Genomic DNA, 144179 nt, shown 5'->3' with positions numbered 1-144179 from the left:
GATTTCTGGCGTAGATTCTTTCATCGATTCAGTAGATTGACCAATTTCGTTGTCAACTAATTCATTCGATGACTTGGTCGATTGTTCAGTATCAGTTTTGTCAAATTCATTTGGTGATCCAGTCATTTCAGTTGATTGTTCAGTACCAGTTTTGTCTGATTCATTTGGTGATCCAGTCGATTGTTCAGTAACAGTTTTGTCTGATTCAGTGTAATGTTCCTTATCAGTTTTGTCTGATTCATTTGGTGACCCAGTTGATTGTTCAGTAACAGTTTTGTCTGATTCAGTGTAATGTTCCTTATCAGTTTTGTCTGATTCATTTGGTGACCCAGTTGATTGTTCAGTAACAGTTTTGTCTGATTCAGTGTAATGTTCCTTATCAGTTTTGTCTGATTCATTTGGTGATCCAGTCGATTGTTCAGTAACAGTTTTGTCTGATTCAGTATATTGTTCCTTATCAGTTTTGTCTGATTCATTTGATTGTTCAGTAACAGTTTCGTCTGATTCATTTGGTGATCCAGTCGATTGTTCAGTAACAGATTTGTCTGATTCATTTGGTGATCCAGTCGATTGTTCAGTACCAGTTTTGTCTGATTCGTTTGATGGTTCAGTAACAGTTTTGTCTGATACATCTGACGGTTCAGTTGATTTTTCAGTAACACTATTGTCTGATTCATTTGGTGTTCCAGTAGATTTTTCAATAACAGTTTTGTCTGATTCATCTGACGGTTCAGATGATTGTTCAGTACCAACTTTATCCGATACATTTGGTGATCCAGTCGATTGTTCAGTAACAGTTTTGTCTGATTCAGTATAATATTTCTTATCAGTTTTGTCTGATTCACTTGGTGATCCAGTCGATGGTTCAGTAACAGTTTTGTCTGATTCAGTATAATCTTCCTTATCAGTTTTGTCTGATTCATTTGGTGATCCAGTCGATTGTTCAGTAACAGTTTTGTCTGATTCAGTATATTGTTCCCTATCAGTTTTGTCTGATTCATGTGGCGATCCAGTTGATTGTTCAGTAACAGTTTTGTCTGATTCAGTATAATGTTCCTTATCAGTTTTGTCTGATTCGTTTGATGATTCAGTAACAGTTTTGTCTGATTCATCTGATGGTTCAGTCGATTGCTCAGTACCAGTTTTGTCTAATTCGTTTGATGATTCAGTAACAGTTTTGTCTGATTCATCTGACGGTTCAGTTGATTGTTCAGTACCAGTTTTGTCTGATTCATTTGGTAATCCAGTCGATTGTTCAGTAACAGTTTTGTCTGATTCTGTATAATGTCCCTTATCAGTTTTGTCTGATTCATTTGGTGATCCAGTCGATTGTTCAGTAACAGTTTTGTCTGATTCAGTGTAATGTTCCTTATCAGTTTTGTCTGATTCATTTGGTGACCCAGTCGATTGTTCAGTAACAGTTTTGTCTGATTCAGTATATTGTTCCTTATCAGTTTTGTCTGATTCATTTGGTGATCCAGTCGATTGTTCAGTAACAGATTTGTCTGATTCAGTATATTGTTCCTTATCAGTTTTGTCTGATTCATTTGGCGATCCAGTCGATTGTTCAGTTACAGTTTTGTCTGATTCAGTATAATGTTCCGTATCAGTTTTGTCTGATTCGTTTGATGATTCAGTAACAGTTTTGTCTGATTCAGTAACAGTTTTGTCTGATTCAGTATAATGTTCCTTATCAGTTTTGTCTGATTCGTTTGATGATTCAGTAACAGTTTTGTCTGATTCATTTGGTGATCCAGTCGATTTTTCAGTAACAGTTTTGTCTGATTCATCTGACGGTTCAGTTGATTGTTCAGTACCAGTTTTGTCTGATTCATTTGGTGATCCAGTCGATTGTTCAGTAACAGTTTTGTCTGATTCAGTATAATGTTCCTTATCAGTTTTGTCTGATTCATTTGACGGTTCAGTTACTTTATGTGTATCCTTTGTGTAATAGTTTTCTGTTGCTATATCAGTTACTAATTCACTTACGCTTTCAGAAATATTTGGCAATGAAATTATAGTGGTTTCTTCTGATATGTCATTGTGTTTATTATAGCTTGGTGTTGTATTTATTTTATCACCACCAAGATTTACAAAAGACTCGGTTGTTTTTTCAAATTTATTGGTGTACGTGTCTTCTATTGGCTTGCTTGTTGTATAACCTGATGGTTCATTTACTCTTAAGGTAGTTGTTTCTTTATGCACAACAGGGTTTTCAGACGGAGATTCATTTGATTCAATCGATTCTGCGGATGTAGTAATTTTTTCGTCTTCAATCAAAGGTGCTATGGTAGCCAATATTTCAGTGTTTTGCTCAATGTCCTTCCTCATATCTGAAGTATTGTTTTCTGTTGGGTTTTCATTAAGTGCAGTAGTGAAGTCTTGAGTCACTTCAGTATACTTTATTTCAGGGATCTTGGTTTGAGTTTCTTGCTTATCAGTTGATGTGAGGTCGACTTGCTCTATTTCAGATTGATCTTTTTGGCTATCATTTTGATTAAACTCGGTGGTTATAGCTGGGCTGACTTCTGTGAAAAATTCAAGTATGTCCTTGTCTATAGCTTTTTGAGTTTGATGTTGTTCAATAGTTGAAGGTGATGTTATTTCTGGTTCTGATTGCTTGTGTGACTCAGGCTGGAATGTAGTGCCTTCTTTGTTAAATATTTCTGTAGCTTCTTCTATCACCTGTGCCTCTGTTACTGTAGGAACATCTGGTGATACAGAATCATCTTCTTCCTTTTTAGATACTTCTGTTGACATAGCGTATATTTCAGGATGCGTAGGCTCATCTGCATTTTTCGTAAATGCCTCAGGAGTTAAAGTGCTTGGATAATTTTCTTTTTGTTCTGTTGTTGGATGTTCAGAAATAAAATCAGGTGCTCCGGTCACATGTGAGATTGGTTGTACTGAAAGATCTAAATCTGGTATTTCTTTTGTAAATGAAAGTTCCGATTCTGTGGTATCAGATGATTTGTCATCATATGAAATAGATGATGACAAATGCGGTGCAATAGTGATTTTTTCTTCTTCTAATATTTCACTGGAAGTAGTTTCGTCTACATTTGGAGGTCCGGTAACATGGATAAATTCATTTTGGTTACTTTCTTTGTCACTTTGAGAGGAAACCATTGTATCGGCGGTAGTTGATTCTAATTTAGGGTATTCAGTCAACATGTTATAAGTGTCTTTAGTATTTTCTTTAGAAACTGCTTCTGTTCTGATTTCTGTTTTATCAGCCATTTCTGTAGTACTCGGTGAATTTATCTCGTCTAAGGATGCACCCAAAGTTGTATGCATTATATTTTCATCCGAGGGTTTGGAACTGTATTCAGTTGTAGCTTGTTCTGTTGCTATTACGAGATGTTCTTTAACAGTACTTAAATCAAATATTGATGATGTTACTGTTTCAATATCCGGAACCGATGGTTCAGTAGAAGGCTTATCAGCTTCTGAATGTCTATCGGGTTGGTGACTTATTAAGCCTTCATCGACTAAATAGGTTTGAGTTGTACTTTCTTCACGAATAGTTTCAACCGTATGTTTAATTTCAGAAGAAGTAGTTATACTTGGTACCGTAGTTTCTATAAATGGTTCTAATGTACTCCGAGGTTCAGATAATGTAAAATCTTCCGGTTGTTTGGCTTGGTCTGGTTTTGTTGTTGGAATAGGTTGAATAGATTCGGGTGAAGTTACGTCATTAGGAGAAACTGTCTCCTGTTGCGTACAATCAGTGCCGGAACATGGTACATTGGCATTAGTTTCATCATATTCTTTTCGTCGGCAATTTTCATCTGTACAAGTATTTTCCTCATCTTTAGTTTCCTTATCTAGAACATCCGTTTCTTTATTATTGGGTAATTTGGAATCTATTATACAATCATCACCTATGCATGGTGTTATAACTGGTACTTGACATTCATTTTCATTATTACAAGGCTTGTTATTCGTTTCAAATTTATCTTGGATATCAGTCGGGACAACAGGTTTTGTAATACAGTTTTCACCTACACATGGTTTAATTACTGGTACTTGGCAGCCAGTTGTTGCATCACACGGTTGGGTGTCAGATACTGGGGTTTGTTCCTTCTTAGAGTCACAATTTCCGTTTGAACAGTCATTTAAGTCGTTTTGTGGTAAAACGGATGGTTCTGTACCTTGACAACCATTTTCACCGCATGCATGTTCAACTGGATTTTCTGTTGTTTTACTTTCTTGATTAATACGACATTCATCACCCACACATTCAATAGGCTTTGGAATTTCTGTACCAGACATTTGGCTATGTGATTCTGGGGCAATAGTTTCTTTAGTATTGCAAACATATGTTGGACAGCACGAGTCAGGCGAGTCATAAATAGGCTGACAATCATTCATATTTTCCATATATTCTAGAGGTGGAGTACAAATTATAGGATCGCATTTGATAATACTACTAACACATTTACAACTTATGTGGCATTTATTTGTACTTGGAACTGAAGTATTATTCTTAAATGTTACACCGCCAAGCAAGCAGTCTCCTTCACCCGGTATTCTAGCTGGTAACGTCTCTTCTAAGATTTCATTTTCCTGTACGTTTATTGTGGTAGTTTCTAGACTACTTGTTGTAACAGTAGAATAGGTTTGTTGTTCAGTAAACGTCATTATTTTGGGCGTTGTCTCACTACTTTCCTGTTCGGTAATCGATTCCTCAACATTAGCTGGTTTGAAAGTAGTTAGAGGTTCTTCGAAACTATTGTCAATATCATCAGTCTTTTCGGGTAATTTTGTAGCAATAATGAATTCCTCGTCTATTGGAGTCATATTATCTACATCGTCTAGTAAACTTTGTTTAGTAGTTATTTCTGTTATACCTTCACTTATTTCATTTAATTTCGGTGTAACAGTAGGCTCTAAAGTAGTATATTGATCTGAAGATTTAGTTGTTGATATATCTTTAGAGGTATCTTGTTTTTGTTTCAAATCTTCAACTGACGTAGTATATGCAGGCTGTCCTGAAGGTACTACTGTTGTCATCACATTCCAACCCTTTTCTTCATCTGTATCTTCCTTTAAGTCATTTGTATTGGTTGAAGTAATAGAAACTGATGGCTCAGTTGTCAATACTTTGTTTTCGTTTTCAATATCACTCTGTGTCGTTACTTCTGAAGAAACTGGATTAATTTCTGTAGAATATGGATATACGTTATGGCTTGTTACCGGAGGTGTATCAGAATACAAGCTCGTTATGGTTGTCAATAAATTATCTTCGCCACTTCCCTCTATTTCAGTATCACCAATTGATGACATCTCAGTGTAAGACTCGTCTGGCTCATTTCTGTATCCACTTCCTTCAACCCCGAATCTTCTTGGAGGTGTCAAGGTAGTAGTTTCTTCATTAAATTGCGTGGTTGATAGTTCGTCGCCTTCACATATATATGTATCTGGACAGCACTGGCCCTGTTTAGGAGGTAGCGATGTACAATTTTTGCCTTCGTTTTCCATAGGTGTACCGCATTCTTGAACTACACAAACTATATCGCCCTTCATACAATAACAATGTTCACAAGCTTTTTCAGTCTTTATAAGAGCTCCATCAAAAAATATTTTATCATCATGAACACAGTTTTGTGAAGCTTGTGTTACTGGCATCATAGTTGTAGTTGTTAACAAAAATCCAGGTGTTGGTCTTACTGTTGTAGTCATGTCATCCAGAAGAGGTATCTCATCTTCGGCATGATCTGAAACAGTGAATAAAAATTTAATTTAATATGCATAAATACAAATGTAAGTTCAACTTACTTAGTGCGTCACATTACAACATTACTTTTTAAATAATTGGAAATAGAATTCTTTAAGGTTTCAGTTTTAGATGCGAAAAATCGATAAACAGAAGAATACTCACCACATGAGTAACGAATAGGACAGCAGACGTCTTTGTGATATATTGGTGTGCAACCATCTACGTGCAAAGTACATTCTTGCATAACACACGTTGTCATGTTATGAATGCAGTAGCAATGTTCACATGGCTTGTTGGGAGTTGGTGGAACTTTGGCCCCTTCAGGAAAGTATTTTCCGTTAATACTGCAGCCATATTTGTCCATTTTGCCTAATCCAGTTGCTCCGTATTCTGCTGGAGATGAGGTGGATGTGGATGTCAGTAGATCTACTGGAACTGAAAATATACAATTTAATAGTTAGTTATAGGAAAATGAAAACTGTAGGACACATTGTACTTAAAGTTGTTTCAAACCAATCCATAATGTATTAACATACATAGATATGTCATATCGATATATCGATTTCAAACTCGAATTTAAAATAATTGTTTTGTACCCAGGACTAAAAACACGGAATAAGTTGCGTACTACGAAACGAATCTCTAAATAGTATATTTCATTACGAGTGCGGAAAGCTTGTCATTGCAAAGAGTTCCGACAAATGTCTACCCGAGCCGAGGCGCAGCCGAAGGTGAGGGTTGACAGTCGGAACAAGTTGCAATGATGGTTCCGCACGTGTACTGAACGACTATTTTTAATACAGTTGCGAAAAAATTAAGCAATTTAATAAAATATTAAAACACAATAACCTCAACTAACTAATCAGTTATTTCTTATAAAAGGTATAATTCACATATTCATCGAAATTACAGTTTTTTTACTTACTGGGGAAGTTTTAGGTTGCATATTTACTGTTTGAGACAAACTATTATTAATTTCGTATGATTGTTCATGTGTATTTAATATATAATATAACAAACAACTAAACTAGCAAAGAACATTTTTGGAAAATGGCGCCAACTGTAAAAGAATATGAGCAGAGATTTTTTTTTCTTCACCCATTCTGGGTAGGCAAAGGGAACTATGCCCATACAGCCAAATCTTCAGTAGAATTTTTTTATTGATATGAAATTTAATGAGATGAAATGAAATGAAACCTAACCTAAAACTCATTGAATCAAATCATTAAATCTGATATTAAAACAAATGAGTAGCTTCTTTTTTGAAATATTTGCATGAATTATAAAAACTTCTATGATTTTTTTAGTAAAAACTTCGTGGTTGTTTTTTTCTTTTTAATAGACTTTATCTTGACAGTTGGGAAAGAAAACGCACTAGTTCGGAAAAGGTAAAGAAAAAGCACGAGTGTGTAATAGCCCACATCCCGAACGCTATACGTCCTTGCAATACGCCACTTTTTGAGCAACTGTATTAAAAAGCTATTTTACCTATTATTACAATATACGATGACAATAAGAGGGTAGGTTAAAATTCCACTTACCATCTGGACATGTGACAATGGGGCAGCATTGATCTGCACGTTTTTCCACGGTGCAGTCCTGTCCAATGGGTTTCGTGAATGGACAAACCCTCAAATAACACATCAGCATTCGGTTGTGACACGTGCAGTTAAGGCATGGCTCGTTGGTCATGATGCGGTCGCCTTCGCCATAGTGTTGGAAGTTATAGTAGCATCCCTCGACTGGAGCTGAAAATTCGATGGAATAGTATTTTTCAATCATTTTCTTTGATCTTATGAAACCATTCGACCCTCATTTGTAGAGTGACTTTTTACTTAAAGATAATGGGTTTTATTATAATTAAAAGTAAAAAATAATTATATCGCAAACAATTTGCAAATTATTAAACAAATATAAAATATTATATTCAAGTTTCAAAGTTAGTTTTACATAACATATATCATTAATTATCTGTTATACATTTAGTTACTAACCTTCAAAAAGATCTAGCGCCGTCTGGTTGCTTGCAGTAGGTGCTGAAAAGAAATTAAATTAAATAAGCAAAAGGTACTACATAAAAACAGTATGCCACAAGGCATACTTTATGCATTAAAGTGTAAGTCTAGAGACAAATTGTATTGGAGGCATGAAAGGTTGGAAAAAAGAGTTCTGAGTAAAGTATATCGCATTTTTCTTAGTTAGTTAACCTCAGTTTTAGGGCGAACTGCACTATTGTGAATTGTCAAACATAAGCAACACAAACACAACAAAATAGGCAGGAGTTTAGTGTGTACTTCCTAAACAACCCAAAGGGCACAGGGGCAGTGTCTGGTTCATAATTTTTCATATAAAGCAATGAGTGTCAATTATATAAGCCATAGACGGAGGCATAATGTACTGCAAACTGATATATAATTACTTAATAAGCGACAAATGGTAATTAAAGTAACTGCGTGTATATTGAAACTGTTTATTCTTAACTGGTAACCGAGGGCAAACGTCAAGCTATCAATATTACCAATTGTTTTGATGCGTGAGATCATATAACAGCATAGCAGTGTTTTTCTTCCTATAGCGGTCCAATCGTGTAAGTTGGACAATAACTATAAAATTCGCAATTTCGAAAATCTTTAAGGCACGTTTTCTGATGAATCAAACTTTAGTTTGTCGATGATCTAATGATGATGCGATCAGGATTTTTTTTTGTGATTTTAGTTCATAAAACTTCATTAAAAAACATTATACGCATTACATCTGCATTTCAATGTATTTTTTTTATAAAATATTACTACTGCTTACGTTGTTTATTAACTCTTTTTTATACTGATCATAAACGTTTTACTTTATTGTAGTTTAATTAAAATGTGGCAATTGTACTTTTATTTTTTTACCAAAAAAAGACTAATAGCAGAAGATGTCCCGCGCCTACGTTTGCGTGGTAAACAAATCTATCTGCTATTTCATACCTTAGTCCTAGTCGTGTTCGCGGATCTAACATTTTAAGTTTTAATAAATTAAAATCCTTATTTGATTAAACTCATTTATATATGAACCAAAAAGGACTTGTATTGCAGTCAACTTGAGATCGTCAGCCGTTTACCTAACGGTCTCCTGGAATGTTGTTCATCTGGTTTGGTATTTTTATCTTTTGTATAACAAATCAATAATTATATAATACGTTGTTTTATATACTATAAAATTTATATGAAGTATATAAGCGATAAATTAATTATATTAATACTGGAATTAAAATATTTTTATGCATGATAACCTAGCTAGAATAAATTAGGGCCTAGCTTCTCCGTTGTGATAAATTTATTGTGGTTCGACACAAGGTGTTGCTTCAATGGTTGCATATGTGTCGTAAAAAGTTTTAAATACAATACACAATTGTGTTAGTACACACTGCGTAAAGATTAAAATAAACGCATAAGATGATTTATGATTATTTATTCATTTAAATATAGTCAAATATATTTGAATCTACTTAAGTATGTAAAATCGTGTGCTTAACGACACGGTCGAAGTAATCGAAGCGAGGAGGCAGCATGAATTCAAAATTTGCACTACATTAATATGGATTGTCGTTTCAATGAATGAATGTCGGCGTGGTCGCCATGCTTGATGAAGTTCACACGGTAGACCTAAACATTGTAGGTCGAATTTAAATATACTTCCTAAGTATAACATAAATTCTACACAAATTCTATGCACTGACCGTGCTAAAATTTCTAATCTACTTTATAGTGTTAATATGTCATTGTTCTTTTGTCGAATCACGTCATACTGCACGTCATTTTATAATAATTTATAGCGTTATATGAAATAATATATTACTTAGGTATTAAGTTGTTATTCTCTAATACCTAAACTTATTAAAAAGAATAAGAAATTGTATTTCAAAATTAGCAGAAATATAGTAAAAAACGACCTTTACTACTTAGAGAAGAAATGAATCATTGATTTTAAGATTAAAAAATTACTGTTGGAAATTTTAAGTCCTTTTTTACTAATAATACTCACGAATTAGAATATTTCGACGTGAATAATATATCGATAAAGGTTCATTCAACTTGCGATCTTGGCTGCTTATACCGAAATAAATCAAAATTAGTATGGGTTAGTTTATGTTCGGGATCGCAGCTGTGTGAGACGTATATCGCGTACGGGGATCTCACGAGTAACCACCACTTCTGGGTCACGAGACAAAACAACGGTTGTACCTGTTCTTCAGTTCAACTGAATATTGTAAATTATGACTAGATAAGCGAATAAAACACAATACAATCCTATTATCGTATTCATGTGCTCTCGGGGTTTTATCGTTATTAAACACCATTATTTATGAGTATCGTAAATTTTGTACTTGAATAAAGTATTTGAGATTAGAGGCCCGCTCAATCGACTACTTCTTGGATTCTCGACGCGGTGTTACAGAATGAAATGGTATACCATTATTCTATATATAAACTAATCGAAAAGTTAGGCTAGTTTTTGGGTAGCGTACATAACATGTAGAAGACAGAAAAATCTAAAAAATTACTGGTGAAAACACAGCTTTTGATTAGCTATAATTCTGTATAAATTATAAAACTAATTTGTTACATTTATGCATATTCATGAAATTAAAACAAAATAAAAGGAAAACTTATTATGGCGATCCGTTAATACCATTAAAACGGTATTCATTGTTGTTACCGTGTGAGTGTTAAAGGTTAACGAATGGTTTATAAATTCACAGGCAATTATTTAAAATATTTCGCATATCTCAGATGGATATTATGCTAATATGGCGCCAAATAATAATTCATGTTTATTATTGACCTCAAGATGCTACTTTAGTATTTTATTGAAAGGAATAATTATAATAAGCACGCGCAAATTGTTACATTTATAGGTTGCTGTATACGTATAGTTCATATATTTTTACTTTATGTATTATGTATTACTACTAAATGTAACGAATGTATGAATGTACTTAGGTTTTTGACGGTCTCTTAAAACAAATCTGAAGCTATATTGGTGAAATACAGAGGAAATTTGGTAGTAATGTTGTTTGTACCTGCTGTTGCGCACGCAAAGCACGCGGCTAGCGCGAACAGCGCCGCCGCCGCGCGCCTCTGATCCATTTGCCGTCGTTCTGAAAAGAAGAAAACATTATTAATACATCATGCTATAAAAATCAGGTGGTTAAATTTCGAATGCCTTTGATGTTCCTGTGTTCGATTTTTGGCGAGACATTTATTGTTTCGGTTTGCGGCTTTCGTTACAGTAAACATGATCCTTGAGACGATCAGACGGAGCAGACGCAGAAAAGTGTTTGTCCCATTTCATTAATGACAATATTATATGGAATTAGTATATTTAAAATATGGCAACAAATTTAATAATGATCCGGTAGTTGTACTGGCATGATTGAGTAACCTTTATGATTTTACACCAGACAAGCATTTTTTCTATTCAATCGTGTGAAAAAAAACGTGTGTGTACGTATGTACACGTGTTAGATGTTATACTTCTTTGGCGTAACAAGAAAAAAATCTTTTCAAAATTTTTATCTTTCGCCTTATTCTACGTTTGTAGAAAAAACGACACTAACAATAGAAAGAATTTACTCTCATCATTTTTCTCTAACGCGACAAAAAGAAGTATTTAAAAAAAACTAAAATGTTGACTATAGCTAACTTCAGGTTGTCGGTTTTTTGTGACGGTGTGCGCGCGCATCGTAAAAATTTACTCTAATCATTTTTCCAAACGCGCCAAAAGAGGTACCTATAACTTCAAGAGTATTAATACTGAATGGTTCGGTCAGAATTATGCGATTATACAGTTGTTTTGCCTTCTATCTTTCTATTATTTATAACTCTCCCATGTAAACATAATGCCGCTCGCGTTCTTAAATTTTAATTATACCGTGTTCACGGCGTTCAACTAGTAGCAATTAAACGAGGCAGCTACGAAAAAAACCCGTAGCTCGAACGTAGAATGGCGTAGAGAAGTTTTCTTTAAAAAAAGCGATAAGTGCGTCTTTATTCCTGTATATAATACGATTTAATTATGGTAAAGAAAATTATATATCTTTAATTAATGGTATACAAAAAACAACTATTCTACTAGGCTACAAGCGTACGTTTTTATTTAATTAAAGCGTTTTAAAAAGGCATTCATAATACATACATTAATATTTATGCTATAGTACTAGGTTAAACAAAAAATAATAAATTAGCATCTAAATAATGAGTAGAAATGCTTTAACCTAAATAAGGGTAAGAACAAAAACCACTTGGCTTCTAACCGCAAGAATGAATATGAATAATATTAATAAGTTAGCTCTGAGCGAGGTAAAAGCGTTGCTGAGGGAGATTATTAAAGCATTTTCTTTCTTGATTAAAATGTGCTGATTCAGGCGGAACAGTAGCTGAGTTTTTAATTAATAACCTTATGCGTAATATGGGGCGCAACAAAATACACTCGGTTGGAGTATTCTTAAGTTTTTTCTCGCTCGGACGTAATAAATAGAGGTAAACAGAAGGGCGAATATGTGTCGTTGAAGTAAGAATTGAGGACGCGTGCTTGAGAGCTGTGTAGTGAGCTGTACGGGGTGAGCTGGGCCGAGGGTTCGGCGAGTGTGTGCGACGATATTACACTTTCAATGACATGTTTTTATGAATACCGGATATGTACATTAACGTTTATTGTCACACGTCTGCCATATTTTATTATATTCATGATTGTGTGACCGTAAGGTTTCATAAATGTCTAAACGGCTTTTGTACGCTTGCCGAATACTTTTTTACGTCCATAATAATAAAACTGTCGTAAAAATTGTTTTAAAGACGAAAAATAAATGTATGTTACCAAGAAAGAAAATGTTTAAATAATTAAAATAAAACTAAAACAAAGGATTTATTTAAAATCAATATTATATTAATATACAATTATATAATAAAGAACAAATTTTGTTAAAACAATTCTGTTCATTCAAATTCATAGCTAATAGAAATGAAGTGATATAACTGGTAAAGCACCTGCTTATAGTACTAACACTTCGTAATCACCGGAGTCTCTAATCTTTAAGCAACAGACTAATATTTATGGTAGGTAACAAGAGTCAATAACTGGAGGGCGAATTATTGTTACTCCAGCTCGGAGTGGCGTTAGCGTGGGAACACATCCCAGCGCGCGTGTTGTTCTTTATACACACCTACACTACACTTACAACTCGTATTTGTAGCTTCTAGAGCCTACCTACCTGTGTTTATTCATTGCTTACAATTTCCTTTTTATACAATTCTAAGGAACGTTGTACGAGAGAGGGGAATGTTTACCTTTATTTTCCACCCTCTTGTCTATCTTTAGATATGTGTACTCGCGTTATATTGTCATCCACTTCCAAGAGTAATTTCAAACATCGAATAAATCGATTTCGGAGTATTCATCTTAGCTCATCTTGGGTGAATAAATATTATCACAATCGGAGATAGGCAAGGGTCCCTCGTCTAGACGCTTCGCAAGTCACCTCCGCCGTGAGGGTGAGGGCGCGGATAATTCAACACTATCCGTTTATTTGCTCCACTAAAGATATCACGGCTCTCTGTCACTTGCAGAAGCTCTACAAATTGAAGCTGCAAAAGCTTTACCAGTTTAAAGATATAAAATACGGTTAACAACGATATTTTCATAATAGCATTATATAATACAAAAGGTAAAAGCACAGTAGTAACAATTACCTTACAATTAACTAACTTTGGAACAAAAAAAATCCACAGCATTAAAGTGTACAATGGAGCTCTACTTCCCAAACATAATTTAGTGTACCGTTTGTTCCACTGATGTAGCATCCAATGTAACAGTAATCTGATAAAATAAACTAAAATATCGGAGAGGGCTTTACAATAAATAAAGTAAATTATAAGTTTACGGCGGCTTACCTACCGGGTCAAGCGACTCTCTTTATAGTTTTTATATGGAGATTAACTCGGGGCTACACCTCGCTACGCTTACGTTATTTTCCTTTTTTCACATTAAAATAGAATTCCATTACGATAGTTCTTTGTAAGGATTATATTTTATGCGTCTTCTTGCTGTATAATATCCATCTATAATATGTCATCATCATCAAGTATACTTAAAACTTCCTCTGTGTGGCACAAATGGGTCAAGTGAGCTATTAAAATTTTGATTAAATCCGCTTGTTTCAAACGATTTTCTATGCTGTGCAATTTATAAATCTTTGTCTTAATAAGTAATATTATTTCGAGATGAGAAAAAATATAAATGAAGAAAATATTCTATTATCAATGCTTAAGTGGCATGTAACGGAATTCGATTAAAGTACTGCATTTACGACCGAATATAGATGCAATTTGAGTGCTGCAATCAGTCCAGAAACCAATAAAAGTGATTGAATAGTATCAGAAGGGCACTGTGGGTCGGTGGCCGTCGTTCGTGGCGCAGTTACCCAATACACAATTTCGGAATAGTGCAACCGCAGCGAACATTGACATCAACGGACATCTTATCTTAAATTGTCACGAAGCGTTTCCGCTTAGGCTGCATGTATTATAGTAAAAAATATTAATTCGATAAAAAATGAATATTTGAATAACAGCAACAACTTTATGATAAGATAAAAAGTATAGATTGAATACTAAAAATGGCATTTGTTAAAAAATAGTGGCATAATAAAGGCGTGAGGTGGCGCGGCGTGTTCGCACGCTCAGCTATCCCATGCACGCGTAGCTGTTCGCACAATGCGCTCACGTACTCAACTCGCGATTATCAACCGTCGTAAATTACTAATGATTAGCATAGCAGTCGTGGACACGGCGACACCTAGTTGTTAGATTCGGCTAAAAGCTGCATTATTAAGCAATAATTGTCCTTAAAGTGTAGCGGTCGATTAACGGCAGACTTAGACACATGTGCATACAAAGTATTTGGTACACCTCACGCGTTCCGGATAATGAACGTTAATGTTTATTAAGTATCACCGTTAGCGCAATAACATTGTCTTCGTAATATCGCATTCAAAGTAACATCAAAGACATCAGAGATTCAGGGTAGCAACACAATGTTTTATGCTGAATAATATATAAAGCTAAGAGGGTTCGATATAGGGCACTCGTGTGGAAGAAAATTCACGTGACAGAGTTTACGTCTCTCAGGGAAATGGGTAGGCTGAGAGCAAATATTATTTTCCTCGCAAGTCGTTCGGAGTTCATTGAACCGGGCAAATTTTGTGTCAGATTGTACCAGTAAAAACTATCTAGACTGCTTCACTACATAACAGTTCTTGGGTTTTTTTATTGGGACTTTCTGCACATCTTATCTTTGAAAGTATCGAGCAATTTTATGACAAAGTCTTGTATGCATTAATTCATGACTTCGTTTAACAGAAACACAAATCAAAGTAACTACGTAAGTAAGTAATGCAATGACGTATTTATAAAATTAAATGTGATTGTATGATTTTTTGAAATATATTATTTTCCTTAACTTTAGTCACTTTATGACTAATTAACCACGATGATAAATTTCTAGTGGAATTCTAGAATATCATTTCGTATTTAAAATATTTATAATCATTACAACCATATGTAACTAATAACAAGTATGTATAAATATTAAAGAGGGCATAGACAGTAATTTAATTTGCAAGTATTTAACGCAAGACAAAAGGAAAAACCATCAAATGATTCATAATTTCTTATTAAAAGCAATAAAATCTTAATGACAACAATGTAAATAGGTACTTGAACCAGTGTTTCGTGGAGCGGAAAATACTGAGAGAATATAGACGTTAATTAGAAGTGATAAATTACTTTGATTACTCCAGTTAGGACACCTAGCGGTGCCAACTCCTAATCACATCTTCAACGTCTACTTCCTGTTTCTAGACTTATCTGATTTCAATAGGGAATTATTTGAAAATATTTATATATCAAACATTGTCGAATAGAAGCCAAATAATTCTCCTATGACTGTTGATTGTGTAAGAAATTATAGAATAGCTACAAAATTTAAGTTAGACTGGAGTTAAATGCTTGGATATAGTTAGCATTGGTGTACATTAGCTAAACTCGATTTTACATTCTACAACTTTCTATAGAGTTCACCAATAGTGGAATTCAGTGTTATCGAAAGGAGCCGAACATGATTAGAATAGAGCTAATATATCTCACGTTCCGTATTAACTCGACCCCGGGCAGAGTCAGGCCGTAGTGATATCGGGCATTGCGCGGGCGCACGTACGACTTGCTAACGTAGTCCGAATAATTTAGGTAAATCCAAGCTAGACATCTCATCACCGTTACACTGTGTTAACATTCCAAACGGATATTTTACGAATTATCTTAATTCCATTCCTCTTCATGTTTGTGATAAATCTTTAAAAAATATGGGTGTTTAGAAATAAAGGATACTTAGATAAGTATTATTTATTTCTGATAAAGGTTATAATTTAAATATGAATGCAACATCCGCTATAATAATATAACAGATATTATACAATTGAACCTTCGTGCTTATATTGCCTATTGATTTTATGGAAGTCATAACATTTCATAGTTACGTTAGTAAGTAATCCTTTGTGTATGTGTTCGAAGAAAGCAGTGTCGAATGGGAAGGTATGAGTACTGTTGCTAGGCATACTATGACTTCGCGATAGCTCTCGGCCGCGGCGCTCACACGACGAACGTTGCCCCTGCGTGCCTTCGCTGCGCCACCATCTCACATTCAAGGTACATTTTTAACAGTTTAGACTTGACCATAAATTGTTATGGCCTTATTTAAAAGAGTTAAGCCTGGAATGTGTCTCTAGGTAATCTAGATTTTTACATATTTTACACAAAGAGTTTGAAGTTTATTGTTACAGTTTTTGATATAATTTATTTTTCCTTGAATACAAATTGATGTTTAAGAGAGCAAACATTCAATATTAGACACGATTGCGAGTATCCCTCGTGTAATTAACGACGCCGTTTGCCCATACTAGTGCCACCCCTGCACGTTTTTCGTCCTTTGGGATAAGAACCGTTTCTGATAGTTATTTTGGCGACCACTGACCCGAAACTCTTGTTCACCCTTCTAAATTAGAGTTAGCGTTCATAGTGACCTTTAAGTCGGATATTGCTGTATTTGAAATGTAATTGAAGGGGCTAAGGGCAATCGGATAATATGGTCGTTGGGGAGTGCAAAAAGCTCACGCACGTGCAGGTACAGTTAGACTCCGCGGATAGGAAATATGTAGGTACTAGGTACTAGGAAGTAACCGAAGGCTACGTGATGTCTATTGACTTGTATTCGCAGTCATGTACGAATGGTTCGTGTCGAACAGTCTTTACGAGCGTCTGACCGATAGCTCACCGGCCAGTCATTACCAGCCATATCTTTATGTAAGGAATGAATGGTAAGCACTTGCAAACTAACGTCAAATCTGCCTTTAAACGACCAACCATAGGCACGTACTGAATTTAACTTTACAGCCATTTTCCACTAAGTGCAGTACTTCCTAAAGCCTTTTACAGTTAGAATGCTTTGCAGGTATGCGCTTTTTAGGAGCACTCTTTACGCTTCAAAACTGCATATTCACATTCAACATTTTCGCACATTAAACATGTTTTGCATCATAATCAGCTTCCTATTTCTATTGGACCTTAAGGTAACATTAAAACGGAGACAGCACTACTGTTCGCATAGAGCCTGCAATGTCATAACTGGTTCGGCTACAAAAAGGATAATAAAGGGTTTTTAACATGAAATATTTATGTGATGCATTATCATATTACACGGGAATCGTGTTCATCTCTTAGAAAATTATGCTATTCGTTTTCACTTGGCAACCGCAGGCGGCCTGGCAAAAAGTTTGGTTTTTGTTAACGTTTTACACAGACTGCAAGTCAGCCTATGTTTGACCTCAAACAGTTATTTATCTTATATTATAAATTTCAAAAAAGCAGTTTGATTTTACCGCTGTCACGATTTAACAATAGAACCAATGTAGAAGCTTTAGTATTGCGGGCTAATGTGTATAAATAACATATGTTTATAAGGTTTAGTACCTCACTTTATTAGTTGTACTAAATAAAAAAGTACATATTTTAGCAAAATACGATAGAAAATATTCGTCACAGTGCTAAAAGAGGCAAGGCCCATTCGTAATGGTGCTTATTCAGAAAACGAGTGAAGCTATGTAGGAGGCGTCTGTTTGAGGAAATGGCTGGATCCAGAGCGCGGGGCCCAGCTTATTAACCGTGCAATAAGGTTCTTACGAGCGATTCTAAAGATACACCGCCAGTATTATTATCTAGCTGCGAGGTTGGGTTTTATTGCAAGGCTATTAAATGAAAGCTATTAAATGTCGTGTTTTAATCAACTCACTACGTGTATCGTTAAAAATCATTAAAATTTAACGCAACTCGTGCACATAAATGAAATAATTCTATAATTAAGAAGTCATTGTGGAGTTATTGAAATTTACGTAATTTATTATGCATTACAGTTATAACCTTCCTTTTGGCCAGCTGTTCATACAAAGCCTATCAATGTTATTGATATCGATTCTTTAATAAAATTTAGTTACATAAATGCCTTTACTTGTCCTTCACCTAACTGCATGTGGAATCCATAAAAAACTACTATATATTTTAATGTTCTCTTATTAAAACTATGTTACTCATTACTCATAAAAAAAGAAACCTGGAACTTACGTTTTTATTTTCAAATTATGAAAGCAATATTAAAGATACCGCAATTTCTGAAATATATATTGTAGCGAGATAAGTTAGTATCCGCGGCACCAATGATGGCTCTGTTCGTCAAAAGACAAGAGGCTTTGACACTTAACTAGACAACTTTTCCTTTCAATATTAACGGCTAATTATTAATTCACAAGTCACTAATAGTTAATATGTACTTGAATAGAGCAAATATTAATGAAAGCTTTAAGTCCAGCGGGGTCAAGTTATGCGTACAGCATCGACCCACATTTGAAGGAATACAAGTAGCTGTGGAGAAAATTTACCGCTAACGTTGCCATATAAGCTGTATGAATTTTAGGTCGCATAGTATGCTCTTGCGCCGACATCTGCGCAAATATTGATTTAGTAAGTCGAAGACACAATAGCGGTGTTTGGGCCAAGCCCGCATAGTCTTATTATGCGATCGTGGCGACTGAACCTCATCAATATCTTAAAACAAAACACTACCAGCATGTCCCATTTGGTAACTATGTTTTTCCATATTAGGTTCTTCTTAGTAAGCCGCATTGGGGTAAATTATATCGTGTGATAAAACTACTACATAATTTTTAGTGTTAATGTTTATCTCAAAATTAATTTATTTATGTTGAAGGAAGCAATTGCTCTAAAAATTATCGCAAAACACGTAGAACATCTTGTTTTGCTTGATCTTCAGATATTAAATCTAATTCATTTTGTTTATATTTTGTATTTAAACGAATCACATGAATCAAATTTGAATTACAGACGAAGAGAGAAGTAATCATGATTATTGTTTTAAAGCGTAATAATTCAAATTCTATATCAAATAATCATAAAACATGCTCTGAGACCGGAAATTATCTCGTTTTACGCACACTCGCCTTATGCAACAGTCCCTATTAAGTATAATTTCGTACCGTTAGCAAGATGCGTACATTTCAACTTACTATAATCGAAATTGTAGTATCTACTTTATATAAATATTTATTGAAATATTACATAAAGTAATTTACAGTAATTTTTGTGAAGCTATTGAAGTTTACAATTAAGTTCTGAAATTAAAAGATATAATTAGAAACGTTATCAGAAAATCCATTTTTCATCTGTCAATTGCCAATTATTGTCATTATGCTTTTCCTCGTAATTTCATATATACGTAATACTAAATTAGGTTATTATACGAGTATATTATACAAACCGGCAAGATTGCTAAAAACACGTCTAAAATTTAACGATCGCTTGTTCAATAAAATAAATAGCAATTAAGAAATATTTACCAGCGCTAAACTGTAGCTATTGCATCATGGATTTTAAGCAAAGAAATGGACGTTAAAATCGATTCCGATGCATGAAAAAGATAAGCCGTCATTCTTATCGTAATAGACCTGTCCGACTACGAAATGGAAATTTAATTTTGTACCAATGTTATTGTACGATGTTTGTGACTTGTCTCTTTGAACTTTTTACAAATCTATTGTATCGTAAAATAAATGTAAACCGCATAAATCATGATGTGGTATTTGGAAACGATGTCGGCTAACATTTAAGTAAAATTGCGGGTACTAAGATGATGAGCATTTTTAAACGTCCATAGAAATATAGCAAGACTATTGATTTAAACTCAATCCTTTTAATTTAAATATTAATATATTTTGCCTTCATACACTTCCTCACAATTTTATACATTCGTCGTCGCACAACGTATTTGTTTCTTTAAATTACATGATTTTATGTCTGCAACAAGAAATGTAAATTTAAAAAGATAAAACAAGTAAAACAGTTAAATTCTATTGTGCTTCTGTACCTGACTAAATAAATTACTTTATGCTATTTGCATTAGTTCCCGTTGCATTGATTTGTTCATTGATAATGTAAACGCAATGTCATTAATTTATTCTAACAAGTATTCTTAGAACGATTCTTGACTTTTAATATTACCAGTTTTCAATACAAGTTATTTTTACTGTAACTCAAAGATCAATGTCACTAATACACTGTTTAAACATACAAATTAAATTAAAAGTGCCAAAAAAACGTTATTTTAAGTCTCGATCTACGGTGGAGATAATTGGCAAACTAGATTAGACATAGACTAGACATATACTAGAATAGACATCAATATTAATTAGGAAATAATTGTGTCTTTCTCATCTCTACGCATTCTATATAAAAATTATTTCAGATGCATAGTGTTTGATGTATTTTGCAAATAAACTTTAAATATCTGTACAGTCGACGGCAATTTTCGATCCTTTTATATATTTATATATATATATAGAATCAATGCCGCGATTGGGACCACAAATTGTGGCAGAGTGTGCAACACACAACTATAGGACAATGACATCGTACGTTCCGCACGATAAAACTTGAACTTTATAAATTATAATCTCAAGTCTTTTTATAACCGACATAATTGACTATAATACAACGGTTCTAATCGATATTCTTTGTATACTCTTTTATATTTTCTATAACGAATTCGGAATTAATTTACGATTTTCCGGTGTTAGTAAAATTGGCACAAAAAAAAACATTTGGCAATGAATGAATTCGAATTCCTGTCGAGTACACTTTGTTAATGTCGGGTCAATGTTATATCCATTTTCCCGGATCGAAAGTTTCAAAGGCAAAGATCCAAACCGCTTTTATTTGAACGCAAACAATGGCTGCTCAGTGTTAAGTAGACTCCTTATTCTCTCACGCCTCACCCTCTAGGTACTCGTCGGCTCGGTCTCCAGACAAAGTTTGTAGTGAGTGCAACAGACACACTTCACTAACACAAACTCATATATATATATCGGTACAAATACTAATTGGTAAAAGACCTATGCAAACAAAACTTGAGAATTTTTACTTGGTAAATGGTAAAGTGGATATGTCTATTTGTCTTGTTATTTAGAGTGTGGGTGCCATGACTTTAGCTGTGAGCACTCGAGAGCTCTTTAATGAGGTAGCAAATGAAACAGCCTCCTTTTGTTTCGAAACTTTTCTCATTATTAAAAAATTGGTTATCAAAAATATCATGGCAAAAAAGAGGTATCAGAAAATAATAAGAAACATCCTACTAAAACATGAAACATTTAAAGTCACATAATAGTAATTTGGATTATGTTATAACTCAATTGGGCTTTAATAGCCGTAAGCCAAACCATTCTTAGCAAACAAAAAGTGCGAGACACAATAACTTTTCAATACCTAACAAGTTGGTTGTTAATTATAAATAGATGTTTCTATAAAAGTACTGAATAGCACCAAAAGATATTAGTCAGGGGTCACTAATGAGAAAAAATATTGAGCACAGTCAAAACTTTCACGCCTTATACGAATCTGATTGACGCGAAAGGCGATTACAATTGTAATAAAAAACTTGGAGCAGAAGCAAAAACTAAAGCTAAGTAACATCATAACCTACATTCCATCGAACAGTGAATGTGGTATTGTTATTTTATGTGAATTCTAAACGAATGAACGTAGGGCCATATTCGTGCGTTTTTCTTTATCGGTCATTGTGTCCGGTGTGGAGAGACTTTATGCTATATTGATATTCAAGTGGTGACCCGGCACAAGGCTCTTACATGCAAGCTGTGTCAGGCCTTTCTTCGTCGGAAACCTATGAATATGCTAGCAATTTATTAATAGTGGATGTATTCACTATGTTCAAAGACTTATTTTTGCTAAATATGTCTAGGCGTCACTTGAGTACAACATTCTTGAAATGCACCGCATTTTACCATTTATCCAAAAATAACAATTAAAAAAATTAACAATAATTAATTACAGGGCTAAACTTCGAGGTTTAATGAACCTCTATCTATTTAGAAAACTCCTTCAAGTTTGTTCAGAGTTTTACCAGAAAAGTACACTTACTTTCACCTTTATTTCTAAGCATCTAAAGTAATGGCTGAATTAACAAATAAAGACCAAAGTAAAGGAAGTAAAATGACGTGTTTTTATGACAATCTTAAAAGAGAATAACGGTTTTGATTTCGTGCAAAAGTGTGTTATGATACCATTTACTGGAAACGAAAATTGCTTCGTCATATTTTGCTATGAAATTGTCATATTAAATTTGCGACTATATTCTAAGGAGACCTTTTTAATGTAACATTTATCCGAAAATACTATTTACAAATACGGTTGGTGAATTCAATAAAAATATAATAAAATAGTGAATTAAGTTGAATAAATTATAAACAACGACCTTAGCGGTCGTTGTTTATAATTTACCTAACCTCTTGGTTGACAATATATTGGCTAGCACTTGCAACAGGTCAATGGCACCCACGACCACGAAGCCCAGATTGAGTTCCCCATAAGTTGAAATATTCTTAGGAAACGGCGCGGCGCGTGGCTTGCAGTTCAGCATAGCATTAAAAATCTTCTTATACGAATATTGACGCCAATTCTCATTAACGCACAACCTTTGATTCTTTCGAGGGTAATTAGTTTTCGTACCCTCCCATAAAACTAGTAGAAGACTCTTGGTCTTGGTCGAAGAAATTGGCCAGAACATTAAAGCTAACTTCAAAAGCTATTATGACGCTTCACTGAACTCTTTTTATGCCTCATATAAAATACTACTTATGGTTAGACCTATGTCTGTGTATAAATAATAAAAACGATTAAAAAATTAAATCTGGCAGGACGCAAACAAATATTTAAGGTTGTCTTTTAGCTATTACAATATTTAAACGCATATTTGCTCTACTAGAATTATACATGTATACCTTAATAACTTGTTTTTATCTCTTACAAAAAATCACAACTGATTTCGACTAAAATTAAATCGTCACGTAATTTACAAGTCATTATGTTTGAATGTTAAAAATGATCGACGATGAATAGGGCATGATTCTGATATCCGTAAACAATAAGATGTGATGCTATTGGCCTTGTGTTTTTGCATTTGTCAAAAAAAGCGACGAAACATCAGGGTCGTTAGAGAAGAAGTCATCTAGGTATTTAACTGCCATCAAATGAGCGTAATTCCGCGCGTTAAGTGCAGGCTCTACGCGAAACAAAAGAATCGGAAGTATTCCGACCTTGTCATCTTGGGAAACCTAATATATACGTTATATTGCATCTGGGTGGTGTCGGTAAAATGAAAATAATAATTATACAACTGTATGTTGTTATTACAACTTTCGTATAAAACAAAACAATTGTTGCCCTATACAGGTAAAAACATAAAAATGCTACTATTTTTCACTTCGGAGACTCTATTTAAATGAAGAAACAGGCCTCGGGCATAATATTTCCCAGTTATACCTAATAGGTATTAATAATTTGCATTATTATATGATTATAAACATGATTTTCCAGTTCTATTGTCGAATTAGTTTTAAGCATTTCAACAATAAATATAAACCGAAACATTTGCGTATCAAAATAAGATTTTTATGTGGTTTTAATAACCGTAGAATTAGAGGCGTATTTCTGAGAAAGGCATTTGCAACGGTTTCAAAAATCTTTTCTTTGTTTAGACTCTACACACCCATTGATAAGAAAAATAACGCTTGAAGCGCCTTTTTCATTTTTTATTACAACTGAATATAAAAAATTGAATATTTAAATATTATTGGATCATTGTCTTAATTTTCTTTGCGCGCCTGCATAAATATATTTTTTCTCTATGGCCCATTCATTTTATTTGTCATTGCCAAGTTATATTAAGTACTCAACGTATTGTATGTAATGTTCGCAGAAATGTTTAAATTCTAAGAATGGTAGCTTCACAAGAAGCTTACTACGTGAACAATGTTTAGTAATGCATCAATCCTTGCGAATCGTAAAAATTATCGACGCAACTTGAAAAGTGACGTTATATCTAACTATGTAACGAATTATTATATTGACAATGTATTAACAAATGTTTTTGAAACAAGGCTACTGAGAGACTGGTGTATTTTATTGCTTTGTCATTGGAATTCAGCGACAAAACTTATTTCTAACCGACTTTAAAACCGAGAGAGGGCATGTAATTTTAAATAATAATGTATGAAAATGTTTTGATTTTTGATGTTTTAAAACCTATATAAGCTGTCAATAAATGTAAAAAACAACGTAAATACTTGATCGCATAATACCACTTATGTTTTCAATAGTGATTTAATGATTACGTGCAAATATTGTAATTGCGGTTTGCGTAAGTTAAGATGGAGGGCGTAACGTTGGAACCTTCACCCTGCTCTTGAACTCAAGTGCACGTCCGCTGCCCGCCGAGCTTTGCGCAATCAACCACGTCGAACATTTACACTATCTGCACAATTTGACAAATATTTCCAAAACAACCATCCATAGAATCACGTATATTATTGTATCCCAAACATATTTAAATTTAAAGATATATTTAAATGCTGGGTATAAATTACCAGACCTAACGTACAAATAAGTGAATGAAAAATTTAGCCCGGCTAAGCTGGTCCTCCGAGCGCGTAAACATAGATAATTAATTGAAAAACCAAGGATAATTGCAATAAATTATATTTTTATAACGAATTAAGTATTTGATTTTATTAAGCATGTAAATATAATTGTTGTGTAACATGATTTTACCCTTATCGGCTAGACTGCCTCGTGGCACTATAATTGTACAGTAAATAAGTAAAGAATTTTCTATACATTATTTTTGTGTAAAAGTGACTAATTATGATTAAGAAATATGCGTAGGTATAATTAAGTAAGTCATCATGATAATAAAGAATGTGATTAAAAGGAAAATGTGGAAATATTTTTCCTGAGTATAAATTTTGTAAGTAAAGTCAGTCGTACAGGTAAAATATTTTATAATGGCTAATATATTCCAAAGTGTAAAATAAACTAAAGATCATAAAAATTTATTCCTAAGCATTTAAGTTTTATTTAAATATCTTTAATAAATTTTGTAATATAAGATTATTATCTCATTAAAATACCAATTTAAAAAAATTACTTTAAATGAACTATAATTAATTTGATTCTCTTAAAATGACAACGAACTTAATATTTTTAAAATAAATTAGAAGAAAACGGTCAAAACTAAAATATAATTTTGTTATTCAATGTTTAATGTTTATTTCAATCAATTTACTCATTAAAATCAGGCTTTTATTTTTTGTTATTAAACGTTTGGTTCAACGTGGCAGCCGTAAGTACAATTGCGAATTATTAGTTCAGACGAGTGTGTAATATCGGATTGGACACGCTTGTTCTCGTCAGCTTTATCAGTACGCAGGCTACCATTAGAGCATTGCAATTTAATTATTATTTATACCCACTTAGCGTTTCATAAAACTGCAAAATAAAACGTCGAATGCTTTTTTTTTTAATTTTTAAAAAATTCTTGTTTCAAAAATAATGAGATTTCGAATGTATTATCTGCCTCTATATTCTATATATAAAGACAATTATAATATTTATTGCAATTATCGTTCGTGTATTTAAAATATTATTATTTGTAAGTAATATTTAAGTTATTTATTTTGTAATTTTAGTTTTAATTAATACGGAAGATTTTACTTTACTTTTATCAATTAATTATGAGTTAAATATAACGCTTATTTATATGGTTTATATTTACCAATGTTTACATCTACATATAAAATCTCAATGCTAGAATGCATAAATTTTTAAATAATGTCTAAAAATAAAATTACTAGGATACCCTAATAGTAGTACAAAGTATTATAGCGTATTACGTTTAGTCTACTTTTAAAATTGCTACCGTATACAGCTTAAACGTTTCACTGCACAAACCTTTGAAAACGAAAATAAATCTCTGAAATCTGAAATGTAAAATCCCTAAAGACAATAGAATAGCTATGTGCAATTCAGCGGACGCGACGATAGCGCGGCGGGGCTCTCTTGAAAAGCTCAAACCGGCTCTTTCAGCCGTAAAGCGTTGTCTTCAAACTATTCCCAACTTGCTAATGCAAGTCAAACTTTTTAAACTTTTTTTCAATCAATCAAACTAAAACTTTAGTTCTAATAATTTAAAAATAGGTTTCAAAATTAATTAAATAAAAATATTAAAAACTCACCACACTTTTCAGAAGTAAGCTCGCGTCCACTTCCGTGGTGGTTAATGTTCGTTATAAAAATTCGAAGTCGTTGTATATGAGAGTGTCACTATCCAGCAGCAAAAAGCCAGTGGTATGGGAAACGTGATGCCTATGGCACGGCCGGGCCGGCACTGACGCGAAGCGGGCGCTCGCGCGATGCCGCCGCTCTCGGAGGCTTCGCAGCGCGAGCTTTCAGCAATACACGGTCCGCACGCACTGCACACTGCACTCGCCGGTCGCCCTAGCCTCTTCCTACTGCCTAACCACGCGCTGCGATTCTACTATCGTCTACTGTTTCGAACGACCGTCGCACGTTTGAACTCTGCGCAGTGCCCGCCTTAACGTATAAATATGAGGAGCAGTGGCGGGGGCCGGCGCCGGACCACGGACGCATCGCGAATCCACATCGGCATAAATTGAAGATGCAGTCGGTGTCCTCCAGATTGATTTTATTGCTTATCTATCACAGCCAATTAGCAAAGGCTAGCCACCCGAACTTGTCACGATTTCCGTATACACGAAGCTAATACACGCCACGCAGTATAATTGCTTTACACTCACTTGCAGGTGAATACAACTCAAGCGTATCTGTTATATAAGTGCTAAGTACGTTAATGAAAATATTTACTTTTAAATTTTAGTTTTTTTTTGTAGAAAAAGGGGTTAATAAAGTCTTGATTTATAGCTTAATTCGACGTCGCGGAAGTTGTCTACATATAACAAACATGGTGCACCGAGGATGTTACATTATTTATCTCAATATAGTTAGTGCTTCAAAGCTGCAGTCTAGAGAACTGGATAGATACTTGCTTGACCAGTACAACGCACATTGAAAACTGTAGACAACCTACGCAATGGACTAGCAAGGGATTAAAGCTCCTAAGCTTAGGATATTGGAGGAGAGAAAATAACACTTAAAATAAACATAAAGTGTAAAATCATCATCAAAGAAATATCTTTTTCAAAAAACATTATCTCTATTACAACACAGTTTATCGTTTAAATTTTAAAGAAAAATATTGAGGACGTTATTACTAGTCAAAAAATAAAATATATACCGCAGTCCACTACGTAAATAGAACAAAGCAGAACACTATCATAATTGACAAAATAATAATATGGAATTAATTTGACAACTAATAAATCTCCAGATGTATTTTTTATCATTTCTTATAACCATTAACTGGTACTATTACACTTTTTAATGAATTCATAATCCCAGAACTCCACTTAAACGCACTCAACTAACCTCCATTTCCGCTTGGCTCGAGGTGTTATACCTATGCAAATCGTAAACCAAAATTCAAATTTAATTCAAATCGTTCCTATTCCCATCTAAGATATTAGTTGTAATTTATGTATATACATGCCATAAATCAATTAGATGTGGCGATAAATTGAAAGCCTTCATCAATTAAATAAGCGATCACCGCAGAAATAGATCTTCATAACATAAAACTTTTCAATTATCATTTCAATGTTTATTACCCGACGTAATCTTTAAAGGCCAGTGACATTTCGCTTGAGAATGTTGACTGTAATAGAATTATGATAGAATTAAAATGCCGCGCTTTAAGCGTTTTTTTTCAACAACTTGCATTTAGATTTGTCTTTAAACATACTGAATGTGTTGATAAATACAAATTACATTTACTATAACAACTAACTATATGTATATGGATTTCATTCATATTGAATATAACGTACGCGAAACCATAATTTCGGTTGAGTAATCAACATATTTTTGCTAGACTTCCACAAATAGGCAGTTAAAAAATAAAATAATCATTACGTTTAATTATATTTAATTATATTCAACAAATCGTTATATATGTGACTTTACTATATAAACCTCGTTTTTTAAACGCTTTATTAGTTATTATAGTAATTTACTTTAGTTATTACAAACATACTAGGTTTTAATTAATTAAAGCAAACCCAATCGTAAAATAACGGCTTCAAACGTTACTATGCTAATTTATTATTGGGTATTTCTGGTATCCGTAATGTGACACACATTTTTTTAAACTTAACTGTAGCGCAAATATTATGATTGATAGATCAACAATCGCCTGGCCAATAAATTCACAAGATAAGGCTTATTATACGTAGAAATGAGTTTAAATAACTATTCATTATTGTGTTTTTAATTTGTATTCTTTAGAACTGGTCAGATTGTTTATGGTATCTTTTTAAATGCTCTACAAACTCCGACCCAATTAATTTGTATTAACTTTTATTGTATTAACCCTAACTACCAGCTATAATAAATACAACCCCTGACAGCCTTAAATATAAGAAAAGTACTTTACATAATACAGATGCGCCATTACTGCGTAAAATACATAAAAAAGCTCACTCAGTGTATTATTTTCAGTCCGAATGCTCTCAGTGTATGAGATGCTATGAACGCCACCTGCTAGGAATCGTAAGACAATAAGTTCAGGCGTACGTGAGCAAATATAAGCCAAATAAAGAATCGCAATGTGTGCAGATTTCGTGAATGTAGTGGTAGCTATTCGTATGTTCCAACTATTGATTTTGTCCACCCCAAAACGCACACCCCGTCACAATACCTATAAGCCGCCGAACTCTATTAATATCAATTTATTGACTGCTCTCAAAATAAGAAATCGATTATACTTTATGAGAGAGTTTTAGCAATTAGGAAATATCTAATAATTGATACAGTTAGGGTAAAACGTGGATAGCAAGTAGGAAAAGAAAATTGTACATTACTTTATGATTGTATACCAGATGGTTGTTTGGATTCTATTGACGTAGAATAATATAAGAATTCATATCTCCCGTCTAATTTTTCATTCATAAGTCTAGCCAATCTAGAGCTAATTTCGTTCATGTTTCCTGATAATATTCCTTATATTAACACAGGCTAAAACTTCAAAATTAAATCTTTGTTCCTTAAACCACACAAATTATTGACCCCACATTTAGCACCGTACAAAATTTGTTCGAATCCTTCAGACCTTCCGCGAATTCCTCCATTATACCGACTAATTCAAGAATAACCCTCACGAAACGTGATATGGATTAAATTTTTATTAAAACCTATAATTATTATAGCACATAGGTTTTTTAATCATTGTGATTAATGTATATGCTGATGGAAAATGGAATATGAAAATAATACATAAAACAGGACGTTATAACAGCAATAGTAAAAGTCAACGCAAATCTTCAAATAACATATATGGCTCGGAAAGTAGGTTCTACCGAAAAGAGCCACCAAGAAGCTCTATATTTACACTCTTTAAAAGGCAAATTTAATATTGAATGTTATACAATTTACGTTGGTAGACTTTACTACCTTAGATAGCGTAACTGGTCGAATGCTCTATCTAAAAATACTGTGACACTGTATAGAAGCAGAGTTATTTTTATATGTACTGCAAGTAAAAAGTTGAAACCGGAGCAAAACCTGTATTGTATGAAGTCCCGTAACCCCCCAACGGGGCATGGGTTATTTCTGCCTCTGTTTCTATGACGCAAATAAGTGACCAGTCTTATGCACCAGATGTCGACAAAGACATGCTAGTGGTACGAGTCAGTGTAATAGAACGTACTAGCCAAGATTCAAACGCAGGACCACGAGTTGACACTTACATAAAACAGAATTTATTAAATTATTCTTTTCTTCGATAAATATTGACTTAAGAAAAAAAGACGATCAAAGAGTCAATGATAATATGAATTTTGCGTCGTTAATTTTATTTCGCGTTAAATAAACGAACGGAACCCTTTAAACGCCACTTTAAGCAGCCTTTGCCTTATAATATTTTTTAATTGCCGAACTAACGGTATTTACATTTCCGGATATTCGAATTCGTTCGAGTTACTTGTTATTTTGTGAAATTTAGATCACCTTACAAACGTAAAATTGGGAACGGCAGGATGCTAATTATTTTATATGTCTCATTAATTTATTTAAATTAAGCGAAGAGCTTACAACTAATAAAAATAAAAATACGGCGGTTGTTTCAGAATCCAATTATAATGTTTATGCCGGACACACGATTTTTCAGTCTTACGAGCAAGATTTAATTGCAAATATAGAACGATCCATTGGTGAGCAGTCAGGATACGGAGGCACGACCCTACTGCCATGGTTTAAATCACACGCTCAACCACTACACAGGCTTGTTATTAAAAAAATGCTACATATTAAAATGTCTTAGATAACACTGAAACGTTGGTTGCCATGGCCTCCCTATAGTCTAGAATCTAGATAAAAGTTCAAGCTTCTTGAAGCGTAGCGATATAACTTAAATGTTGGTAAATAAAATGGCAAGGTGCTACTCTATACAGAGAAATAAATATGGCGACTCTTAAAAATGTCTTAACATAAAAAAAATATCCCTCGTATATCCTAGAGTGCAATCCCTGTTTGGGATTTAAGTGACTAGTTCTGTTACACATAAATACAACAATATGCAAATTATAACTTGAAAAATCTATTTACTTATGTAAAGTTAAAATACTACAAACATTTGGCCCCTGTGGCTCTTAATACTGGCAATATTTCCGACTGTAACGACATCCATAAAAATACCTCTATCGCGATCGAAAACTTATTATGCTTATGTCATCATATTGCATCAATGCCGATAACATAATTTGCCAGTTATAAAAATGTAATTAATCAAAGGGCTCTGTCATTTATATTGCCTCAGGTGCGCAATTTACGATACGATAAATATATACTTTTATTTAGTCACCAATACACTTCCGGCAAATCGGTATTGTTTCATTCATGAGTACATTATAAAAATGATAACGCATCTGTATACGACGTATTATCTGCCGATGTAATTGTAATAATTATGTATAACTTATATGTGTAATCTTTAAATTAATATAATTGTTTCTCATATTTTTTCTAACGCCATAGAATATAGTGACAAATTTAATTGTATTTAATATTTGAAAAAGCTGGCAACATATAGAATAGCACAAGGTGTCGCACTTATGTTTTTCGTTCTTCTGTCTATTCGAACTTAGGCTGATTTATGTTTTGTTGTCTTAACACAATAAGGATAACATTTTGTTATTTATTTAATACATAAGTTTTCGATTTATACGAGCGTCATAGTAAGCGATAAGACTTGACATATAATCTTGCCCGAATAAAGGCACCCAAGTTATGATATAATAATTACCTAACTTAAAAGACGAAAAAGGTTATGTGCGTTGCTTAGATAAAAGTATTTGTAACAATTTTAATTCAATTAGGTACTTTTGGCTACCCTTTACTCAGTAAAGAGAAAAATCTTGTAAAAAAGGGCTAACGACGATGGCTAATGGGTACAAAAAAATCCGTTAGAAAATGCTTTGTTCACAGCGACAGCTTGAACACTGAAAGATTTATGTGGAAGTAAATGCCAGGGGTGGTTTCATGTGACGTGATCCCCGATACCTTAAACGAAGATTCAAATAAAACACACCGTACCAGGAGATCGACAATTTTTTATACAAATGTAAAAACTCTTTATTTTTTTTAAAAGACCTGAATCAAATAGTTTTTCCTTTAATTACTTAATTAAGTCGATATTGCATGCTTATTTTCAACATCGACTTCAGTTTTATGAATATATGTAACAAGATATTATATAACCATTCGAATCTATAATATGTTTAAGACCGTTAGATTCCAATAATTAAGTATAGTTACCTAATACATCGAGAACAGACCGATGAACTGTTTATGTTGTTAGAATACCGTGTAAGGATAGCGGCGAGGCGAGGTACGGCGCCAGCCACTATTCTCGTTTGCGCGATGGCTATCAGAAACGCAATCCTCTATTCCTCGCGGTGCTAATCAATGAATAATTACTCTGTTTAAGGGGCGGGGCACCTCTATAAATAGCCGAGCTGGAGCGCTGACCTGGAGCGACGGGTTAGTCCGGCCGTGAGCGGCGGACAGCCCAGCAGCCTCGCCCGGTCACCCCGCACTCCGCTGCGGCATCTACAGCCCACAGCACAGCCCACTGTCGGACGTTGAAGCCGACAATTGGACACGCCTCCGTCTACTTATCCTGTCGCTTTTTGCTAAATTATCTAAAGTTATCTTGTTGGTAAAAATAGACAAGATGGACGAGATTACTTACAATATTCAAGTTCTAGGTTTAAAAAGCTAAAGAACTATAAATAGTACTCTATTGGATTGGAAGGTTTATATGTCAATTTGCTTAAGTTGTTTTAAGAATTTGAAAGATGTGCACATGTTGTCAATCAAGTTATGAGAACCACACGTAAATGAAATAAAAAAATGTGAATTTAGTTCTTTATGTAATGCAGCGGTCTAGGCCTAAGTAATTTTGTAAGAAATAACTCGCATTAACGTTTTAAAAGACGTGAAAGTTTGCATTTATTGTACATGACAATTAAATAGCCGGAGAGATGTCGCAAAATTCAGTAAAGTTATTTTGTGAAGGAGGTAACGGCAATTCTAAACGAAGCTATCGTCACATACGGTCACGATGAGGTTATCGGCTATCGAGCCGACATTACCCACTTACTATGCGACATACATTAACATTTTTTTTTCATTTGTCGAAATCGTGGTCCCGATCGTGATCATGCGCTTAGTAAATGAGATTGCATAGTCCTAACTGCCCATCTCTGAGTCACTTGTCAGCACATAACTGGTATCTTATAGTAACTACTTTAAGTAAAGTACAACTAAACAAAATCGTAACCAAAATATGTTTCTCGTAATCCAATCATAATTGCGAATACAGGATACAACCATTAATAAATGATAATTGTCTCCTATCAAACTCATGCATTAAAACTGTGCGACAATTATGCGAATTCGCTTATTCTGTTCATTTTCCCATTGAATTACATGCCAGTGACATTGACATAGACATTGGTCGGTAAGTAAAGCTGGCACAAGGTCCATTGTTACGCGCGCGGAACGCAGCACACATCGCCGGCCGCCGTGGAACAAATGCGGAGACGATGCCAATTTGCCACTCAACATGACAGACATTCGCCACTTATTTGTATAACGTTAACGTGCTCCACTAAACAAGATATCTTTTCGCTTGTACTCAATCTTTTAACTTTTGAATAAAAACTTGTTGCTCGCCATTACCCAGACATGTACAAACTATTTAATGACATCAACTGTAATTCCATAGACAAAAGGCAATTAAAGGCGCCAAAACGGCCTTGAGTGCAGGCTGGATAGAACCTGTAGTAGAAAAAAGGATGAAGACGATACGATTAAAGTTGTAGTAACGAATTACGGCATTGCAAGGACGTGGTAAAGTTGAATATTGCATCAGAGTGGTTGCGAATATAGCGAGGCAACGCTCGCCAGGAATGCTGGCGTAGTTATAGGAAGGTCCGGACTCCGGAGTACCTGTGAGAGTACGATTAGCCCGTGACTCATCAGACTTCACTCGGTTGACCACTCACCGCACGATTGGGAAAATACGCCTCTTATTATTGAATTTCAACCGAGACAACCACAGGTTAATAATAATAAGGTTTTTTTTGCAATGGTTTTAAAACGTCATTTTGCGTCATGATCATGACTCAAAACCTGTTGTAAGTGTATCTTAGTAACTACATTTTTCTCTCATAATTTTCTAATAATTAACATCACAATACATAGAATATATTTAATTAATACAAACATGTACATCAATTTTTAGAATACGCATAGTTATATTATTTATCCAGTTTTGAGTAAAATTAATGAAATTTAATTATATCAATACGATTCCAGAAATCGAACAGTCTTTGACGGTTACTCATGTCATAAATATTTCAGTGTAGCACGAATTTATTTTTAGGTTTATCCTACAGGTTTATTTAATATAATCGCTAGTACTTTTTGACATTTACATCCCCATTTCTACACTTTACAGAGACACCAGAATACATGTAAATCTTGATAAGTAATTTAAACAAAAATTTGGGTTGTATAAGGAGACATAACTTTTGAAGTCTTTTAAATACGGCCTTAACAAAACTTCACCATTAATAAACAAAATACAATGAAGAGTCATTTGATACTTCACAGTCACATATTTTATTTGGAAAATAACGCATTTTGAATTAAGGGACTCATTACTTATTTGCGGCTCTCGTAAAGACAGAAAGAACTAAACTTTAATTCAAATCATTATAATTTTTCTCAAAGCTTAGTCGTGAGACGAATGTGAACGACTTCCCTCGATCTCTATAATGTAAATGATATTAATCAAAACCTGTATTTAGTTTAAGATATTTAAGTAATTTTAGAAGCTTCCTAAATATTATTGATTAGCCGGCGCAGCAGATGGCCGGTCGGGCCAGTCTGCGACCCTCCCGCTGTCCTCGCCTCACCCCCGATTGAGATTTATCCTCCCAAAACGTCCCCTGCACCGAACTGGATTATGCGATTTATATTAAGTTTCCGCAATTTCCATTATAGGGGTATAAAGCTAGGCCGATGAACATTTGCGCGGCGAATTTAGAAGTTCCTTTGTAAATATTTTCGAAGGGCACGTCAACGATCGACATTCATTAATAATGACAGACTGATTAACGACTAATACGAAGAGACGGTACCCCATCTGTTGCCATTGGTGATGTATGGGAATAATGGTTTTGTGAATAATTGCTAATGTGGGTGAACGAGAGCAAAATATTAATTTGTATAGGTAAACAAAAAACACAATGCAGTGTTGGCCGAGTGGCTTTAGCGTGCGACTCTCATAGATCTCGTAAGTTCGATTCCTGGCTTTTCACCAATGGATTTTCTATCTATGGCCACATCTAACACTTGCTGTACGGGAAAACATCGTAAGTAAACCGGCATAAGACCAGAAAAACTAACGACAAGTGTCAGACAGAAGGCTGATCACCTACTTGTCTATGAAATAGCAATGTTCAAAGAAATTGATGCAATCTGCATTTAGGGTTGTAGCGCCACTGGATTATTTATTATTATTAAAAAAAACATATGTACCAAATAGTTTTCTTTTTTTTATGTTCCAATGTTTCCTTTCCTATTGTATTTTACGACTAAGGGTATCGAGACAAAACTATATTATTTTATGTCAATTAAGTATTTTATATGTGGTTAGCGTCTATAAACAATTTTTAAATCAATCAGTATTAACGTAAATTATAAGATTTAAAAATAGAACCCATAAAGATGCGAAAAGCTATAAAATATGAGAGAGGAAGGTAATAAGTACTAAAATGAAACAGCTCATACAGCAACAAAAACTTCACGATACGTGGATACAATAAAAGCTTCGAGAATAGCATAGGTCCAGAATTTATAAAGGTTTGAAAAAAGGAACAAGTTTCAGCTATTTTACGTAATCTGTGTCTAGACGGAGGCTGCCAATTGCCTGGAATTTTCTTATTGAACATTTTATCTGATTCGTTATCGCACCCGCCCAATGCAATGCTTTTATGGATACTTGAAAGGATAAAGAGGAACTGCGCCAAATTTTAAATATGGAATAATGAACATTGTTTTAAATACTCGAATTTCAAAGGTGTCTCTTAGTTAACGGGTAGAGGGGAGGCACTATCGTATTGTAGTTGATTGCGTCGTCGTATTGTGGCTATTAAAGTAATATATTATATATATAAATTTAAAAGTAGTTTCAAATCTATTTTATATCTCTTTTTTATGCATTGATTTATTAATATAAATTTTAACATCAACATAATTCAGTTTGTACATCGCTTACTTTCTCTTGAAACAGGATTGCATTTTACGGCCTACATGGCTTTGCGGCAGGACGATCTGGATTCAACCTCCGGCGAAACAATAATCCATTCATGGCATTTTCAAATGACTTAAAAATATCATTGAAACAAACATATTAATGTGTATTACAGGGCTTTAATTAACATCTCCTCTACACCAGTCCAGTGGAGTCCACAAGATCGCTGCCTTAACTCGGAAAGATAATACAATAATCGTACATTTTATCTTTAATTCCTTGCATCGGGAAATGATATTTTTTCTTACATTAGAATGAACAATTTTTTCCCGGCAAAACAAATACTGAGGAAATAATTGTTCGATCTCGGTTAAGTGTGTAATACTACTACTGTACTACTTACTACTACTGTACTACTTCTATATTAAAATGTCGCTGGAAATAATTTCTCAAAATATTATATACCAATAGTACCAAATGCGGAACGACAACTCTCCAGCCACTTGTAGCTGTCAAGATGTGGTTCAGATTATGAAAATTAAAAGAAAAAAAATCAAAAAGTTTTAATATTACCCTAAGTGACCGTTATTGCTCTTAATTTCTGTGAGAAACGTAGGTCCAACATATTGTTATACTTATTTCGATAACAGTACTTGCTAAATGCCAATAAAAACAGACCCAAATAATTTGACTGATTTTTAATCCTACATTTTACTTGTTATAAATCGTATTATCTGCATCGGATCTTAGATAAATACAAACAATCGTGGGCACTAGATTGTTGAGTGGGTCAACGGTTACATATAGCGTAATATCAGGAGTTGTGAACTCGATCCTTGCAAAAACTTAATACCTACTATAAATTTATCATGATAAAAACACATCTTTCCTCATTCATAGTGGTGTAATATTAATAAAAGCGATCGAACTTTAAATTGTCTTTATATGGCATAGTACGATCTCATTATTAAAAAACAAGTTAATTCAAGTCAATTACTTATCGCAGTCAAATTAAAAGATTGAAATATTAAAAGCTGTCCTTAAGTTAACTTTTTATTAATTTATTTATTGATTAATACTTAGTTTTAATTTTTTCTGTGAATTATAAAAGTTGGAACCAATACGGATCGAATAATTGTATATTATTAAGTATTTATATTTATATCCTACTAGTATAACAAATTATACAGGCGGGTCGGTCTAGTGGCTTCAGTGTGCGACTCTCATCCCTGAGGTCGTAGGTTCAATTTCGTGCCGTGCACCAATGGACTTTCTGTCTATGTGCGCATTTAACGTTCTTCGACTGAAGGATAACGTGAGGAAACGTCTTAGACCCAAAAAGTCAACGGCGTGTCTCAGGCATAGAAGGTTGCTTATTAAATTGACAAATGATTATGAAACAGAAACAGAAATCTGAGGCCCAGAACTAAAAAGGTTGTAGCGCCAGTGTTTTTTACTTTAGTATGATCAATCATAATGATTTTTGAAATAAAATAAACACACATCCATAACATGTGAATTGGATTTTACAGTTACATATTATCTAAATTAATACGCTAATTATGTTGTTTCTGCGAACTCAAAACACCCAAATGTTACTCCTAAGTCGTCGTCTCACATTACATCGTGTCAAAAGCTCTTTCAGTTCGTTTCTCATTAATCCTAATTACCGCTAAATATTTCCGTTTCACTAACGGCGTTTCTTTGATGTGTCTTGAATATCAAAGCCGTAATTAAAACTTTATAATATATAGCTTAAGTCTAACGCTTTATTGTTGATAGCATAGTTGCTTTTACGTTTCTAACTTGGTGGTAAATAATAACTATCTCCTGGGTTCTTATCCCGGTAATAAATGTTTCCGGTTTGTCGTTTTTTGTTGCTTTTAAACACCCAGTGAAATGAAAAGAAATATGTGTGTGTACCTACGGGACTTCAATATACCCATAATATTTGGAAATGGTGCTGTAGGACCTGCTGCCCTGCGATTCTGTAATTCACTTTTCGAACTCACACAGCGGTTTTCGCATCGGCGGTCGCTCTCAAATCAGTCGTGAAGCAGTCATTTTATGATTTGGCATTCTGAAAAGGTGGGAGCTTGTAGTTAATTGTTTATTAGAGCGCAGGGCTGAGCCAAATCAGGAGCACAAGTACGCAGTATGATTGCAGGGATGCCATCAGACCCGCTCGACTTATGAATGTCCAAAGAAGAGATTTTGTCTGTGTTTCCTTTCCTTGGTCTTCCGAAGTGGAGTTCGACGCGAAAAGTCAGCCCAAAAGATCGGCCGTTTCCTTCGCGGTGTAGGCCAGCGATTCATCCTCCCTGTGCAGTGGTGGAAGGGAGAGCTAACAGAAATTCCCTTGGACAACTTTTTCAAGAGACCTCTCGCAGAATCTGGGTATGTGCTCTAACTTGGCCCTAGTCCGTTAAAAGTACCTGAAGTTATCGCGTTTTTAAGTTCGCCGATAATCGCATTAGAAGATCTCGCCGCTTCTCCCCAGGCTTTCTACCTAGGCTCCGTCGTTCCACAATTGATCTTTTTTTAAGGTATTTTAAAAGTTTTAATATATTCATACACACTTATGTAAAATAACTAGAAATGGGACGGCATGTCGAGTTCCTAACAATCTATAACAGTTTGATAAATCACATGTACTATTCAATAATTTATTGTAAAATATACGTACAATAACTTCCGCAACACAAAAGCCCTGATATAAACAACTTTAATTAATGAAAGTAATTATTCGTAAAATTATTATTACGTTGTCCCCGATGACTTATTATTCTTTTACAACGTAGCGGGAGAAATGCTACGGACCGTAGCATTAAAATGGAATGGCAACATTTATTATCGCTTTCATAGATTCGGATTTATTCTTACTATATATACGGTTATTTTAAGTAAAATTGTCTTTAATTTAGTTTGATACTTAAAATTACAGGTTAAAAAATAAAAAAAATGCATTTAAATGTTGTTACAATCTTGTCACTAATGACAATAAACAATTATTGTCGTATTTATTTTGTATTTCAAATTATAAAACTGGAAACTAGCTGGCTCAATTAATTAAAGCATTTTTGCAATAACATCGAAGTAGTTTTCAATTTGTTACTATTATTTGTTATTGCCGCAATCTAATTCGGTCGATTGACTAATCAATTATTTTCCTGCTCCTCTGTACGTAAATTACATACACAAAAATAATGATAGTCATATTTTTAAGAAGTTGTTTACCACAAATCACACGTGGTTATGATTAAAGCATCCTTTTAAAATGTTATTGCTAAATTACGACGAATCACAATTTCATGGAATCAGTTCACTGACATCATTGGGCTAAAAGAACAGCGTTTTAGGAACCCATAACGTAAAATTTCTTTGATGTGACCAATTTTTAGGGCTTACTAATTCGATCACTTTAAAGGCCTTGGTTCGAGACTAGTTGGTGCAGCAGGGGCACTGAGTAGTCTGCTTCCATATATAGGGGGAACTGACGAACGGTGTCGGAGGCTTTGCTGTGGTGTCATTTCTAGCATGGCACTTTACGGAGTGTGGCAAGACTCGCTTAAATAATAAAATCCTTCTACAGAGGCCGCAAAGAGTTGCAGCAAGAAGGATAATCCGTTATTTCGATACGGTGTCCTTTTCTGCTGCCTGTGCTGGCACTCCACCTTGGGAGTTAGAGGCTGAGGTTCTTACGTCTGTATACAATTACCGGATGGAATTGAGGGCGGAAGGTATTTAACCTGGTGTTGAGAATTTGAGACGTTTGGCGCGAACAGCTACAATGCAGAAGTGACAAGACTTAGCTGATCAATAAGCGGGCCATAAAACGCTGGAGGCTTATTCGTCCTGTACTTAGTGACTGGGCAAATAGAAAAAGTGGTACTCTTACCATTCGTTTTGTGCAAGTGTTAACAGGACATGGATGTTTTGGGCAATACTTACATGACATCGTGCAGCTCAAATGATGATACGGCACAGTATACTAGTGGTCTCCACTGCGGACAATCCTCCAACGCTACGTCAAACTACGTCATAATCTTTTTACTGTGGTGGGCAATAACCTTGTGAGTCTCCCACACCTCAGCAGCTCTGCCTTCTCCTTCGCGGTGTAGGCTAGCGAGTCATTCTCCCTGTGCAGTGGTGGAATAGAAATGTGTGTATACCTACTTCAATAATGGGTCTATATGAGTGAGTATCCTAAAAAAGGTAAATATCCAAAGTCCAAACCATGTGGGCAAGGATTGCGAACCCTGTTCCAAACCAGCCCTGCGATTCTGTAACTCACTTCACGAACTCACAAAGCGGTTTTCGCATCGGCGGTCGCTCTCAAATCAGTCGTGAAGCAGTCATTTTATGATTTGGCATTCTGAAAAGGTGGGAGCTTGTAGTTTATTGTTTATCAGAATAGACCAGTCATTATAGACATTCGAAATCGAAAATTTGATAATAACTCCAAAAGTTTTCAAACTTCGGTCAAGTAAATGGTACATTGGGACGACAATAAATCTCATTTTGCAACCTTGTCCGCAGTCCGGAACATTGTTAAAATTGCAATTAAATTAATTTTTGCTGTATGGTCGTGAAAAAAATTCCAAAAGTTCTGCAAACTTGGGGAACTTTTCGATATAATATTTCATATCACGTATAAAATTTGCAACCAACCTAAGTGTACGGAACATTTTTTGTTATTTATTTTATTTTCGATATATCTGTCAAATTTGCAGAACTTTTGGAACGTTTTCCTTCAGTTTAATAAAGAAAAACATTAATTTTTAATAACAAAAAATGTTCCGTACACTTAGGTTGGTTGCAAATTTTATACGTGATATGAAATATTATATCGAAAACTTCCCCAAGTTTGCAGAACTTTTGGAATTTTTTTCACGGCCAAAACTTATTTTTAACAATGTTCCGGACCGCAGAGCAGGTTGCAAAATTTTATAGTTTGTTTTAATACCACTCCCGACCTTACATCAAAGTTTGAAAACTTTTGGAATTATAATGAATTAATTGTCTTGACTGACTGGACTAGAATGCCAAATCATAAAATGACTGCTTCACGACTGATTTGAGAGCGACCGCCGATGCGAAAACCGCTGTGTGAGTTCGTGAAGTGAGTTACAGAATCGCAGGCCTGTTTACAATCAACTTACAAATTTAAAACAAAAAGTCAAAGACCATGATGGCGTAATTCAGCATTTAGCACTTATTGACTGTAAATAGATGCTTAATTACAAACATTGGTGCCAATAATCTTATTCCTTATTTATCTTATTGTCATTTTGATATGGAAACTAAACTGGTATAGATGTTCACAGTGAGTAGCTATTCCTGACTTCATTCGTACCAAAACCTTGGCTGGGAATCGAATCCACGACCTGTGAACAAATCCACATAGTAAAAAGGCTTCAAAAGACTTATTTGACTATAAAAGTACTGAGTAAAGCAATAATTAGGAAAACAGACCTTTGTTTTCTTAAATGTGTGTTTCGATATCGACAACCTTTACGAGTTGTTTTCAAGTTATTTGAACGATTAACAAAAAAATCGCGAATAAACTTATCGGACTAACTTTCACAATTAAAGTAAAAATGAGTTTATAGTAATATAAACTGTCTATGTGTTATCCAATAATATACATCGAATACAAAACTACAAAGTATTACTCGGTTCGTGAGATACGCTATAAAAATAATTAATCAATATTTGAACGAGCTTTTGGATATCAAATATTTATATAATACCGTCCCTATTCGCTTAGCTCCTTCTCTATCTTCCTTTAAATTTCTTCTGTCATACATTATCTGTCCACATCGTATCCCTAACTTTCGTACTAACTACTAACAGACGTGAGACTGATCTTAAATTAAATTATCATGATTCATGTGCACTTTTTAATATTTATTTTTCATGTATCCTTTATTAGTTTTGTTTGTTTTTTGTTCCTGTTTAGTTTTTTCTTTTTTTTCTTAATAACTATATGTAATATGTATTTTTGCACTTTTTGCCTACCTTATCTAATGTAACACATTTTTTCTTTTCTCACAGTGGTTGCCTGGAAGAGATCACTCGAAAGCGATAAGGCCGCCAGTTACCCTCCTTTTCATTTAATTATGTTCAATTTTTAATAAATCAATACATAAATAAATAAACAAATACTTAGAAGTTTTATACCCAGGTATTCAACCCAGTACATTTAGAATATAAACCACAACATGTACTATCAGGGCGATAGGAGGCCAAATAACGTAGGCCAATGCAGGTCGCCTATAATCTGTTCATCATTCAATATACAGGGGTGATTTATCGCCTGGCATAGGTCTGGCTATTACCGTGTCACAATCAATAACAACCACACCGTTCCTACACTGATGAATTTTACCTATTTCTTCCTCAAAGCCATTAGTGTTCACGAGTTAGAACACCATTAAAGGATTAGACATGAAAATATTATTCCTCGCGGAGTTAAATGCGCTCTCTCGGAATACGACAAAAGGAAACTATTTAACTACGTCACATGAATATGAGAATTTATTGGGCTTTAAAAACGTAACTTTATATGTTATGTCGGTGCTGTCGAACACGCTATGATTATGATGTTACTCGTGGGAGGTGTCGGAGACTTATTCCCGGCTGTCAAACAACTCGGCTGACTTGTAGTCTTGAAGTACTTTTAAAGTCTTAGTTCTACGGAACAATGAACAGTACAAAGACTTGTTTAATTATATGTATGCTGTGCGTGTATGAATCTCCTATAGATAGGTTTTTCTAGACAGTTTTATTTGTTGGTATTGAATTAAAAACGACATATGTCTCATAATATATCCATGGAACCCAGAAAACATAAATATTGAGGTAGTAATAGTTACCTTACCTAATATAAAAACAACATTTTTAATTTACTGAACACAGTAGCACAGAAATGTGAATAAAACAATTATTAATGTTAATTGCTAAACATCTCAATGTTTTATTTAAGAAGCTCGCCAAATAAATTTACACAGAACAACTCAACACCACAAAGACAATAAGTAGTTAAAATGGAAATATTGTTAAAAGCATTTTTTATCATTATTTTGAAGATAAACATTGTTAGAACCCTAATTATACATGGGTAAATTTTAATTACAAAAGTGTTTGACCTCTATGAAATGTCTTTACTGTTACTTCACAGTGAAAAATATTTGGAAAATTAGCGGCAGATTCTTATAGAAACGCAGAGTGTTACCCCACCCTACTATTATGTGATCATGGATGGATCAAGGAGGCTTAAACCAGGTATGACCTGGACTTTAAATTTTTTTTTGATACTATTGTCAGTGGAGCAGTGTTGGCCTAGTGGCTTCAGCGTGCGACTCTCAAATTCAAATTCTGGTTACTTTACTAATCAATGTACATACTCGTATTATATTAGGCCTTGACTATCTGTACAAAGGCGATAAATTCAATAACTACCGAATATGTTTTTAACGGTTGTTAATCAAGATATAAAGCTTATTAAAATAATAATTATTGTTATTGTCGCAGAAAATCTTGCCAAAAATATATGGGGTCGGAATAATAAAAATACATACTTTTTATGGTCTTATTTATACAAATTTAATCCTTCAATTACACAGAATATTATGATAGTCCAAAAGAACTGTTAATTTTTGGTTATGTGCTTCCCTTCCATCCTCCCATTATGTGTTTTGCTGTGATTCAGGCTTCCAGCGTGTTACTTAAGTAACATCATTGTAAACTTGCATTTTATTTATTATTAGTTAGTGTAATAATTGGTGGAAATAATGTACTTCAATGTAAAATTTCTAACTGCAAAAATATCGAGCTTCAGTCAGCGAAAATTAGCTGACGTTAATTCAATAACTTATCAAAAATATACATTATTGGAGTAACTAAATATTTTGGTTGAATCCAACTAAATTTCGCACTTTCAACGGCAGGGTTATATTCAAAATACTAAAAAAAAATCAGTAGAAATCGCTTATCGCAATTTACTTGTCTTTCAGTTTCTTAAATAAAAGTCTACGACTAATACTTCGGATCAGTATCTAAAAACACTTTTAGTCTTGTTCGGAACTATTTCTGTCAATCGTCAGATTTACATGCTAAGGAAACATAATTGTTTACCAAATAATTACCGGTTGTTTTAAATGGAAACTTTTTCTGAGACGAAGAATGCATGTTTACCTTTATCTATTTACATAGAAGTTCCCAGGAAGATTGTGGCCGTACGAAATACCAAGCCTGTAGTAGACAGAGGCAGGTCAAGTGAACGGACGTCGGTCTTAGCCGCCGGAACGTCTATTTGTCTTAACGCAATACCTGTCAATAGCCGTCTTAAGTTCAATGGCATACCCACTTTGGCGCATTCATTGCATAGAATTTATGCACTGTACACCACCATTTTGTTCCTTACTCACCAAACTGGTATCGTAACATGATCTTTGGCTTGCCATTAGCTTGTTGACACATTAAATACTCAATCATTGCACCTAAGCCGAAGAGGCTTAGAGTTTATGTTTAATTTAAACTTGAAGACTTCCTCAAACATTTTCCGAAAGAATGGAACTATTGCGATAGTATGGGATAAAGGTGGTTTCAGAATGAATTTTCTTACTTGGTCTAAATTGATGTAAATTGTAATGAAGATTTCACAATATTAAAACATATCGTTCTTTGTACCTCAGAGTTAACGCAATTTATTGGTAAGAAAATGTTACATTTCCTCACGCAGCGTATATATGAAAAATTTAAATTTTGTAAAAGAAAATATAGACGAACCAAACTTTTCCGCTACTTTATTGACATCAATAACAAAATACTAAGAGCACTAGTACTCTACACTTGTATTCATAGCTGTTAAATAAAGCAGTCTCAATTTATTAAATAATGAACACTAGTAAAAAATAATAAATTATTGTGAAATATCGTTACAGTTAAACATTACTTGATTGACATTGAACTATACGTTAAAATTATACTTTTATTTGTTAAACTTTAATACATGTATTATAAATCGCAAAACGATTAAATAAATTTAACTTATTATAACTGTTTATTAGAGTTTAAAATCGTATCAATTTAATATTGCACAATGATTTTAGGATAATATATAGTACAGTATTTCTTTGTTAATTTTAGAGATATTGACAGTTATTAATTCTGTATAAGTATCCAAAATATTGTAATAATTGTCTTTTGATAAAACTATGAAAGTTTTTAATGTGTTTACATTGTAATATGTTATTTTTAATATATATGTATGTCGATAAGTTATAATTGGCCAAAAAAGCCTAATGAAAACTACTTATCTACTTTTATCATGTTTGCACATGTGTTATTTTTTATTTGTACTGTTTTATTGAGCTTCGGCTGGTTGTTCATTATTATTTTGGGCTAGGCTAAAATAAAATATATATATATTTTATTATCTTTGCATCAACGACGAACGCCATGCCTGTACAATAAACGTGTAGTACAATAAATGTGGGTACCTAAGACCTAGATATTTAGAGGATACCTAATACGTCAAGTAAATAGCGAGAAGCCAAGTTATTTTTCACGTACTCGTTGTGAGAGAAAACTTACAAGAGTTCAACTTCTTTTTATTTTTTTAAATGATATATTAACATTATTTTGTTTTCAAATGTATTTCACTAATTACTACTATTAGACCAGTATTATAAACGTTTAATTCACTATTCAGACTGTTCTAAAAGTGATAAGCTTATAGTACGAGATCCCGCTGCAGGATTGGTGCGCTCATCGACTATTTGTTTAAAACCAAATTTTTATGTTTATTTATAATTAAGAGAATATATATTTACTAGGGTGCCTATCAAAATTTGGCCGCCATTATTTTTAATTAAATTATTTTTAATTGATTTTTGGTAAAAAATTTCGTTCATTTATTATTTAAATAAAATAACGTCTACATCACGGTAATTAATATGAAGATTCTAAAAAATCACGGGTGCCGTTGCGCACATGGCCGCACCTCTTTGGCAGCCAGGTGTAAACAGGTATGATTTCGATAAATTTATACGTTTATAACCTATTTTTATTAATTATATGTCAAATTGAAGCTATTTTTTTTCTATTAATTATCATATAAAGTTGCTTAATTAAATCTGGCCGCAAATAAGGGCTACTGGCTGTTAAAGATAATAAATATTTAAGGTAGAGTGAAAGAGAGTTAGCGCGTAACATCATTTGTCAGACGAGGACAGCGTCGAACGTTATAGAGATTACGTTACGTTAATAGAGACGACTTATAAAAAATATGTAATTTTTTTCAAAATGACAAATTTAAAAATTGCAACAAAAAATTAATGTTGATTTGATATATCGACGGTCTAGTTAGCAATTTATTGAACATTTTGATGAAGCAATAATCCAATTACAAATTATTTGAATGATTCAAACTTAAATATTATATCTCTATTAGATATTAATGATATTAAATGGTTTTTTAAAATGATAATAAATTTTGAAGTCATTGTTTTTTTCGTACAAATAAAAGATTCTCTAAAATGGAGTTAGATAATTTGCTAATTAGAACGTCGATATTTAATATTAATTTAAAAAATAAAAAAATAAAACCATGGTGACTTAAGTAAAAGATTTTTTTATTGCGAAAGTATTATTTAAAAAATTTATTAGATTTTATTCAAGTAATTAATTGTCTGTTACATATTAATTAAACATTTAAGCAAATTAAAAACTTAAAAAAATAATCTTATAACTCTTATATTTCCGTAACTCTTATTTAAAAATCTGAATCATCGGAGCTTTCTGTTGTACTATCATCGGAGCTATCACTTTTTGACGCATGCGCATTGCGCAATGGCTTAAAAGCGTCGCACAGCCGACAATCGCTGTCCTCGTCTGACAAATGATGTTACGCGCTAACTCTCTTTCACTCTACCTTAAATATTTATTATCTTTAACAGCCAGTAGCCCTTATTTGCGGCCAGATTTAATGAAGCAACTTTATATGATAATTAATAGAAAAAAATTAGCTTCAATTTGACATATAATTAATAAAAATAGGTTATAAACGTATAAATTTATCGAAATCATACCTGTTTACACCTGGCTGCCAAAGAGGTGCGGCCATGTGCGCAACGGCACCCGTGATTTTTTAGAATCTTCATATTAATTACCGTGATGTAGACGTTATTTTATTTAAATAATAAATGAACGAAATTTTTTACCAAAAATCAATTAAAAATAATTTAATTAAAAATAATGGCGGCCAAATTTTGATAGGCACCCTAGTAAATATATATTCTTTTAATTATAAATAAACATAAAAATTTGGTTTTAAACAAATAGTCGATGAGCGCACCAATCCTGCAGCGGGATCTTAGACCATTAAACAAAAAGGGCAATTTAATTAAATACACTTTAAAGTAAATAAATAGTCTTTTTGGCAGTTGCCAAAAAAACTATTTTGCTATAGGCCAGTTCTGACGCCAATCTTAAAGGGCATCGGACTGATATTTGACGCAAACCTATAAAAGGACAACGTCTTATAACATTTGGATAATAACATCTTTTTCATCAATTTATTTACCGACGCACGCTGCTTACCAAATTAATAACCTTATTGGAAACGTGTATTAAATTGCAAACTGAAAAACAATCAATGGACAATTATCAATATTTATAGAGATGCGTTTTCTAAATCAAAATCAATAATTTAATACAATTGCAAATATCTTATAATATATCTTATAAAATCGGTAATTATTCATAGAAAATAAGATTAAATTAACCATCTTCTCTTCATAACTTTGGCTTATAACATAATTGATTCTGATAACACATAGTTTATGCGTGCAATTAAAAGAAACACTTGAGGTTTACATTATACCGTTTAACATTAGCATCATAAACGCATCGAGTGCTTCTAATTTGCATTGATTTTCTTTCTTTATATGGGAATAGTTTTTATGCACAGCTCGTTGTCGTAACAAGTCAATAGTCGGGTAATTTGAACGTTAGTGTTAACTGAAACTGTGTCCAATATTTTGTAACAAAACAAGGAATACAAAGGGCATTACACTCGAGGTGCAAACACGACGCGTCGACCACGCGTGTCCTCTAGAGATGCCGATCATCAAATTATCACTAACGGCCACACACGCCGAAGCATATGTTACATCTAATGAATGTTTGAAGAACTTACTTGCTTGATAAGTAAGACAAATCTAAATGTGTCAAACCGTCCCTTGTTTAATTTTGCATAGAAATGCTAAGCTATAAAATTACTAATTTCTAATGAAAATTGCGCCATCTATACTTAGCATTAGCTAACTTCATACGTGTCGGATTTTAGAATTATTGTAAAAACCCAAGTTCGGCGCTATTGCATTTTGCCAACTATTAAGTTTAGTATTGTATTCATTTTTGGGACCGCTATTGAGTAGCTGACCCAGAACACATCGTACTGTCTAACAGTCAATTAATGTCGTGTTACAGATTAGCTGAAATTATCATTTTATACAACTAATATAATTAATACAAAATAAGTATTAAGTTTACTATTTTATTTTTTAAATCTCGTCTTCGGTATTATCCGAATATTTTGGATGTAACGAAACCTTTATTTAAATACGTTCTTTAATTCGAGGAGAGAATTTAAAGTATCGACGGAGTGATGATTTTGTATTAGAAATTACTTTTCCTTTAATTTTATATCCACAGCTTACAAATACAACAAATCAAACCCCATGAAAATCGTTCTAGCCGTTCTCGAGTTACAAGTGTTCGAACAAACCCGACTTCGTTTTATATATTAGGGTGTATTAAAACTCATTCGTCATGTAAATATATCACACACCAGGTTCGATTCCTGGGGAAACCATAAATGTCTCTGGCTCATGCCCTATTTGAGATTACACGACTTGAAAATGTCGTTAATCGAAGTTTTTTTTCCTACTTGGTCTGTTACAAATTACTAAACTTAGTAGAGCTAATTAATGCTGAAAACCTTTTATTGACGTTGTCCAACACAATACCGGTTGAAGACGTCAACTATGAATCATAATTTACCGATTTGATATGCTAATTGTTTCACGTTTATCACCGTACACGCATTTCTGGTTGATAAATGCTAATTCTGTAAACAGTAAATAAAGTATTGTTTGATAAAGTTTTTATATATTTAAATACGTCAATAATAACAACAATAAGTCATAACTTTCCTTCATTATTCTTATTAAAATCTTATTTAAATTAAACTTTTTCTTTACGTCAAACGATGATCATGCCTTTTGTAAAGCTCTAGAAACATAGATTTTATTTCAATGTTACGATTAGACGTAACCATAGCCAATACTTATTTTATACTTGTCATTTATGTTTATTTTGCAACCTTTGATTGAATTATAAAGTATACTTAAGATTTAGTTATAAACTTTCCTATACTATTTTTTAAATAACAGGAGCAAACGGGCAGCAGGCTCATCCGATGTTAAGTGATACCGCCGCCTATAGTTACTCGCATTGCCCGAGTTTGCAAGTGCGTGGCCGGCCTTTTAAGTATTCTCTTTTCATGACGGACCCTAAGTCGAATTTGTTCGAAAACACTTCAGTGGGCAGCCCTAAAAAGGCTCAGTTGTAAAACTATGGACGTCTTATTTTTAAAGTTTAATATTATACTGGGATACATATGATTAAGAGGTTTAGTTTTCATGGTAATAAGTTTAACTACTTCGTTCTAACGCTTGAGCGATTTTAAAAATGTCTACAATAAGAACATAATATGAGTTCAAATAATATATATCTATATATAAGTATATTTATTAAATTAAACTTATAAACATAAACTAATAATAATAAAAAAAAATAATATAATATAATAATATATTATACTATTATATATATATATATATATATATATATATTATAATATTATATTATTATTATACTCATATAATAATATTTATATGAGTTCGCTATTCTCATTAGCAAGACATGGTCGATATTCAATTATGGAAGATTGGCAAAGCTGGTTTTAATCCCCGGATAGATTGAAATACTGAATTTAACAATCACCCACTCAGTCGATAAATTTAAGTTTTAGTCAAATCTCTGACATCAACAATCCAACGACAATAGAACATATTTTCGCGAAATTGTCCAAAATATCTTTTAAAACTGACGCTACCACAGAGGCCCCTTTGATCATAAATCGGTCTTGTTTTCTGATGTTTTCCTTAAATTAATTTAGCACAGCTGAGATTTAAACGCTCTACCTCAGGATTGAGAGTCACTCGCCTAGATTAAAACTGCGCACAGATAAAAGATGGACTGATATGGAATGGACCAATGGGAAGCAGGAGAAAAGGGCGCCCTACAAAAGATGGATAGAAGATTTAGAAGCGTTAGCAGGACGCCAATGGAGTAAGAAGGGATAGAGAATTTGGAAAAAGCTTAGGAATTCCGATGAATGGTACTGAAGGAGGTTAGGATAACAAGTAACTTGAAAAACTAAATGTATCTATCAAATGAAAACTGTATATTGCTAACATTTGTACAGACTGGAAATAAACGGGCTTTATAATTATTTATTTATTACATATTGAATTTAACAATTATTGTTTATACATGAATATATTTATAAAGATAAATTCCATGTTTCATGTGTCTGTCTCACACAATGAAATTATTTACACTGCAAAACAATGTTTTCGCAAAATTCACTCCCATGACTCAATTCTAAATCACTTAGATTTATATAGAACAAATATTTAACACCAAAGGTCGACCACCTCGTGAGACAGGAAGCGTAATATCCTTCAATAATCTTTGTGAACTTGACGTACAGGTGCAATTAATTTTTTAATGGTTTATGACAATTTGAACACGTCTTTGAATAAATTAGGGCATGCTATCATTCGCAGCTATTTCTATTAGTGCCGACAACTAGTCATAGATTATATCTTAATTAATGGTGATTAAAACACAGAAAACATTTTAATAAAAGTTAAATTAATTGTTTTTATGATCCTTAAAGAATATATAGAAGTCAATCTAACGGAAACAAATATTATAAAGACAAAACTGATAGTATATTTTGATACTGTATAATTTAAAGTAACTATTGTACAGATGAAATTATGATTAACCTTACCATATTTAATTTAGAGAATGCAATATCATATTAAGGAATTCAGAATATAAGGAAAAGGGTTTCGAATTGGCGTCGTTCGCAGCAAGCGGATGCTAAATTATTAGCGGTCAATGTTCGCGTCCACAATTTGGAAGGTCGTCGCGCGGCCTTCTTTGGACCGACAGACTATCAAAATGTAATGAGTTAGGTGGACACCCTGTGTTTAGTCGAAATACGCCAACAGTTATTCGGGCTTTCGTGTTTCAATGTAGGTTATGTTTCTGTGCCGACATCTATTCTGATTAAAGCTTAAATTGAACGGATAATTGAATACACTACCCACATATTTTATCGAGAACGCTTCCAGTTGCACGTATAATTATAGAACGGTTTTGACGTAATTATATTGAGTTCATCTCTGCTGAATCGAATGATTTAATGTACACCTTTAATGCTTTCTGATCTCACGGGGACATTATTACAAAGGTTTAATAAGTCTTTCCTGTGAATACCTTTGTGGGAACGTCAGGGACTGAGTCATGTCGCAAGCGAAATAAGCGAACCCTTTGTGTTGAATAAATTTAAAAGGACACAGACACGAATGTTATCTGTATGCTAAAATATTCCTCGATTGGCTCAATTGCTCTTATTTTGTGAGACCCTTCGAAGTTGTAGCAAAAACTGAGTGATTTAAAATTAATATTTCGCAAAAAATATAACAATCTCTTGTTTTTAGGTGTCTCTTTCGGAATGTTTGCAAAAAAGTTTGATCCGAATAAAAGACAAGTAGGTACCGAGTGGTCTTAAAAGTTACATGGTAACATGTTTCAAACAGATACAAGATGACCTCGAAAAGAAAATCATGCAGCTCTCCCGACCGTTATAATAACGAGGTCATTTATCAACTTTGTGTTTGTTTCTCTTTATATATGCGCACTTAGATATAGCGATTAGATACACAGCCATTCATTTGTCAATATAGTTCAAAGATTATGTTGATCTAATCATACCTTAGCAATTATTCATATTTCGTTTCTAATTTGAATAATCATCTCTCGTATACCGGTAAATTGACTGAATGGACACCTCTGGTATTAAGGATATATGAAACATCGTATTACATATTTTATTATAGGTTTCTTTGTTCATGTTTTTAACAACTATGTCGCACGCAATCAAAAATGCAAAAATAGTAAACCCGAAACGGTTTAGTAGTTGTACATTTTATTTTATTTCCACAGTCATACCAAAAACATCTTTACAAGTGATAATAAAACAATTTTTTACCGGATTAAAGTTATGTATTTACAATTATTTTTCATAATTTTTAATTTAACCGACGTTTCGCGTGCTTTACAGCGTGCGTGGTCACGGTGACTGAAGACAAAAGACTATCTTTACAAGTATCAAATAAAGTATGTATAAATCTTATAAACTATTATTTTTTATGCGAACTAGAAACAGTGTCACGAGTGTAATGACAATATGGAGTCTAAAACGAAATTATATTCAAATCACCATTTATTTAAATTAAGTAATTATACATATTCATATAAAACATAACGGGTCACGCTCACAAATATACTAATACTGTATAACCTTTTGTACCAACAGTGTCCTTGCGAAGGCCGACAAATTGGCTATTATTTCTTCTATACATATAATAAACTGTAAACACATTTCTTAAACAGAAAAACGTATTACTGTCTATGTGCTGTGTAATTTCTATTTAATTTTAATTATTGTTTAAAAAGGCAATATAATATATTAAACATAAATATATCTAACCACCTTTCTTACCCCTAGCCAGTTTAGATGGAACATTGAAATTTAAAGTTTCTCATCTGGAATATAACATAAACTTCTTTTTATCCCATTTTGCCCGCGATTACCTCGCAAAGTTGCAAAAAACCATTAAATTTTTTGTTTCATAAAAGAATATACAAAAACCAAAAAAATCTTTGTTTTCTAAATGTTTCCGATAAGCTTTAATCTGACTTTCAAGTGGATTTATCGATAAAAAGCTTAGTTACCTGAACAATAAACTTTGTCTTCCAGCATACGCAATCATATAATTTATTTTAAAAAATCCTGTTTAAGTTTTCTCCGAAAGGGCTAAATGGGTTTTAATGTTTGCTTTTTTGGATAAATGAATTATAATTTTACTCGCATATTTTCGCTGCATGTGATATGTTGTATAATAGCAGAGAGCAAATATAGAATTTCATCAACAAAGTCACGGACTCAGCTTGTTAACAGTTTGTGAACATAGTAAGTGATGATCACCGTACAAATTTTAAATCTATTAGACGTGACGAGAGGAATTATTACGCAAACTTGTAGCACGATGGATAAGGAAATAACCTTTAACTTCTGACACTACGTACAAATATTAGTTTTTAGTTATTACTTATTACTCATACACGATTTTCAATAATCGAGTTAATTATACCACACAATAGCAAAATCTATAAATTATTTATAAACACTTTTCTTGGCTGTGTTTTGACGATTACGGGTTATAAAATTAATTAAAACGCAAAATGCACCTCTTGTATAGGTGTGCTCTTCAATAGTCCACATCTCAATTAACATCAGATGGAATGTAAAGGGCTTGCAATGCACTTCTAGCGGCTGTAACATGTTGCACATTTGGCCCTTAATTTTGTTTGGAAGTAATGTTATATTTGTATCACACAATTTACAAAAAACCTGTAGTGTCACAAGCATTCGATGGCTTAGCATAATCATTTGTATAAAAAATATTTCTTTTAAAATTGTAACCTTACATTTAGTAAAAATTTGCTTGCAAACTTTTTGACATTAATAAGTTTTGGAAAGTGAATTTGAATAAAAATTTATTTAAGAAAAATTCGATTTCCCTTAGGCCTCTTTTATAATGTCTTACAATATTCATAAACTAACTGATGCCCATCTTTGTCTAAATAAGTTCATAATTATTTATTTTCTGAGAAACATAATTAAAAAATGGCGTAACTGTCAGCTGTCACTATCGTAATCTCACAAAAGTAGTAAATTGACAAAGTCTTATTAGTCAACCTTATCCTTAGTAATCAGTAATTGAATTAATAATTCATACAAAAAAGATTAATGAACATATATTTTTGCATCTAACTAACACTATTTGCCAATTGAATACAACAGGCTTGTAATATTTGCCGAGCTCTTTAGTTTTTAATGGATTAGTCTATTAAAATCACGCGCGTAACAATCGATTGAGCCTAGAGTCATGATAGGTTTTAATAAAATGTAAGCTGAAGCATAGATAAATGTGAGAGGCCGCAGCTGTCGGAGGTACGGCGCGGCCGAGACATGATTGATGTTGGGCGCAAAGATGCAGTGAAAGCATACATACACGCAAATGAAACGTAGCGGTATTAAACTCCACCACAAATTTACGCCGAAAACACGCATTACTATTTTTCTCCTACATTGCACAATTCTTAACGGGAACTGGTCATCTACTTTCGACTTTTTTGTTTATACGCGGGCTGATATAAATTGATAATGTTGGTAATTTGGCGCCCAACAAGTGCCGTTGCTCGCAACGCTAATGACTTTATAATGGGCACAATAATTGAGAATGATGATATATTTTTCGGAATCAATGTCTATGTTGAATTAGTGCAGAGTAATTGGAACACTTTTGTGCCGGTGTTATCTTTTAAGTGCGTCTTTCTTGCGTTTAGTATGCGGAAGGAACGAAAACATATTCGCCATGCTATTCTTTATATATCGGAAATTTAATCAAATATTGTTTGAAAAATATATCCTCTCAAAGTCCACTTAAGAAAAAATAGGTTTACTTAAGTGTAAGTAGGTAGTTCTCCGTTACAGCTCGCAGCAATTGAGTAATTTAACAAATACTTATGCTGTTTTAAGTTAAATAAAATAGCGCAATTGTAAAGTTGAATGACTCCTTAATGTGTAAAGAATATCGTAAACTAATAAAATTTGTAATGCTCTTAAGATTCAAGTATTTTATAAGTACCGCGAAAATAAAGGAAATCATTGTGTGATATAGAACATTTAAACGAGGAGTGCATCAATATGTCCACACGTAGAAAAATAACATCATCAATGCATGTTTAGTAAATTGATTCACTGGTCATTATTTAATAGGCCTTTTTGCTTTAAAATTATAATTAATGTTACTATTTCGCGGCAAATAGAATTCAAAAGCTCCGAGTTATCGTTAGTGATACTTTGAAAGTAACACGCTGACAATTGCTGAAAAGCACTTGAAATGTCGAGTTAGTAAATAACGTATTAAATTTGCATTTATACTCGTTAAAGAATTTTTGAAAACATCAAGTGCTTGACCTCTGTACTACGGAGGTGTTACCGTGTTTGACAATTATTGCTGGGGATAGGCACTTGATAAATCATAACATAACTTAATTCTTGACTTCACAATTGGAATATATAGTTTCATACATACTTTTTGTAGACATGACTTGTAATCATCATGCAACGTAATTTTTCATGAATGTTGCCGTAACAACTCGTTAGAAGCATGTTGTTTTAGTGACAAGTTCACACATTTGGTTCATGACGACCGCTCTATCTGTTTCTCAAATTAACACGTGAAGATTCCGCGTAGAGCTAGGTAGAACCGTGGTTTATAACAAAAAAGCAAATTATTTATTGCGGTTTCTCGGCCCCAAAATTTAAAGCACGCTATATGTTCTCATACAGACAGAATACAGTGGGAAAATTGGAGGAGCAAACACCGAGGAAGATAGAGTTGATTTAATTATAATATTAATATCAAAATATGTATTTTCATAAGATCAGTTAATAGGTGTAAGAACTTGGTTGTTTGAAATAAAGGCTTCATTTATTAATTCATAATGTGTTCTCAGACAGGAGTAGCAAGACATATATTGTGCATTTACGCCTCTATAATAACAGTAGGTAATTGTCTAGTCAATGAGATGTATATTTGCTATTACTGGGAGTTTAGGGGTGTTCTATATTTGATAGTCTTCTAACATATTTTGGTACCTAAATCCATTTTGCTAATAAGTATAAAAAAGTATAAAAAATATATTTTCAAATAAATGAGTATAATTTATATATTTTTTTTATGTATGTATTTTTTTCTTCTCTCTTTTTAGTTTCCATCCAATATAATGTATTACACTATAGAAAATTGTACTATAGGTGACGTGGTGAACTTTAACAAATAAATAAAATAAAACTAAGCATTATCATAAACATCGCTAACGTGATTAAGACGGAATATTAAACAAATTAACGTCATTGTTAGCAAACGTTACTTTTCGTTCGTCGAAACAACTTGACATTTTACACATATCTCCATTTATTAACTCGTCAAGTTTTCATTGTTCTTTCACAATTGAAAAAGTAAGAGTTATAATACATCTCAATACTTGAAAGATGGCTTACCGAAAGTGAAAAAGTGGGCAAACGAACCAAGGTCTTACAATTTTTATTCATCGATATTTATTATGGTTATTAATTATTACTTGTTAATGTTCAAAGCGTGATTCGTGGGGCCAGAGGCTGTGCCGCTGCGAAGGCGCTGGTGACGCCATTGCTCCTAGTTCTTCCTTGTATAATGACTCATTCTTACCGAGTTCGTGACCTGAAGCGAGGATTTAAGTAAGCTTCTGTCCTCGTCTAACCTTAAGATGAGTAATACCACGAGGGTTTCGGTACAAGATATTGCTTTTTGTGTTACTTTAATTGATCCGGATGCAACGGTTGAAGTGAATAATGTCCTAAATAGACACTTTGTTCCTTTAGGGTTTTAGTGCACTCAAAGTTTAAATATTAAACTAACTTATCAAGGATACACCATGCAGATAGTCTCACGTCATTTCACGGAATATATAGTTGATAAGAGCTTGTGGAAAATTTAGTTTCTGCTTAGACTAATATTCAAAATTTACTTATATTTTGAATTATTATTATTTTATTCCGTGGAACGCTTTAGACATACAGAACGGTATCGATGTTGACTTACTTTATCATTATATTTATCTGTGATTATTTCTCCATCTATGTCCTAGATGCTATTTAAACTATAAGTGAAATAGGGCCGGCGATAGTAAGTGTCAATCACTTAACATCAGGTGAGCCTCTGCCTATAGCCCGAGCCTTGCCCTGTTATAGCTTGCACGGTTAGCTCTTGAATTAAAGTTACACCATCATTGTCATGTAAAAATTTTACAATTTTTTTTTTATTTTGGTTTCTTTTACAAAAAAGATTTGATTATCTACCATTAATTTGTGTACCTTATTTAACTTTCTAATTATTTAAGGAAGCAAAACCGCATGCACTAGCCGACCTTAAAATAAAACGGTTCACATAAGTTTGAGTGATACGCAAATACTTGTAGAAGAATGAACATCCGGCTAAGCTGAGACGATCCTGATTCTTGAGATAGCATAGACGTTTATAAGCGTCATTACGAATACATAGGTAATTAATTCACTTACTATGTACGCAATATTACTCATGAGATCACGACATTATCTAAGATTGAAGATTATATCTACAGGTTTGCAATAATAAATATTAATAACATGGATTAAAATGTTTATCACAACGCAAAATTTGGAAGATGTTTGCTAAAACCCTCAAATTTGAATTTCAGTGCGGGTGGAGCAAGTATTAAATATATCTTTCATCATTCAGAATCTTAGACGATAAAAATAATATCTCCTTACTTCGTAATGTCAGTTCACACTGTGACAAATGAGATTAAACTTTGCGCAATCACAAAACATAATGTAAATACGAAAAACTCAAGAAAAAGTTGTTTTTCTTTACAATTGAATTAAATAAGTTTCATAAGTAATTACTTATATTTATTAACACACCAAAGCTAAATAAATAAATTAATCAATTAAAAGAACAAAAAACTGGCAACTTTCCTAATACATTATATCGTCTTTGAACGTTTAAATCAATGGTATAAATAGAAAACGATTCTAGTGCTAAGTGAAAATTGTCAGTTGTGAATGAAGTGACAAGCCGTTTAATAAGTAATGAGGTGTCCACTCGACGCACATACCAATATGTAGACGCAATAACCTAATCGTGTGAACGAGGACTAACTAGTACGCAGAACTTTAACACTATTACGATGGAAATATATTTTTATTGTTTGCGAATATTGTTCTAGCATTATTTCTACCACGAATTCTACAAAGCTCTATGTATTTAAGTAAAGTAGTGTTGTCAAGAAATACTACAAACAATATTTTTCAAATCATTAGCAAAACAGGTTTTTAAAATAAGCCTAAATTTTACCTGTTAACATTTATTTTAATGATATGATTAATTAAATTGTAACGGGCAACTTATTCCGCCATTAACGATCCCACTATCATTTCAAACAAGCTGTAAAGTATTAAACGGCGTAATACTAGATAACCGACATCACAAATCATGATTATAATTATTGAGCGCACGTACAAAGGCGCTTGGTAGGCGCTTATTCAAATTTTTCTATGGTATGTTTTAGCACAGTGGAGTAGTGTGTCGAAGTGGGCCATCAATGGCGATCGATCTCGGATCGTCGGATAAGTAACGGCACCCTGCTAATTATCTATTACCGGCAACAATGGTCGCACGTCTGCGCCAATGGAACTGACGATGCGGTCACGTCGCATCAATCCACTCTCCACACTTTATTATTGTCTGCTTTATATACAATACTCGGCACCCGTAATGTATATTAACAAGCGACATACGAAATTCGCAAATCCCATGACTGGCCGTTCTAAATCACGCACCAATCTCTTTACAGATCACGCGCGTCAAACGCAATTCGAAGCGTTACACTTAGTACACGGTACAAAAAGAAATATTTCTAGAGTAATTTTATTCCTATCTATGTAAATTTCTAACAGGTTAAAATTCAGGACTTTATTTGTATTTGCACAACGTACACTAATGCTTAGGTTTCGTCTAGTCATGTAACAGGTCTATCGAAGCAATGTATTTATTCCCAGGCGACATAAACAAATTCTGATCACACCGGCCGAGCAAGCAGTGAGACATTGGGTGACAGCGCACAGGTCTCACTTAACTGCCCAATGCAATACTTATGTGTGTCTTGTAATCTTGCAATAAACCTTTATGTATATTAGCTAAAAGACTAAAATTTTTGGTAATTCCGATTTTTATTCCTAATTTAAGTATCAAATTATATTTTTACCCATTTATATGGATGAAAAAAATTAAAACACATTACAATTATGTCGTTTGTATGCGTCCGAGCTCTTTGCTTAGCAATTTAGGGATACCAAAATAAAAGATTTCCAGAAAATACAAATAAATTTTGGAGTTAATTTCTGATGGTATCTCAATTTTTACCATATTCTGAGCGATATTAACTTGATGGGATAGTTGGCATGTAATAATACAGTTGTTTTATATTACTCAAGACTCTAGCTTAACATGGCGTATAATTAAACGATGCTGAAGCTCAGTTTATGAACGTTAAAAGCTTTCCAATAAATATAAAGTTTATTGCTAACAAAGTTTATTATAATCTAAAAATAGTAGTTACCTTGTATATAAAAGTATCCCGTTATGCCATAAAAATTAGATAGGTATATAAGAAACAAAATTTGCAATCTTTAAAGTGTAACAGCGGTAAATAATACTCTATAAGTATGATGCTTTGTAAACAGATAACTGGATTATTAATCGTGTATAGTTTTTATCGACTTCCATGTTGTTTATATGAGATTTAACAAGAGAAAGGAGGCGATTTTAAAAATATAAAGCCTTCTAGACGAGTACTTGTAGACGTCAAATCACAAGCAGGCGCTCTCTTTGCTATGTAACGGGACCGCGCTGCTCGAGTCTGCACACAAATTAATGGTTACCGCTCAAGGCCGCCTACAAGCCATCGATATAGATATATCAGCTTGTTGACTATGAATATTATGGCGCCTTCCTAAATTGAGGCTAAGAAAGCGGTCGCCGCTCAAACACTTATTCTACGCGCTGTTGATTACTCCGCGGGACTTTAACACTATTAGCAATAATGAATAATTGAATTCTTATCAATGAATGTACAAGCGGAGAAAGGATTTATTAGACTTTGTTATTATTAACTAACTCTCTCCTCTATTGTAACGTAGAGAAATTAAGATCAATTTCTAATTTGTGTGGTAAATGTTAATGTAAAAGAGTGAACGTATCTGTCAGTATACAATTGATGTAACTCGATGTGAAACTTTAATTTAAGCCATAATGTTGCCATTCAAAACATTGTAAAAATTAATTTAAATTAGTAGAGCACAAAGTGGTGTTCCTATTTGATGGCACTGTTGCCAGGTTTTTGCTTTGTAGGTGAATTGTTAGCCGAGTTTCGCTCGCCAATGGCTAACCTTGATATATACTTTCAGTTACATCCATTTCGCACTTCTCTTGTCGCCAGTTGACGTCCACCTCGTTTTATTGTAATCGAGCTATGTACAAAAAATATCAATCAAAATTCTAGCACAAACGCCCGAGGCGCTCGCTCTTACTGTTGTTCGAAGATTTGGTGTCCCCTAAAATTTATTATGTTTTCAATTTAATATTACAATTTAATGTTAGTCACAAAAATATAAATATAATCTTAAACGTACTTAATGGTCACTACAATATTACAATAGCTGAAATTAAACAAAGATCACAACTCTACAATTAGTTCGAAGATTAAAAAAAACCTTAAATGAACGTGTTAAAAAATTTACAAGCAAATAATTTATAATCTTAAAAAACTGACACGAAATAATATTGAAGGTGATTTTCAAAAAGCAAGTAAAAAAATTAAATACCTATTTTATTCATAGCAGGCCATTATCTCCAGACCTCAACGAATCTATAACTACAATGAAAATGGATAATATTAACCACCCACATACATAACATTTCTCAGCTCTAAAAAATACAATAATTACTATTAATCGCTGTCTGTCGTCGTATGTATATAAATCGTATTTATTATGTATAAATGCGAAAGGTTCTGTTTTAGGACTGTTCAAACAACGCATATTATATTACATTGTATATAATTGAGATGCCATAAGGCAAGAGTGATTTTATAAAGGCGAGGAATATGTTTTATAGGTATATAAAATGGTATTATTGTTTTACAATCATAATACTACGAAGAACCTCCCGACGTGCAAGTTCAGTGACTCTTCCTCTGGCGCGGCAGGAAGCTGTATTCGCATTGCGGAACCTGTTTGCGCACCCCAACATTACCTCTGTTTTGTAAAATTTTGGACATAACAACTACTGACTTTCGTTTTACCGTTCACTACTTATACTGTTAACCCAAAAGTTTAATGACATGAAGGAACGTTTTTCGTTCATTAAAAGTCATTGTAAACTGTTTAAAGGTTATAATTAGCTCTTGTTGTTTTGTAATAGAAAGATGTAAGCATGTGACGATAACAAAGTAAATATAACGGTTTCAATGTCGAGGTACAGTGTAGGTGTTTCAATTTTGGCCTTAGTTACATAACAATTAGCGAAGGAGTTAGCCGACGAGAGGCGGCGGGCGCCTCGCGCGAGGTCAATGGCAAGCCGAGCGCGAGTTGCCACTTAGGTTCAAGGGTATCTTGGCCAGGCTTACATACTATCGCGTACTGTCCAAACCCATAAACACTCCTGACATCACTAAATTCCCGAGATTTAGGGACTCCAAACAGCCTCACGATAAAGTTCAATTTGGGTTTAGGATTAACACTGTCCTCTAAATAAATCACCGACAAACGCGATACAACCAGTTTCTTAATACAACGATTTAAAAAGCAATTTTAAGTGTTTCAGCAATGGGACCAAACTTTTAAAAGGCGTTATTATAACGCGTCGTGTAATCCGTACACGAAGGGTAATTTCATGTCATTAGCATGTTCCCACGTTCACTATTTTCTTATCGATATTCCATCACCATTTTCATTAGAAAAATGTATAACTGATATAACAACGATACAAAGAAAGATGTTTGTATTGATTGTATACTTCGAGACTTTATCTCAATTATGATGAGACATGATCAATCACGGCTCTATTCAAAATAAATTACTTTAACAAAGTATGTTTTTTTATCGGGTTCTATAAATATTACTCAAATTTGTAAATTAGTTAACGATTTTTAATAAAATTGCTACCTCAAATTATAGTCACGAAAATAGAAAAAATACAAACGTGGTTAAGACAAAAAAGATGTAGACGCTTCAAGGACAATGGATCTTTATTTCCGACTAATGTCTCACCCTGACTTGCATCACTTGCGCAACCACCATTTTTCAAATTAAACCTCGACTTGATATCAGAGGAGAATAGGATTGTCTGTGGACATAATACTACTTTTGGCACAATAATTTAAATATGATTAGTATAAAGTTTACCATTATCTTTACCTAAATGTTTGTGTATAGGTACTGTTGTGATTTTAAGTATTTAGAAGTTGGCATTACCCAAATAATATTAATAAAAGTAAAATAAATACAGTACAAACTTCGTGCACGATTCGCGGAGCATTATATATTTTTTTAAATTATAACGATTTACAATAAAGTAATATAGTATATATATATAATAGTTAATACAGGTAATTAGGTATAGAATCTGTGTTAAAGAGCAGATTCTATGTTCAACTCAAACTTAGGGAGGGATGATAGACTGATGAAGCAAAGGAACTCGTTTCAAGTTTTTGTGTCCTGTTTGCACAGGCCAACTTAACACCCGACTGGACTGGTACTTTTACATGAAATGGAACATTGATCCCAATACAAGGATTTGTTTTCTTTGTTTGTTTGCTAACGGTACAATATATTTCTTAAAGCAAAGAGTGTGTCTTGAAGAAATAAAAAATCCAAATTTTGCCATTATTTCCTTAATTAACCTACAGGTTCACTTGTTTTTTAGTTATTACTCTATCGAAGGCAGTGTTTGGCGCGTTCGTTTCTCGACTTTGAGTCTTCGAATCTCGGCATCATATATTTTCTTTCTATGCTAACACTTGTAAATTATAACAACATAGCTTATTAGTTAAATTTCGTCTGAAACATAACATGTATGATTCCGGCCAGTGGAGGTACCACCCCAGAATAATTAAATATTAGGTACTAAAAATTTCATTATCAGAATAATTTCTATTGAAAATATACGTGATTTTTGTTGGTGAATTTGTCACAAACACAATGTCATCATCAATCATGTAATTACATAACTTCAGCCAAGTGTGACATTGAAATGACAATGCTGCCACATTAACAGTCTGTTTTTCCTATAAATAAATATTAATAGGCGCCGACCACGAAAAGCAATCTCGGAGGGTGGCAGTTAAGTGCCCTCGGGTTATTTTATAACGAAGTTCATTAATGAGTTGCAGCGGAGCTTTCGCAAGAGTGTATCCAGCCACTTGGCACTACAGTCAATAATCTGTTAGCTGAGACTTTGCAACAATATTTTATACGTATTATTTCTTAATTGAGTAAAAATACCTACAAGGGGTAAGTTGTCTGTCATTGCTGTGTTGCATTACTAAATCTTAACGGAAACATAATTACCGGAGTGCTATGGTAATAGTATGGAAAGTAATTCGATGTACTTAATGAAAATTCGCGACGCAATGGCTGCTCTTCCTGCTAATTATTAATTAGAAGACGTGCAGAAGCGTTGATGTCTAATATAAAGCGTGTAACGCGCCTGCGCGTGACCGTCGTTACTTGTGAATGAATAGTGTGACGAAAACATTGTGAATGGAGGACGAACCGCTGACATTTGTATATTGGATTTTTATTTATGAAAAAACTCATTTTGCTATCAATAGTTAATTAGAGGTGTATTTACCAGAACTTACCCAACTCATAATATTATTATAAATTTCGCAAGTATCGTAAATGTCAAATCTCTAAAAGGAAACCTTGGTTCAAATCAAGATAATCCCGACGTCGCGTATTGTACGCGCTTTTATAGCACTTTTATGAAGAGCTCATCAGATTATCTCATCACTCGTTTAAAATCGTGTTCACGAAGGCCTTCTTGACGCAGCATCTATCACAAAAACCACCCAAATGCCTGCCGGATGAGCTAAGCCGCCCCGATCTCGCGCACGATTCATTGATTATGGCTATGAGTAAAAAATTCAATCATCGGCCAAAATTAATAACTATTACGAAATCTACGAGTTTTTAACAAATTTTATTTCTAATTGTATCGGGGACATAGTCACGAAGTTTCTAACTGCTATTAAAAGTAACGTAAAGAAGTAAAAACTTACTTTATTAACATATTACATATTTTACTTCGGTTATAAGTACGTAATAAAATTAATCTGCGTTTTTTTAACAGTTCTGATGATATCAGTCTTAAATTCTATACAATATTCCGGAAATATTAACATAAATATTAATCTAATCTTCTTTTCGTGATTCATTTTAACGATACTATTAGCCGGATGTTTAACAACTAAAGGATGATATCAACACTACGCCACAAACAAGATCCTCAAAATCAATACAAAAAGCTCATAACCGTCTTCTTTAACGGCAGTTGTCTATTATACTCTACTATATATTTAGGGTTTTACAAAACAGATTAAAAAACCAAATCCTATTAATTTTCTATATTAATTGTTCTTTTTATATTTCTGTAAGACACCTCATGTTTAACGTCATTTACGTTGTGAGATAAGAGCACTGCGTAGCATAAGGTTTTAAAACTTAATTTAGGAAATGTTAAGGCTTAAAATAAATTAACATATTCTATATTGGAAAGATTCGACACCAGCTACTTTGATACAGTCTAAATCATAGGAATTCGACCTGTATGATTACAAGAATTGTTTCTCAGAAACGAATGAATCATTAAAGAGCAATTAGTCCATCATCGCGAATCGAACCGGAACTGGACTTTTTAACAGAATAGCGTAAAGAAATATAACAACGAAAGCATGCTTATTTTATCTGGTATATACTTATATATTTTAATAATTGTATTTTTTAATATTTTTTTTTGTAACACTTATGTTTTTTTAGTACTATGTATGATGTGGTAAACTTTAATAAATAAATAAATCAAATAAAATGAAAGCAAATTTTAAAAATATTTTAATAATTAAATATAATATATTTTAAATATTACGTCTTTGTGAATTAGTGAACACACACGGCATATAGCTCAAAGTGCAAGATCCGACGAAACAATAACAACAATTAATGGGTACAGACACCTCTGCCTTGCTTTCAAAAATATCAAAATATAGACGGTTATATAATAAGCATTAAAGTTAATGCCTTATATATAAATACGTTACCTATATATTGCTTTAACATTTGCTAATAAAACAATTCAAAGTGATGCATCAAATTGCGGTATGGGCCTTGACCATCCATTTGGCTTAAATAATGAGTGTCTTATTTCCTTAAGGGATACTAATAGGTACTTTATTTAGGCATCTATCACTCAGACAAATTACTAATTATTACGCACAATCGGGAAGTAGACAGTAAAACAAATTATTACAATGCTAACGGGAATTTGTAGGTTACTCAAAACGTGAAAGGCACTTAATTTGCTTAGCTGCAATTACTGGACACCTACCATCATAAGTGCCATTCAGGTGTTTTATATTTTATGGCTTGTAAAGTTAAGCTACGGCTTCGTGGCTATCCATGTTATTTTATTGTATATTCGTGCGAATCTCATCTTTAAACAAGTGCCAATCGTTGTTACATATTCTATATAGTCTAGAGTTACTCTGGGCGTCGCACGACCGTAAATTTCATAAGAATTAAATTTCAGTCCATGAAGAATTACGTACCTTTTTCACCAAAGTTACGTAATACATACGTAATCTTTTTTACCAAATCTCTAACGGAGACCCGTCGACAAGTTATAGAATTTTAAGTTTATGATCAAAAATAGTTCGAGAAAGCTAATTTAGGAGATGTCAACTTAACAATAAGAAATTTGGTTAATAAAACGACATAAAGATAGCGAATATAAATAACGTTAAAAGTTAAACGCCATTCTATTTTTGCTATTTTTGTCTATTTCACTCTCATATTTTATGATCGTGTGAAAAATTGCTATAACTATCTCTTCAACCTCACGAAATTAATGAATTCCTCCTCTGTAACATTTCATTAAATCGTTAAACAACTTTGTTGTCTGGCCATATTATATGCACAGATTTCCTCACACGAACACTTGCAACTAAGTATTTCTTGATAACTCTAGGTAATGTATTCAAATGTGATAATTACTCTGAAACACTCAGTTCGTGCTTAGGTTGAGTATTGAGTTGGTTGCCAATGTTTATGTGGCGTTTGTCCACTGCAGTATATGTAAGTTGCTACCTAATAACCACTGCAATTCATCAGACCACTCATTAAACATTACCTGGACACTTTGATCGTAAACGCTAATTAGGTTCACAATGAATATAAATATTTTGGTGTAATAATAATGCGTGTAAGGATTTTGTGCTGTTTTAAAAGTTTGCCAAATAATAGATTTACGAATTCAAGCAGCGTCATGTTTCTACAATATTATGTATTCTACCAGGTCTGAATCTCCAAAGGAAATTAACAAAAATACCCGTTGAATATATGAACTCACTCTATCTAAATAAATTGCTGATACCTCAAAATTTATTTTTCCAAACCTCATAAGTGATGCGATCGTGACCCTAATGTATCAGTGTGATAGTATAATGGAATATTTATTTGAATCACTTAAGTAATTTATGGTCAATTAGTTGATCGTATTGTGAAAATTGAGCTTAATTCATAAATTGGAATAAAGGGGCAAGTTTTGTATCACTTCATCCCAATGCATACCTATTTTATTAATTAAGTCTATCACGAAATCCCAATTATGATATTGACCATGAAGGCATTAATCAAGCATTAATTGTGTCAAGAATTCGCAAAAATACCTCTTATCCAAGTTATTTTTGGAGGAAAAATCAAGTTTGCTATAAAATTTAGTTTACTTATACTGAAAATTACTTACTTTAAAAAATAATTTAAATATTTCAACATTTAACTTACTTAACTAAAATAAAACTTTAAGAAGACATTTTCTCTTAATTGTATGCTGTATGTTGTATATAAAATTATAAATTTGTGTTGTAATTACCAAACATTGGGGATTCAAAACCCTTTAGGTCCCAATTTTCTTTGTTTTTATTGTAGGAAAACAGATTTTCATTATTAATTTAAAAGTAGAAATGAATTAATAAGCCTTACAAATTTCACAAATTAGTTTTTCATTGTTGATAATTTAAAAAAAACAGAAGAAAGAAACTGTGGTTTGGTGTGGTTCATTATGTGCGAGTAGTTTTTTAATTCCCTGTCCTTTATAGGATACTAACGGTCTATCCCGTATTTTTATTATTTTGGAAATAAAGCCTATGTGACTCAGGCATAATGTAACTTTCTAACGGCGAAAGAATTTCTAAAACGATGCATTACTTTTGAGTTAATTCTTTACAACAAATCCTTCTTTATAAAATTATTATTATAGTATAGATAATAAATTAAAAAACACATATTTTTATTAGATTTCCTATGTGACGTTTAGCATTTAAATCGTCGTAACAATATGTAGGACGTCACCTAGTTTTTAATACGTTTGTGATAGTCAAAAGGGGAAGTTATTAAAAAGAATAGAAGGAATTACGTTTTAAATACTGATATTAAAGTTTTCGTAACCATTGATTAAATGTACGTAAAGCGAACTAGGTTGTCCATTAACATATTTCGTCTAATAGCTTAACGGAAACTTCAATATTAATCTCAGTGCATCGAATCTTTATAATGACAGCATTTAAAAGAATTTTGAGGAAAACAAAGGGTTATAATCAACGTTAGTGATTTATGTAAGTGAATTAAAATGTTATCTTTGTTTTTACCCTAATGGTAATATTTAACGTACTTAAGCCTTATATTTTGGCAAATATTTCAAATTTATTTATATTCAAAACGATACGAATATGATTACAAAATATTCTATAGCTGTTTATGGTATTTTGTACGTGATTATATGAGTGTCTTGTGAATAGTACTACATTAAGGTATAAAATCAAAATTATATTCACGACTAAAACGGTTAGATAAAGGTAGTATTTGTTATAGAGGTAGAGTATCAATATGATTTAAAAAAATACAAAATCTCAATACATTTTGCATAGTAATATCTAATTATTAATAAAATTTATATGTTAGACTAGGTTATCAAGGTTAGCAAGGGCCATTTTATAGGTTTTCAAAAAAACTGTGAACCTTGATTGTAATGTTTCCGAAGTACCTGCTTAGGTACCTACTTCGGGGTTGCATTGCTTAATACATTCTATCTTATAGAATTATCATGAATTACCTTAGCAAATTACACTTCATATAAATCAGCTACGAAAATAACCAACACGAGACTTAATTAGTTATATGTGATTTATTAAAGTCCCTTAGAGCATATTAAAATTTCGTTTAAATCTTAACCATTAAATCGCTTGGAAGTCCAGTTACAATCAATATTTTACGTTGTCAGTCAAATCAAAAGTAACAGTATAACATGGAAAATCAATAAATAAACCTATAAACATTGTGTCGTAACCATCGTGCATACATCTCGTATATTGTAAATAATCTAACGCCCAAAGCGAGATGCGCAAGGTAAATAAGAATAACGGTGGTTATACTGCCTCGGCACCGCTGCGCTCACCTAGACTCGGAACTTTGCCAATTCTCAATACTCGACCCTTAAACATTGGAATTTCTCACTTCCATGCTCGTAAATATTTTCCTTCTTTGAAAAGACTTTTGTACAGGATTTGCTCTACAATAGATATCTATGTAGATAAAAATGTAGACATGTAGCCACGAAACCCACATATTATATAAATACGGGGTCAGTAGACAGATAATTATGTTTAATTGATTTTTTTTTATGGACAACTACTAGTGTGGTTTCCCAATCGAAACGTTATAGCGTAGCTAGGAAACGAATTTAGGACCTGCGACTTATTCACATTGAATAAAACAACAAGAACCAATGTTTATAAATACGTTTTGCTTCTTTGTAAAGGTCTTTGCCCTACACTTGACTAAACAGATGACCTAAACCGGTCAATTGTCATTATTTATGATATACGTAACTTAAAACAAATTTAACGATCATCACACGTTTTACATTCTCATGTTTCGGTTAGTTCACCGAGGTACCAGTAATTATCATGAACATCAAGAAATGCTCACGGAAATTCAGTTTTGTTGGTGACAACAACTATAAGTAGTTATATAATATACATAACTATTTATATATTTTCCTAATAAGTTAATTTCCTTTATTTGTGTTCAATAAAATATTGGTTAAACTATGCATCTAGAATATGTGCATCTGCGACGTGTCTAGCACCGCACTTACCTTAAATAGATCGTGACTTCCACCCAATCGAAGACAAAAACCTTATTTGTCCTGTCCGCTCCTGTTATGGTGCGGCCGGGTGATTACCTCCTCGCACGAAACGTAAAAGAAGTAACAGAAATGCTCATCATGATTCTCTTTAGAATGCACGTTTAAAGGTAAATTCTAAGGTCTTGTTACGCAGCATATGCATCCACGATATTTTTACTGCATAAGGCTGTAATTCTCTTAAGCATTAACCCTACACTATTTGCATGAGCCCTCCAAAGTACTTAGCATGTTTTTGTTGCAATTAATCTTATAGTAAAGGGAATGTTACAAATAAAATATCGTTTGTTGTGATCATTGTTTAATTAAACATGATTAAGACAAAGAAAATATTCTCAAAGTTTTCTAAAAGAAAATTAAGTGTATATCTCTATATAATTAAGACTCATTCAATAATCTGTTATCAATATAATACTTCTAGCTATAAAGTATATGAAACTCGTTATTCTACATTTATTTTCCTAGCAAAAATTAATAGAAGAATATAGATTTTAATGGAATAAAATGGAAATTGATTAATAGTAAACATTGACAGTAAGATTTATCAATATAACAAAAGTATATAAAGATAGTGAATATTATTATTAGTTCTAGAATCGCTTAAACAATCACATAATATGCAGTCAGTTTGAACATTACAATTAAACCTAAGTTTGGATCCAATTTAGTAATTTCATAAACCGATAAAATAAACACTAATTCTTGTTAAATATCAACATTTAAGCAACAATTCACAGTAGTAACTATTACAAGGCAATATTCGTCTACTAACGCTAACAATGTACTTTGTGGTGATAAAAATATCATTTCATAAACTATGTAGAAAAACTCCACTAAAAATGATAGCAACATTTAATTCTACAAAATACACGTAACAATGAAAAAGCTGACCCAAGAGTTCTTAAGCGATTAACAAATTAATGTATCTATTAGTGTACTTTTCTTAAACTATTCAATTCCTATATAACTAAGTGAAACACATTCGTGTCGAATGCTCTGGCGAGTAGATTCCTACCTTGTCCAATGCAAACCTATATTAAATTCATCAATTTCGCTTTATTTAGAGTCGATGGGGGCAGAGTCGACTGGTAAACTCTCCGCTTTCTGTAAACAAGTTATAATAATTACTTACCTAAATAAAAGTAACCAGACACGTGGAAATTCAGTGTTTTGGATGCACTCCTAGTCTTTTAGTATTCAAGCGCAAATAGCTTGAACAAAAACAGGGTTGCACATAGTATTGTCTTTTACCGGATTGATGCCTAAACTCTCCATCTTTTAGTTGATACCAACTCCGGGGAAATAAATACAGATAATATAACTTTTTCTACAGCTGTGATACTTTTTGACATTCAACAACTTTTGTCTTCAGTCACCGTGACCACGCACGCTGTAAAGCACGCGAAACGTCGGTTAAAATTTAAAATTATGTAAAATAATTGTAAATACATAACTTCAATCCGGTAAAAAAATTGTTTTCTTAAAAAAAAGGGTTTCTACACCCAGAGACTTCATAGCGGAAAATGCGACTGTCGGGGTTTTACTTCAATTTAATTTATAATACATACGCATAAACGCGATGACGAATTAAACAAAAATCCGCATACTTCATACCTAGTATATATTTATATATTTAATTAATTTCGAGAAAATGTTTATGTATAATTATTTAATACCAGGTCATCAAAAGTGATCAAAGCGTTAAAATTAATTTTACACCACAATAGCCAGCACCCAAATCAATTATTCTCTAATAATTTCCTGACATTGGAACTCCTAAGAAAGTCAGGGGTCATCATCATACGACTAAACCAAAGCTCGAATAGTTCTTTCAAAGGTTATCGTATACTTAATATAACGTGTTAGTTAGCCTTACAGTTTATAATCGTCCTAAATTTATATAAATCAGATGATTTAATTACACAAAAGTATAAGTACAAAACCAGTTCAGGCGTATACATATTCTTAGTTAAGATCAAATAAAACATATGACAAAATTATTACCGTGACGTCGCATACGATGCCCGCCCAGTTCATAAACGAGGGTAGGTCTCGAGCCGGGAGTTCCGCAGCTAGAGCTTTGACTCGAAGGTTTCGGTCATCTGTCAACAATACCACTTCGAAAACGCGCCTGGGACTCTTCGTGTCAGAATTTTCTTTTGTATCTGTATAAATATAAGGTTTATTCTCTTTTAGTTCCTTTTTCAAAAGACTGTTTTAATTTCACAAAGATCCAAATTTAATTCATTTAAAAAACCTATTTAGAAAGCAATTTTTAATCCTGATGTCTTAGTTCCAAAAAAATTGTATATTGTATTGTATCTTTTTGATAAACCAAATTTCATTCTGGCATGCCAATTGTTTAATTGATAGAGAAGATATGACAATAAAACTTGGAGACTTCAAACAACAGAAGTATTATGTTGTTATTACCTGAACTAACATAAAGATTGATATCAGGAAAAAGGTTGAATATTTTTAATTCATAGATTCATATAGACACATTACATTCTCATAAAAAAATACTCCAAATACAAAATAAACTTAAACCTACCCTGTTCAGATGCAAGATTCGCCTGTAGATTGATAGCTGTATCCAATACTCTGTCATCATTAGAATGGCCGGCTCTGTGGTTCTCCGCAGTAAATGTACGCGAATTCAGCAGTGAGCCACGTGCGGTAACGAGTCGTACGCCTCGCGTGCACGCACCGCCCACCCAGCTCAGTGCGTTACGGGCAGCCTCACCCAAACGCGAACATTTGCAAAGCCCCTCCAGCTCAGTCATTACTTCGGAAGAAATGTTATAGTGAGACCCTATACGACCACTTAGCGAAAATGTTCTAATTTGAATAGCAAAAACGTTAAATTAATATATATATATATATATATATATATATATATATATATATATATTAGGGTGGTCCTTATTTTTCGACTTTTGAATTATCCTCGGGGCACTTTCTCATTTGATTATATACCTCTAAATATGAAATACATGTTTTTTTGTTTTTGTTTTTGTTAAGATTTAGAGGTCGCTACCAGCTGTCAAATTTTTTACAAATAAAATATTTTTTATATTATTAAGAGTCAATTAGATACCAGTCTTGATGTCTCTAAATTGAGTGACAGACAAGCAACTATGGTCGTGACATCTACTTTCAAATGTGCAGGCTATGGTCCATCAGAATTTAATGTCAATAGATCTACTATGCGTCGGTAATGGGTCAAAAATCGCAAAGCTGTGCAGATTCACTCAAAAGCGAGTTTAAACCTAATTCGTCATTAACAATCCATTGGGACGGTAAACTTCTCGAAGATATTACTGGACACAAAACTAAAGATCGGCTGCCAATTTTGACATCAGGATATGGAGTTTATCAACTACTCGCTATTCCAAAATTGGAACGTGGAACAAGCGAAGCTTGTGCGTCCAGCTGTCTATGAAGCTATAAAGTCATGGAATTTGAGCTATAAAGTAAAATGTTAGACAATGTTTTGACACTACTGCTGTAAATACCGGCTTAAGGCGTGGAGTATTCGTCCTTCTGGAGCGCAAAATGAATAAAAATAAGCTTTGGTTTGCTTGTTGTCACCACATAATGGAAATTATGTTGTCAGCTGTAGTGGATCAATCGCTTGCCCCATCTAGTGCTCCTGATATACAATTATTTAAAAGATTTAAGAACAATTGTAACACTATTGACCAAAGCGACTTCAAATCAATAACAGCTGATGACGCTGAGGCAAATATTCTTGCAGAAGTGGCCGCAGACAGGATTTCGTTTGTATAAAAGCTTCTTCAAGTACATAAACCTCGACATGACTACAGAGAACTGTTGAATCTTACTATCATTTCCTTAGGAGGTGTTCCTGACAAAAGCGTTTCATTTCAGAGACCTGCTGGTCTTCATCGAGCTAAGTGGATGGCAAGAGCCTTGTACAGTTTAAAAATGTTTTATTTAAGCATCAGTTTAAGCTAACGAAGAAGGACGAAAAGGCTGTGAGAGAAATATGTATTTCTTCACGGTGATGATTTATGTCAAATATTGATCAAGCAGTCTTCGAGTCAGTCAGCACTAAGAAACGACTTACAATTATTAATAGACCTTAAAGCTTCAACAGAAATATAGCTACTGATGCGCTGATAAAGATTTTAAATAATTTGTCAGAAGACATAGTTTCGCTTGCGTTTTTCAATGACGAAGTTTCAGTTCAAGAAAAGAAAAAAATGGTAGAAGTACTCAAAATTTAAGGCACAGAAGATTGCTTAAAACGAATAAACCTTGACATCGCACATATCGACAAAAAAAATAGAAAACTTCGTGAGTAGTCATTCCTTAAGATTCTTCCAGACCCTAGATCTCTCATCATGTTTTTTTTAAAAGACGTCGAAACCTGGAACGAAGACGCTGATTATATAGCTGCCAAAAATATCGTTCATTCATTGCGAGTAGTGAACGACATAGCTGAGAGGAATGGAAGAATATAAAAAATTAATTACCACAAATGAAGAACAGAAGCAATATTTGCTTTTGATGGTAAAAGAGTATAGGATAAAGTACCCTAATACTAACAATTCAACCCTTGTATCTTTAAAATAAACAAATCAGATATCTATATAATATCTTAATTAATAACGATAACAATAATTTCGTAACATTTTTAAGACCTGGGTATAAAAATAAAGAATTCTAACAAATACAGATTTTCAATTTTTATTTAAAATTCAAACCTTGGTAGCGACCTCTAAATATCATTTAAAAATTTCAAAAAAAATACTGAAACACTTTTTTATGGTATATATCCAAATTACGTGGTGCCCCGCGAAATTAAAGAAAAAAATTTTTTTTCTTAGGAATAAGGACCACCCTAATATATATATTAATACTACTATTACTAAACTACTTTCGTGCTCCCACAGATAGAATGTGTGATTCCTATAACTCTCACTTTTTCAAAGTTGATATGTTTTCGTGCTCCCCTACTGCTTGTTGATGTTATTGCTTTGTCTTTTATGTATGTTCTATAAATTGCTGTGATTTTATTTTCGTGACTATTATTGTTTTCTTTTTTAAAGACATCTCTGTGAAACAATTTAAGGACACTTCTTTAATTATAACTTGTATATATTTTTTATACTTATCTTCTATTTGTGTATAAATAAATAAATATTACATTTCATAGTTAGTTCTTCTAATATTTTTCGATAAATATTGACTTCTTTTCATAAATATGTAACATATTAGTCTTTCGATATGTAAATTGCTGAATATATTTGTAAAAAAAATTACATTACGAAATTACTTACGAAAGTGTTTAGTTTTATGAAAACTTTAACAAAAATATTTAAAAAAACCATGGTTCAATAACAGTATGTACAAGTTAATTTCTTTCTCACAAAACCCTGATAAAGTTGGTCTAATGTATAAAATGCATAAGAAGTACATTAATGACGTTTAAGAACTGGCGAATTGCCAAACGTCCTTGGACTTGACTCATTATAAAGACCCTCGAACTCAACAAAACAAAAACGATATTCACAAGTTTTTATACTTTAATGGAATAGGGTTTTTGCATATTTAAGGGTCAATATACTACTCGGCTGAATAGGCTATTTGACAATATGAAAAATAAAATGTTATTGAGAATACCTTGGAAATAATCATTAATTTAGAAAAATCTATCTATATAAATAAAAATGAATTGCCGTTCGTTTGTCTCGATAAAACTCGAGAATGACTGGACCGATTTGCCTTACGATTTATCTTGAAATGTTTGTGAAAATTCAGGGAACGTTTAAACATAAATAGTAAAGAATAGTACTAAATACGATAAACTGTTCCTGTTTGATTTGACTTGGTTGTCCATAGATGCCTTCAGAAATTTGTGTTTCATATCTGTAGTATGAAGGCGATATAAGCCCATTGTACAGTTTTTTTTGAAAGCATATGTTACGCGCGATAAGCGTAACATATTACGAAATTAATTATGCTATTATTTATTTTCAATGTAGACATTTCCTGTGCTCTACAAGGTTGGTCAACGTTTCATGCATCAGGGAAATTTGAAATTCAAAATAATTGTCAAATTTCGATATTACTTGCATTTTCTTCCGATGTATTTTGTTTTTAAATAAACTCTTTTTCTTACCAACAAGTGGAACGGCGATTTGATATGTCTGCGTAGGCGCAACAACAGCTTGTAACTGTGACAAGTGGTCGATGAAGCAATTGGTATCGGGCACTAGCCATCGAGGACGCACTTCCACTTCGCTAACTGCAGATCCACCGCCCAACATTTCCTGCAACATCATCATCGTTGTTTACACCGTTTTGTGTCGATACATTATTACTAAAAATATGTATAAGATATAGGCAAAATTAATGTTGTTTCGCTCGGGTATAGGTGAGTTAGAAATAATAAATATTTGATTTATAACAGAAGGCAGAATTTCTGGACTAATCACTCTTCAGATAACCGAAATTTATCTTCAGTTGTAATAAAACATATATGTAAAGATATCGTAAGATTTGTGCTGCGTCATTACAATTAATTGTTGAACTATAAAGCCTACAAAACGGACCATGAGATTTTTACTTGGTACGTATATTTACAATAACGGTGGAATGAACGTAGGATTGAATAAACATTGTGACATGAATACCGTGGAATGGCGACAATAAGGAAAAATTAACATTACTTTGACTCATAGAACGACGCAACTATTTAAATATTTTACAAAAACCCGTTCGAAAAATCCTAATTGATATGTACGATTTTTTCTTACTTTTTTTTAGGATTTATAATGAGTCACAATTATTCTGATTCATAGAAATTTTAATCGCTCGAAATTACCTGTTTTTTATTTAAATTGCGTTTTTTCCTCTCAAATTATATATTTAAATACAATAAACGCTTTGCAATGACGTTCGTTTAAGTTAGAGGTATGCCATAGAGCAAAACGGTATTGAATACATTTTATAAAATATAGAAGGCAAGAAGTACACACACACACTAAGTGTTTTTCTGATATAAAAAAATTAAATAGCAGGAGTTATGTTACCTAACATTAGTTAAGTTACATATACTATATATTTTTGTTAATAATTAAAAGAGGAAGCAATTGAAGAGGAGAAGAGAAGAGGAAGAAATGTTAGCAATTATCGCACACTTTAAGCCAAAACGAGCCCTTTAGTTTTTCCCACACTCATAAATTGTAATATAACATTCTTGTTTCCGATAATGTCCAAAAGGTCGACTATACTTTATCCCTTAAATAAGCCAAGTTAGTTTTTGTTAGCGTCGCAACCCCACTACCCCTAATTTTAGGTAAATTATAAGCTCAAGTATTAAACGATTAAAGCCAGTTGACACCTAGCTTCAGACAAAGAGTTTCATTTAACATATATATTTGAACATCCCTACAATAGCCGCCGAACTTAAGTTAGTTAATTAATCCAGATTTATTTTTTCATTCGCGAATTTTCTATTTATTACCGAATAAATTGTTATTTTCCGATCATAAGCGAAAGTTTTCGAAGTATATTAAAAGCCGGTACTTGTATTCTTCTTAGAGGAGGTGGATATACGACCTGTCTTTTATATTAAATACGTCTTATTCAGACAATAAAAAATTCTTAATAATATATACCTGCATGCGCTGCCTTCGTTTCTCCATAGTAGCCTTTCGGGATTCGAGTTGTTCTTTCCTTTTAAGAAGCCTTCTAGTGACCTCATCAGTACCCTCCACATCTAAACCTTCGCTATGACTGGTCGGACCGCTGGTAGTACCACTTGCGCTGTCATCTTCAGAATCTTCCGCCTGTGGAAATTGAGGCACATTTATAAAATGTTTCCTATATTAAATAAACCGAAAAAGTCTTCTGTTTCTACCAAAACGATACAATTATTCTCCGCGAATCATATCCATGATTTACATACATCACGCTTTCACCATCGTCAACCGTTTATGAGATAAAAACGTTGAATTTATATATATAGGAACTTTGTAGACTTGTGGAAATATTTAGGTGGAATGAGTTAATAACGCAGGTTTCCCTATATTGTCGAAACAATAATATTATCAGGTAAGGATAAAAATTTAATAATAAGATAAAATAGACAATTGGACACGTGTATTGTCACAAGAAATTTAGGAATTGACTCTAGAAAATATATTGCGTATTGAAGATGGTATGTTTATAAGATAAACTTCTTTTGTGATTTATAATGCTATACATACTTGCTATTTTTAATGTTTTTTTAATGTATATTTTGTAACGTGAATCGCGGTTGGTTGACTGTATTTTCTTTTTGGTACTGGTGCTATTTGTGTATTGTCTGCTAGCTATTAAATAATTAAACCTGGCTAAATGCCTAATACAAATAAAACTTACCAAGTGTTGTAATTGAGGGTAGTTGACCTGCGTGTGTTGAACAGCACTAACGTATCGGGGCTGGGATCCTGCTGGGTATTCTAATTTTAAAACTGGTGGATCTACACCCACTAGGTACCTGTAAGATTATCGTTTACGTTAGAATAGTACAAATACATACTATACTAGAACAGGTTATTAAAAAAAATATATTTTAATTGTTAGACATAAAACGGACTGAACACGGAATGCCATACGAATTTTGTTTTTTGTACGCTTTAATTTTTTACTTTTCAAACTTGAACTAATAGGGCACAGGGATTAGTTTCTATTTTATTGATTTTATTAAGGCACATCGGTGATCAATTTTCTGCGTAACCCAAAACAATGTATTTATCTGAATTTTAACCTAGGACTGTTTTATACAATAAACAGTTGAGTTTCGAGTTTTTGTGAAGGATACAATATAAGAGTCATACTCAGTAGTGCAATGTTTCTGCTGACCTACTAAATATGAAAGTAAGAACAAAACATACAGTTGAAAATTTATTTATTTAAGAATCTTGTATTCTGTTAAGGTAGACCAAAGTAAAAACCCCAAAAAATAAGATCTGTCTAGTGGTCTATTAAACACTTTTATTTTAACTTTCTGTATCCATTTTAAGTTAAACATCTAAAAACTTACTCGGTGCCGAAAAATAGTAGTTTCCTTGTACGTAGAACGTGTTCCGCAGCGTGTGGAGATAAAGCAGGGCTAGAGCGGGCCCACGCTATCGCAGGCTCCATATACATCAGCGGAGTGAAGCCGGCCAACGATGTGTCTTCCGCTAATCGTACTACTACGTGACCTAATCATTTGTAAAGTTTAATTTCTATAATTATTTAATATATATATATTAATAATAAAACCAGTGGCGCTACAACCTTTTAAGGTCCGGGCTTCAGATTTTTGTTTCGTGATAAAAAATATCTTAATAGGCAAGTTGTGTTCTGTGCCACTAAGGTCTTTGGCTAAGGCATGCCGGTTTTGTCACAATGTTTAATTCAAGTCCATTGGTGCACAGTCGGGAATTGAGCCTACGACCTCAGGAATGAGAGTCACATGCTTTTTTTGCACGAATATTTTTGGCCGATAAATACATAAAGGATTTGACATATTGTGCCACTCACAATGGCGTGCAAAGTTATTGATAATATGGAAACTTTTTGAATTAAATTAAAACGTTATCAAATATATAATTAGTGTTCGGGACCCTCCCTTTTATAAAAAGTAAATCATTTTAATTACACCATTATAAATTCAAGTCTTCTTCTGTCATTGTATTTACACTGTGATTAAAAGACAGAGTACTTAGTAAAAACCGATAATTAGACTTATTTGTTAATAGGGTTATTATTTCTAAAAGAATAGATGTAAATAATAGATTTTATACGCAATAATAAACAATATCTGGGAGAACATTAAACAAATGACGAAACTATTACGTGTTTCGTTAGTGCATTCGTGAAATATTTTAAAATTGAAAAGCTTCCCAAAGCTTAAAAAACCGAGTTTTGACTGCAACGGATGTTACCAGTATAAAAACACTATTATTTTTTTAATGACTGAGTAATAATGTACAATAGTTGTCTTAACAAAAAATAAAACATTCCACACAGCCTTATAAATGGAAAATCTCATAGCAGTCAATGGATGTGGGAAATCAGACACTTTAGGAACAAAAGAAGATCATGTTAAGAATCCCGTAATAAAACTGCAATTACACGATTTAATGGAAAACTTGTTCATTACACGAGTTTGATCTTACCTTCTATCATTTCGCTTTTGAGGTCTACTGATTTTTCATCAAGCGATTCCAGAATATTCATTAACTTAGCTAGCCAGTCCCATGGGTCGTTTCCGTTCCTGTATATGATAATACTGATCAAGATTTGCAAAAAGCTATACTAATATTTAATCGTGCAGTTATTCGAGTTAGACGTAAAAAAACGTTTTCAGTTGAAACAAAGCAATAAAATTGGCTGTGAAATTAAAGAGTTACTTTTAAAAATCATGAGAAATGCAAGCCTTTTGATGTATCTTTTAAAATTGCTAAAACATACTCACTCTATTCCGAAATTGTGTAGGGACGGCGGTGGATTCCAAACGCTACTATGACATAACATCCAGTCGGACCACACCTGAAATACGAATTTAAATTCTCACAGCTTAATTCGCAACTTATGCACAATACACAAGGATAATCTGACCTTGTCGATTGGACGCGTGACTTGATTCGATAAAAGACATCTCTTAATACATACACAAATTATAGGGACACCCAAATGCCTTTAAAAAATAAAATATGTTTATAATGGAATATAAGATACATGCATCACTAATTACACGTCATTAAATTTGAATATGTAGGCATCCCTACTCATCGGCAAAGATGATACACAGAGGGTGTAGGCCGAGAGAAAAAGCCGGGGTAAAAAACTTTAGGTACTCTTTTAAAATAGCAAATCATCAAACAACACTTATTTTAAAACAAATATCGCAAACTAATTAGAACTAGCCTGTCTAGCACAAGTCCCAGGTCCTTTTATCAACTAGATAATCGTTAACTTTATAGTAAGCCTTTTTACACCTTTTTCTTTAATACATTTCTTAAATTTATTAAAAGGCAGAGATAAAAGAGCCTCTGGGATTTTATTAAAGAAGAGTATCCCTTTACCCAAAAAGAATTACTAACTTTAGATAGTCTAGTACGGGGAAATTGCAGCCTGCGTTTGTTCCGAGTATTAACATTGTGCGTATGTTCTATTCTAGTAAACTTACTGTGTGCATAAATCAGGGCAATTATAATATACTTTTGACGCTTTTATGCTAACGGCTCATGACTAATGACTCAAACCTCACTGCCTAGGCAAAACGATGGCGTGTTTCGTTCGATTGTGATTGGTCAAACGGAAAGGCCAATCAGAATTAAACAAAACCCTCTTGTTTCAAATTGTAAACATTTCACAATCTCAAACTGAATTTTTATATAATAATCTTGCCTTTATAGCAGGTAGAAGGGACAATGCATCTGTATGTTGCTGCGAATGAGTTGGTTCAGGCAGCAAGGCACAGCAACGCTCCAACATTGCACCAAACATTAAAAATGAAACTCCTAACGCGCAATCTAACCATGCAGTTCGTTCGGTGCTTTCATTACCTGAAACAAATTTAATTTGATTGCATAGACGAATATAGAAGGGGAAGTCTGAACACCTAAGAACAGATTTCTCAAACTCCCTCATATAACCCGATATATTCCAATGTCCATTTGTCAACGTCATGAAAGAAATTTACGGTTACACGTAAAACGCATCATTTGTTAATAAAACCGGGGATTTTAGGTGTATATTATTATTATAATTATTTATTATTAATAATTATAATTATTACTTTATTAATTAATCCATACAACAAATTGTTAATTTATATTCCTTAATATTAGTATTGGTTGTGTTGGTATAAGTTTAAAAAAAATTTGTATGGCATTTTTAAGGTAAAAATGTCTATAAAAGAATCGAAAAAATATTTTAGTAAAGAATACAAACGAGATGTTAACATAGAGCAAGAATAATATTTCTATTTAATGCCTTTATACTTCTTCAAAAGTTAAAAGTTAGTTTAAAAGTTAAAAAAAGGAATAATATTACTGTCGCAGTTTAGCGGAATTGCGTCCCTTTAAACATTTGATATAAATTCGACGTAGTAAAAATACAGCTAGTATTGTTTTCATTAAAACATTCTTATATTTCTTCGAAACCAGTGTGAGCTAGAATGGTATGAGTTCTGAATTCCCATGCACAATCGGTTAGCAACAGCGTTCTTACAATATGTAACAGGTCAACCGTAACCGATCTATATATAGCATCCACCCGAGATTCGATGACGCTACACTAATCTTACGAAAACAGACCACGTCTGAAATTTAAATATACCCTTATCAAATGTTAATGGAATTTTGAATAATTCAATTTGCGTAATTACACAAATAAATCTAATCAAGTGCATTTTACCGTTACGTTACATCATCATCATCAATGGTTATACGGCCCTTTGTGGGCCTTAGCCTCCTCAATTACACTTCACCATCGCAATCTATCTAGTGCTTCCCGCGTCCAATTGCGAACCCCTATTCGAGGTCCTTGAGAACTCCATCCCACCAACGCAGCCTCGGTCTACCGGGTTTTCTTTTGCCACCGGGTTGTGAGTTTTGTAAGGACCTTGGGGTTCTGACGTTCGCCATTCGGTGCACATTTCCCAGCCACTTGAGCCTGTTGCACTTTATGAAATGGACGATGTTGGCGTCGTCTAGGATGTTATAAAGTTCTTCATTGTAGCAGATACGCCAAACAGCGTCGTCGAAAAAGGACCAAAGATTCTTCGAAGAATCTTCCGCTCGAAAATAAGGAGAGAGATCTCGTCTTGCTAAAGGGCCAGGTTTCAGAACCATGAGCACTGGTCGCAGCAGAGTTTTTGTTGTTACGTTACATCCTCACAGAATTAATATTTATTTTACATATATGTACATTAGAAGGGTTCCTTCATATGGGAACCAATGCCCGACATTAGTTTGTCCACCCTATATGAAAAATAAGTATGTATCGTTTAGTACAAACAAGTTAGTCAGACTTATTAGATCAGAAGAAATCGTTTTAGGTACTTTCCTACTAAAACTACAAGCTCAAACATTACCCCCAACACTCAAGTTACGTACCGAGACGAATATCATTATATATTATATAATAATGAAATAAAAAGGTTAAATTGGAGTGTTTGATCAAGAATATTATGAAAAACATGAGGAAATTAGGTAATAGTCAATAGAAGATGCTTATTTCGAAAGATAAATTGTGCAAATCGTCACTTAGTTATCAGATTAAAAATGTTTAATAGTACTGCTATCGCAAGATACATGAGCTTGCCATTTACATTCAAAGCTATATTTTCTGAAAACTTGTTCCTATGGGATAAGAACAGATATATGATAGACAATGACCGACTATTAGTTGAAGGTTCCTGAGGACCGGTACGTTAAAAATAGATAACTAAAAATAACTCTGCACGGATTGCACCTGCAGATTCAGGTCCATTACGTTTTTTATTAAGACACTACGTTTACCGAGTCCTTAATTCGAATATATATACTTTAAATATTGCCTCTAGAACCACGCTCGCTGTAAAATATGTGAAGCATGGAAACTATTTTCAATTCAACGGAAATTTCGTTAATGAATTGTGTATATTGGTATTACTTCCAGTCGAAAAGATATGATATGATAATAAAAATATTTTACTTATCGCCTTAATACTATAAAGTATAATGTAATAAAGATCGGACAATGTGTTTCCACCGCTTTCTGTCCAGCGCCTTTCTTATTACAGTGCACAGTTTTAAGGACGATGAGTCTTTCACTCGATCGGTCCATCCGGTTGCTAATCTTTTACCTTCTATATTACCAACCACGATCAGTTTCGCCAAGTTGTCTTGTCTCAGCGCATTTTATGGCGGAAATATGATATAATTCGTGGTCGGCGTATGGTAGATAGGCAAGACCGTTGTGGAGTAATAAAGGAATGATTTTGTTGTTTAGGAAATCTTTGGAACTACTGAACCTTTTACCACCTAATTCCTAAGAATCATATAAACAATGTGACAAATTTCAGGATTATGTTGAGTTTATGCTTACACACGAAGTAGCACATTATCATTAGCCCATATCACCATTATGAAGCAATTGTTGATAAAAAAAATCAATAATTATGATGTAATAAATCTTTGATAATAAGTATTGCGTTTACTTATGTCATGAGTCATGCTAACCGCTTAGTTTGTTGAACTTACACCAACGAAAGCATGCATAACACGGCCTGTGAATACACTGGGCGCCGTTCGCAGTGCATCAACCTTTAATAACATATAATTAGAAAACCAACAAGTACGGGAAGTCGATGTACATGTTATTTTTTAACCCTTTTAAACTTTTATAGGTCCAATTATAGCTTTGCAATCTTAATACCCAATTTGGTGCAACAAATATTAATGGATCGCAACAGATTTCGAAGCAATTTATTTAAATAAAATAATTACGTTAAAATTTAGATGTGCTTTTTGTATGTGTTATCGGGGTATTAGCATGCAACACGCAACATGATAAAGCGATTCTGGTAGACAGAAATTAGTATGAAAAATCGACTGCTAATTCTGTGTATATACGAGTAATTTTGAGAATTTTATGGCAACTAGTAGGTACGTGAAGCTTATTTATAAATTATAAGCAATAATTTGCCACCTATGATCTTTTTTTGATTAAATAATGTTTGCTATGAGAAAAGCCACCCTCTTAACCGCCCTCCCTTTACGAAGATCTACGACTTCAAATATGAATCGTATTTATGATATATAAACCGAACGAAAAGCATTCCTTAATTTTTTTTTATCTTTTACGTTCGCTTTAAGTTTAGCTATTTTTTTAAGTTTTAATTGAACTTAAAAAATAGCTATCCTTCCTTAAAACAGTCGTTAACTAATCGGACATTGAAAGCTGTTGCAATTTACCCTGAGATAATTTAATTGTCAGAGAGTTGCAGAAAACTGATAAATATTTTAAATAATATATTAAAAACCCTAGCATTGTATTGTAATGTGTGCACTCTCCCGACCTTATGTTTACGGTTTTTATAGGAAACTTTTTCTAAGCTCCAGTAATGATTTGTTTTCGTCACGCTTGGCTTGTTAAGGAAAGTGGCAAAAAAGATATTTCCACGCACACATCGTCCATAACCACAAGGTAAGGAAAGATATTAAATGTTTTAATTAAATCAAATGGAATGAAGCAAAATATCAGGTGTTTCTGTAAAAAAATGTAGAATATTATACTGATATTAAAGATACGCAATATCAGATAGGCCTAAAAATTTAATTAAACTCAATTTATAAAATTTAATTATGCAACATTTTTGAGGCTATGGAGTGGTATGTGTTGAAATATGTATTTGGTATTTTCCTTAAAACAGAGGCAACAAAATAATATTTTCCAAAGCATGACACCCATTTACATTATTCTATTAGATATATATTTGATAAATTGACGCTTTTCTAAATGTTTTTGTCTTTAAAAATCACAAAAGCAACAGAAAAATATCCATGACTTTTTACAAGAATGGTTACTTTCTTAAACTATTTAAGTTTTCCGTCTTTACGGATCACCGAATCAACAGTAAAAAAGCGTTTTTTAATCCAACGTGTGGTTGTTCTATAGCTCGCAAGACGTTTATAATTTTAAAACTAATCTTCCAAACAGTGCAGAAAGAAGTATACAACGAATAAAGCTATGGCTGAGTCATGTAAAAACGTATTCGAATCTCGAGACAAGGATAATTGAGTACTTAAATGAAGATTGAGTGCATCCTGACTACACCATTTAAAATAATTTAAAAATACTAGGAAAACAGTCTTATACGCCAATGTTGATAATAAGAAAAAAATAATGCATTGCCAACAAACGTCTGTACAAACAACTCTGTAATAATAAATTCATAGTGGAGAGGTAAAATTTTAGGGAGGGTAATTTTATCAAGGAACTTCCTAGTCGGTTCTATGCCGAGAAATATTTTTTATAAATATTAGGCACTTAATTGTATTTATACTAAACGTTGGGCGCACTATGTCAACTGCAGGAAGCCTATACAAATCAATAAGCGAAATATTTTAAAATATGCCAAGTTCATAATTATACAATTGAGACAATTCATAAACGTTTTATTAGAAAACTATTTACAATTACTCTAAAACTTCATTGACCTGGTTGGTATATATGTTTTACACCTCCGGCTCATTTATCCGATACTTTTAATGCTCCTATAAATAGGCTTGCTTATGCAATTTAAGTATAAATACTGAAGACAAAATTGATATATTATAACAGTATATTTAGTCTATTTTCCTTTTCATCGCACAGTCATTTATTCTGAACTGATTTTAAAAGTAAACAAATATGGCGTACTATTTAACCAGAGACAAAGTGAGGATATGGAAGTGATGTGCAATCTGCAATCATAAATCTGAGAAAGAATAATATGTTAGGCTGTAAATGTCTTTTATTAACGTTTTAAAATATAATTTTAAGGCTTATCGTTAATTTATAATATTTTATAAACAAATAAATATATGTACATCGATTTACCTAACGATATTATTACTAAACAATCATATAAGAAGATTTCAATAATATTTTATGAACTTTCACAGATCACAACTAATTTCTCTCTATAGCTCCTTGATGACATGCGATGATTCAACGGTAATAAACTCAAACTGAAAATATCTGTATTCATATAGGTAAATAAGTACACTTATGAACGTCAAAAAAGAAGTTAAATTAATTGTAAATTTACACTTAACGAGTACATAATATTGAAATTACAGACTGGCATTTTATTGTGAATCTGTATTTTTGCATGGTCGTTGTGTGACGATTTTGTGGATTAACGTTACAATTAATACAGTATCCATGTTCCTAAATAATATTACGTATGGAAAAGTGTGTGGATTGGGAAAAAATCGTGATTTTCGTTCACGCTACGATTTTTTTACACTTTACAGAATAAATGGTCATAAGTCTTGTTTATTTGAGTTCTGAAATCTCTTTTTTTTTTTAAATATTCTTGATGTACGAGAATGTGTGTGACATTTGTAATCTCTTATCTCGTATAATGTTTTAAGAATTCTAAAATACTAATATCATATTCGAATTAGGCTCCTTCAAGAAAAGAGCGTACCAATTCTTAAATGTCCGGCAACGCACTCGCGAGCCCACTGGCATTGAGAGTGTCCATGGGCGGTATCACTTAACATCAGGTGAGGCTCCGGCCCGTATGCCTCCTGTTCTATATAAAAAAAAAGAAAACTCACCCTTGTTTTTAGAGACGTTAGTCTCAACAGCAAACATATTAAGAGCTGTCAATTGAAGAAGTCGCGCGGCTGGCGACGGTAATGGCTGCCGGTGGAGAAGGGCCCGAAATTGTCCCAACATTTGCGACGCACTTTCGTAGAAAGTTTCCATTCTGATAGATTTTTAAAGATTAATAAATATTTTTCAGTCTTTCAAATAAACTGGTATTTTCATCTATATTTAGTATATGTAGAACGAAAATCAGTGTTAAATATATATAAATACTAATATATTTAAAAGGTCGAAACATATTATATCTTTTAATTGTACCTGTAAATGTGTTTCTCTAATACTATTTTAATAAATTTTAATTACTTTTTTTACTTCACATTTATTTACAACACATATATTCCATAAACAATATGTTATTAATTTATTATCGTTCGTTATGTAGTTTAAATCAGCTATTTTAACGACTTCATTTACCTTCATACAAACTTCTCGAAAAGTGATTCCGCTTGAGTAAATATAAAAAAAAAACAATTTATATGTTCTACAATTCGATAGTAACAGGACTCACCCAATCTTTGTAATTAACTTTCCGTGGACATGCAAATACGCGGTGATGAAGTTCTTATTCAACTGAAACAAAATATATCCTGTAATATACACTAAGGCTCACTAGAACATCACTCGCACTTAAATCTAAAAGACTCCCGGTGGGGGGGTGGGGTCTTCCCTGGGAGATAGGACCTCCAATTGTTTAAAGAAAGAGGATTATATTCCTCCGTCAAAGGCCGGTAACGCTTCCTGTAATATGTGTGTCCATGGGCTACGCTAACTGCTCTTTTTGGGGGACCCGTAGGGTCGTTTGTCCGGCAATCCAATAAAAAAATCACTAGATTTCTTACACTATTTAAAACCTGTCAAACCTGATAACTGATTTATCCATTTGAAATTTGACAGATTAGACTTCTGATACATTTGAATACACAACAATACAATATACAATGTTTGTGTATCTATTTGTTGAGACACACACAAGCTTGACTTGAAAAAATCACGTAAGCATTGTAGGTTTTTTAACACGATACCTCCACTTTAGTCTTGTGTTTTTAAGGTGTGGTTTGAGTTCATATCCTAAGGACAACAAGGACTTCGTTAGGACTAACACAGAATATGAAGGATCAGTGGAAATACAGTGTCCGGAGGGAAAATATATGCCCGTTGCCTTCACCACACGACCTCATACAGCCCTGGTTATATATTCTACTACCGTATACGGGTCGTAGATATTTCTATAGATAGTACATTTCAGTAATATAAAATTGCATTTCCCGTAATTTACGAAGAGTATTTTGGGTAAAATTCCTAAATATTTGGTGATCATAAAAAAATACCTCGACTGGCGTCATATCGTCGTAGTCGTGCATAGATGTGCTATACGTCGTCGGCGCACGCGCAGTTCCAGGTCGGATCCATACTTCTCTTCTCGTACCGGAACTACTCTCACCTCCACTTTCGTTACCTATACACGGCAAATTATTAATGCTAAATATAATCGGCCTTACTATAAAACGTGGACTAAAGGTTACGGTAACCATGGTTACCAACTAACTTTAACCACGCTATGTAATAGAGCGGTGTTTATATTAATAAGTACCGTAAACATCAATCCCAAGTGAATCTAACACAATGTAACCATTGTAAAATACATTACAAAAGTAATAATGCAACAATCTTGTTAACAGTTTACAGTATAGGTTCTATACTGTAGATAGAAACAGTCTTCATCCAGATTGATGCATAAGCTCGTGAAGTTTATCTGTACATGGGACAGAGACATATTTCGGCATTTGTTTTGATCTATAATAATAATAATATGCCTTTTTTTATCTATAGCTTACATGTTGACTATGTGAGAGGCTGGTGCATAGAAAAGAACTAGAAAGCCCTATCAGGTCACCCTTCAATCTCAGATAAGAAATATTAGTAACCACAATCTCTATCTCTTTTTTAGGAAGTCTGATCTACATATGGGACATGGGTGAGTATATGAAAAACCAGCAGAAAATAATATTTCGTCAGGATTCACAATTATACGGCATTTTAATGGAAATTCTAGTTCTAAAATAAGGATTATATAATATTTATATATGCATTTGAGTGGTGTATTATTTGTATTAGCTTAGACAATCAAGTAGACTAACCTTTGCATTCGAACTGAGCGCGTCTCTTTCGTTCTGCCGCTTCGTACTAAACAGAAATAAAAATATAAGGTATAATCATAAAATAGTGAAATACGTAATAAATAAATAAATTATTACCTTTTTCCTATTTTCCTCAAACAGGGAAAGCAAACTTTCGCGAGCTGATTGAAAAGGATTCGAAGACATTAAGCTCCTCATGTAATAGTAAACTGCGTCGAGCTTTCGCCTCTGAAAATATAAAGGTGAGGATAAAATAATAACTTTCTAAAAAGAAAGATAGTTGCATCTTTTAATTAAAGTCCTCATTTGTCTCTTTTTGTCATAGCGTTAAGGGAGCGTTCAAGTAATACGTCACACAATTATTGGAGATTATTGACACCCCCCCATGTAACGCGCCGTAACGTTTTTCTGTACCCAAAAGTAAAACGTTTCGTGACCTACCTAAAAGTTTACCATTATGTGGTGTAAAGTATTGGAAAGTCGAAAATAATATTAACAATAACGCGTAATTCAATCCCCGCTCCGCATTGTAACATTGTAACGCCCTAACGCTCCCTAACACCATTTGACAGAAAGTGACGAAATAGTAGTGCAATTAGATTTATTGCTCCGGGTTCGATGCTCGGGTGAAAGTTGATCGATTTGACTCCAAATCGAAGAGTGGTATCGTCTATAAGGAAAATTGAAAAAAGAAACAAGCCAGCGTCTTCCCCAAAGCCCACTGATGTTTATACATATTCCAATATACAATATTTCGGTGAATTTATGAAACTTGTAAATACTTTATCTGAAAACCTACTGCCTACATATCTAAACCGCAACGCAATTCTACGTCTGTTTTATTCATACATTTTCTTGAAAGGCAAGAAGCGCTTTTCTATGTTTTCCTAGTACTACCTAGGAGTCCTGTATATGTCATATGTAAAAATCAATGATCCCACAAGGGAATAAATTTAATAAGACCTTAATGTATAACTGGACTGTTTGTATATTATTGTTTTAACAAAAATGAAGAATACATATAATACACTTACAGCATATATAGCCAATATCGCCAGCTGGTTGTAGGGCCTCCCGTTCTTCGGATTCACTTGCTGAGCCTTCGTATACCATATCTTACTCTTGGAATAGTTATTAGTTTCGTTCACTTGTTCCTTATATCTCGCCAAATCACCCAAAAACACGTACAATTTTTGGACTGAGACCATCGCTAACCCAACGTAGCCTAACCCTTTGGGAGGCATAGCATTATTGTCATTTAAATAATCTTCAGTATTAAATTTATACGTCTTTTCTAATAATTGAATGAGATTCTCAAAAAAGGTGTTGCCCTCGTCGATAATAACGTTTATTAGTTTTACAATTTCCACCTTTTCCTCTGGTGTTGCCTGACTTATACTCTTTCTTAGGGTCTCAATGAAGTGGTAGTAAAGAATTTTCCAAAATTGCTGTTCTATGTTATCCGCTTGACAGAATTTTAGATCAGACATGAGCAGCCTCTGGAGAGCATTTTGCAAGAACATTCTGGAAAAATACATTTAAAATTGTCAAAAATAGTTTAAATTACTCTCACGCAGGCATCACACATCTAAAAGAAAATATATTTTTCAATTATTGCCCTGACATTATTTAGCTGTTGCGCAAAAAAATGGTTGACTGTTAAATATGTATTATTGATACCAGAGTAATGTAAGTGCGTGATCCTATTTAAACGTGACTGTTGCTTTAGGGGTCAAACGATTGTTTTTCTAAATTATTTATATTGTTAATATTCTAATTAATTGCTTTAAGATGTGATGACGAGCATGATGTAATGGTTGCAGCACCTCACAAATATTTTGTAAAACATTAAAAACTTGGCGATTTAAAAGAGTGATAGAGAATTAACTGGCATTTCTTCTCGTCCATTCTACACCCTTGTTTTATGAACTGGAAGTAAATCTAAATTTAAAAGCATTTATTGTTTTTACTGACGTTCATAAGGGTCAATTCCTGTATGAAAAAATAACTTTTATTTAATCTAGCAAAACGTATTGTTTTTTTTTTATTTTTTTTTTTTATAGAACGGGGGGCAAACGGGCAGGAGGCTCACCTGATGTAAAGTGATACCGCCGCCCATGGACACTCACAATGCCAGAGGGCTCGCCGGCCTTTTAAGAATTGGTACGCTCTTTTCTTGAAGGACCCTAAGTCGAATTGGTTCGGAAATACTTCAGTGGGCAGCTGGTTCCACGTAGTGGTGGTGCGCGGCAAAAACTGCCTTGAAAAACGCTCAGTTGTGGAACGGCGGACGTCGAGGTGATACGGGTGGAATTTTGTATTCTGTCTTGACGTCCGATGATGAAATTCAGCTGCAGGTATTAATCCGAACAACTCCTCTGAACACTCTTCATGGTAAATGCGGTAGAAGATGCAGAGTGACCCCACATCTCTACGCAACGTCAAAGGATATTTGTTTTATAAACATAATCAAAAATTACCTAGTCTCAGTAACATCCGGCCAATTAGTGGCAAGGGCATGCGCGCCGCGTACAGTATGCATCTTCAGTATCGCATCGGCGCGGTCCACTTTCTGCAACAGGGCGACATGTCTCGCAGCTCTTGCGGCTTCGCCCTCGTAAGTTGCCCCGCTTCGGGTCCCACTCTCCCTTACACCTGACAAATCTATGCACTCGGTTTACAGAATTTGTCGGATATCTACGTGAAGCTTAAGCCGCTACGGTTAATTAGCCAATAAAAGTATTACAAGCAACAAATTTCCGCTTTTAAAATATAAAGCGCTAAGTAACAGAGCGACGTCTAAGAGAACAAAAATAATGAAATACAAATAGTAGACGGCTTTAGAATGTGAAATTTTAATAAGATCAAAAACAATATATAGCCTTACAATCTTAGCCGTCTAAAAAAAAGTTTATAGCAGTTTAAAAAAGTGCTAGCAGGAAATATACGTAATGTGGCCTTAGCATATGTTTACACTACTGTACAATAACTATTGGTTGCCTTTTAATAGAAATAATTGAGCATATAAAATAGAAGGTCGGTAACAGTCTGACGCAAAATTATATCGGCTCGGAAGTTAGGGTGATATACAATGTCGTGACTTAGCGAAAACTGTGTCTCCCCTATAACAAAGTCCTTTACACGCGCTACGTATAACTGAGATACGGTAATCACACATAGTGGTAGGGGAGCCCACGATGCTAAATGGGGATTTACTCGAGCGTCGTAGAGACCTATTGGGATGCAAAGCTTAGATAAGAAGAAAAAAATTTTATATGATATATACCTTTTCATCGGTAGGGGAAGCGGCTATAGATTGTTAAATATGTAAAAAAAAACTGTTGCATGGACATCCTCGAGCGCGTCAGATATTGATAGCATCAATGCCCTACGTATTTTTAATAATGTACGTATGTTAATCTGATCGTTTGCATGATGCGGGTGGTTGTATTTAAGGGTTGAAAATGAAAAAAAAAAAAAATTATCGAGCGCGTCAAATTTTCTAAGGGAGTGTTAAGTGCACCAAAAAAAAGCTCTCATTCACTAATCTGACGATTTCGATGGGACGCAAACCCACGGCCATTTTCATAATTTGCAAAAAAAAATCGCAATTTTGAAAAACTCAAGCGCGTCAGATTAAGATATATGTGGTTCATCTTTATGTTCTAAACGTACTGTCTCATAATGTGACGATTATCTAGAGGGATTCACCTGATCTGACAATTTTTTTTTAGAAAAACGGTTCACCTAAAGGGCCATCCCAGCAACTTCCAGCTAATTCCATTCCTGGGCGCTTAAAATTGATATTTTGAGCTCGCTGAGTTCAAAGAAATAATATTTCTATGCATTTGAGCTCTCCCAGCTCGAAAGTCTGATAGAAGTTTAATAGAACACTATTTTTGGAATTTTCAAACCGCAATAACTTTTAAATGGATTAAGCAATTTTCACGCGGTTGGCGGCATTCGACGCAGTTTTATCATCATCATAAGTAATTTCACATTTTAATTGATCGAACTACAAATTTCGGAGTAATCCCGAAAAACACTTTTTCGGGTTTCTTTCGTTCACGATATCTCTCGAACTAATCAACCGCTTTTGACCAGCTTGGTGGCGATCGACGTGGTTTTTCAAGCTCAAAGACGGATTAGTTTTTGAAGTTGATCGATAAAGAAACCACTTTAACAAAAAAAAAACTTATTTTTTTAAGATTTTTCAAAATTTCTCAAAATCTATCGGTCCGAATCGGTTCAAATTCACAGGAAATGTAATTTTGAGGGAAATATTTAGAACGCCGTTTAGTAGATTCCGATCGGTTTAAGGAAATGTAGGCATCACGCAGCTGCACGCATTTAACTTCATCGACGAATTTTTGTTATTTCGGCTTGCGGAAATCGTCAGATTATATATTTTTCATTATTCTTAAATTATTTCCTTCAAAATAAAAAAAAAATTAGCTACGCTCGAGAATGTCGAGATGACGTTTTTTTTTTACAACTTTGTTGCCCTCCCCTTTTTTTCCGTCACTCTCAAATTGTCAGATTAGTGGAATATACACTTTTTAGGATGTAATTAACTCACCCTACCTTAATCTGACGCGCTCGGGAATTTCTGATGGTCAATTTTTTTTTACTAATCTGATCCTGTCTCCTTCACAGGCGGCCTTATATATGGGCCTCATATTTTGTGGAGGTACTTAACCGGGTACAAGGTATCCCCCTATATATTAATCTGCCGCGCTTTAGTAAATCCCGAAATCCCCTCTTGGGCTCCCCTACCATAGCGCTAAGACTCGAATCTCGATATCCGTTAGATACTATAGTCGTATTTTTAATTAGACGAAGTCAACTGACGTTTACGGTGTTGTCAGTTTTTATGAAATAAAAATAGTGTTGTGACAAAGTAAAAACCCCTGAATGAATGATCGGTGATGGCACTAGTCGCCGCGCCGCGCTTTGTAATAAGACGTCAAAAAAGTGATTGTAGTTACATAGTACTAGTACCTAACTTATATCAGAGCACTTTTATACAATTTTGAAATAGAAATAATATTCTTTTATTGTTTGAAATGATTAACTATTCACACTCATTGTTCATTCATCTGGTTGAACAAGAACTGAACGCATCACTATTACTTTAAATATGGCAACATTATTTTACAAAGTGACATTAGCTACTGTCAGTTGGCTTCGTCTAATTAAAAATACAGTAAGGATACGCGGGGATACATCCAAAATTTACATGAAGACCTCACTAGGCCATACTCTACATTCGAAGATTCGAACAACCTTAAAATTTGCGTCAAACTATGTATAGTACAAAAAATAGTGAGCTATCTTATCATAACAGTGCAAACTACTACCATTCTATATGGTCATGCAAAACTACAAATTACTAGGTCGATTTAAATACACAAATAACGCTCTAATAAAATGTCTAAATCATAATATTTGTTTATTACAATTAATTTATATTTTTTTACCATTATAGTATAAATACTTTTTGTATACCTTTTTTATATGCAATTAACCAATTCCACTTTCATTGTGATTTGCAACAACACATGAACAGACACTTTTATTTGCTTGCGAAAATAAGATAAAAATATGTCTTACCTCTTTCCATTCTACTATCGGGTTTAGCAGAACTCGTTTGGACAATAATAGGCTTGGATGGATTGTGGTGATCGTATAGAGTTTTCTGGATATCGTTTGGTGCTGCCCGCCTACGAAACAACAAGACCTACATTCTACACCCATTTTTTATATATACTATGAAATTCTAGTAAACGGTTTGCTACGCCAATAAGAAATATATTGGTTCGCAAACAAATCGTAATTTCACAATAATTATATACATATACTAGCCGTTTCGCGCCCGCTTTGCTGGACGAATTAAAATAAATTTTATGTTTCATTATTTTATTTTTTTTCATATTTTTATTATTCTTCTTTTTAACTTCCCGCTAAGAAAAATGAAATATTTCGAAAATCGAGTTTTTAACAGATGTTGACGTTTAGAGGTTCTAGGAAGCCTCCCCGAATGTTTCCGCGGTGAAGTCCGTATGTATAAATTTTCATAAAAGTAAAACAGCAATAAAAAAATGAAGGAACGTTGGAATTTATTATAGTATAATATATAATTAATTTATAGCCATAAACCATCTAGGAAAAATTTCGCATCGAATGGTGGTAGTTTCATGTCGATACGATCAGTGGTTTAGGCGTGATTGAGCCTCAAACGAAGACCATTTTCATTATATATATATAGATTTAAAAAACATATAAATATGGCATACTATAATCCAGATGCCTTGATAATCCGAAAAGGTTCTTGTTTTTTCCTCTCCAGATTAAAGAGGGCCTACTGTACTTTCTATTCATACAGTCTCTCTACAGCTCACTAAAAAATGAAAATAAATTCTAAAAACGTACATTTGATCTTTGTGCAGCTGGGTAGAAGATGCCTGAGGTAGTACCAGAACTCCTGGTTGTGAAGAAGACGCCTCGTTCAAAGATTTATCCGAAAGAACGCTGTTGAGCCTGTTACGCTGATGAGAATTTTCGGAGACACTGAAAGTAGACACGAGAATTATGAACATTGAATATATGAAACTTAATAGATATTTAAACTTTAGATTATTATATGTACACAATTACATATTCAAAACATTGGGTTGAAGTACTAAATGTACTTCGGAATAGTATTGTCTTTTACTGACATAACTTTTACACATTTAATAAAACAATTTTTAACCAGATTGAAGTTATGTATTTACAATTATTTTTCATAATTTTAAAATTAACCGACGTTTCGCGTGCTTTACAGCGTGCGTGGTCACGGTGACTGAAGACAAAAGGTGTTGGATGTCAATAAGTTGTATTATCTGTATTTATTTCCCCGGAGTTGGTATCGACTAAAAGATGGAGGGTCGGTTAAATTTAAAATTATAAAAAATAATTGTAAATACATAACTTCAATCCGGTTAAAAATTGTTTTATTAAATGTACTTCAGAATATCATTTTTATACATACAACCACATTATATTAAAAACACCATGACACCTCCGCCTACACGTTTTATTTATTGTTTTATTATTATATTAAGTCTTTATGGCTTCGTATTAAGGTCCATTTTACGAACTACAATATAATATCATCTTAGTATAGCATATCCTGTACAAATATAATTTACCGGTCAGATGCCTGATGTTTCTTCGCTTCCAGTATTTCCTCCCGCCAGTTGACATTAGTTGGAGCTGGTACGGCCCCAGGCGGGTGTGGGGACGGCTGCACATTCTCCGTATTACGTCCACGTCTACGACCAGCTCGTTTTCGGGATTTTCGACCGCCCCCCGTATTCGATTCAACATTTTCGCTCGGCTCGGCATTTGGCATTGGAGATTGGCGTCTTCTTTCTACGCTTGATGGACGGTTATTCCAGCCTTCGTTCCGCTTCTATAATTATTTTAAAAACGTGTTAAGTAGGAATGACATGTTCTATTAGTTCTTCTCTAAAAGAAGAGACAAAATCTATTTAAAAAAATAGTTATTAAGGATATAAACGCGAAAGTTTTACATTATTTACATAAATCAAGGTTTTGAGTGCTTTTCAGTAATTTTATTAGAAAGCAACTGCCACATTAACTTGACAGCTGGATGTTATGATCTAAAAAAATATATGCATATTAACGCCATTTCCGCGAAATTGGTTTCGGCTTAATATTATTATTTTAGTTAGTCCACCTTTTTAGTAGCTACATACCAACATATGGAGCATTTGTTGCCTTGAAGTTTAGTTTACAATTACAGAAAAATTAGATTTTTAGGTTTCTCTGTGCAATTTTCCAAAATTTTTACACCAACAGCGTGCAAGGAATAAATTTAAAAAATTCGATAATTTTTTATTAATATCGATTAAAAGTAATGTACAATGTTACCAAAATTAAGGTAGTGAGACACACAATCATAGTAAAGAATATTTTATACACATTTAACGAAGTTGAAACACACCTGGTTAGAAGACCAATTTCCTGATCTAGGGGCCATAGTAGGAACTCTAAAACCGTCATTGTCTCTTGGACTCAAAGCTCGATTCACTGAAGTATCCCTGCTGTTACATTGTGACACGATTCTTCTGAAATAATTATACTCATGAATTAGAACCCAATCATTATAAAGTATTTTTGGAAAACCAAATAACTATTATACAAAAAGGGGTTCAAAGGATATATTAAAAATTAATAATAAATTCCAATAAATTCAAAAAATATTGGTTGTTTGTAAAGTAGGTTTACGATCGAGATGTTTACGTGATAACGTCTTATTGGTGATATAAGTTTTTGGGAAGTAAGGAATTAATGAAGATAAAAATTTTTTCAAATTTTAAATTACATCTATCGTTTTATTCACACTTTTGATGATAAATTTCGGGTGTAAAATGGAAAGTTTACTTATTTGACTATGATATACATTCACGGAATGACTGGCAGCGCTCGAGATGAGACGGGAGATCGGTCGGTCTCTCTCTCGTTATACCTGCGATCGCGCCCGTGAGGTTTTGGTGTGACACAAGTTTCTGAACATGTCACCCGACTAAAACGATTTTAAAGACGTTATCACGTCAAAAAAAAAACTTTAACAAGATTCAATTTAAAATTTTGTAAAAAAATAATTAGCTCATGTTTAGACCAATTCATTTATACAGTGTAAACTCCATGTAACCTTGATTTAACGACAAACCGCCTAAAGCGTGGAAATCACTCCACGTTTCTTCCATACAATGATACAGTCTACATAGCATTACACCCACCCTCAATAACGACAATGAAATAATGAAAAGTACTTTTAAGTTACTGAAAATAGTTACAACTGCGGAGCTATGTACGTTCTTTAAACGACAAAAAACGTACATAGCTAGGACAATAATCCTAGCCCGTAAAAACTCGACTTTCGGCATCATACGTACCAAACTTTCTAAGAAATCTGTTATTTTGTTTACAATAGCTTGCACGTGCTTTATCACGTAGATGTTTACGTACAACGGACTTATTTAGCGTCTAAGTGCGGAAACTGACAATAACGCAAAATATAAATAAAAAGGTAAAAAAATACAACATATTTGCTGATGCAGCATAATGTTCAAATAAGATTTTTTTATGTAAATACTAACCCTAATCTGAAATAAACTTTTTCTTTTTCTAATACAGATTTTTCTTCTTTTCATTTAAAGTTTGTAATGTTATGCGCAATCCCTTGATTGTCGCTATATATAGTATACACTGTACATTAAAATAAATAACATTTTGAAAATATTTACTTCATGAAACTGCAGGTACTGCAGGATATGGCCAATGAAGTATTATTTTTTATAACAAGCCAAAAAATGTCTGATCGTATATTTGGCTTACCGTTCTGTACTATGTTCCCGGCTGTATGAGCGTAGTGACCTCCATCTATCCAAATCATCTCGACTATTGCCAATGTTTGAGGATCTATTGCTTCGATGACTGTCTCTTCTTTCGCGGTGTTTCGGTCCAGGCATATTTTCATATTGTATACTAGCATTACTGTCTTTGCGAGTGTACTCAATATCATTTTGTATGCTTACAATACTATCTTTCCTGTTGCGATCTTTCTTTTCTGAATTTCTTTGACCCCTGCTACCACTTCTAAAAGGAAAATTTATGATGTTTTCATTTTCTATGTCGATAATATAATAACTTATAATAGGTCTTTTTCTCATTATAATAAGCTAAAGCTAAAACATTCAGCTACAAATTTTATTTTTAGACAAATAATAAAATTGTGTTGTCATCTATTTATGAAATTCTACATAACATTCTTAATAAAGAACACTAAATAATCTTATTACGTTAAGCAAGGAATTTATTACTCAAAAATATAGATTAAATTATCTGTAAAATTTAAAATAATGTATAGGGCAAATTTTTCAGTTTAGATATGAAAATAAATTTATATATTTAATATCTAAACATTGTAATGCTCCAAATACTAGTAGTCATATCAATATGAACAAACTAAAATTAATTTAAATAGTAAAGAATTACAGCTCTGTTAGCAATAAAAAAACATATAATATATGCAGCAGTTGAGGAATGAGTAATTAAAAATATTAGATGACTTTTACCTTCTGTCTCTATGACGTGATTTCTTTTTTGCATCCTTTACTTCTACTGTTCTTACATCTTGCATAGGCTTTACACTTAAAGAAAAGCTAGTTGTTGTTTCTGATATCTCATCCAGTTTAATGTTTTTCTCCACTTCTTCAGTCCAGTCCTGCAATTTTTTTACATAATAATCAACTTAAAACTACTTCAAAGTAGTGTTTTAATTTTTTACACTTAGGAGAAGTAGCGGCTCTCAACCATGAAGTTGTGTATTTAAATGATGACTGTGGAACCATTCACACTGATGGCATTGTACGACTGCAAAGGGTTGGCAGCTTTCCTAATTACAGGACATCAAGGTTGTGCCTAATGCATTGATTTTCCATTCTATGTCTATAGGTTACTATATGATTTCTATTCAAACAATGTATGTACAGTCAAAACCGTTTATAACGACATCGTTTACAACGACGTATCGGTTATTACAACCAGATTGTATGGTCCCGTCCGAATCCCTAGTTATCTATTCAGTAAACAAACCGCTTATAACAACACCGGATACAGCGACATATCGCTTACAACGACGAAATTTTATCGATATTCATCGGCTATAACGACCAACCGCTTCTTGTCTCAGCAAAACAAAACAATACAAACGATTTTAAATCTTATTTAAAGGCATTGAATGAATATTTAGGCATATTATTACCTACGCACTTTCTCCCAACGAACAGTTTCAGCCAACAACGATTTCGGAGGCTCTTAAAGCTGTAACAATTTTGCAAAAATTTGTTGCCTTTAACGAACAGTTTGATACTGGTGATACTCATACCTTGAGATGTATGAAACGTAAAATGCAATATATTTGAGACTGGGCTAAAAAAAAACAGACCAAAATGATTGATTACTTTTGTACCTAATTATTTCGTAATAAATATTTTTTGACTCGTTTACATATTAACATACCATATTATAACCCATACCTACCTATTCTAGATAGATAACTATGATAGTATAACTTGTAGATAGTGTACATACACATAACTATACTTGTGTATATATAATATATGACATTGCTTATAACGACTATCGGATATAACGTCGGCAACTATACGGTCCCATCAATGTCGTTATAACCGGTTTTGACTGTATATAAGCAACACCCATGAAGTGCTGCTCAAGTTTTCTTTACACAAATATATATACTGGCACAATTTTATTGCGATATTCATTAAAACATTTAAGAAATGTCTTACCAAATTTATCATATCAGAAAGACTAGTGAAGGTATCTTTTGATTGTTCACTTGTACTTTTACTATCATCATGTTTTTCTTCTTCTTTTGCACAGTTTGAAACACCATTATTCATCTCTGAAAAGCAGCACATAATGGTATTGATATGATTATTTTAACAATTATCACATATAAATCTACTACAACTAGAAATTTAATTTTTTTGAGCCACATAAACAACAACAAACTTACCAGTTTCAAGTACATTCCTGTCATTTTCAACATCACTGTAGCCACTTAGTTTATTTGTATTTTTAATATCAAGATCATTGGCATCATATAAGTTTGAATATGAACTGCTGGGTGTAGATCTGTTAGAATTTTGAAGATCATAATTCTTTAAGTATGAAGTAATATATTTATCCCTGTCAAAATGTTCATTATCCCTCAATCGACCTCTTCCACGAGATGGTAATGTTTGGGACCAATTTGAATTAAGAGGCTGACCAGGACCTAATTGTGAAATATCATTTTGACCTTTATTACATTGATCTATATTCTCAATACTGTGATAACCAGATTGTTCCAAATATTTTTTTCTGAATCTTGGTGGTATGTTATCTAGGTTAGCTATGTGTTTATGTCTGGGTTCAGAAGTAAACCCAGCAGAATTCCTTCGACCTGAAGGAGGTTTACCACCAGCATGAGACTTGTTTCTTCCTGCCCAAGTTTCCATACTTCTACTGTCACGGTTACGCTCTAGAGAATTCATTCCATGAACACTTCTGGCTGGTGATGTTGTCCTTGACACTGAATCTTGTTTATACTGTCTATTGAAATTAATATCACTATTAACACCATCTTTTGTATGGCCTTCCTTTCTTGAACCTCCTCTATAAAATGACCCTGTATTACTACCACTATAGTTATCTTGCCTGTTTGATTGTCTACTATTAAAATGACTAGAATCACCACTTCCAGATGTTTTTACCCTTCTATCGTCCTCGAAATGCGAATCTGCTGATCTGGGTTGGTAAATTTGCTGTTCGGGTTTACGAAAACGATTATTCACCATGGGTTCTTTTAACGAATCAGTGTCGCCATTTACAGAATTAACGGAGCCGTAATGACTACGAGTTTTGCGGTTTTGAGAATCATCTACTTCATATGAATCCATTTTAGCATCTAAACCATACCTAGACCTTCTGAGTGGACCACTACCTGGTCTATAAAGTTTTTGTTGTGGTTTGTTTTTTCTATAATCTTTACTTTCATCATCCATAATATAGATCACTTAAGTAAGTAGTATTTCTAAAAAAATAAAGACAAATGGTAAGGTTTAACTTATCAATCGAAACATCAAGGTAATAACAAAAGCGTAGTACATTTTTTAACTTACTACTGACATCGTAAAGGTTATGTTGTAATTATTAACCAAAACTTTCTGAGCCAACGGTAAAATTATACTCTATCAAATAAAGATGATAATGTTAATATTCTTGTGTTGTAAACAAAAAATCACAATTTATAATCACGAAATCAAGATAATCAAATGATTTAACAAACGATTTAAATTTAATGTTTTGAGATAATCTTTTGACAAATATACCCCTTAATCCATAGACAAGACTCAGAGTATAAATTTTAATACATTTATATTGGTGATGAGCAGTTTGCTATATATAAGCTATGTTGCGAAGTTACCAGCCGCAAGGAATTTCATAAAAACCTATGATGTATTATTAATATTGGAAAAGAAAGAAAGAAGAAAGCAGAGAATTTTGGTGCCTTAAGAGATATAATGTCAATAACCAAATATGTATACTTACAATAATTGTCAAGTAACCAATATAGATAGTAATATCTATGTTATCTAGGACATTTACAGCCTGATGGACAGATTGTAAAGTAATATAATAATATCCACGAAAGCGCAGAAACTTTCCTTAAAAAATAAACCGCATATATCTTTTCTACTAATTGCAATTATACAACTTGTGGCAATATTTATATTTTTTTGGTAAAAAAAATTGCAAATATAAATATTGCCAAAATATACTTGCCATTTAAAAAATTTTTTTTATTTATTATGTAATTCTGAAGTAAGGTAACTTTAAAAGAATGTTGTCAAATTTAGAAAGTTGTCTATTGATATAGTGCGATTTATAAGTTTTGGTCCACAACTCTGCATTAAAATATTATATCGTATAATATAATTGTATCAAGAGTATATCATTGCAGTATGTTTTCAAGTTACAACTAGCAAATTGCAATGGGTTTCTAACCCGTAGCTGACGTATTTTATATTTGTATAAATTAGGAAATTGTACAGATTTTTAGTGATAAGTGTACCATCTGTGTTTATTTTTATCCAATATTATTTATTTCTGTTCATGATTAAGAAATAATGTCCTTCGAGTACTTACCCGTAGCTGAAGATGAAAATGAAGAACCCATAGAACTTCCAGTCGAAGATGATGGGACTTTGATGTTAACAACTGTGTCTGCGCAATTTCCAGGTTGCTGCGGTTTAAAATATCGTCATCCTGATACAAAAACATTTAGAGGTATAAGATTAAGAGACGGCAGACTATATCCTCCGCCAGAGGGATGGAGCAATCATTTATACATTTGCAGTTTTCCAAAAGAAAATAAAAGAAAATCTGGTGACAGCTCTGAGATTTCACTCTTAAAAAATAAACGAAACGACAACTTATGTTCTGATTTAATCGTCTTAGGATTACCTTGGAAAGCCACAGAACAGACGGTAAGAGAATACTTTGAAAAATTTGGAGAGGTATTAATGGCTCAGTTAAAAAGAGATCCGAAAACGGGTATGTCAAAAGGATTTGCTTTTATCCGTTTTTCATCTTATACATCACAAATGAGAGTTCTAGCTCAAAGACATATGATTGATGGCCGCTGGTGTGATGTTCGGATACCAAATTCTAAAGAAGGCTCTATCACCTCAATGCCTTGTAAAGTATTTGTTGGACGCTGTACTGAAGACTTATCAGCAAATGACCTTAGAGAATACTTCTCACAGTTTGGAGAAGTCACTGATGTTTTTATACCAAAACCATTTCGTGCTTTCAGTTTTATAACATTTTTAGATCCTGAGGTTGCACAAAGTTTGTGTGGTCAAGATCATATTATAAAAGGAGTATCTGTGAATGTATCAAATGCCTCACCAAAGCAAAATAAAAGTAGTTCAAATCAACGAAACTTACCAAGTCGGAACTATGAAGAGAGTCATCACAATGCATCAAACAACAATTCTTGGAGTAGCCGTAACATGGATATGGTTAATATGCAAGCTTTAGGTATATCTGGCCAACATGGTCAATCTGCAGTTGCTGGTGGTGCTGGGCAAGGTCAAGGTGGAAATATGCCTCTGAGCATGGGAGGTTTACCAGTTAACCAAGCATTAGTAGCAGCTGCATTAAATCAAGCAGCTGGTTGGGGTCTCATCAACAACATACCTTCTGGAGGATCAGAGCAAGGTGCATTTGCTGGACCAGCATCTTCTGCACCGCCAGCTCCACCCAATTTCCTATCTTGGATGCAACAAGGTAATTCAGCTCAGGGACCTTCTAGTCAGTGGGGACAAAGGCACCAATCCCAAGGCCACTCTGTTTGATCCAATGGTAAATAATAAGCTCACAATAATCTCTGTGATTGTAGCAAAAATTAGATTATATTATTTGAAATTAACTACTACATATGGGTTGTTTTTGGTGTAGAGTGGTTTGCTACTGGTGTTATACACATATATTAATTTATTATGAATTTGCTTGTTTTGTTGTTTTCCTTTGTCATTAACTTTTACTGTAGTTTAAAAAGCTTTTTTGTCACATTACATACACATAATATGATAAATATTATTATTGTTGTACTATAGTTTTCATAAAGCACACTAGCATCATAAAAAAATAAATCAAATTTTCTAGCTTCAAATTTCACTTATATTCATAGTTTATACCTATATTTTATTAGACTTTGGGCATCAATGGACAACAAGTATTCATAAAAGTAATGTAATATTATCATTACGTTATGACAAATAAGAATGTTTTGTTGGTGCACTTATCAATTTTATCAGCTATTTGTATAATACACTAATATAGTGAAAATCCATAATTTCTAACAATAATTGCTTCCCATTTTATTTAAGAAATTATTAATATATTCAAAATGTTTTGATTTATTTACAAGAAGTGTATGAAAATTGAAGTTGTTTTGTTTTTTGTTGTCATAATTATTAAAAGTGAGCAAGAACATCATATGGAAGTGTAACTGTACCTATGATAGAATAAGAGTACTACCCTACTATTGTACAATGAAATGGTATATGTTTTATGGCAGATTGTTGAAAGGTCATACTTGTGTATAGAAAAGATAGAGAATCTATTGATTGTTATCATTGTTTAACAGAGTAAATAATGTTGATTATTATTATAAATTTATTCTGTGTTTCCTCAGGACATGTGGCTTAAATCGAGGATAAGTATATATATTTTTGACAAAATAAATGGCTAGAATATTTTTGTGACTATGCTATATTTTTACGGAATTGTTTATCGAATGGGTACCTAGCTATAGTTGTAAGAATCCTGGCATATGTGAAACAGAGAATACTAGTGTGTCTAAGAGACGAAAGCTGTTTGTACAAAATTCAAGACTGTAAATAAGTAAAGGTCAGATACAATGTATAGCTATGTTTAAATAATATTTAACATTTATAATGGCAATAGAAGTTATTAAGTAGCATAGGAGGTTAAGCGAAAAATACATACAAAATAGGTATATGTAATGTTGGAAAATATATTTTGTATATCTCAACAATCATTAACTATATATATTGATTCCAAATACTTGTTAAACAAATAGATTCTTTAAAACTGTTTACAGAATGTTCAAATATGTTATAGTGACTAAAATTTAGTAAGAAAGACACAATTTTATTACAAAATTATTGTTCAGGTACCTATGATATATATTAAAGTAACTTAATTACAACACCTCTAATAATAAACACCACTATTATAATAAACTTTCATTATATAAGAACATTGTAAAATTGTTAAGATTTGTCCTCAATGTATTTTTTAAATATTGCATTGGTAAACATTTTAGAATAGTGAGACATACGAAAGTAGACCCTCATTATTTAATGGCCGATTTACATTATCATTAGTGTTTAGGAGAGTGCTTTAGGATAGTACTTTAGTTGAAACATGTAAACGCTACTTGCTTTAGTAAACGATACGCTAAAGAACTTGCCTTTCAAGTTGTACTAAAGCACTCTCCTAAACACTAAGATAATGTAAATCGGCCTTTAGACATAGTATAATATTGTATCATTTAATTGTGTGAGTAGCTAGATTTTAGCTAAATACTCAACATTAAAACTGGTTGTTGTGGGTACCTATTCATTATTTTCTATCAATTACATTGAGCATGTTACTCTTGGAAAGGAATTATCCTTTTTTTATTGTACCTATGAGTGGTAGTTTTCGCTTGGTTTTGTTTGTGTTATTAACTTATTCGATAAGATGGGACATCATCGGTTGACGTTATTTATTATTGTTCGTGGAATTTTTTATTTGTCAGGATAGTATCGGTAGGAACGGGTTAATTTTTTGACTTGGCTTAGCGACCGATCATAAATCTAACAACAGGACGTAATCATAATGACAAAAATATCTCCATATGATTATGACTAAAGAAATATTTGAAGGATTTAAAAAAACTCCTGTATATATAAAGGGTGTATGTAGTACGTATCAACACTTTGTAATACATTTTTATTTGATCATTAAATATTTGAATTTTTAAACGTGCTATAAGCCGCAAATAGCTGTTGAATGTCCTTACAACTCCCATGGCATTTAAAAATTGATTCAAAATACGTTTCAACTAATTTAGAATTATAGTACGATATGAATAGCATCATTAGTTTGTTGTTACAGTTGTGGTCAAAATGCTATAAAATGACACATAAAATAGTAAATATCGTTTATTTTGTGCAATACATTATATTTGTATATAAGTATATTACAGTCCATTAAAGTGAAATGAACTAAATTTTTACCATCTTATAAATAAAAATTATTAATCGAGTACCGATGTTCGTGTGTGCGCTTAGTCATTGCATATTTACTTGTAACAATTAATTTCTCACATACTTCAATAGGATCAAAGAAACAAGGTGCTATATAGATCGATGATATTAATAGCTCATCAATATCAATGTAGTGTGATGAAATTATAATGAGTTCTTGGTATATAGAATATGTATGTGACTTGTACAATCATATTAGCAATAAGTATCTCTATATCGCGTTTTTCAAACATCGTTGTTGATCAAACTTTAATCAGCTTTGAATTAAACTTTAAGAAGCTAGTTTGATTAAACTTAATTATCCCTTTTTCTTGGGACATATTTTCCGCAGACGTAACTTACGCTTATCGACTAATGCATACTAATTTAAATGTCGATAGTGATTAAAAAACAATACGATAGGGATACTTCTTTGCTTATGCAATATATCTAAAAGAAAAATTCAATTTACATAAAACAAACCTCACCTATACCGTGCCTATTAAATTATTGAGGATTTTGTGTAACGTTTGGATTGATGTCGTAGTGTTTCTAACTCAAAACATGTTGAATGATTTGACTCTATGTAAAAACAACTAGAGTTTTTATTGTTATTTTTATTATCTTCTGCACTATGTATATTTGAGTTTTAATCCGTCATTAGTGTAGAACTCCTTTTTATTTTGTAATGGAACCGATTTACTTTACAGCTTTTTTATGCCTGTTTTTATTGATTCTATTGAATTTAATTTTTGTGTCTGCATTGATTGAATAAAGTACTTAAAATAAAAGTTATATTGCCATGACTTTAATTTTGCCAAGCGTTTGTTTATATTTACCTCTAATCAGTTAAGTACACACTAATAATTGATACGGGTTGGATACTACATACGTACCCAATATACCTACCGTCTATGTACTTACAATATAAATGGCAGAGTGGATAAGTATACTAAATTTACAGCTTAATTTTTACTTAATAAGTGACCCACACCATGTTATACGAGTATCGTCTCAGAAATAAAGATATTATAAACTTAGGTACACTCGCACACACAAGGACCTTTCTGAAAAACTTCATATAATGATTAGAAAGCCAGCTATATATATAGTTTCCGCCCGCATCAAATTAAATAAAGATAATCAAGACGTGGTATTTTCCTATTATTCATATGCTCTTCCACAAACATGCCGATAATTTAGTTGATTAATTTAACATAGGTTTTTATGCATTGAGTTGTATGTTCCCTATATGTGTATTATCTAATGATGGTAATAAAGAATATTGGCCCGTAGCAGCGGTTACTGTTGCAGTAGTCAGTACGAATATGAGCCGCGTATCTATATAGTATGTACGGTAATCACTTTGGTTACCTATAACTGAGCTGTTATTAATTAAAAAAATATTTCTTGGCATAATCTATGCAAAAATATGCTAATAAAGTCATTGTCATAATTTTAGCAACATTAGGCTCAAGACTTAATTATATTAATATACAATTATTACCAGTTCGAAATTGTTGTGTTAGCAGAAACTTATTTTTAAATAAGAATTAGTGGCTATTTTATTAAAATGGAATATCGAAAATGGACCCACAACGAAAGAAAGAGGCTGGGCCAGTAGCACCAAGCAGTGTTAAAGCAGCACGAAAGAGTTTTGCTGTTACAAATACTTATGTAAAAAATGTTACACCTCAGAAGGAAATTATCACAGTTCATACTAGTTCACCGCAAATTGAACATAGATCATTTCACAGTGAACAAAACCAAATATACCAAGGTGATGTGAATGTACTTTCTATAATGTAAGTACCAACTTCCATTAATTTTAATTCGATTCACACGAATCCCTGGCATTATAGCAAAGCCTAGCTTTCTATCTAGATACCAACGCACCGCAAAATATGGATATTCTTAATATAATATGTATATTCCTTTTAGGTACAGTATAAATTTGTAAACTTAAGTCGTTCATCAATTAGATTTTAGGCACTAACTAAAGATGCTGACTCAAAGAGCAATCTCTTCAAATTTTTATAAAATGTAAAATTAGCGTTTAGTATCGATAAAATCTATTTTCTATTAATACGCATATTATTTTATCTCGCATAGCGATACAAATAAGGATATTGTGTGCTGCAAATATACTGAAGACACAAAAGATATCGCAACTGGTTTTATTGACGGAACGGTCAGGTTATTTGATTGCAATACTGGAAACTGCACACACACACTTGTAGACGATGAATGTCGTGCATATCCTGGCCCAGTCACGGCGATCAAACATAGACCCGTTAGTAAGGCGCATCCTATCACGAACATGCTATTGTCATCTTGTTAGTATATTTTTTTCTACATTCAAAACTTGTTTGAGAACGTGTATTCACGAGAAATAATGTTTTAGATGTTAACGGTTGCATAAAATGTTGGAAGTATAAATACGATCAATGTATTTATACCATACGAGAGAAGCGCCAGACTTTAGGTTTATGTTACCATCCACGATTTAGTAAGTTTGTTACGTATGGAGATGATGCAAAACTTAATATGTACGATGAAGAAGCACAAACGCAGGAAAGAACATTCTATTCAAGGTTTTTCTTAACATGTTTTTGCCTTCAGAAGGACCTGATAGATACCTGCTAAAATCTGAACCAAAACATAATATAATTTAAATAAAATTACAAGTCGAATTGATAGCCCTCTTAATAGAAGTAGAAAGTATTTTTTGAAATCGGATAAAATAAAACTGACAGAGTTTTTTAAAATATATATGCCAAAATTAAAATCAGTTTATTTAAAATGTTGCAATTGTATATTATCTTATTAAATTCCTTCATTACGTTTGCGTAAAAAAAAACAATATTATCAGATATCGTGAGGTCATCTGCGTGGGCATTACGATCGAGTTATTCATAAGAATCAAGTCTTAGGCTTATGACTACTAGCTGGGCCGGGCCTGCTTTTGTGCCGAGTTTTTACTCATTTCCATTAAAATAAAATCTTTTCCAAAATTAAAAATTTAGCTTCGCCGTTGCCACATACTCTATCTTATTTATAAATATATTTGAAGTTCAATAAATTGTCATATATTTTCTTATATACAGTCAACGAAAAAATATAATTGATGGGCATACGTCTAGAATTTTCGCATGTGCATTTAATCCTAAGTCGCACCACGAGCTCATATCAGGCGGCTGGGATGACACGGTGATTTGCTGGGACGATCGTCAACCCTTCGCGACCAAACATTTCCTCGGAGTTCACATGTGTGGTGAAGGTCTGGACTTCGATAAACCTGGGAAGCAGGTATTTATTTCAAGTGTGGGAATCATTTTTATATGGAGCCTAGCAAAAGCAACAAAACGGCCATTCACGAACCATTGTCTTCAATTGTGCTTGTACACACGGACGCAATAACATGACGTATAATGTAAGTACGCGACGTTGTAGGTACGTCTCGTTGCTGTTGACTAATCATTTACATTCTCATCCCCTGATCTATTTTTTATTTTGCTTTCTGACTACATAACCCGTACAAAATTAATAAAATAAACGATTAAACATTAAATAAACCGAGGCAGTATTGATAAGATAACTTGTGGAAACATTTTAGATTCTTACCTGCTCGTGGCAAGAAAGAGACACAATTCAAATTTGGGATTACGGCTCTTGTAAACTAATAGAAACTATCGTTCCCGACACCCACCAATCGAAGCTGTATTGTGGAAAGTTGGTTCCTCAAACCAACTTGGCTGTATGTGGTGGTTCCGATTCGAACACGTTGCGAGTTGTTGACATTAATATGAAGATTGTAAGTGAATAAACTTTAATACATTTTACTTTCTTTTCTGATTTATATTTTATCCGGTTTTTATTGATTTTCAGACGGAATGCTCAATTAGAAACAATCCAGGTGCAATATATGCCTTTGATTTCGGAACAGTAAGAAGGAAAATGAGTAAAGTTCCCGATACATATAAGAAAATAAGCGAAATTCAAAACATACCTAGGGTAGCATTCGTCACTGGCAAAAGATTACAGATTGTAGATTTTGGATAACTGTCGGAAATCTCACAAAAAAAGATTCATAAAGTTGCACATCATTTATATCAATTTTTACATTTTCTCTACAAACAAACAGAATATTACGTTTAATATACAATTTTATGTGACAGACACAATACACCGTGATTTCATTTGTAAATAGTATAAAACTCTAGAAAGATAAAATTTCGAGTTTGGCAAGAATTATATTTATACAATAAATAAAATAAAACAATATCTCTACATAGTATTGTACACAGGATTCGAACACCTAGCGTTCGATCGATTCAAGTTGAGCCTCGTCAACGGGTGCGTCTTCCCGTGCTGCGCCAGTTTCTTAGTTTGAGCTTTAGACAGGACGGTCGACACCACAAGGTCCGTGTAGTGCAGCGGAGCCAGCGCCAGCACCGTCGGCGCCACGGGTGGCCTCTCGGCGCCGCAGAACGAGCCGCGAGCTGCCCGACCACCGCCGCCGGACTCCGAGCGAGCGCGGGTCGGAGCGTCGTAACGGTCCACCAGTACCCGCACCGACACGTCCTCTCCGCCGCGGCCCCGCGACGCCGACCGTCGCGGCCGCTCGCTCTCGGAGCGTGCCTCGAATTCCTTCTTCAGGTTGCTGACTAAGCCCGCCGCTCCGGAGAGGGCCGGCGGAGGCGCGGGAGTGTCACGCGGCAGGTCTCCGTGGGACGCAGCGGCGAGGCGGCGGCGTCTTGGCCCGGACCGCAGCCACGTGTCGGGCGGTGCCGAAGCCGACAGCCTTCCGCCCCATGTTGCGGCCAGGCGACCCCGCCCCTCACCCGCCTCGGTCGACGCGATCTCCTTTAGTATGGCACACGTTTCGTTGAATTTGCGTTCGTTTTCCGAGATATCGACGGGCGGGCGGGGCGGAGCCCCACGCCGGCGCGGCTCCGTATGCTCGTCGATGATGCTGAGGTCGGAGGCGGGCTTCGGCGGCGCGGGCGAATCGGGCGGCTCCTTGGGCCGTTTGTCATCTCTTGCGACCACCTGGGGGCGAGAGGAGCGCGTGTCGTAGGAGCCCCACGAGGAGTGCCGAGAGAGGTCGTGGGCCGCACTATCGAACGAGCTCCAAGAGCTCTGTCGACTCGGCGGCGGCGCGTCCTCGTCGACGGCTCTTCTCTCGTCACAGTCTAAACTTCGTTCGACCGAACCGTATATGACGTCGTTCGGTTTTAATTTAATGTCCACTATACCACTATCACTCTTCACTATATTGTCACTGTCGCTAGGGTTCCCTAATTCTTCATTGTTCACCCACTGCGCTTCCCCCGGATCCCACGTGTGTATTCTGTCATCTAACTGCAAATACTTTTGTCCTACGTTGCGTAACGGAGACGATTGGAGTTTACTTGTCTGATCCCCGATATTACTGCCTGAAATGTTATCGGGGACGTTGTTAAAATTTAATCGCTGATTTCTTCGGGGAGCTTCCTTTTTATCCCCGGATGCGGCATTTTCGATTTCATTAACGATATGCTTAACAGAAAGAACTCCTTCTTCCTTTAGTCTAATGATTTGATTCGGAGAGACACTGTAGCTGCCACTAGCGCAAGGCATCAACATATGCCGGGTCTCTGATAAAGCGAGGTGTTCAAGGGACACCGAAGTCGGAGGAAGTAATTCTGACGCTAGTTTAGTGTCTGGAGACCAGGATCGCGGTCGTCCCGTATAAGAACCCGTCATAGCCAAAGCTAAAGGCGTGGGGTCAGTTATTTTACTATCCATTTTCGATGCATTCTTTGGGGACTTAAGATTTGTTTCTGACTTAGACCTTTGCAACTTTTCTTTATTTTTCATGGCATCGAGAATACCTTGGTATGTCTCTAATTGGTTCAAGAAATTTGTGTTCGGTTTAATGCAGTTTCTTTTCGCTTTCACATATTTGAGAGCTTTATCGAAATGCCAGTTGAAGGCCTTCATGGCATAAGCGATCACGACAGAGGCAGATCTGCTGATACCCATTTTGCAATGAACGAGAACTTTTGATCCCTCATTTCTGGCTTTATTAATATATTTATAAGTATTATCCCAATGTTTTAAAAGGTCAGTCTTATCATCGTCATATACTCTTACATTTAGGTAATCAAACATGCCAGGGAAAAAATTGTCTATTTCTCTTGTTACATTTAAAATATGTCGAACTCTGAAAGAAAACAAAAAAAAACACATTTACCACACAATGTTGTATTAAGCTTTATTTTTAAAATATCTTTTTATTTTTGATTGTATCTTATTTTGGTTGTATTTTTCATGCAAGAGTTTACCTAAGTCTACTAGGTCTATAACTAGAAAAATAACAACCTAGTTAAAAAACTTAAACACTATTTAATATTTACATGGAAGACAGAGAGTCTTTACCCTTAAATAATACAGACGAAAAACTAAATGTCAATATATTAGTAACTAGAATATATCTTACCCATTCCTCTGCAACTCTTCCAGATTGCTGGCATTCCATTCGGATCCCAAGTAGACGTGGTCAAATATTTCAGTGGGGGCATCCATTTGTCCAAGTATAGTGAGCATTTCCTGATCTATGAAAGATTTATATTCAGCTAAATCCATATCTAACTCGTCTTCAAGGCGTCCTCGAATCGCTTTACTTGTAACCTCGTCCAAATCTACGCTCATCATAATTTCTTTTAGTGTGCACCTTATTACTCTCTCTGTCTCGTCTCTTTGTCGAGGTCTGAAAAAAAGAATAGTACATAAGAAATGCATCCATGACACGACTTTAATAGAAAACAGATTAAAAATTTCTATCCCATCGAGACACTTACTTTCCCGTTATCAGACTATTATGTTATGAGTTATTTTATTTTTTTTTAAATTCTAACACATTATAGGTCATTCTACAATCTCATTTTAAAAGTTTACAGATGCAACATATGGGATAGGAATTCGTTAGCTTTAACTTTTACTGTAGGTACTCTATTTGTCTTATTACCTGTGGAGTTATTAGTAATATTAAGTGGTTATAAAGTGCGGTCTATAAGAGGGCAACACGTATGAAATCAATGCACGACGCGTCGTGAAATAATTAATATTATAATAATTGCATACTATAAATTTTATTGCGTAGATTTCTGGCATCCCCAGAGGTATAATATATGTTTGGAAGACATTATTAAAAGAATTTCAAAATGTTAAGACAAATTAATCGTAGGACATTGATAGATTTATCGTTCGGGTCTAAGAATCTAAACAGTGCACATACTTGTAAAACATTATTACTTTAATGTTAATCTTTTTTTTTATATGTATATATCAGCATATTCTGTGTATCATAATATGTTTAGCTGAGCCTGGCACATTAGACATTTAATTTTTAACTCAATCTAATGTTGGTAAACGTTATAATGAAATTAAATCTAAATATTTAAGTAGAGTTAAAAATTCAGGCGATTGTGCCATTGTATTATCTCGCCAAAAAAAGTAACCAACGCGGTATTTGAAAGAGTGGCAAACATTACAAACTTTTAATGACACGTTCAATATTTTTTAAAATATAAATATGTACTATGTATATAAAATGTGTATGTAAATTTGATATCGATTACAAATTGACGCAAGTACCATTCTCAGATAATTCAAAATTGTTTCGTTGAGCATTTTGCACGCAGCAAATGTGTTTAATTAGCGTATTTACCAACGTCCGATCCTTTCCGAGGTCGAGAAATGAGGTCTAGGTACCGTAACGGTTTTATATCGTAACAAGATTTATATCCAAACAAAATTGCTGAGTTAACATAATTTATATGATTACTAATAATTACCTGATTCGCGAAAAAAATACAAATTACTCACTACTAGACATTCTAATTGAAACACTAACGGTAGATTAATTGAATTGATATGTGAAAGAATGATGCAAGTCGGAGGAAATTCAACGCTCGAGCAGCAACTGGTTTAGGGAAGCATGGGGCACTGAAAGAAGTTTTAAAGCCACCGATTTTGATTTATAGTATACTCATTTAATAAATAACTGTTATTATTAATGACTTTGTTTGAATCTCAGGGGAAAGAAACTCGCCTTGGTATTCGGATTCTAACCATCATACTTTGTGTTACATAATGAAAATATACAGCCAACAATATATAAGGCACACCTATTTCGAAGTATTAGAAACAAAACAACGCGCCAATATTAACAACGAGGATGTCAATAAGGAAACGTGTTAATTTACGTAATTATGTATTCGTATAATTAGAATAAAGCGAAGATAACTCGAATAACAAATAATCACGCTCACTAAAAATATTCGTATTAAAAACTATCGCAAGTAACTTATGTTTTAGCTTAGTTTGTAGGGGCCAGTGCAGCAGCAAGCAGCTAGATTGACTGTTTTAAAGAGGTGTATAATATATATATATATATGATTAATTCCATGCTTTTATTGTTGAGGTTCTAGGTTCAATTCCTCGATAACGGCATAAAGCTTTCACACTAAGAAAAACAATGTGTGTGTTTTTGTTAAGAGACTTTAACCTCATAGTTGCGTTCTTAAATGTGTACAAAATTAATGCGATTTCTATAATTATTAAGCAACCGTGTGCCAAGAAGCAAATTGAGTTGGTCTTTTAAATATTTTTACTAGAACGGGATTAGACAAAAAATATATAAAGTATCGCATAGTACATCGCGTAATAATTCAATTACGCAGTTCATTTTATACTTAGTGTTCGTGATAAAAACAATGTCGTCGATACTCACTTATGTCGAAGAGAGTCAGGTGAGGGCGGTCGGCGTGATTCAATACAATCCATGGCGTACCATTCATTAAGGCATGAGCGGTCCGAGTCTATATGGCCTTCATAGTACGAACACCATGCGTGAGATGTCCCGCCCGCAAAATGGTTCAACTCCCGCGCCCTGCCGCTCGCCCTGTGCAGAGTCTGTAGTGCTGACCTGAAAATTACCGGCTCACTCAAATGCTGTTGTTCTTTTTAAATATCAAAATATTAAAGAAACTGTTCAGATTCCTTCTGATAGGTTGAATAAGTAAGGATTTTTTTTTTTCATTTGACATTCATTTAACGCTACCACAATTTTTCATAGGGCTAAAATTTTGGGAAAGAACCGCATTTATCAATCATAGATGACGTCAGCGATTCTAGGACTATAAGTGCGAATATGTATACTAATGTAATACTATAAAGATAAGGAAACAAGATTTCAGTTGAAAAACAATCAGTAAACCTGGTGTATTGCCAAGCTTTTTCTGATTCATTCATTCATCGCTCAAGCTTTTCCTAGAAGCATAATCCTTGCATTTATTCATTTAATTTTTCAACTTTAATTAGAAGCAAAGTTCAATTTATTTTCATGATGGATAATGAAATTCTTTTTTACCAAGTTCAAGTCGATTTTTCATATACAAAATGTATACGTGTTCTAAAGGTGGTATAGCGAATTATCGGTATACAGAAACTTCGTCTGTTTGTATGATCAGTATTACGCAAAAACTGTTACAGGATTATACGAAATGTTGCTTCCGTAAACTTGGGTTAATTGTTTTATCCTGGTAAAATAGTTTCAGTAAGCTGATCGTAAGCTGAAGCTTTAGAATTTCGCTGCTGCCTTGCGATTCTATAACTCACTTTTCGAACTCACACAGCGGTTTTCACAGCGGCGGTCGCGCTCAAATCAGTCGTAAAGCAGTAATTTTACAATAAACTACAAGCGCCCTCCTTATCAGAATGCCAAATCATAAAATGACTGCTTCACGACTGATTTGAGAGCGACCGCCGCTGCGAAAACCGCTGTGTGAGTTCGAAAAGTGAGTTACAGAATCGCAAGGCAGGGCCCAGGTACAAGTGACCTGAGAATGAGCATTAGAACAGAATCGTCTTTGACGCAACAGTTTTACACAGTAGTAAGATTGCCATACAAATTTCTCCATACTGTTAGAGGTATGCCAATTTCATCGAATTCTTAACGAAAAGAAACCCTCCGACCGGGAATCAAATTCGATGCTCACATCCTTATCTTTCTTTATCTTAAAAATACTGATATAATATACAAATTTTGTCAAAGACATACAAAGTTTGTACGAGATCTTAATGTTGAAGTTCTGCGTATGCAACATGTTAAAATGCGTTAGTAGCTTTTTAGCTACTGCAGATAATGTGCACAAACGACTACAAATAAATTGCATTCAATGTCAACAATACTATGACAAAAAAATTATACATAGAGTACATACCACATGGCTTGAACAGACACCGGTTTGAATATATGTTGTCGATTGCACACACACACACTAAACCCGCTGTGGACAATGAATCTTCAATTAGTTATTGTTCCTTTCACACAGGGTTGACAGATGGCAAAAACAAATATATAAAAAAAAGTAAAATAATTAAAACACTCGCTGACTACTTGGATACAAACACTGAAATTGTTTCTTGTTTTATGCGCCAGCGATTTGCGATCGCATGCTCAAATAATTTAAGCAAATTTACAAATAATGCACGAGACCCACAAATTAGTTCTAAATAATGCGTTACCTAGATTACATTTAGAACAAGTAACGTTGAACTCATTGTTGCGTTTTGTTACAATTGTTTTCAAGTTTGAGTCATGACCTAGTTTTAAAAAGGCATCATTATCCTTTAATGGTCACACAATTTTCCTCCAGTGAATGACCTGACGCTAACATCCTGGTCGAATCTAAAGAAATTACTATCGGGTATAAATTATTACTATTTATTTTTAGATGAATTTAATTATAAAAATATATGGTCGAATGAAACACGTATTTCGTATACATTAATTTTTTATACAAACATATTTGCATTCTATTCCATCAGAATAAACCAAAGGCTAAACATAATGTTCCTTTAAGCAGGTGCATCGAATCGGTAAGGTTCAGACGACTCACATAATGGATGTTGAAAGGTCAGACTAAGTTAATGTCTTAACCAAGGGCGTTCCTATCACTTACATTCACATTACCAGATTTATAAACATTTTGACTAAATAGCAAATTATTAATTTATATTTGCAAATGGATTATTAAATCAAGCTATAACCCACGCATTCAGGTGTCCTCGAAGAGAATAGTACATTCTACAATCGTAAGTTGAGTGATCTAAGTAGAAATATCTTAAACACAATGAACGGTCAAGGTCGGTTGCTCGTTTTATATTTTGTAGGTCGGACGAAAACGTTATATTCACTTTATATTGCAAAACTGTTGCAAATATTTTTTTTTTAATTACAGTGTAAATTATATTAATCGGCCATTGAATATTTGAATTATATTCCAATCTTTAACTATTTGTAAACAAAAATATGATTAACATTTGACTACAGAAATTAAATAATGTAAATATACTTGCCCATCGCCATCTAATTTGATAGATGTATCGGCGAGCACTCGCAGCACAAGGCCTACAGTCGTGCCCTCATTACAGTCGATGCCCAGTAGGGCGGCCTCGTCTTGCCGGCACACCACTACCAGGTAGCGCGTTCGACCGGCGTGAGCGCTCTCCAATTTCACCGCCTAGTATCAATATCAACAATGTTTATTAAAACAAGATTATTCTAATCACATGACATTGACCCTAACATTCAAGTTTATAAACTATTTAAATAAAATAAAATATGTTTATTATGGAATATAAGATATAGGTATCTGACTTATTCCACGTCATTAAATTTAAATCGGTAGACATCCCTACTCATCGGCAAAGAAAACAGAGGGTGTAGGCCGAGAGAAAAAGCCGCCATAAAAAACTCTCGGTACACTTTTTTTCGGCAAATTTAAAATTTAATAGCCAATCGGTAGGATTGACCACCTTATGAAAAACCACATACAAATAATTACCATTTTGAGCGTCTCCTCCGGGCGCACCAAGTAAAACATGGACTGTAGGTGGTGATGTATGTCGGGCTGCGGCTGGACACGGGCCGGAGATCGCCGCCGGTCAGCGCAACCGTTCTCTGCGCTACCCAGCACCAGTGCCGCGCCCTTGTTCGCGAAGTAGCACTCATTGAGGCTAGAACAACATTAAACTAAGTTTAGCCCTTTACCAAGTAAGCTGCAATCGCACAGATATTTTTATCCATTACCACCTAAAACCTGCTTTTAATCAACAAGTAAACCGCGATATTGGAACTTATTATCTCGCAATAACTGTCAGATATTTAAAATTTTAATCGCAAACTGTATGAATGACGCCATTTTTAGCTTGTTGTCGCAATCGGTATTGGCGTAGCAATTACCTCCCTTTCACCAGTGTCGAGTTCAGTTCTTGGGAACAGACAAAACAAGGCTCGGCTCGTTTGCGAATCCGTCAGACGACGCGCTGGCTGGCCCTTGAGCCGTGAGTTTGACGTAACAATTATTTAGTCATGATTACGATTAGTCACTCATTTCGATCGAACATTTATTTAGTACAGTAATTTTGGGCACACATTGATGAGTCGATTTCTTAAAAAGTTTTTGTTGTTATAATTTCCTAGTTTCAAAATATAATTAAATGGCCGCCACACCATATGTGTTCAAGTAGTATGATTATTCTCTAATACGACGGTGTTTAAATGTTTAGGTGTCATTTCCATTATAGCAGCAAGGGCGGGTGCTCTCAAGGTTTGATAAAAATAGAGTAGCGGCCCGTTGCCAAAGAAGCGTTGCGCGACCATACATGCGCGTACGCAGCATGTGTGTTGCTTCTCTGATCTTTACCACATATGGATAACGATGCGGTACTTACTATAATTGCAATACGAGAAGGTTTACATTTTTATTTAGGGACCTAAACGTAAAGTTTGGCTAGAGATAAGACAATAATTTAAAAAGTGTTTAATCGCTTGGTATTTGTTTATCTACCTCGTTATCGTAAACGATGTACTCGCTCAATTAGTGGACATTAGGACTTAAACGTTACGTTGATAGCAATGTTTTTGGTTTTACTAAAGAACTTTATATATCAATATGTTTATACCAGAGCAGAGATATTACATATTATATTATGATAGTAAAACCACATCACAGAATAGTTAAGTTAGATAATTGGTTCCCTAAACATGCCTATTTCACTGTTAAAACCTACACGTGTCTATGAAATGATAGCCTAGACCTCAGTAAGGTCAGCAAATATATTTGCTTTTTTGAACTTAGGTTAATGCTGTTACCTACTCTCGCAGAAACGAATTTATTAATAATAATTAAATTCATGTATGTTGTTTATATTAAGAAATATTATATTTGAAGTTATAAAATCACTCTTAAAATATACAAATGACCTATTAATTACACTACCGATATTAAACAAGATGGTAATTGGACCCTAAAAGTACATTTAATTATTAAAACAATCCAAAATTATTTAAAAAATAGAATACTTATGAAACGCCCCTTCATAGAAATAATGCGTTACATTAATATATAGTAACAAGTATTAATAGTGTACCTAATATTTACAAACAACGGAGGTCACTGTTGTCAGTTTGTAAACAAACGCCAATAGATTTAACGAAAAACACCTTTACCTAAATGCAACCATGATGGAGACAAAGGAGCACTGTAAACCACAATATTTTCAAAACACAAAAATATGGCACAAATATCTTATAGCACAATGGCGTAATTGATGATTTCGCGACGTCGTATCGGATATAGTATGAGTTATGGCGCGAGCGCACGACCGGTGCGCGCCTTACGGTGCACCATCCGCTTCAAAAGCTGAACAACAATACATTACAAGGCGCTAAAGCAGACATTACGCCGTGAACCGACAGCCACGCGTTGTCAGACGTCACGGCTTTCCTCTGAAGTATAAACCGAGCGTGTATTGGCAGCGTAAATATAGAAACACGCCGCAAAACAGGAACAAGGAGCTGGGATGCGCTACACGCAACACTCGTGCCTCAGCAGAGACTTTTTTTAAATCTTGCGATTGATAGTATGGTATAAATAATGATATAAATAGAAACAATTTATCCCCTCTATTTATACAAAGTACTTTTATTCTAATAATCGTTTAATTTAACAACTTACGTGTAAAAAAATAAAATTTTTTTAAAAGCTCAGAGAGGTAATTAAATTATGGTTTATATATATTCTAAAACACTATATTTTTAATAGTAGCTGACCGTCTATTAGTGTTTAAACATTTATCGTTTATTTATTTTTTTAATACAGAGTTTTAGTGTACAACAAATACAAAAGTCAAAAAATTCCAGAGTCATGTGGAAGACAGAGCTAAAATGGTTTCTTTAGTGCTGGGCCACCCAAAGGTGGGTCTCAATACAATTTTACAAAGCTAACAACGTACGAAACTATTCGTCTTTATTGTCAATTTATTTATGGCCAAATTAAACCACCAATAAATACCAATATTTAATTGATTCTCTATTGTAAAGTCGACTAGTTGGGAGAGTGTTTCTTATGAACTATTTGTGTTGACTGACTCATTTCAACTCCTCCTAAATCTTTATAGCTTGAAAATTTTGTATATATCGCTTTACAAGATACTTCCTTATGCACACTAGAGCTGTGTTGGGTCCCAGCGGAGTTTTTCGAAGCAGATACAACCTTCAAATATATCTTTCCCTAGACACTCATCGATAATATGGACGTTCATGAGCTGCTGCAGTCACCTTTATTGGATGACCCACAGAGTCGTTTGCCCTCTTATTTAAAAAAAGGCCAAAACAAATTAATTTTGCCCATTTTTCATGCGTTTCTAGTAGTATGAAATAGGATAACATTAACAGGTCCTGTAGTGCAAACTCAAGAAGGCGGATGGCCTCGACATTCACGTCATGAAAGTAGTTACAGTATGAGAACAAATATTATGTATTTTCTAAGTACAATCAACTTTTAACGCAATATAAATATATCGTAAAACATTTAACACCTATTTCAATTATTATATGATTTTCATTATCATCTTTAGCGAAGTATTAATTACGAATAAAATAATGATTATGCAGTGGCGCTACAACTGTACATATGTCTTGTCTTGGCTTCTTTTTTATATATATTTTCGTCATTATAGGCTGATCACCGCCTCTAAGCCTGACATGTCGCCTTACTAACGAATATTAATTGCTCACATAGAAGAAAAACCCATTGGTGAGCAGCCGTGATTTAAATACATGTTTATACAATTAGGGCAATACTTCTTTTAAATAAAGGATATATGTATGACTATGATAGTAAAAATCTTGTAATTATTACAGAATATTCAAATTAATTGATACTTAGCTTCTAATATTAATATTAAAGTATGTAACATTATTTAGGTTTACATAAAAAAATAATTGTTGTATTTAAGTTGTAAAGAAGTTACAGAGGACAAAAGTGAACTCAAATGCTGATGAAAATATTTCATCAAGTAAATATATAATTTCCATGTCTCATTGGGAATTACAATTTTGATTTGTAGCAATTACAAGTAATAATAATAATATTCTTCAGGACAACTCAGTCAAGGCAGCTAACCTATATTGAGATTGGCATGGTATACATACATACATACACTTCTGTGTGAGAAAATGCACTCCCAATGCATTCATATTCTGTTTATTTTTCAAAGGCATATTTTAATTTGACAGATTTCCCCACCAGGGGTTTTAATTTAAGATCAGCAGTTAAACATACTAACTACTAGACCAATGAGTCTATAAACAAACTACTAATGTGGATATAGAACACAGGATTAAATTAGTGAAATAATAAAAGCTTATTACAGGCTTATATACATCTAGAAATCATATATATATTTAAAGGCTCATTCCAATTTGACAAAAAAGTAATAGTAAAACTTTTTGAAAATGGTGAAATCAAGTACAATGTTTTGTTTGTGGGACAGGAAACAAGCAGACAGGTAACTTAGAAATAAGTGCTTGCCACCCATGGTTACCTGCCACACCAGGAGGCTTCCTACTTGGAATTGCTGGCGTTAAAGGTAGTGATACACTCTCCTCTTAAAGATAAGATAAACCTATTGCCTCACTTCACACTGGTTTTGTTGGAGGTATTTCCCCGGTTGTGGTGGCCCATTGGGTTGAGGGCCAAGGGCCACAGCATGGCACTCCCACATTTAATTAAACAACTTTTGGGTTTATGTTTAACTTGTGTTTGAAAGTGAAACACCTAAGAATCATGTATTCAAGACTTTAACTTACCTTTTATTAGTACGATTTGTGGCATCTTCGTCAATGACTTCGCTAGATTTTTCTTCTTCATCCTAAAATCAAAAGTAAATTATTTATTTAGTTTGATAATTGAAAAACAAATACTAAATCTGAATTAAACTAGTAATGACTTCAAGTTAATTAGGTATTCATTGACAGAGATTATGCCAAATTGAGCCCAACATACACAAACAATAAATTTTAAATACTTTATGGTTAGAAATATATTCCAAATTATAAATGACATATAACTATAACATTACAAGAGTAAAGATGAATAGGCATAATATAACTTCAGTATAATAAATATTCAGGGGTATGCATTATGTACCTAAAATGGGATGATACTAAAATGTCAACATTAGAAAATAAAATGAGTCTCATATGAATAACAATTTGAAATGGATAATTATTCAGTCTATAAATAAAATTACGACATATAAATAGACTCAAAAAATAAATTATTGGTTGAACTCACCGTTTTTTTAGGCGTTTGGACACTTGGAGTACGACGAATTGTTACCAATGCCATACCACACAAGTCCTAACCAATCATTATTAGAGTAATACACAATCACGAACATAAAGCGATCCAATAGAACTTATCATTAATCTAGAAACGAATCACTTTAAAATTGAAAACCAAGAGAAGAATAACCGTAATCGAAAGATTTTATATTCACCCATAACACAATACCAATAAGTATAGCACCAATAACTTTTTTAAACTTTTTTCACAGGACGTTTATTATAATCACTTTAAGTTTTAACAGATCATTACGAAAATTTGTAACGTTAGCAATGAAATAAATTTATAGATACAAAAAGTAACACATAATACCTAATTAGTACTTGTAGGTACCAACCGAGCAAGTTAATAGAAAGAAACAATCAAAAGCAACCAAAAGCCAAAGACGGAAGAACAGCTATCAACCACAGATAAACATAAAATTTGTCAAAAGTGACACAGGTGTCAAGTGTTCCTCTAAGTAAGACGTAGACGGACTATGGTATAGACCAGGCATCAGCGTACAGCGTGTGAGATAGCGAATGATCGACATATGTCGTATTTACAGATTTAATTCATTGAAGATTGCTTTTTATTGACCAATATACACATTCGAATGAATAATTCTTGAACAAAGTTACTGAGTCGTGACAAAATAAGCTACTTACCGATGAAAGGTTATGTTTGGTTCTTTACGTTCACTATAGCTTTTACAGCCAATTATGCAACAATTCACCATGACTGCCACTTTAAATACACCTCTTAGGATAAAGTCTTAAAATATGGGTTTGACTTGGGTTTAACAGATTTATCAGTAAGCGGTGAAAACTTGTTAACCACCAAGGGCTTGGTGGTAAACAAATAAAACCCGATACGAAAATAGAGACAGAAAAACTGATACTCTGTTTCGCTCGCACTTAAGTATTTCACGTTAATGCCTTCTCTCTTAAGTTATTATTGTTATTTTAGAAGCTCATCTAGTTCTATACTCTATCTACGAAGTAAGATTAATTCTTACCCATTACCTATTTTATTAGCAAAGACATACGTCGCTCTCTTGCCTCCGTCAATGTTCCAGCCATTTTGCAGCCAACAGGCACCGCAAGAGACGATGGCAAGCTCACCTCCCTCGGACGAGCAAAAAAGCTTAGGTGGCCGCAGAGCAGGCGGAAAATAATAGCACGGAGGGCGGGTCCTACGTCACAACAACTAACCGATACGTAATAAAAATCTTGTGCACATTAAGAATGTTCCAAATTGTTTCACGCGTTAGTACAATTACAACATTGTTAAATATTTAGAATGTTTGCTTGTAAAAGATGAACTTAGGCTAAGTTTTTTTGAAGAGATAAAGATTTAATTTACATTCATTTATACTGTAAGAATATAAGTCGAATAAAAGGTTTTTTTTTTATATTTCAAATCATCTCCTGTACTTAACGATAAAAAAATTGAAAACCATAATCGAAGTATGTACACACCAAGTATACTTTTAAATATTATAGGTCTACCAGAATCTGATGGCAAAAAAAAAAATTAAAAATTAGCGATTTACATATGGCAATAAAAGAAAAATTTCATCTGTGAACTGAAATTTCGAGGAATTGTTTTTGTTTTGGCTTCAAATTTCCTTTAAAAAGTGATGAAAATGTCGAATAAAACTCTTCGATCGCATGCAAGAGATATTGTTTTCAATGTTTATAAAAGAATACTTGGTCAACAAGATGCACAACATACACTATCATCGATATTGAGCCATGTGCAAGCGTTGACTGGTTAGTAGGAATGACACGTCTTGATAGTTTGGTTTATGGGATTTTTCGTGTGTATTATATTATGTACTTATACTAAACTTTGGTTTATTTCAGGGGTTTCTTATACTACAAATAAACTTGGATAGTTTTGATTTAGAATTGATCAGAAACAAGATAAATGGGTTGTACACTGTTTATTTCTCTCAAATAGGGATCGATGAATGGCGAAAATCTTGTGAACATGTAATAAAAATTGAAAATCAGTTCATAGAACAAGATAGGTTAATTGAGATGCAGGAGGAAAGGTTTATTATAAATACTTTGTTGAAGACTTTTTTATGGATGTGCAGTATTTGGAACCATTTTCAAGTTCTTTATTAATTAAAAAACTCATGAACAGAGTAATTGGAGTTTTTATCTAAATTTCAAACCCCACATTGGATAATTTTTTATATTTGCATGTATCACACACAGAATCAGCCGCTATAAGGAAAAAAAAAGTATCAAAACGTTTTACTCCAATTTCCCCAGTATTGCTAGCGTCAATTTCTTTTTTCCCTTTTTGCCATCAGATCCTGGTAGACCTATAGTAGTATTTACAACTATATATTATGTTCAAGTTATAGAAAGGATAGATTTATTTAATTGTATTTCTTTCATTACAAATAGATTTAGTTTAATGATTGAACTGAGGGCGTGACCTCAAACTATGCTTAATAATTTTAGTAGAAAGTGGCCTTAAAATACTACTTGGCAATAATTTAGAACAGTCCTCCTTACTTTCTGACATAGTACACACAACAGTCTGTACTCTGTGGTATTTTGTTATAATAAACATTTACTCTTATAGCTTCTTTTCATATAAAATAATAATTTTGTGTAGACGATATATTATATAATTAAAGAAAATTACGTAATATAAAATACTATATAAATAGGTACCTAATCAAATGATTTGTTGCTGGGCGAGACAATTTTCTAATCAAGATAAAAATTGTGTTATGACATCATTACAGTTATACAAACACCTATTACGCCAATGTGAGAAATTGCCGCCGGACGCTTGTAAATATTATAAATTCGCCGTAAAACAGGTAAAATTTATGTAAAAAGTTAACCCTTATTATGCTTACTAAGATATACGATAATTTGTAACTAACATAGACAATTTTTCCTTGTAGAGTTATAAACAACATAAGACAGAATCTGATCCAGAAAGGCTAAAAGAAATTATCACTAAGAGTAAGGAAGATGCAAATTGGATAATAAACAAGGTAACACTAAAACATTCATTTATATAACATTGATGTTTTAAATATGTATGATGCTATCAATTTATTTATCTTAAAATTTAACAGAAACCCTTGTTTTTTCAGTATACAAAGCAATAATGGGGCTAACTAGCTGTTATTTCTTTTTACTTCTAAAGAACAGTAAATTTTTATTTAGAAGTTACATTCTCATTATATTGTAAACAATATGTTTGGGGAGAAAATAGAAGATTATGAAATTTTAGAACATCTTGGCAAGGGTGGATTTGCACATGTATATAGAGCAAGATGCAGAAAAACAGGGTACTTTGTGGCTATCAAGATGATAGACAAAGCTTTAATGGCCAGAGCTGGTATGATAGAAAGAGTTAGACAAGAGGTCACAATACACTCTCGCTTAAAACACCCAGCAATCTTGGAATTATATACATTCTTTGAAGATGCACATTATGTTTATTTAGTTTTAGAATTAGCACACAATGGAGAACTAGCAAAGCACTTTAAATTAGGCACTCGAGGCCTTTCTGAGAAAGCAGCTGCTGATATTTTTAGACAAGTTGTGAGTGGAGTACTATATCTACATACTCATAACATTATACATAGGGACCTATCACTTAACAACTTATTATTGACTAAGGATTTAAATGTGAAGATTGCTGATTTTGGTTTAGCTACTCAATTAAATGGGCCTGATGAAAAGCATGTTACAATGTGTGGTACCCCAAATTATATATCACCTGAAGTTGCATCTCGTGAACTTCATGGCCTACCAACAGATGTATGGGGCTTAGGATGTATGCTTTACACATTGTTGGTTGGAAGTCCACCCTTTCATACACAACATGTTAAAACCACTCTCAACAAAGTCATCAATGCTGATTACAAAATTCCCTGCGAATTGTCATTTCAAGCTCAGGACATCTTACAGAAATTATTGTGTAAAGATCCATCACAAAGAATTACCTTAAAAGCTATAATGGAGCATCCTTTTATTAATAATGTTTTAAATGTAACTGGAGCATCTAAACAAGACCTATCTAAAGACTCAGGATTTCTGACTACTTTACACAGTACGCAGCACAGTAACAAATTAAGTTCTACCAGGAGAAACAATTCTGATTATTTAAGTAATAATATTATAAACCATTGTCATTTGCCATCAGAGAATGCAAATTATAATTATCAACTGGAGCCCAAACAAAATGTGAATAATATTCATCACTTAGGCGAACATACTGATACTAATTATATTTCTAGCGGTAGTGGGTCTTTTAGAATATTTCCTACAAACAACCAAATTCACCCTCAGAGTGTTGAAAACTTTCAACCAAACCCTAACACTAATATTAAGAGCATTACTGAAGACATAAAACGACTTGGTATAAATAAGAAACCTGAAGTATTATTGTTAAATGATGACAACAAGGAGAACCTACAAAAACATTGTGTTAGTAATTCAAATACTATTGGGGTACCACCTTTATGTGCTGACCGCTTACCGATTATATCACACAAGACAAGAAATGCTATTCTCAAGATAGAACCTACTGGGGTTAGTGTTGAATTTATTAAAAAAAAGGGCAGAGATAGGGAAGAGAAAATTGTAGAAATCTGCAACATATCCAAAGATGGTATGAAAATTATAATATCTACACCGGACAAGGGAGTAGAATTATCAAATAGATCTGAACAAAAACCAGATGAAATTTTTTCCTACCACAATTTACCTCAAAAACATTGGAAAAAATATTTATATGCTGCCCGCTTTGTTGATCTTGTTAAGGCTAAAACACCTAAAATAACCTTATATTCATCATTGGCAAAATGTCAGCTTATGGAAAATGGAACTGATATTGAAATGTTTTTTTACAATGGTGAAAAAATTACATACACTTCTGCTGAAGGGTTAAAAGTCATTGATAGACAATTACGAACTCACAGTAATGTTAATACACCAGATTCAAAGTATTTGTATGATCATTATGAAGAATGTTCAAACAGAATGAAAAAAATTGAAAGTGCTTTATCTGGTATTTCAGATGAATGTTATCCTTTGATTATTGGCAAAAGACCAGTGCAACAATTATCACACTTAGATGCCGTATTACCACATAATGTTCATAAGAACATGAATACTCCACTTTTGAATTATGGTTCTTTTCATCGTGCTACCCCATGTTCTAGTCAAGCCCATAGTGATAAACAACATTTTTAAGCTAAAACACCCAAAATTGCAGTCTTGTATTATATAATTATTAAACAATATTATTAGTATTTATTATAAAAACAGTATTATTACTGCTTGGGTATAAGTCATGATTTAATATACTTATTGTTCAAATACAGCTTCTAGTATCTAATTATAGTCCCCAGTAAATACCAATTGATATTAGATTTTATTAAATTAGATAAATATTTTTTTCACTTTTAATCACCCAATTTACTTAACTAATTTAAGAATAACTATATGTTGAAGCTAGTTAAGTGAAGACTTAGCGCAAACATTAACTCCCGTATGTCAAAACTATTACGGAGATAACAGAAAATATTTCGTTAAACAAAAAAACGTCCGTGTCTAAAAAGCCTTGCGCATTTTATGATTTGACTACAGTAAGGGTCTGTTTCACACTGTATGGATAAAGTACCAAATAGCTATGCAATACATAAATTATTTGGAAGATAAATAATTATGTTTGCACTTCATCGGACTCATAACTTATGATGGACTTTATGTGACGAATAGCGCCATCTGACAGTCGTGAAACGCAACAATAGTGTTTATCCTACCAATAAGTAATAAATACCTAATTTGGAACTTACCCGTACATTGTAAAACAGACTCTAAATGTAACCAGAAATAGGAAGAATGTTTGTGGATTAAAGCCTCAAAATAACTTAACTTACGTATGTGTTGATGTTCTAAAATTTATGATATCTTCTGTCAATTGAAAAGCAGCTATAATTATTTTACATAATATAATTAACCAGTGGCGTAACTATATATTAATGCAGTTAAAGCCAGAATTCGTCGAAACTCCATTATTCCCGCTATCAAAACGCCTTCTGTCGCGATACGCAGGTGAAAAGCACAATTAAAATAAACCGTGGACCGTGAATGAGAGCTGAAGACTGGCCCTTATCTAGCCAAGACCTCAACCCTTTACACTTTAAATTATGATCAGTTTTAGAGGACATGGCCGGACTTTGAGCAAGCAGTTCAAGAAATTTCCCTTCATGGCCAAACAGATTACAGGCTTGTATAAAAGCCAAAGGTGGCCATTTTGAATAGAATTTTTTTTTTGCTCAGTTTTTAATAAATATGTAGGTAAAAATTTTCATAATACATATTTCATTACTTTATTATATAAAAAATGCATTTTCATTTGTAACAGGACTTAAGCCAGCCATAAGTTCTGAGAATATTATTTAATAGTCGTTCCAAAATTTTAGAAGTGGATGGTAGAACAATATAGTATATATAGAGTAATAGAACATAGGAATTTATTTTATTAAGAGAAACTGTATTAAACGTGGGCCTATTATTTACCGTTTTTAGTAAGTGTTTGTCATAATATGTTTTCAAAAATGCACTAATTATATTAACTGATTCAATCCGGCTAGGGGCTGTAAGATGAAGTTTATTATTAGAAGATTTGGCCAGCTTAAATTTCTAATACATACTTTTTATGTTGTTTCAAAGGAGTTTAGAGCTAATAATAGATTTATTTAAAACAATTCCAACATATCTGTTTAAAAACATTTATTAACTAAGTGCAAAAGTTCTGATATCTTTACGTGATTTTCAATAATTCACGAAATGGTTTAATTTTTGTCTTTTTTGCATTTTATTTCTGAATAGTGAACCCGACAGACGTCCTGTACACACGTCGAATCCACTCGAACACTCATCAAATTCGGTCCAGCCATTTAGGAGGTTAATAGAAAACACATAAAATCTATCTAAAAAAAAACATCAAGTGTTTTTGAAGCTAGAAACCAATTATATTGGAAAATTAAACTATTTATGTTTCCTAACCTTCCCTGAACCTCCACAAATATTTCATGATCAAAATTCAAAATTAGACATACCAAGTATAGGTCGGTTATCAAAAGCTGGCGGGTTCACAGTACTCACACTAATGCAATTTCACTATACAGTATGTTTAAAAATATGACTTTTTTGTCAAGCTATATTTAGTCTATTCTGGTTTTAGTAAGGTTGGGTGGGTTGTAAATAAATAAAAATGTGTCAAATACATATAAATATTATGTGCATACAAGGGTGGATCCAAAAGTTCTAAGCCCGACCAAGAACGTAAAAGAGTAGTTTGTGTAAATAATTTTTAATTTTTCGATATAAGCTCCATCTAGCTCAACATACTTCACTAAAGGTGCGATTACACGGGTAACTAAAATTGCTCAATTCCAGTCAATACTCGTCAACTATGACGTCACGACTACATCAAGTAATTTCCGGCAACGGCAACAACCATCAATACTGCGCAATTTTGAATCAATATTGAGCGATATGGCGCAACTTCATCAACTAGGCAATACTGTCCTACACGAGAAATTTAGTATTCGCTCGCAATAGACGACATTATTCTTGCTGCGGCGGCTTGTAGCGCTTTTTTTATTATTAATCAAAAACAAAAAAGAAAGAAAAGGAATAGGCGTATCTGGGTGCGATCGTTTTTGGCCGCAATTTTCATTGTGTAAAGAATTAGATGATATATTATTCAAAAACTTTACTAGAATATCACGAACAGACATTGAATTACTTTTGAATAAAGTAATTAGAAATGATTATTATTTAGACCCCTTGCTCTCCCCGCGGAAGCAAGACGGCAAGCCGCAAAACAAACAAGTGCGAATGAGATATATACAAAATTGCTAGGAATTTCCAAGTCCATCGGATATTCGTCAATTCGTATCTGCGACATTGAGCGATATGAAATATCTGGAGCAATTAGAAGCAATATCGCCGAAATAATTTAATGAAATTTATTGAAATTGCTCCAAATCGGTCCATTCGTGTCGCCGAGCAATTATTGCCCTCGTGTATGCGCACCTTAACAATTCTTTCAATACTCCTCTTAGAAACACCAGTCGCATCTGATGTCAAATTAAATTTTTTTTTTCATTAAACTGTTTTTATTAAGATGCTTAAAATAATTATAAACATTGTACACCATTTCACGAGATTGTCCTATTAATGTTTAGTCGGAATATATTTCATAAGACATTTTTTTCAAAGTATTCTAACCTCCAACCAAATAAGTAAACAATCACAGACAAAATAATAATGAGAAAAAAGATCAACATGTACAGTAAAGATCATCATAAACAGTAGCAAAAGCAAAACAATAACTGTCTCTTTTATACTCATAAGCTTGACCGAGCGCGAGAGAGACGGACAGTCTTTTCATGATGCATATTCAGTGTGACATCACGCCTCGCCCTTATTTACAGACACTACACAAGCACAAAGTGGAAATGTGTTGAAGCCGCCAGCTTTAGATAACATACCAATATTACCAAGCTTTAGCGAGACAAACGAAAACAGCAATTCGTTTTCATATACTATAATAAAAAATCCATAGTATATTCTTAATTTTGTAATTTATTTTATAAGTATTTAGTGTATAAACTGATCTATCTATATAGTCTATGGTTTGCCGTTTGGTGTTACTATTAGTAACAAATTTTTCAATTAAAAAGGGGAAAATTGACGAAGAGAGTATTAAACTTTTGCATTATTTTTTTCCGCAGCTGAATTACTTAGGTTGTTTTATATTAATAAAATGCAATATATCATCAAGCTTAAATTAAAATATGAAAACACTTTCTATAACTCTAAATTACAACAAAATAACTTATATAATAAATATATATTACATAGCCTAAGCCTAGAAATGATATGCAATATTTTTTTGTATGAATAACTGCAATAATCTACTTTAAAGATATATTATTATAAAGTCAAACTCAAAAATTATCCCTACTATTACAAGCCTTAGTGGTACTCTTTGATTTTGATATGTTCACACCGACTCCATCTTTTTGTCACGATGCCTCCTAAGAAGCAACCAGAGAAATCAGGTTTGTTTTCGATTTTGTTTAAAATATTATCGTAATTAATATTATATTAACTTTTGTTATAAATAAAGACACTAAAATTACGAATTGATTTGAAAAAATATCTATAGCAGTGTTAATTCACGGTTTTTTTTCGAAAACAACATCACTGACGTTTTGAGTGTTCGCCACGCGGTTCATGCTTAAATTTTTATTGTATCCTAACATTTTATCGTTTAATCATTAATAGTCCTAATGAATTAACACAGTTAAATGGTACCTCAGAATAATAATGTAATGTAAGCAGTTTCAGTATTAACATATTTTTGTTTTAAGGTTAGGTAAGTGTGCATTCATTATCGACCTAATGTTTATTAATATCTTGTAATACAGGTGTTACTTTGAGTACATATAACATTTCTTAATAACGCTTTTCTCATTCAGCGTCAAAGCCGGCTGAAAAAAAGCCAGCTTCAGCTAAGACTCCCGCCGCTGCACCCAAGGTAGCGACTGCATCTGCAAGTGCTCCCAAACCGGCTTCTTCAAAAACACCAGCTCCAGCACCCAAGGCTGCTGCTACGAAATCGGCTCCAGCTGCATCTAAGCCAGCGCCAGCCAAAGCTGCAGCTAAGCCTGCAGAAAAGAAGGCGTCTGCACCTTCTGCGAAACCTGGCTCTGCTAAGGCTGCAGCATTAAAGACTAAGTCTAGTGCTAAACCCTCTGCAAAGAAAGCAGCAGCAGCCTCTAAGCCTAAACCCAAGCCAGCAGCCGCTAAATTAAAGATAGCTCCTAAGCCCAAGAAGACTGGCATCAAAGGCCAAAAGAAAGTTGTAAAGCCAGTAGTTAAGGCTCTTAAAGCTCAAAGAAAGGTGAGTCTTATATTTTATAATGTATTATATATGCTGTTTGTGTGGAAGTCCACTCAGTATTTAGTCTTGTTTTATATTTTTCTTTATTAGTAAAAATAGTAGCTATATGAATTGGAGCATCTACTTACATATTTGTAACTATATTTTACCTGTATTGTGGCGATGGCAATTAAGGCATTTAGTGAACTCAGTAATGCATTTATGAAGATTATCCATAGAATCTTATTTTTTTTATATATAGCCTCATGTAAATTATTCTCTCTGATTTCTTTTCAAGAGTTAAGAGGACTGGTATAATTGTCTAACATGCCTGTTACAAACAAGGACTAAATTGTTGCAGTGTTACTCATTTCAGAAATAACACCACCACCTTTCTCAATCGTAACCCAAGATTATGTTCCTTATTTCCCTAAAATCCATATAATGCTATTTCTCGTTAAAAAGCACATGTTTATCTATACATTTGCATATATCACAAATTTAGCATACATCTTAAATCCTGTTTATATATTCCAGGTAGTCAAAGGAGAAAATGGAACAAGGATCAGGAAAATCCGCACATCTGTGCATTTCAGGAGACCTAAGACTTTTGAAGCTCCAAGACAGCCTAAATATCCTAGGAAATCACTACCTAAGAGGAATCGGTGAGTTTATAACATTATTGAGAAATACAAAAAATCTTGCACTACTCAGTAAGCACCAAGCTTTTAAAAGAAAAATTATCCATATCATCAAGCTAGCTACCAAATTAAAATCACCACAGGCAAGGGTTAATTCCCATCACTTACTCCCTTAATAATAAGACAATTTACATAAAATTTCTATGTAAATGTTTTTACATTAGTATGCACTATATTAGTTTTGGTTTTATTTCAGTATGGATGCCTATAACATCATAAAGTATCCGTTGACTTCTGAAGCTGCAATGAAAAAAATTGAAGACAATAATACCTTGGTATTTATTGTTCACACAAGCTCTAACAAACACCACATTAAGGCGGCAGTTAAGAAACTGTATGACATCAATGTTGCTAAAGTGAACACTTTAATCAGGTTTGTTTGAATATCATTAATTGTTTATATATTTTATTTTCATTTGACATGATGAGATATTTAGTGGGAATCTCTTTGATAAAGGATGAAAAAGAAAATACACAGTTCTGACTTTTACTCACTTTCATTTTGAAGAATGAGTTGAAATCTTTGTATGCTTAACATAGTCTATGCTTTCAGGCCTGATGGTAAGAAGAAGGCGTACGTCCGGCTAGCGCGAGACTACGATGCTTTAGATGTTGCCAACAAGATTGGAATCATATAAGCAAATTACATAATAAGAATACAAACAAAAATTTCATTCCTGTGTTTTATTCAATTACTAGCTGATGCCCGCGCGACGTCTGCTAGAAAACCACATCCCTTTTAGATCCAAAAAACAATCTTAATTTAAAATATTCTAGTGCAAGAAGTTAACACACTGCTTAAAGAAAACTGGATCTGTCTAAATCATGGTATTATAATATATGTGGCACATACTTGGCCAAAGAAATATGAACCAATCAATGCTAATGTATTTTAAAGAGGGAAAATCTGTATGTTGAAGTGATCTAAAAGAAACACTGATTTCGTGAATGCTACGTTATCCTTGAGTAACATAAAGTTAAATGTTTGAAAGTTAAACGGAATACTGTTTGAATATGCTTACGTCTAGCTAATATTTCAAAAAAGATCACTCCAATTGATAATTTTCGACGGAGAGAAATACATTTCTGAATTATTATAAATACACCATAATATGATGAACGCTTCTAGATTCGTATTTCTTACGTCGATTTCGAAAGCGACAAAATAATAGAAACAACATACTGAGAATATTAATAGCTATATTTAACGAAAACAAGCTTCTTCGAGGTCATGTACTACATAGTAAAGACAATGCCTTTATTTGAACTTCTTCCCAAAAAGGCTGGTGCCTCTAACTCCTCAGCACTGAATTATTTTAAAAATAAACGAGATAATTTCTTATCCTAACTAACACGAATCAGTAATTTGCTGCTAGTGTGTTTTTTTTTTTATATAACGGGGGGCAAACGGGCAGGAGGCTCACATGATGTTAAGTGATACCGCCGCCCATGGACACTCTCAATGCCAGAGGGCTCGCGAGTGCGTTGCCGGCCTTTTAAGAATTGGTACGCTCTTTTCTTGAAGGACCCTAAGTCGAATTGGTTCGGAAATACTTCAGTGGGCAGCTGGTTCCACATAGTGGTGGTGCGCGGCAAAAACTGCCTTGAAAAACGCTCAGTTGTGGAACGGCGGACGTCGAGGTGATACGGGTGGAATTTCGTATTCTGTCTCGACGTCCGATGATGAAATTCAGCTGCAGGTATTAATCCGAACAACTCCTCTGAACACTCTCCATGGTAAATGCGATAGAAGATGCAGAGTGACCCCACATCTCTACGCAACGCCAGAGGATCAAGCCGCTCGGAGAGGGATTGGTCGTCGACGATTCGAACCGCTCTGCGTTGTATACGGTCAAGTGGAAGGAGCTGGTACTGGGGAGCCCCCGCCCAGAGGTGAGAGCAGTACTCCATGTGGGGCCGAATTTGCGCTTTATATAGTTGCATGCGGTGGCCCGGAGTAAAGTACCGCCTCGCCTTGCTGAGCACACCAAGCTTTTTGGAGGCTAATTTAGCCTTTCCCTCCAAGTGACCGCGAAACTGAACGTCGTTCGATATGTCAACGCCAAGTATTCCAATGCTGGCTGTGGCTTTAAGAAGAGTGTTTTCGAAAAGAGGAGTAGCGACAAAGGGTGTTTTTTTAGCGGAAAACGCGCAAACTTGTGTCTTCTTGGGGTTAAATTGGACTAGGTTTAGTCTGCCCCAGTCTGAGACTCCACGTAGAGTTTCGACTTCAGACACAAGTTTGTTCCGGTACTCATCGACAACTGCCCGAGAAATACCTGCCCGGCCAGTGTAAAAAGTATCCCCAGTGCTGTCATCCGCATAGCAATGAATGTTGCTAAGTTGCAACATATCATTGATATGCAGAAGAAATAGGGTCGGGGATAGAACACAGCCTTGTGGGACCCCAGCGTTCACGGGTTTAAGGTCGGAACATGCTCCGTCGATGACGACCTTGATGCTCCGATCGGCCAGAAAGCTGGAGATCCAATCGCATAATTTCTCGGGTAGCCCATAGGCTGGAAGCTTCGAGAGCAGTGCTCTGTGCCACACCCGATCGAAGGCTTTCGCTATGTCCAAACTTACCGCCAGCGCCTCCCCCTTGGACTCAATTGCCTCTGCCCACCTATGGGTAAGGTATACAAGGAGGTCACCAGCTGAGCGACCACGACGAAAGCCGTACTGAGAATCGCTAATCAACTGGTGGCCCTCTAGATACCTCAAGAGCTGGCTATTAATAATGGTTTCCATTATTTTGGAGAACAAGGAGGTTATAGCTATTGGGCGATAGTTGGACGGATCAGAGCGATCGCCTTTTTTTGGGATCGGATGTATCGAAGCGGTCTTCCAGCACTTCGGGACAGTGCCGAGCGAGTACAGGTACCGGAAAAGGCGCGTTAAGACCGGAGCCAACTCAGGAGCACAAGTACGCAGCACAATTGGGGGGAGACCATCCGGTCGCTCGACTTATGAATGTCCAAGGAAGATAGTGCTTTGCGGATAGCACGTTGCCGGAATGTGATTTCCGGCATCGAAGAATCACACCGCGAAATGGTCGGTGGTGATCTCCCTCGGTCATCCAAAGTCGAGTTGGACGCGAAGAGACAGCCCAAAAGATCGGCCTTCTCCTTCGCAGTGTGGGCCAGAGAGTCATCCTCCCTGTGCAGTGGCGGAATGGTGGGCTGACAAAAATTCCCTTGGACAGCTTTGGCGAGAGACCAGAAGGCTCGAGTCCCTGATGGGAGTTGGGCCAATCTCTCGCCAAATCTGGCGATGTGCTCTGACTTTGCCTTAGTGATTTCCCGTTTGAAGGACCTGGAGGCCTGAGGACCTGGTGTTTACTATATAATAGAAAATTAAATACATTTTATGACATTTGCTATACAATTCTAACAGGCGCATTATACTTTAGTAAAATTTACATATGATATTTAATATATTAATACTGGTAACAAAATGTTTGAGAAGTTTTGACATATTTATGAATTATGTCTTGAAAATACTTTCTAAGATCAAATTGTAATAAATTGTAGCCTATATGATGCTGAAGCTTGCCGAACAAGGCTTAAATATCAGTGAAAACAGCAAAAAAATCGGTTCAGTAGTTTTGGAGATTAACTACTGACAGACACATGCTACGCACCGAAATTAAATTATTCGGTTGGCTTCTAAGAATATGATCTTTTAATAAAAAAACAATCTCCGCTCTGCGTTCATTTGGTCGTAACTTGGTATATTGTACTAAAATTGTCTTAGAGCCTACGTAGCATTCATTGATAAATGGGCATATTTAGATTTTTTTGCTTAGGGCGAAATCGCCCTGTCCTCTAACTTTGTGCGGCTATACAAAGACCATTGATGTTTCAGGAGGCTCATAAACGGTATTTTACTCTTAAGAGTCTATTTTTGTGTTATAGTTATAGCGTTTAAACCCGTAGAAGATCATAATATTTATATTGCAAAATAAAACAATCAAAACGTTTTGACAACTCATTGGTCTAATGGTTAGTACCCCTGACTGCGAATCCATGGGTCCCGGGTTCGATCCCCGGCTGAGACGAACACCGATGTGATGAGCATTTGGTGTTGTGCTTAGGTCTTGGGTGTTTAAATATGTATTTATATGTCTATCTATCTATAATATGTATGTATATCCGTTGCCTAGTACCCATAACACAAGCTTCATCAGCTTAGCATGGGACTAGGTAAATTGGTGTGAATTGTCTTTAAAAAAAAAAACAAAAAAAAAACGCGGTTTTTGCATCTTCAAGTTCGCAGCTAAAATTAATATAAATGCTTGCTATTTTTTGTAAGGTTATAAGTGTCATTCGAATGATTTTATATTAGGTAAAAAATTGATTTCAGATAACATAAGTGTTGTCCTCAAAATTTGGTAAGGTGGACTGTCCATTAGACGTAACGGTCTTATTATTCCCACTTCCCTGCTAAAAACTACCGTTCTGAGTTCGGATTCTAATAAATAAAACATTATTTTGTTTATCGAAGACGCTTTCTTGCGAAAAAAGCTGTTGCCCTGTAAATCGCGATTGTAAAGGATTGATTTTTAGTTGTCAAAAAATTGTGTCCACTACGAACGCTGCGAAACAAAGGTAAGCTTAGTTTTATTGAATTCTTAGTTATTTCCCACTCTGCGTAATTTACTATTTCATTAGTGGATTGCTTTTTCCTTATAAACTTTGGGTTAGAAACATCTTTAATCTGGGGTCTAATACCGGCCGAGGTAATACGTAACGTCCTTTACATAAGGTTATGTATTAGTGGACAAAAGTAATGGAACTATAAGGACTACTTCAAATACGAAGCTCTTAAAAAAATGATTTAAAGTCTGAACAATTGCCAAAAAAATTTAAGTGTAGTGTTGCATCTCTTCTAGCTAAAAAATGGAACTTCGGAGAGGCCAAAAACAAAGAAGTAAAAAAAACAAGATATATTTCGCGTTCTTTTCTGGGACAACACCTAACGCTACGCCTCAGAATTCAGGCAAGGCTCTCATTTATAAAAAGTGCTTAAGTACAACAGGAACATGCCTCGTGCGTTTTAAGAGCAGTGATCTAAATAAAGTAAATTTTGAATAAGACACCTGAAACGCATAGCTTCAAAAGTGTACTTGTGTCTAGGTTTAAGAATAATAACCTTATAGTTCATGTTTGTATTTCATCAATAATAATTAATAAAACACTGGTCATGAAAAAGTAGTTTGTTTTTATTTAAATGCCAGATTTCTTCTAGTCATTTAGACATGCCTTTACATGTCCATTACGTCACATGAGAATACCTAATACATAACAGTCCCATTATTTTGAAGACAAATTATATTTAATTTGATATCTATTTAAAATATATAAAAACATGCTATGTTCCAAATATAACCAGTGAGTACACTATACTTTACATCTATAAATGCATGAAAAAATCTATATTTTTGACTGATTAAAGAAAAAATAAAGACAATAAAGTGACGTAACGGACCAATTTATGCGTACTGTTTAACTAAAACGTGATTATTGTGCGATATCTTGATTTAATTTACTAAAAAACTTAACAGTACATTTATCAATGTTTATTTTATCAAATGAACGTACATTTAAATGAAAATATGAATAAAGATTTTTCTTTAGTCCATAACGCCACAAAGCAAAAATCTAAATATGCCCAAATGGACTATCTATCAACCCAAACGTAACATTTCAACTAAATTGTGCGTTCAATAAATCAAACAAACTCTTATTTTTTTTAATAGCTGTGTATTTGTACAATTAACAGCAGTTAAATATTTAACTAAATTATGGACTGAGTTTAGATGTCGTAATTTTTATCTAAAAGTAAGTTTGGTATCGCTCGAGACGATGGCAAGCGGCCGGAAGGGATGTCGTTAATCCCTTTGAAGATGGGACAGGCTTTTGCATGGGATGCTGCTTGTGTGGACACGCTAGCCTTGGCTCACCTCCCTCGGACAAGCAAAAAAACTGTGGCGGTTTTATATATTAAAAATATATACATTAAAGTAATGGTTGTTATTTATTTAAATTGTATATAGTAAAATCCTGTAAAAAAATATATTTTGGATTTTTAAGATGACTTGCAACTCGCAAATAAATACTAATCATCATGACTGTGGAGTTTCGTTATAAGATAAGTAAGCATATTATTATTCTCATTAGGCAGATACAGAATGCAGATACTTACAATTTTGTTTTATAATATCAATACTCTCTTATCAGTATAAAAATGCCGATCTAATCATGACAAAACCTTTGGAATTAAGATTTATATATATATTTTTCCTTTGGGCCTTACCCACCTCAGGATGTCTGGGACGACGTGAAATTCTAATAATATTCTCACGGAGATCCAGCCCCACCAGAAAAATTATTCTAGATATGCCAACGTTAGGGCCTTTAGTGTGTTATATTATCCCAAAGACAATTTAAGTAGTACTGTAATTATCTTTGATTATTTATAGGTACGTAACAAAAAGTCATAGAACAAAAGTTTTAGCCCATAAATCTGAAACCGATGCTATTCCATTATTCTCAGGATTAATTTAATTAGTTCAGGTTTATTAATTATTAATTGTCTGTATCACTTACGAACTTAACGATTTTGCTTCGGTCTTGGATTACCTGAGTTTTAAATGATTTGACTCGTTTTATATATTAATTATTCAATGTTTTGTTTTTATAAATGAGATGCTCCTGCTCCAATGCGGTAAACAATAGATGTGTCGTTATTATTAACTAATATCTTTTCTGTGATGGCGAATTACATTTCGGACGTGACTATTAAATAAAAGGTCAAGAGTGTTATATTGTTCGTAATGTCTCTATTGATATTTTACTTTAATTAAGGGGAATGGCCACTGAGAATAACATGGGATTTAAAATGTTGTTGTCGTTATTCGTTCTAACTTGTAAATTAATATCTAGAAGTAAAAGAACGATTGCTTTTATTTAATTGTATTTAAAGTAAATAAATCTATATTAGATTACATAATCTCTTTACAAAATATTAATCATCATGACTCTGCAGAATTGGCAGGAACATAACTAGGTACTAACGGGATATGTTTGAATATTAATATCAACACTCTCTTATCAGTATAAGAAATGCTGATCTAATCATGACAAACCGTTTAACATTAGGATTTAGCATATTTTATATTCATATATATTTTGCCTTTGGGCCCATAGGCTAGATGGGCTGTAGCCACCCCAGGATGCCTGAGACGACTTGAAATTCTAATAATATTCACACGGAGTTTCAGCCCCACCAGAAAAATTATTCTAGATAAGCCAACGTCTGGGCCTTTAGTAAGTTATACCAAAGATAAATTAAGTAGTACTTTTCGTAACAAAAATGTCATAGAACACTGGAATTATATACACCAATGGCATTCTATTGTTCTTAGGGTCTGTTTCTCAATGTATGGACCAAATAGCTATGCAACACATAAATTATTTGGAAGATAAATTATGCTATTTGACATTCATCGGACTCTTAACTTATGATGGACTTTATGTGACGAATAGCCCTATTTGACGGTCGTGAAACGCAACAATAGTATTTATCCTAGCAATAAGTAATTAATAGCTAATTTGGAACTTATGTAGAACTTATCCGTACATTGTGAAACAGACCATTAGGCTTAATTAATTAGTTCAGAACTATTAACTATTGACCTTAGACTTATTGTCTCACTTACGAACTTTACGATTTTCCTTCAGTCTTCGATTGCCCGAGTTTCATATTTTTATATAATATGAACTATTTAGTGTTTTGTTTTAATGAGGCACTCCTGTTCCAATGCGGAAAATATTTTTTTTTAAATAATAAACTTAAAAACATCAAATACAAAAAATTAATTCAGAAACATTCAGTACAGAAATACATATATAACACAGAACTTAAGTAGGTTCGGTCATAGTAAATGGTTGTAATGTTTTTTTTTTTCTATATAAAAGTACATTTATTTTGCACATTTTAGTAAATCATTATTTCTATTTTAGATAGATTTCTAATTTCAAGGTTTCGGTACCCGATACGTTTGTATGTAAACTAATTATCGATTATAAAATGAGTTGCATAGTTCAAGATTAATTTTTTTTGTCCATATAAGTAATAGTAGTAGTATTAACAAAGGCTATGTTTGAGTTTGATAGAACTTGCAATCAGACCACTTTCGATAATGGCCTATCAGTATGTTTTTGTCCAAAATCGTTTGGCATATCGATATTATTAATTATGTATTTGAATTCTTTTTTTGTATCCGGGTTTGACGTCAAAACGTTTGTAGAACCGGTCTAAAGTAAAATGTTCAAATTACTTATAGCTAGGGAGCTGGCGAGCAGTTAAGTATATTATGATGTACTAGTATTTGTAATTTTTTTTTAAATGAATTAAGGGCGTACATTTCTGCGTTTTTAGCTGGGTTAAATCTGTAAAAAAAATCGATACTATATCATTTGCTCGTGTCTGCCTCTGGGGTTATCTAAATAGTCAATACCATTTAGATATCGATGAAAATTTATAAGGCATACATCTAGGACTCTGCATTATCACAGAAGAAAAAGGAACATCATTTGCTCGTAGCTGTCATTGGGTCAATTCGATTAAGAAGCCCCTGAATACAAAAAAAACCTGAGAATATTCATTCTGATCCGAAAAAAAACATGAAAAAGTGAAAAAAAATAATTAATAACAATAAAAAAAATCAAATGGTCTGCTTTCGGAATATCAGTAGCCTGGGTGTCTACCTTTTATATTTTTTTATCAGCAATAGTCAAAGAGGCTGACAGGCCAAATTATATACTTAGCACAGTTTTTTTGTCGACACTAATGGAACGCTCTTAATAGAATATTCAGCGCGTTCGCAGGGTTTTTAAACGAACACTACAGGTCTGTCAAGCGTGCATTTCATACCTATATATTTTTTTTTTAATAAAAAAAAATTACAAAGTCCTATATAGCGTTTTCATTTTGACAAGGTTTTTAGACATCAAGCCATTAAGGCAAACACGAGCAAATAATTTAGTTTACCTGTTTTTCTTTAAATTTTTAAGGGGGTTTCAATTGACAACGCGCTACCATGGTGGCAGACGTGGTCCTTGATGTTCCTTATCGTATAATTATCGTTATTAAAAACGTCTGCCACATGAGCAAATCATATAGATATTTTGCTCGTTATTATATTAATATCACACACAAATTATAACCCGGTTGTGTTAGGTTAATTCTATCAGATATCTAAATGCCATACATTTTAAAATTGCATTTATTGTTATTGGTAAGCATTACAAAACGTAATAAGTATTTCATTTTATCTTTAAACGTTCTCTAAATCGTTACGTTTTTCACTTAGATCGTGATGTAGGTAAATAATTCACAAGCTCTTTCTGGTCTGTATTAGGCCACTCGGCTGGCTGTCCCTCACCTTGAATATCTGACCCTCATTGCGTCACCTCGTCATATTATGTACATAATAAAGCAGAGGGCGACGTGTTTTTTTCCGTTTTGTTATAGTTGTATAACGAATGTTTTATTATGTCGAAGTAGAATTTGGGCTTTTTCAAATTGTCGGTATGTACCGTGTATGTTTTATATATATGTCAGCTATTTTTGTAAATAATATGGCTGTATTACTTTTCTTAAATTTATAATATGCAAGCTGAGTAAAACGTCGTTTTTATACTAGTTTAAAATGTTCACTCATTTCAGTGACCCCAAATGTGTCTGAGTCGATGAAATCCGAATCTTCCACCGATGACAGAGAGTCATGTAGAAATAATTTCGGCGTATCTTTTTTCACCAAACCAAAGCTTATAAGATTTTTTCAGTTTTCATAAACACCATTTTTGTGATCTTAATCTCACTTCATTTATCTACACGTTTTATGCCGATAAAACACTATTTGTAAATAAAAAATATATTAAGAAAGATAAGTGGTTAAAATGTAGGTAAATAGTAGTGGAGTTGTTATTTTCCTAATGTTTTAATACA

General features: G+C 33.6%; 7 protein-coding genes across 34 annotated transcripts in view; 4 read left to right on the top strand and 3 right to left on the bottom strand.

Moving 5' to 3' along the window:
* The window catches only part of LOC125053265 (mucin-3A), a 30917-nt gene extending 4133 nt beyond the window's left edge, over positions 1-26784 (bottom strand). Inside the window, exons 1-7 of one of the 20 annotated variants that reach the window (XM_047654537.1) lie at positions 26466-26784; positions 10785-10862; positions 7717-7758; positions 7264-7470; positions 5885-6157; positions 473-5720; positions 1-406 (exon numbers count right to left, since the gene is read on the bottom strand). The exon at positions 1-406 is cut by the window's left edge and continues 2543 nt beyond it. In XM_047654537.1, the coding sequence (XP_047510493.1) occupies positions 1-406; positions 473-5720; positions 5885-6157; positions 7264-7470; positions 7717-7758; positions 10785-10851 (6243 nt within the window). In that variant the 5' untranslated portion in view covers positions 10852-10862; positions 26466-26784. Of the gene's footprint in view, positions 5721-5884; positions 6158-7263; positions 7471-7716; positions 7759-10784; positions 10863-26465 lie in introns of all 20 variants that reach the window. The other 19 variants (XM_047654539.1, XM_047654542.1, XM_047654543.1 and 16 more) reach the window with 19 other exon arrangements.
* Positions 26785-70088: 43304 nt separating this feature from the next.
* On the bottom strand, positions 70089-102313 carry LOC125052988. 4 transcript variants are annotated; one of them, XM_047654121.1, is made up of 26 exons: positions 102083-102313; positions 100936-101994; positions 100706-100821; positions 99470-99618; positions 98730-98990; positions 97333-97456; positions 96515-96777; positions 95754-95891; positions 94935-95044; positions 91802-91985; positions 90356-90845; positions 89439-89549; positions 89322-89367; positions 88512-88639; positions 87692-87753; positions 87132-87283; positions 81223-81380; positions 80288-80361; positions 79989-80086; positions 78866-79028; positions 78202-78319; positions 77457-77627; positions 75956-76106; positions 72359-72592; positions 71809-71969; positions 70089-70908 (listed from the first exon to the last, which is right to left on the bottom strand). In XM_047654121.1, the coding sequence occupies exons 2-26, from the start codon at positions 101963-101965 to the stop codon at positions 70861-70863; spliced, it is 4740 nt and encodes a 1579-aa protein (XP_047510077.1). In that variant the 5' UTR covers positions 101966-101994; positions 102083-102313; the 3' UTR covers positions 70089-70860. The 4 variants fall into 4 exon arrangements, with proteins under 4 accessions (XP_047510077.1, XP_047510081.1, XP_047510080.1 ...); XM_047654125.1 differs by having other exon boundaries at positions 91802-91976; XM_047654124.1 differs by having other exon boundaries at positions 97333-97453.
* Positions 102314-102924: 611 nt separating this feature from the next.
* LOC125053373 (TAR DNA-binding protein 43-like) lies at positions 102925-105228 on the top strand. Its single transcript, XM_047654716.1, has one exon. It carries the CDS (start codon positions 103091-103093, stop codon positions 104321-104323), a length of 1233 nt encoding a protein of 410 aa, XP_047510672.1. The 5' UTR covers positions 102925-103090; the 3' UTR covers positions 104324-105228.
* Positions 105229-106023: 795 nt separating this feature from the next.
* On the top strand, positions 106024-110972 carry LOC125053374 (U5 small nuclear ribonucleoprotein 40 kDa protein-like). Its single transcript, XM_047654717.1, has 6 exons — positions 106024-108591; positions 108899-109122; positions 109191-109380; positions 109894-110095; positions 110403-110600; positions 110675-110972. The coding sequence occupies exons 1-6, from the start codon at positions 108374-108376 to the stop codon at positions 110846-110848; spliced, it is 1206 nt and encodes a 401-aa protein (XP_047510673.1). The 5' UTR covers positions 106024-108373; the 3' UTR covers positions 110849-110972.
* LOC125053371 (protein phosphatase Slingshot) lies at positions 110878-123914 on the bottom strand. Of its 5 annotated transcripts, XM_047654711.1 has the most exons (8): positions 123481-123914; positions 122994-123055; positions 118684-118855; positions 118196-118359; positions 117058-117123; positions 115566-115760; positions 113271-113540; positions 110878-112994 (listed from the first exon to the last, which is right to left on the bottom strand). In XM_047654711.1, the coding sequence occupies exons 1-8, from the start codon at positions 123532-123534 to the stop codon at positions 111074-111076; spliced, it is 2904 nt and encodes a 967-aa protein (XP_047510667.1). In that variant the 5' UTR covers positions 123535-123914; the 3' UTR covers positions 110878-111073. The 5 variants fall into 5 exon arrangements, with proteins under 5 accessions (XP_047510667.1, XP_047510668.1, XP_047510669.1 ...); XM_047654712.1 differs by lacking the exon at positions 117058-117123; XM_047654713.1 differs by lacking the exons at positions 122994-123055; positions 123481-123914 and adding an exon at positions 120351-120562.
* Positions 123915-126075: 2161 nt separating this feature from the next.
* Positions 126076-128966, top strand: LOC125053114 (serine/threonine-protein kinase PLK4). Of its 2 annotated transcripts, XM_047654329.1 has the most exons (4): positions 126133-126202; positions 126281-126358; positions 126446-126538; positions 126641-128966. In XM_047654329.1, the coding sequence occupies exon 4, from the start codon at positions 126744-126746 to the stop codon at positions 128748-128750; it is 2007 nt and encodes a 668-aa protein (XP_047510285.1). In that variant the 5' UTR covers positions 126133-126202; positions 126281-126358; positions 126446-126538; positions 126641-126743; the 3' UTR covers positions 128751-128966. The 2 variants fall into 2 exon arrangements, with proteins under 2 accessions (XP_047510284.1, XP_047510285.1); XM_047654328.1 differs by having other exon boundaries at positions 126076-126358.
* Positions 128967-132506: 3540 nt separating this feature from the next.
* On the top strand, positions 132507-134836 carry LOC125053043 (60S ribosomal protein L23a). Its single transcript, XM_047654218.1, has 5 exons — positions 132507-132637; positions 133058-133482; positions 133999-134126; positions 134359-134535; positions 134716-134836. Exons 1-5 carry the CDS (start codon positions 132607-132609, stop codon positions 134798-134800), a joined length of 846 nt encoding a protein of 281 aa, XP_047510174.1. The 5' UTR covers positions 132507-132606; the 3' UTR covers positions 134801-134836.
* Positions 134837-144179: the final 9343 nt, after the last annotated feature.

The sequence above is a fragment of the Pieris napi genome, chromosome 10 (assembly GCF_905475465.1).
Source record: "Pieris napi chromosome 10, ilPieNapi1.2, whole genome shotgun sequence".
Classification (NCBI taxonomy): Eukaryota; Metazoa; Arthropoda; class Insecta; order Lepidoptera; family Pieridae; genus Pieris; species Pieris napi.
Note: the sequence above shows the minus strand (reverse complement) of the source record. Positions and strands in the feature narration are given on the sequence as shown.

Bases quoted from the DNA above. Each gene is read 5' to 3' on its own strand.
- LOC125053043 (XM_047654218.1), top strand. From the start codon at position 132,607: ATGCCTCCTAAGAAGCAACCAGAGAAATCAG. The intron at 132,638-133,057 runs GTTTGTTTTCGA...TTTCTCATTCAG, and splicing joins GAAGCAACCAGAGAAATCAG to CGTCAAAGCCGGCTGAAAAA. The intron at 134,536-134,715 runs GTTTGTTTGAAT...CTATGCTTTCAG, and splicing joins AAAGTGAACACTTTAATCAG to GCCTGATGGTAAGAAGAAGG.
- LOC125053114 (XM_047654328.1), top strand. From the start codon at position 126,744: ATGTTTGGGGAGAAAATAGAAGATTATGAAATTTTAGAACATCTTGGC.
- LOC125053371 (XM_047654711.1), bottom strand. From the start codon at position 123,534: ATGGCATTGGTAACAATTCGTCGTACTCCAAGTGTCCAAACGCCTAAA. The intron at 118,856-122,993 runs GTAAGTTAAAGT...ATGTTGTTCTAG, and splicing joins ACAAATCGTACTAATAAAAG to CCTCAATGAGTGCTACTTCG. The intron at 117,124-118,195 runs GCAAGTATATTT...CATTGTCCACAG, and splicing joins ATCAAATTAGATGGCGATGG to CGGGTTTAGTGTGTGTGTGT.
- LOC125053373 (XM_047654716.1), top strand. From the start codon at position 103,091: ATGTCCTTCGAGTACTTACCCGTAGCTGAAGATGAAAATGAAGAACCC.
- LOC125053374 (XM_047654717.1), top strand. From the start codon at position 108,374: ATGGACCCACAACGAAAGAAAGAGGCTGGGCCAGTAGCACCAAGCAGT. The intron at 108,592-108,898 runs GTAAGTACCAAC...TATCTCGCATAG, and splicing joins GTGAATGTACTTTCTATAAT to CGATACAAATAAGGATATTG. The intron at 109,381-109,893 runs GTTTTTCTTAAC...TCTTATATACAG, and splicing joins GAAAGAACATTCTATTCAAG to TCAACGAAAAAATATAATTG.
- LOC125052988 (XM_047654121.1), bottom strand. From the start codon at position 101,965: ATGGATGATGAAAGTAAAGATTATAGAAAAAACAAACCACAACAAAAA. The intron at 95,892-96,514 runs GTAAATTATATT...GTCTACTTTCAG, and splicing joins AAACATCAGGCATCTGACCG to TGTCTCCGAAAATTCTCATC. The intron at 89,550-90,355 runs GTAAGTGTATTA...TTATATTTTCAG, and splicing joins CGATATTGGCTATATATGCT to AGGCGAAAGCTCGACGCAGT.